The sequence below is a fragment of the Arachis hypogaea genome, chromosome 10 (genome assembly GCF_003086295.3).
Source record: "Arachis hypogaea cultivar Tifrunner chromosome 10, arahy.Tifrunner.gnm2.J5K5, whole genome shotgun sequence".
Taxonomy (NCBI): Eukaryota; Viridiplantae; Streptophyta; class Magnoliopsida; order Fabales; family Fabaceae; genus Arachis; species Arachis hypogaea.
In genome coordinates, this window is record NC_092045.1 from 113,466,769 (window position 1) to 113,600,572 (window position 133,804).

General features: G+C 32.5%; 14 protein-coding genes across 18 annotated transcripts; 8 read left to right on the forward strand and 6 right to left on the reverse strand.

Moving 5' to 3' along the window:
• The first annotated feature begins 8,375 nt into the window (after nucleotides 1-8,375).
• On the forward strand, nucleotides 8,376-13,163 carry LOC112716763 (uncharacterized). Of its 3 annotated transcripts, none has more exons than XM_025768757.3 (4): nucleotides 8,376-8,742; nucleotides 9,186-9,908; nucleotides 11,272-12,085; nucleotides 12,454-13,163. In XM_025768757.3, exons 2-4 carry the CDS (start codon nucleotides 9,204-9,206, stop codon nucleotides 12,993-12,995), a joined length of 2,061 nt encoding a protein of 686 aa, XP_025624542.1. In that variant the 5' UTR covers nucleotides 8,376-8,742; nucleotides 9,186-9,203; the 3' UTR covers nucleotides 12,996-13,163. The 3 variants fall into 3 exon arrangements, with proteins under 3 accessions (XP_025624542.1, XP_025624543.1, XP_025624541.1); XM_025768758.3 differs by having other exon boundaries at nucleotides 8,613-8,742; nucleotides 9,168-9,908; XM_025768756.3 differs by having other exon boundaries at nucleotides 8,633-8,881.
• A 7,115-nt stretch (nucleotides 13,164-20,278) lies between these two features.
• On the forward strand, nucleotides 20,279-26,495 carry LOC112716765 (lysine histidine transporter 1). Its single transcript, XM_025768759.3, has 7 exons — nucleotides 20,279-20,472; nucleotides 22,846-23,003; nucleotides 23,234-23,617; nucleotides 24,465-24,964; nucleotides 25,734-25,825; nucleotides 25,917-25,985; nucleotides 26,082-26,495. The coding sequence occupies exons 1-7, from the start codon at nucleotides 20,434-20,436 to the stop codon at nucleotides 26,178-26,180; spliced, it is 1,341 nt and encodes a 446-aa protein (XP_025624544.1). The 5' UTR covers nucleotides 20,279-20,433; the 3' UTR covers nucleotides 26,181-26,495.
• Nucleotides 26,496-36,752: 10,257 nt separating this feature from the next.
• Nucleotides 36,753-37,679, reverse strand: LOC112718003 (uncharacterized). The gene has a single exon (XM_025769917.1). The coding sequence runs from the start codon at nucleotides 37,677-37,679 to the stop codon at nucleotides 36,753-36,755; it is 927 nt and encodes a 308-aa protein (XP_025625702.1).
• A 5,974-nt stretch (nucleotides 37,680-43,653) lies between these two features.
• On the reverse strand, nucleotides 43,654-49,053 carry LOC112716767 (cytochrome c1-2, heme protein, mitochondrial). 2 transcript variants are annotated; one of them, XM_025768763.2, is made up of 8 exons: nucleotides 48,917-49,053; nucleotides 47,210-47,275; nucleotides 45,810-46,024; nucleotides 45,090-45,369; nucleotides 44,937-45,008; nucleotides 44,267-44,383; nucleotides 44,092-44,157; nucleotides 43,654-44,018 (listed from the first exon to the last, which is right to left on the reverse strand). In XM_025768763.2, the coding sequence occupies exons 2-8, from the start codon at nucleotides 47,255-47,257 to the stop codon at nucleotides 43,902-43,904; spliced, it is 915 nt and encodes a 304-aa protein (XP_025624548.1). In that variant the 5' UTR covers nucleotides 47,258-47,275; nucleotides 48,917-49,053; the 3' UTR covers nucleotides 43,654-43,901. The 2 variants fall into 2 exon arrangements, with proteins under 2 accessions (XP_025624548.1, XP_072061622.1); XM_072205521.1 differs by having other exon boundaries at nucleotides 48,754-48,933.
• Nucleotides 49,054-50,052: 999 nt separating this feature from the next.
• On the reverse strand, nucleotides 50,053-56,573 carry LOC112716766 (fructose-bisphosphate aldolase-lysine N-methyltransferase, chloroplastic). 2 transcript variants are annotated; one of them, XM_025768762.3, is made up of 12 exons: nucleotides 55,867-56,573; nucleotides 55,693-55,768; nucleotides 54,866-55,071; nucleotides 54,676-54,762; nucleotides 54,492-54,584; nucleotides 53,112-53,266; nucleotides 52,912-52,996; nucleotides 52,741-52,827; nucleotides 52,535-52,654; nucleotides 50,927-51,028; nucleotides 50,670-50,838; nucleotides 50,053-50,363 (listed from the first exon to the last, which is right to left on the reverse strand). In XM_025768762.3, the coding sequence occupies exons 1-11, from the start codon at nucleotides 56,362-56,364 to the stop codon at nucleotides 50,671-50,673; spliced, it is 1,677 nt and encodes a 558-aa protein (XP_025624547.1). In that variant the 5' UTR covers nucleotides 56,365-56,573; the 3' UTR covers nucleotides 50,053-50,363; nucleotide 50,670. The 2 variants fall into 2 exon arrangements, with proteins under 2 accessions (XP_025624547.1, XP_025624546.1); XM_025768761.3 differs by having other exon boundaries at nucleotides 50,053-50,383.
• A 3,922-nt stretch (nucleotides 56,574-60,495) lies between these two features.
• LOC112716768 (4-coumarate--CoA ligase-like 9) lies at nucleotides 60,496-66,391 on the forward strand. The gene is made up of 6 exons (XM_025768765.3): nucleotides 60,496-61,784; nucleotides 62,570-62,759; nucleotides 64,065-64,207; nucleotides 65,206-65,273; nucleotides 65,565-65,667; nucleotides 66,075-66,391. The coding sequence occupies exons 1-6, from the start codon at nucleotides 60,759-60,761 to the stop codon at nucleotides 66,198-66,200; spliced, it is 1,656 nt and encodes a 551-aa protein (XP_025624550.1). The 5' UTR covers nucleotides 60,496-60,758; the 3' UTR covers nucleotides 66,201-66,391.
• Nucleotides 66,392-66,562: 171 nt separating this feature from the next.
• LOC112716770 (uncharacterized) lies at nucleotides 66,563-69,839 on the reverse strand. The gene is made up of 5 exons (XM_025768766.3): nucleotides 69,484-69,839; nucleotides 69,288-69,359; nucleotides 67,825-67,991; nucleotides 67,479-67,590; nucleotides 66,563-66,987 (listed from the first exon to the last, which is right to left on the reverse strand). Exons 1-5 carry the CDS (start codon nucleotides 69,511-69,513, stop codon nucleotides 66,769-66,771), a joined length of 600 nt encoding a protein of 199 aa, XP_025624551.1. The 5' UTR covers nucleotides 69,514-69,839; the 3' UTR covers nucleotides 66,563-66,768.
• Nucleotides 69,840-86,646: 16,807 nt separating this feature from the next.
• LOC112716771 (probable inactive leucine-rich repeat receptor-like protein kinase At3g03770) lies at nucleotides 86,647-90,629 on the forward strand. The gene is made up of 7 exons (XM_025768767.3): nucleotides 86,647-88,387; nucleotides 88,515-88,648; nucleotides 88,837-89,080; nucleotides 89,235-89,446; nucleotides 89,537-89,562; nucleotides 89,897-90,008; nucleotides 90,109-90,629. The coding sequence occupies exons 1-7, from the start codon at nucleotides 87,010-87,012 to the stop codon at nucleotides 90,346-90,348; spliced, it is 2,346 nt and encodes a 781-aa protein (XP_025624552.1). The 5' UTR covers nucleotides 86,647-87,009; the 3' UTR covers nucleotides 90,349-90,629.
• Nucleotides 90,630-107,723: 17,094 nt separating this feature from the next.
• On the forward strand, nucleotides 107,724-112,713 carry LOC112718005 (uncharacterized). The gene is made up of 8 exons (XM_025769918.3): nucleotides 107,724-108,959; nucleotides 109,148-110,064; nucleotides 110,251-110,275; nucleotides 110,980-111,210; nucleotides 111,309-111,482; nucleotides 111,571-111,771; nucleotides 111,877-111,990; nucleotides 112,263-112,713. The coding sequence occupies exons 1-8, from the start codon at nucleotides 108,708-108,710 to the stop codon at nucleotides 112,593-112,595; spliced, it is 2,247 nt and encodes a 748-aa protein (XP_025625703.1). The 5' UTR covers nucleotides 107,724-108,707; the 3' UTR covers nucleotides 112,596-112,713.
• Nucleotides 112,714-114,647: 1,934 nt separating this feature from the next.
• On the forward strand, nucleotides 114,648-117,377 carry LOC112716773 (uncharacterized protein At3g27210). The gene is made up of 3 exons (XM_025768769.3): nucleotides 114,648-114,961; nucleotides 116,406-116,486; nucleotides 116,721-117,377. Exons 1-3 carry the CDS (start codon nucleotides 114,838-114,840, stop codon nucleotides 117,107-117,109), a joined length of 594 nt encoding a protein of 197 aa, XP_025624554.1. The 5' UTR covers nucleotides 114,648-114,837; the 3' UTR covers nucleotides 117,110-117,377.
• A 668-nt stretch (nucleotides 117,378-118,045) lies between these two features.
• Nucleotides 118,046-120,050, reverse strand: LOC112716772 (uncharacterized). The gene is made up of 8 exons (XM_025768768.3): nucleotides 119,945-120,050; nucleotides 119,802-119,854; nucleotides 119,454-119,710; nucleotides 119,303-119,361; nucleotides 119,150-119,210; nucleotides 118,847-118,937; nucleotides 118,689-118,765; nucleotides 118,046-118,435 (listed from the first exon to the last, which is right to left on the reverse strand). The coding sequence occupies exons 2-8, from the start codon at nucleotides 119,827-119,829 to the stop codon at nucleotides 118,319-118,321; spliced, it is 690 nt and encodes a 229-aa protein (XP_025624553.1). The 5' UTR covers nucleotides 119,830-119,854; nucleotides 119,945-120,050; the 3' UTR covers nucleotides 118,046-118,318.
• A 1,119-nt stretch (nucleotides 120,051-121,169) lies between these two features.
• On the forward strand, nucleotides 121,170-124,924 carry LOC112716774 (triacylglycerol lipase 2). The gene is made up of 9 exons (XM_025768770.3): nucleotides 121,170-121,429; nucleotides 122,061-122,177; nucleotides 122,446-122,586; nucleotides 122,670-122,780; nucleotides 122,976-123,125; nucleotides 123,197-123,237; nucleotides 123,333-123,412; nucleotides 123,698-123,790; nucleotides 124,463-124,924. The coding sequence occupies exons 1-9, from the start codon at nucleotides 121,256-121,258 to the stop codon at nucleotides 124,783-124,785; spliced, it is 1,230 nt and encodes a 409-aa protein (XP_025624555.1). The 5' UTR covers nucleotides 121,170-121,255; the 3' UTR covers nucleotides 124,786-124,924.
• A 1,002-nt stretch (nucleotides 124,925-125,926) lies between these two features.
• LOC112716777 (mavicyanin) lies at nucleotides 125,927-127,511 on the forward strand. The gene is made up of 2 exons (XM_025768772.3): nucleotides 125,927-126,646; nucleotides 126,991-127,511. The coding sequence occupies exons 1-2, from the start codon at nucleotides 126,481-126,483 to the stop codon at nucleotides 127,344-127,346; spliced, it is 522 nt and encodes a 173-aa protein (XP_025624557.1). The 5' UTR covers nucleotides 125,927-126,480; the 3' UTR covers nucleotides 127,347-127,511.
• A 555-nt stretch (nucleotides 127,512-128,066) lies between these two features.
• Nucleotides 128,067-132,833, reverse strand: LOC112716775 (chloride channel protein CLC-b). Its single transcript, XM_025768771.3, has 6 exons — nucleotides 132,443-132,833; nucleotides 132,139-132,339; nucleotides 131,612-131,789; nucleotides 130,515-131,047; nucleotides 128,671-129,823; nucleotides 128,067-128,478 (listed from the first exon to the last, which is right to left on the reverse strand). The coding sequence occupies exons 1-6, from the start codon at nucleotides 132,643-132,645 to the stop codon at nucleotides 128,380-128,382; spliced, it is 2,367 nt and encodes a 788-aa protein (XP_025624556.1). The 5' UTR covers nucleotides 132,646-132,833; the 3' UTR covers nucleotides 128,067-128,379.
• Nucleotides 132,834-133,804: the final 971 nt, after the last annotated feature.

Genomic DNA, 133,804 nt, shown 5'->3' on the forward strand with positions numbered 1-133,804 from the left:
CATGCTAGTAAAAACCAAGAAGGAGGTCGACCTCTTGGCAGACCTCTCACAAGTCTTTGACACCATAAGGCTGCACGGGATGAGACTAAATCCCGCAAAGTGCGCCTTCGCGGTGGAGGCAGGGAAGTTTCTAGGGTTTATGATAACACAAAAAGGGATCGAAGCCAATCCCGATAAGTGTAGAGCCATCCTAGAAATGAAAAGTCCGACTTGTGTGAGAGAAGTCCAGCAGCTCAATGGCCGACTTGCAGCCCTCTCCAGATTTTTGGCAGGATCGGCACTAAAATCCCTTCCTCTGTTCTCCTTATTGAGAAAGGGATGTCAGTTTGAATGGACTCCGGAATGCAAGGAGGCGTTCCAAGAGTTCAAAAAGTTTTTAAGCCAACCTCCTATTCTGACTCGACCAGCATCTGGAAAAGACCTTGTCCTGTATTTATCCGTAGCGGACAAAGCTGTTTCATCAGCCCTAATAAAAGAAGACGAGGTCGGACAACATCCAGTTTATTTCATCAGTAAAGTTCTACAGGGCCCTGAGCTAAGGTACCACAAACTAGAGAAGTTTGCCTACTCCTTAGTAATAGCCTCACGAAGGCTACGACCTTACTTTCAGACTCACACAATAAGAGTCCGTACGAACCAACCCATGAAGCAAATCCTCCAAAAGACGGATGTTGCAGGGAGAATGGTTCAATGGGCAATAGAGCTCTCCGAGTTCGATTTAAGATATGAAACTCGGACAGCAATTAAAGCCCAGTGCCTCGCCGACTTCGTTGTAGAATACGCAGGGGATCAGGAGGAAAAACTGACTACATGGGAACTCTATGTAGACGGATCCTCCAATAAAACAGGAAGCGGCGCAGGCATAATATTGGTAGATGAAAGAGGAACCCAGATAGAGGTTTCCCTAAAATTTGAATTCCCAACTTCAAATAATCAGGCAGAATATGAAGCCTTAATTGCCGGATTGAAATTGGCAGAAGAAGTCGGTGCTACAAAGGTGATGATATACAGCGACTCACAGGTGGTGACCTCCCAAATAAGCGGAGAGTATCAGGAAAAAGACCCAAACATGAAGAGGTACTTGGATAAAACTCTGGAGCACCTTGAGCACTTTGCAGAAACCGAGGTTAAACACATAACTCGGGATTTAAACAGCAGAGCAGACGCCCTGTCTAAGTTAGCAAGTACCAAATCGGGAGGGAACAACAGAAGCCTGATTCAAGAAACCCTCCAGGAACCCTCAGTAGCAAAAATAGAAGACAAACAAGAAGTACTTGAGGTAGCCGGTCTAAACCTCGGATGGATGAACCCCTTAGTCGAATACATGAAATTCGACATCCTCCCTAAGGAGGAGAAAGAAGCTAAAAAGATCCGAAGGGAAGCACAACACTACACCTTGGTGAGAAATGTCCTCTACAGAAGGGGGATATCGACACCATTGTTAAAGTGTGTACCGATCTCAAGGACCCCCGAGGTATTGGAGGAAGTACATAGTGGGATCTGCGGAAACCATCTCGGAGCAAGGTCACTAGCCAGAAAAATAATCCGAGCTGGATTCTACTGGCCGACCTTGCAAAAAGATGCCACAGAATTTGTGAAAAAGTGTCAACCATGTCAGATACATGCAAATTTCCACGTGGCTCCACCAGAAGAGCTCATCAGTATCACTTCTCCATGGCCTTTTGCAAAATGGGGAATGGATTTGTTAGGTACTTTTCCCCAAGCGCCAGGACAAGTCAAATACCTGATCGTGGGAATAGATTACTTCACAAAGTGGATAGAAGCAGAACCATTGGCCACCATCACCGCTCAAAGAAGTCGCAGGTTCCTCTACAAAAATATCATCACAAGATATGGGATACCTTACTCCATTACTACAGATAATGGAACCCAATTCACCGACGCTACTTTCAGAAGCTTAGTAGCCAGTATGAAAATCAAACATCAGTTCACCTCGGTGGAGCACCCACAAGCCAATGGGCAAGCCGAGGCAGCCAACAAAGTCATACTGGAAGGGATAAAGAAGAGATTGCAGGAAGCAAAAGGAGCTTGGGCTGAAGAGCTCCCTCAAGTGCTATGGGCTTACAGGACAACCCCCCAATCCGCCATGGGAGAAACACCTTTCCGACTAGTTTATGGCATAGAAGCCATGATACCAATAGAAATCAATGAGCAAAGCCCAAGGGTAATTCTCCATGACGAGGTCGGAAACATACGGGGACACAAAGAGGAGCTCGACTTGCTCCCCGAAGTCCGAGAAGATGCCCAGATAAGAGAAGCAGCATTGAAATAAAGGATGACTACAAGGTACAACAAAAAAGTCATTCGAAGAACATTTGCCCCGGATGACTTGGTCTTAATCAGAAACGACATTGGAGTCAACAAATCAGGAGAAGGAAAGCTCGCCGCAAATTGGAAGGGACCATACAAAGTCAATGAAGTTTTAGGAAAAGGTTATTATAAAGTAACCGACCTGAACGGCGCTGAGTTCCCAAGGTCGTGGCATGCTTGTAATATGAAAAGGTACTACAGTTAAAAGCGAACTCTACTCCATGATGTACTCTTTTCCCAACTTCATGATTTTTTCCCAAAATTAAAGGGTTTTTTCTGGAGAAGGGTTTTTAACGAGGCATCATAGTAGAGGCTAAGGGAAAATAGGCTATTAAAACCCTTAGTAGCAAGAAGGTACCTCCCCAATTAATAAAGATCTTTTTTTCATCTATAATATCTCTTATAAACTCCTTTCTAATTTTCTAAGTCTTTCTACGAAACGCGCCGACTTAAACTCGACAAAACGTGAAAATCCCATGAACCGACCTAGATGGTCGTCAGGATAAAACGACGAGGTACAAGTCGGCGTAAAGAGGTTATATAAGCCGATTGTAAACAACTCGGAAACAACTCGACTCGTAAGTCGAAACAAAACTCCGAGTAGAAAAGCTCGAAAACACTTCGACTCAGAAGTCGGAGTGAAAAACCGAGCAGAAGAAAAACGCATCGCAAAAATAACCTAAGTCATAAAAACTCAATAAAACATGGTTGGGCGTAAGGAATAACAAAAAAGAGATTGAAAAACCTAGGAAAAAGTTTAAAGGCTGCCTAAAAGTCCTTAAACAAAAAGGCTCGGAAAAACAGACGAGCCAATGGGAAAGGTTTTCGGAAAAAGATCAAGGGGACTTTGAAAAATCAAAATCAGAAAAGCATACACGCACAAGGTAACTTAAACCCTTATCCAAAAAAGGGTATTTATTTTGTTAATTTAAAAACCCTTATTCAAAAAGGGCACTTGCTAAAATATTTTGTTTACGGCCTTAAAAGGCCAAAAGAAATTGTTCAAACATCACCAAACAACATATAAAGAGTTTAAAAAAGGGGGGACTCACAGGCCGAGCCCCCATATAGCCATAAAAAATTATTTCTATAGAGAAGTAGACGGATCACCACTACCAGAATCAGGAGGAGCGCCACCAGGACTGGGAAGAGAGGCATCCACAAGAGATGAAGAGGAAGTCGGAGGAACAACTGAAGAACTCGAGGCGTCCTTGGAGCGAGGAGGGGACTCAATAATCCTCTGCCCCCGAGTCTTCAATTCTGACTCGAAAACAATTACGGGGGCAGGAGGATCCACAATAGCGCCATCAATAACAACTTTATCAGGATGTAAAGGAGAAAGATCCAAGTCGGGAGCAATAACTCTGACTTGCTCCAAGAAAATCCTCCAAGACTCCTCGGCACCATCAGCGATAGAGTCCTTCAACTCGGCATACGCATTTCGAGAGTTCAACAAATCCTTCTTCACAGACACAAGATCTTGAAATAAACTCTGATAACTCTCCTGTGCTGTCTTCCTCAAACTCGCCTCCATGTTGCATTGGGCCCGCAACTTGCTCTCCTTCTCCCGAAGGCTATCTCTCTCCGCCCTCAGCTTAGCTACCTCCTCCTTCAACTCCCTCTCATGGTCCTGGTAAGAAAGAAGCCTCCCCTCCAGCTCCTCAACCTTCGAGGTTAACCCCAAAGAGCTGACAGGAGTCTTCTCAAAAATATCCAAAAGCTTGCCACAAACACCCGCCGCCCTAAAACTCTCCTCAGCCAGAATGGTGAGATGGTTTCGAACAGAAACATCATCCATACTTATATGAGGATAGATGTTCTTTCGGATGAATGCAAGAGCATCCGCCTTAACCCCACCATCAAAAGAAGAGCCAGACTCTAAAGTCTTGCGCTTCTTCTTCTCTGGCTCAGGAAGAAGTCGGGCGGAGGGGAGTGGCCGAGATAAGGTTGAAGAAGAAATCACAATGGGCTGAGAGGGAGTCCCCACGTTCTGAGGAGGAGGAGGAGGAGGAGGAGAGATGATCGTCCTGGCACCACCAGCCCTGGCCAGGGACTTTGCCTTAGCCTCCTGAACTCTCTGGTAAGATTCCTGAGCATTCTTCCTTGCCATGTCTGCAAAAGAAACAATTAGCAAAAATTACAAGTCGGAAAACCTAAAGTCGGTAGATACAAGTCGGAAATAAGAAATGCATATACTACCTAGTTGCGACCGAACAAAGGTCGGCGATCCCTTGAGGAATTTCCTAGTGTCCAAGTATGGGGCCCTCCCCCACACTTCTCGGAAAAACCCCACAATGGCCGCCTCCACCTCGTCCAGGTCATCCAGACCATACTTCTCACAAGGGGAGGCCTCCAACCAATAGAGGGGGAAGCGAGGGGAAGAATTCTCATCCAGGAAAAATGGGTGGTGACCCTCTACGGCTTGCACTTTGAAAAAATAATTTTTGAAGTCATGGAAGGATTCGTCAAAAAGGGTGAAAATTCTCCGACTTTGTATGGCTCGGAAAGACACCCATTGCTGCTTATTATTTAGCCCACTAAAAGGCTTAGTCATGTGAAAAAGAAAAAAGAAAATCCTCAAAGAGGTCGGAAAGTCCAAAGCGTGACTAACAAATTGATAAATTTTCAGAAAACCCCAGGAATTGGGGTGAAGTTGGGTAGGGGCAACTCGACAGTGGTGCAAAACAGATATTTCGAAATCCGAAAAAGGAAGAAAAACACCCAAACGGGTGATCATACATTCATACATAAAGAAAAAATGAGGGGCCGCCTCATTGGCCCTCCCAAAACAAACCCGGTCTTCCGGACCCGGGACTACCAACTCATATTTTGGCTCGTCCTCCTCCGAAGTACAAATCCTGTGGTGAATACGAAGATGAGTAATAAACTCAGCGTCGATCAAGGGTTCCTCCCCTAGGACCGTGACATCAACCCACTGAGAAAGAACATCTACGGAAGCCATTTCTTTTTTTATAAAAGGTGACAAAAACCTACAAAAGAAAAAAGAAAAGAAAAATAAAAAAACACGGTCTCTAAAGGGAGGAGATACGGAGCCAAAATTTACAAACCAACCTATCTACCCACAAAATAAAAGCATGCAAACACAAAGCATGTCATGAAAGAAGAAAAGCTAACCTTTATCCAAAAGTGAAGGTTGGAAGAAGCAGAAGTCTCCAAACGCAAGAATGCAGCACGAACAAAGAAAGAAGAAATTTGAAAGATTGTAGAAACGGAAAAATGAAAGAGAGGGAAAGTATTTATAAACATGCTAAGGGGCATAATGGTAAAAACGGAGCAGTCATTAATGAGAGTGCACCGTTACCAAAGCCATCAATCCCTAAGTGCATCCCTAACGGACACGACGCTTGAATAGACGTAACTGTCAGAAACAAAAGGTCGCGAAAATCACGTCGGTTTAAAAACCCGTGTTTCCTCCAAGAAAGTCGGCTACGAACCCGAGTTAAATACTTGAACCCAAGCCCTAAAGAGATCTTGGGCTCAAGTAGGGGCACTGTTCATATCCTGGCCCAATAATAAAGGCCCAGGTCCAAAAGAAAGGCTTAGTCCAGAGGATTGAGCCTTACTACGCACCGACCTGGTGTCAAGAAGTCGGTGTTGACTACGATTTGTCCTAAAGAAGTCGGGCACGGGATTAGCTGGCAGATAAACACTCATTCAAATGAGTAACCACCCCTAAAATCTCTCTAACCGCTTCATCAAGCCATATCTTAACCTCCCTAAGATAATGGGAGTATGGGACGGTTAACACCCTAAAGATATGACACTACTCCAACGGTGGTTATTGGCTCACCACTATAAATACACGGACACCCCTCAGGTATCTCTAAGCCCAATACTCTCTAGACTTGCTCACACTCTTGCTAACTTAGGCATCGGAGTGTCTTTGCAGGTACCACCCCCCTCTCCTCGTACAAACAAGTCGGACGGAGTCCCCCGAGTTGCACACTCATTCGGAGTCCTCCTCCTTCACACATTTGGGCCAACCAACGTCATCTAAACCATCAATCTCCGATTACCCCCCGTAACAGGACCCATAAGCACACTTTGCATTAGGATATTCACGTAAATTAAAAATCCTAATAGATTAATGATGTGATTTGTCTTTTAAAATATGTATTAACTAAATCTTAATAATTATTATTTTTAAATAGTTGTGTGATTTAGGTTAAGGTGATTTGGTTCATACTTTATTGCTATTAATATCGGATAGGTATCAAAACACCTACAAGAGATTCGATCGTGTAATATTTCAAATTCAGATTGTTAGTTGTTCAATGAGACACAAGACTATGAGAAAATAAATAAGAAAGAGTGAATGAATGCTTTTTGGTTGTGGTCATGTGATGATTTAGTCAATACTGAAATTTTTTTTAATAAATTTTAACATGATTATATATTATGATCATTTCTGGTATTTATGTAAATATTATTAATATTAAAATTATTTTATATATTTTAATAATATTTTTTAAAAATAATCTTAAAACCTTTTGTTTAGTAGATTAGATTGAGATATTCACCCTCAAGAGTGACACGTTAGCATTCTCCAGTTGTCCCTCACGTTTCTAATGTAAAATGTAAAATGGTCAAAGTCAAACATTCTCTCATTTTTTAATGTCCATTAGTCTGTTTCACCTCTACTGTTTTTGTCAATCGAATGGTTTCACTAGTAATAGTAATATTCTTTTGAGGTTTTGTATTCAAATAAAATAAGAGAAAGTTTTTATTATTAAAGACTAAAAAAATTTAAATATGAAAGAATTATAGGTGTATATATTATATAACATGAAATAATACTCATCATGTGATTTGCCCGTATATAGGAGATTGTGATGAATAATATTTTTGTGAAAAAAAAAAAATATTCACCCGCCAAAATGCATCCTTTTTTCCCATTAAATTATTTACAGACACAATATTTTATGTATATTCCAATATGGGAAACGTGTGGATGCATAACAGTAAGTTCATTATTATTTCTGTTGAATAATTATTTAGAACTAAATTAATCAATTAGTAATCACTTTAACCATGACTTCGTCGAATACAATTGATTATTGTCCAAAGAATATGATAGTCACATATATTCAATTACAAGCAGCACACGACATTTGATGGTGTCACGAGCTCTGTCTCTTGAAGTGTAAAGCAAAAGCACCTGCTTCGGTTTGGCATTCATAATTAGTAGAACATCTATGATAAATAGACTTTACTTTTGAAGATTTTAAAATAGATTTTATTATATATATATTTTTTTAAAAACATTAAGAGGTCTACTAAAAGGTTGGCAAATTCAACTCAAATATAGGATAAATATAAGAAAAAAAAAGAATATTATTCTCTAATAATTTTTTTATTTTTATTTTGCTCTTAAAAATTTTTAAAAGATGTGATTCACAACTTTATATTATTATTATTTTATTTAATTAAACATTAGTAAGAGACATGATTTATCTAGTTAATATTTAACTTAACAAACAAGTATTTAACTGAGTAAACTAATTACTTAATAAATTGAAATAAAACGTTTCAAATTTTCTGACATCACATGCAGAAATTTTAGAAGAAGAAAAAGGGTATATTTTACTAGAACATATTAAAATATATTAAATAATTACATATTTATATATTTACATTTATAATTAAATTTTATAAAAATGTATTAAAATTTTATAAATAAGTTAATCAAACTAGATTTATTTTTATATTCATATTCAAAATAAGTATAATATAAAAATAAAGTGATAATTGATTTCTTATATATATTTATGCGTTTAAGTGATTTTTTAAGTAGTGAATTTAAAAATTAATTATTTTTACATAAATAACAGTATACCATGAGTTGCTTATGCAAAAAAATTTTACACTCTCAATACATAAAATTTAAATTTTTATTTTAGTAATTAATCATTTTATTTTATATATGTAGACACACACAAGACCTGAAGACCATGCATTATGGATAGGATTTCACTTGAAGAGTGTTCAAAAGTATTATCTTCTTGGTCCATTTTTAAAGTACCATGTTTGGATGTTGAGAAAAAATATTAGTGATTGCTGTGGTATCTAAAAAGTAACATCTAATTTATCAAAAAATATTTAAAATTTATTATAAAATATAAATTAGATAAAAATTAGACACTAAATAATACCCATGGTAAAAATATTTTGAAAGAGTACTAGCTACTACTAGGCCTTTAGCAGTGGTTCAACCTCCTACTTCTACCATCTTTATAACCAACCTTTTTTCATTATCATGTTGTGTCCTTTGCAACCTACCCTGGTTTTTACTACACAAAACCATTATTAATTATTATCATCTTAAGGACTTCACTTTTTCAAAGAGATTCCAAAGCTAAGCAAATTTTCCGGGAATATCCCCTTTTCATGGTGTGTGTTTTTTCCTTTATCTTCTCCAAATTCTCTTGGGATTATGATCACTTTATATATATAAACCATATTCTTCTTTTCTTTAAACCTTTTCTGTTTGGTTACCTTTCTTGGTTTTAGCTTTGTGATAACAATCATGGTTGTTTCCATTCTCATACTATTTGCTTTCTATTAATCATGTGATCACACCCATACCGATCATGCACATCGATCTTTCTAATTATTATTCTCTGTCTATGTTCTGCTCCTGAAAGATTCATACAATATTTTTTCAATTAGTACTAATTAATGTGATTATTTTAAGTATTAGCCACTCGTGTTTCGGGATTTGAATTCTGCCTTGTATATATACAAAAAAAAAAATTTAAATATAGTTTAGATCCGCGTAAGATTAGTCTCTCATCTGTATATTGTCTTCATAACAGGATTCTTCTTTTTCGCAGTGATAGTGTGGTTGCGAAATGCATCATACAGATTTTCCTCTTCGATGGGAGAGCACAGGGGACCAATGGTGGTTTGCGTCGCCAATCGATTGGGCGGCGGCCAACGGCCACTACGATTTGGTCCGTGAGCTGCTCCGAATCGACAGCAACCACCTCTTCAAACTAACCTCCCTGCGGCGAATCCGGCGACTAGAAGTGGTTTGGGACGACGAAGAACAATTCAGCTACGTAGCCAAGTTACGGTGCCAAGTTGCGCAAAAGCTTCTTCTAGAAAGCGAATCGAAGAAGGGGAGGGAGTCGTTGATCCGCGGCGGGTACGGCGGATGGCTGATGTACACGGCGGCGTCGGCCGGGGACTTGTGTTTTGTAGAAATGCTTCTTGAGAGGAATCCTCTGCTGGTTTTCGGCGAAGGAGAGTACGGTGTGACTGATATACTGTATGCGGCTGCGAGGAGCAAGAAGTGTGAGGTGTTTAGGGTGCTGTTTGATTTCGCGGTTTCGCCGAGGTTTGTTACCGGCAAAGGGGGTATGGAGGAGCATATTGGGGAGATTCCTGCTGTTTATAAGTGGGAAATGACGAATAGAGCTCTTCATGCTGCTGCTAGAGGTGGTAATATCAAGATCTTGGAGGACCTTCTTGCAAATTGTACTGATATTTTGGCTTATAGAGATTCTCAGGGCTCAACTCTCTTGCATGCAGCTGCAGCCAGAGGCCAGGTTGAGGTAATGCTCTCTTCATTTTCTCAATAATTTCATCATTACTCAAGGAGACTTAGGCTTAGTTTGGTAAAGCTTTTATTTTTTAAAAGTAGCTTATAAAAATTAACTTTTAAAAGATGACTTTTTAAAAGTCGTAGCATTTATGTTTGGTAAATCAAATCAAAAACAACTTTTAATAAACATAAGCAACATCAATTGTGTTTGGTAAAATAGCTTTTAAAATTTAAAAATACTATAATAGACATAAATGCAAACATTAAATTTGAAAATTAGTTAACATATGAGGTTATATTAGACTTTTAAATTTTGAAAAGTACAAGCCAACTTTGAAAAGCTCCCTCCTATGTGCTTTCAAAAGCACCCCTAACTTTTAAAAGCCGCAAGCACAAGCACTTGAACTTTTTAATTTACCAAACACAAAATGACGTGTTTGTGCTTTTTAAAAGCACAAGCACCTCCTGAAAAAGCTTTACCAAACCCAGGTTTAGATCTAGGCTCAATTTGGGTAAACGGTAAATAATTTAATTAAGTTTTTTAAAAAAAATTAAAAATATAACAATTTATATTAAAAGCGGTTTATAAATATATTATTGTATATTTGAATTTTTATTATAAAAATATTTATTTTAAAGTTATTTTAATAAATAGGAGTAATAAAATAATTTTTAAAAATGTTGGCTTCTTTAAAAAATTTTAAACAATTTTTGAGAAGTTAAAAATATATTTAGAAATTTATACCAAATAATATTAATGTGAGCTTTTATAAGTTAAAAGTCTCAAAAGAATAACTTTTGAAATTTTTCAAACGACGTTTTTAGTTTGGTAAAACTTTTATTTTTTAAAATTTGTAATATTTATGTTTAGTAAATCAAACTAAAAATAATTTTTAATAAATACAAATAACAAGTGCATTTGATATAATAACTTTTAAAATTTAAAAATATTATAATAGACATAAATATAAAGATTAAATTTAGAATGAATTAATGTATAAAATTATATTAGATTTTTTAATTTTGATAAATAACTTTAAAATATTCCTCTTTAAGTGCTTTTAAAAGCACAAGCACATAAATTTTTTTATTTATCAAACACAAATTAAAATGTTTGCATGTAACACTTGCAAAATTGTATGAAACCAGACTTTTTTAAATAACATAAATAACAAGCTTTAAATTTAGTTATTATTAGATATTAATTACTCATATTACTAATTAAATTTAAGATTAATTTATATTTTTAAGCACATTATTCACATTGTTCAATTCAATAATGTTGTTGTGTATCTATACTTTTTCAATTAGAAATTCTTATGGTTGTTGTGTTGGTTTTGACAGTATATCTGAAATTGTTGGCACCCTTGCAGGTAGTTAAGTATCTTATATCATCCTTTGCCATGACCAACTCCATAGATCACCAAGGCAACACTGCTCTCCATGTGGCTGCTTCAAGGGGCCAATTAGCCGCGGCCGAGGCTCTTGTCTCTGCATCTCCGGCGTTGATCTCTCAAACGAACAACGCCGGCGAAACTTTTCTCCATAAGGCCGTGTCCGGCTTCCAGACACCCGGCTTCCGGAGATTGGACAGACAGGTTGAGCTTCTAAGAAAGTTACTGAGCGGTAAGAGTTTCCATGTGGAGGAAATCATAAATGTGAAGAATAATGATGGAAGAACAGCACTTCACATGGCCATAATTGGAAACATTCACACTGATCTTGTTCAACTCCTAATGACTGCTCCATTAATAAATGTGAATATCTCTGATGTTCATGCCATGACTCCACTTGATTACCTTAGACAACAACCAAATTCTTCATCCTCAGATATTCTCATCAAGAAATTGATCTCAGCTGGGGGAATGTTTGGTTGTCAAGGTCACAATTCAAGAAAGGCCATAGCTTCACACTTGAGGAAGCAGAGCATTGGAACCAGCCCCGGCGTGTCGTTTCGAGTCTCCGACACTGAAATATTCCTCTACACTGGCATTGAGAGTAACTTAGACTATGCTTGTCCTGATCAGGGAAGTGGAGGAAGGAGTTCTTCTTCGTCGGAGCACATTACGGATGACTTCACCGCCGCGAATCGAGTATCTTCCGTGAGCAAAAGGCCTAGCTCTGTAAACTATGCTGCATCAAGGTTGAAAAGGGTCCTTCAGTGGCCAAGGGTGAAAGACAAGAAAGGTAAGCTATCATGTAAAAATACTTCAAATTTATACATCAAATTCTGCTGTCAAACCCTCGCGAACAATTATTTTCATATAAAATTGATAGTTAAAAATTGCTATATGATAGTTAAATTAGTGAATATTTATAGCAAGGTGGAAATTCAGGTGCAGTCAACTTCACGTGAAGTTGATACTTAAGAACTGTTAGATGATTTAACTGATTTGACTAAATTTTCATCTAACGGTTCTCAAATATCAACATCACATGAAGTCGACTTCATCTGAGTTTTTAGTTTATATCACTTGAGTACACGTGTCATAAATTCATTGGAGACACTAAGAATTTCTCTTATTCTTATTGCATTTGTTGAACAACTAACACAGAAGGTGAAGGAATGAAGAAGTCTATAGATGAGGGTTCAGTGGACTCATCATGTAAGAAATGGAATAACAACAACAATAATAATAATAGTAGTAATAACACTGCCATTGAAGAAGCTCCAACACCATTGAGGAAAAGATTCCCTTCAACAAAGCCAACATCACTTCCTAACAACAAAAGAACACTCTCAGTGAGGAGTCACCAGTCAAGTCCCAATGCAAAGAAGAGATTTGCCTCAGGACTAGTCCATGGAGTAATGCAATCAATGCCACAGGTTAAGGTCTCAGGGAGATCAAGGTCTAGCTCGTTTTCCAAGTCCTCGACGATTTCTTCGCCGAGATCAATGGACAAACAGAAGGGTGTTTACATTGCTGGGCCTTCTTGTGATGATGAATCACCACATTTGAGTAAGAGAAGTACTTCAGTTAGTAAGAAGTTAAGGGTATGTTTTGGTGCACCTGGCCTTAATGTCATGAAGAACCCAAGTCATAGGAGGCAAGAGAGCCAAACTAGTTACAAGGATCATGCCATTGCTGTGGCTTAATTAATTAAATTGGAGCTTAATTTGACTAAATTGTATCTATTCTTACAACTAATTACTTAAATGTTATTAGTTTTGTATAATAATGAACTTGTAACATCGTGTTACGATTTCATGCATTACAACTTTTAGTTTACTCTTCTGATATTATAATAGAATTTGTGTGCTTAATTTGTTATAGTTTTGACACTTAATTTTAGAATTAGTTTTTGCATGCTTGATGTATCATAAGCTTTTCTCTCTGAAAATTACATGGAAGAAGAAGAAAATTGTTCTTCTAAGTTTTATCTTCTTACTTTTACTTTAATTTTTATTGTTTCTCCAATCCAATTTTATTTTTTCACAAACAGTTTATTAATCTGGTTCCTAGAACTATTTAATTTCGTTCTTTGTTCCACCACTGAGAACTGTACTTTTTTTTTGTCTAAATATGACTGAGGAAGAGTATATTATTATAAACGGTTTTGTAACACAACTTATCAAATATAAAAGGAAAAAGATACAACACTCACAAGAAGTTAAAATCAAATCACATTGAAGCACATATTAAAACACCTTGGTTGACTTGTTCATCAGTATTGACATTATAGAATTGTAAGCGTGGTTGTTTATTGACAAATGGAACTCCAGTTGTTTGCTGACTAAGATTATTGCTATATTTTGTCTCTGACTAATTCTTTTAAAAAATGTTTTAAAAAGATAAAAGTAATTTTATTTTTGGATATTTCATATAAAAATATGTTTTTATCTCACAATTATATTCGGATACAATAATATAAAATTACTTTTTATTTATTTATAATATTAAAAATATTTTTTAAAATAAAAAAATCTTTTAAAAATTATAAATTATAATTTTTTTAAAAAATATTTCATTTTTCTTGTATTTTTATTTTTATTATTTTTTTAAATACATTAAAAAATAATTTTATTAAAAAAATATTTTTTTAATAATTTAATAACACCCAAATAAATTTTATATCTTGTATTGATATATACACGTACATCTAATTTATCCTTATTTTTAGATGTGATAATAAGTACGCTTAAACCATTGAAATAATACTAATAATTTTGGTGCACTCATATTATAAAACGTTTCACACAATTTTCTAAGTCAATTTTTTAAAATAGTTACTCACACAGTTAATATAAAAAAGAATTATTTTTGCTCACATGCATTGAATTATTAAGAAATTATTATAATAAGTCTGTGTATAACACCATAAAATTAAATATAATACGTACTTGAGTAGGAAGAAATTATTAAAAATGTGCAAATTAAAGAATGTTCAACAATGTAAACACAGCAAAATGTTTGGGTTACTTGAGACACTTGATAGTGATACCTTTTATCAATGAGGAATTATACATCATTATATATCGGTCTCGTACTTTAATTATTTTGATGTTTTGAACGCCCACAAGCTAAGAACTGAAAATTCATTATACGCTGTGGTGGAGCTTAGTTCAGACAAGGGGTGGCCATGACCCCCCAAACTTTTATTAAAAAAATTAGTAATACTTTTTTAAAAAATAAAAAATAGTTCAGTTGGCTCAAATATTTTATTATGACTTAAAATACCAAAGTTTAATCTTCATCTCTTACTTTGATTGCATAATAATTTTTAGTTTTAAACATTCAAAATATATTGGATTTGGAATGAATTGAGTATATTCGCATTTCGCAACTCTCTATTCAATAAGCAACACTCCCTTTACCTTTGAGTTCAAATATAAAAAATTAGGTATTTTTTATTTATGTAATTTAATATTATTTTATATTTTACCGTTTATTTAATTTAATTTTTTATATGATAAAAAATATTAGAATATTCAATAAGTATTGATATTATTGTATGTGTATAAATTGATAAAAAAATTCAATAAATATTATAAATTTTAATATTTGTCCTTCTAATTTTTTTTTACATATTTTACTGGATATATATTCAAATTTTTATATAAAATAGTCATAAAAAATCAAAGAGTTGATGATGCATTTTTTAAGAGGAAGGCTAATATTCAAAAAGGAAAACATATAACTTTTATAATATCAACATTTGTAGATAGTTCTTCTACTTTAATGAATCACGAAGAAAGTAAGATACAACCTTCAAAAGTTTAAAGAGTTACATCTGATGAGTTTGACCTTAATTCTTTAGAACGATACCCTGAAAAATGGTTTTAAATTTGGCAATATTACCCAAATCAGAGAGATGATGTTAGACGAGTTTATCTTAAATGAGATTCATATCAAAAGCATCTTGACAATTATCTTCTATCTGCCCCCCAAAATTTCGTTTCAAGCTCCGCCACTGATTATACGACTTTTAATTTCCAAGAAAATTAAACTTACTTTCTCGTATGCAAAACCAAATCACCTGCTATTGATGGTGTTTATGTGTGGGTAGCCGATATAGCTCGTTCTATTTAGCGTTTGAACTTGTTTCCCTTTGGAGGGAATAGAGTATAAGATGATACAGATATTATTCAGAGTGAATAACTTGCCTCTTTGTGTGGTTAATATTTTGTATTTAATATTTATAGAATTGTTGTGCTATAAACAATTATTCAGTGAACCTAGTATTGGTGATCAACTATTGAAGATGTTAACCTATTTATATGGTAACTGCTTTTTAATGATGTTTGACTTTATAGAATAAATCTGTTAAAAGAACAAAACATGTATTTTTGATGTAGCATGTATTTATTTAATTTTAAACAAATTTTGATTTATAATTTTATGTCGGTCAAATTATAACCAACAGATCACATGGCATACAATAAACCTTAGTATATCTATTTTTTCTCCTGTAAAAAAAAAAGTTTAGCTAAAAAGTTTTAGATGACTCAGATTATTGGAGATGCTATAAGTATATTATCTTCCATAGCTCCAACTAATTCCTAAAAATCAAACATTTTAAGAGAACTTAGACCATAGTACCTAAATTAAGTATTTTGAAGTGAACAAAATTAAAATTCACTATATTTTTATGTTAGCAAATTAAATATATAACATAAAATATATCACATGTTTCTGTTGGATTGGACGGAATTTTAGTGAAAGCATGGACCTTTTGAGCGTGTGTGAACAGATAGAACTTGTGGCTATGGTGTTTTGAATTAGTTGAAAATTATGCTTGTTAATTGACCAAGGCAATATTCTATGAAATGATAATATGTTTTTATTATTATTTTTTCGGTAATATTATGGAAAAAAATAATAAAAATTTGTCTTATTAATTATCGTGATAATTAATAAATATTAAATAAAATAAGATTTAAATATTTTTGGTTAATTTTTTTTGGTTAGCAAATATTTTTGTATTCTTTTATTGAGCCGCAGCAATATAATATCCTATCTTGTATTCATATGACACGCACGCTTTTGAATTTTGATACATGCAAACGAGGATTATATCTGTCGATCTTGTCCCTTAAAATATTTTTCGGGCTTGATTCTAATAATTAATTAACATCGTGATGATGCAATTGTATATGAAAATTTTCTCTTTTTGAATTACCACTTTTTTCTCGCCCTTTAGTTGAATTACCACTTAGTGATCTATTTTTTTACTTTTAATTATCATTTTTTATTCTAATCATAGCCAAATTCAAAATTTTTTAGCTTAAAAGATGATTTTTTTGTGATTTTTTAAAATATGAGTTTAATTTTAATATATTGATAGTATAAAATATTTTATAAAATTATCTAATTATATTCGTTCTTTTAGATGACGGTTAATATAAAAATAATTATTTTTATTAACAGGACGTTATGTAATTTAATGTACGTGTAAAATTATTTTATACTGATAATATATCAAAATCAAATTCTTAAAAAATAATATTGTTATAATAATTTAATTCGATTGTAGGTTTCATTATTTATCACGAAAGAGGTGAATCTTCACAATATGTCAATATCCTTGGAACGAAAAGAACAAAAGTTTACAAAAACAATTTTCAAAAAAATTATAATAATATCCAATATAATCTAAATTAAAAGATAAATATTCATAAATCATAATATATTAAAACTAACAATGTTATATAATTAGTAAATATTATTATTTTAAGTTAATATTTGGTCAGCAATAATTTATATTTATATTTACAGATTATATATATAAAATATATAATTTGTACTTATATTTATCAAAAATTATACATATGAATCAACATAATTTACATTCATATTTATCAAAATTTATACACATAAATCAATAAAATTTATTTATTAAAGACAAATTAATATTTATAATTGATTAATTATTGGTTAAAATCATTACAATCTACTAGATCCTATGACTTTGTGTATTAAAAAAAATATAAATCTATACATGTCATTCCAAAATTAAATCATTTTAAATATATATATATATATATATATATATATATATATAAAAGATTTTTCATGTATTGTTAATTACACTTTTATGATAGTATTTCCAAGGTTTTTTATTGACAAAATCCATAATAATTTAATGGGTCTTGTTAACATATAATTTAATAGCACATTTTAAAACTACTATAAAAAGAAATATATTTATTCTGATTAAGAGTAATGGTTTCAAGCTCAAGAGATGATAGGAGTCCAATTTCTGAAACTGATATGGATATAGAACACTATACGACATAGAACACGTTGACATGCGAATTTTAAAATCTTACATGATACAGAAATATGCATACATATAAAATATAAAGTAATTTTTAAAAAAATTGCAATGATATTTTAATATTTTATTGATATTAAAATATAAATTAAAATTTTTAATTATTTTTAATATCTTATTTTAATTATATTAAGTATTTAAAATATTTTTATTTTAATAAATAATAATATATACTATATCTAAATTTATTTTAAAAATATATGTTAAGAATATATAAGACTAGACACATTGACACGTGATGATATTTAGGTGTGTTCAAGCGTGTTTGGAGAAAAAAAATTATTTTTTTATTAAGACACGATTGGATATAGCAGACACGCGTGTCGAACGAGTGTCGGTGAGTATCGTGTTCAAAAATGTGTCCGAAACGCGGACACGACAACTTTGCTAAGTGTTCGTGCTTCCATGCTCATTAGTGATGATCTAGTCGAAAAGACAACTTGTAAAAATTTATGATGCACGGGCACAGGATATGATACAATACGATACGGTACGGGATACGTAGATATACAAATTTTAAAATCTTATAAGATATGAGAGCATGGCATATATATAGAATATAAAGTATTTTTTTAGATAAATTATAATATATTTTTAATATTTTATTGTTATTAAAATATAAAATAATTTTTTGACTGTTTTTAATGTCTTCTTTTAACTATATAAAAGTATCTAAAATATTTTTGTTTTAATAAATAATAATATATATTTTTTCTAAACTCATTTTAACAATATATGTTAAGAATAAAGTAGGATATTTGGGAAAGTATATGGAGGTAATGGAATATTTGTACAATGCCTACAATAGAAGTTCAGGGACTACTATTATAGATATAACCATTAGTGTTACCTTTTCCCATCAACCGTAAGCTTCTGGGATGATTGGTATCATGACATGGTATCAGAGTTCTAAATCCGAAAGGTCAAGATAACTCATATATATAGCCTATTGTACATATTGTACAAATAAGTCATTGGCTCCGTAGTAAGACTCTGTTTATTTATATAAGACCGTAACAATATTATTAAAAATTATTGAAAAAAAAATTCTTATATATTTTTAATATATTAAATATGTTAAAAATTACAAAATATATTATTATCTTTTTAAAATATGTCTTTAGTACATAAGATAAATAAATCCTAATTTAATATATAGACATGATGAAACTTATTATTACCATGTTGGGGTGGGAAGCTTCAACCTTTAATGCTTACTAACAAGCCATATAAAAACATTAATTAGGAAGTAGACACCGAAAATTCTTATAAGTTTCGTTGCAACAAGTCTCATTCTGTTTATTCGGTTTACGAAATTGTTTTCAGTCTCACCCATGGGACTTCTATGATCTATGATTTAAATTTCACAAGATCGATCATTACGCTAGGACCAAGAAAAATACTATGTAATATGTATCCGTAATTACACATGTGCCAATTTCGTTGGTTCTTTGGTCAACTCTACTGCAACCAATTAACTGCATATTCAGTTTATCAATCAACCACAATTTCCACACCACATGCTGCTTCTTTCGCTCCTATGTTTCTTTATGAATCAAATTTTTCCAAATTTTTTTTGAGCGGTCAATTTAGCATTTATAAAAATATTTAAGTACGCATACAAAATAATTACTAAATTAATCATTATAAATATATATAAATATTATTATATAATTATTAAATTAATTATTTATATAAAATATATATTAAAAAAATATATATAAAAAATAAATTTATCTATAATTATTTTTTATACACATAATATTTTTGTTTTAACATATATTATTAACTATATAATAAGTAATTCTCTTTTAATATGCAGGTAGCATAGTTAGTTAAATTTTGATGATATAAAATAAAAATAAAGATATTTTTATTTTGAATTTAGAGACCGATGTATTTTTCTATTTAAATATACTAATAAATAAAAAATTGAGGAGATATTATATATTAAAAAAGAGAATATCTTAAGAGTCAATATTATATATTAACATCATAGATAATATTATTTAACAAAAGAAAAAAATTTAAAATTTAAATTTAATAAAAAAATTATTTTTAACAAACTTTATATTAGATTTATTTGTTTAACAAACTGCTATAATATTAATTGAAATTGTATTAGTCATTATAATATTAATTCCCTAACATTACTCAAAAATGATATCTCTTGCTCTGAATGAACCAACCTTTTTTAATTTCTTCTATTTCTTTTTGTAATGAATGAGTAGTAAACCAACCTTAATCAACCATTTGTGCAATGGTGAATTGAAATCTAACGCTGATTTTTCTAAATAAACACGGTCCCTGCAAAAAATAAATAAATGAATAGTGTTGCATTTCGACGAAATTTGTATCACATGAGTCATGACAAAGAAACTAAACATACATCACCAATAAAATAAACTAAAATAAAATAAAAATCTGAAAAGTCAATGTATGACCTCTTAAAAATCAACATGATTATTTTTCAATTCATGATTTTCAGAGATGACAAACGTCACGTCTAAGAACTCTCACTTTTTTAGACTTTCATTCTCTTCTTGTGAAGTCTTTTTTTTTTTTTTTACAAAAATAAATATCAAGAAACTGCCATGTAATGCTATAATATATCTCTATAAATATCGAAACATTATAAGTTTTTCAAAGCTTAGAGAGCACCACACCAAATTTTCCTAAGCAAACAAGAACACATACACCATATATATTATCTGAAGTGCTCTCTCTCTCTCTCTCTCTCTCCACCACCACCAGCAGCTATGGAAATTGAAGCATCAAATGGTCACAATAACAAAACTGTGAGTAGTTTCTATATACATAATCTTTTATTATTGCTCTTGAGCGTATTTAATTTATATTAGGTTAATAATTTAATATATAATTCTATGAGCTATATATACATAGCTAGTAATATTATGAATTTCCATAATAATGTTCATCTCGTCCATTATTTTGCCTTTTATTTTTGTTGATATTTCTCTATTTACTCACCATTTTAGTTTCTTAGAACACATGTCACTGGGGGTAAAATAGTAATAATAATAATCTTTAATTAAATACAGAAGTATTTACTAATAGGAACACTCTTCATACGTCACCTAGTAATAAACCATACACGTACATGTGTCTTAAGATGACAAGATTCCTTTAACTTAAAAAAAATGGAATAAATAGTACACATATGACTCGCTATAAGATGATATAAAAACGTTATACAAGTCAAACTAGAAAAACACATGCATATAACACGTATGAGTTTATATAAAAGTCAACAAGTTTTAAATATAAATATCTCTTATATGCTTAATAAGGGTGAGAAATTTTTCCATGATATTGTAATCAACTAAACATTTATACAATTTTACCACCACTTCAAGATAATAACATCAGAATTTGAATGTCAATTTTTTCTCTGTTTGTTCACGGTATTTTCTAATCCTACAAATAATTAAAAACTAATTCATCACGAATTTGAGTTTTATTTAAAGGTCTGTCGTTGATCAATGAGTTACTACATAATAAAATGAGATTCAAACTTTCGACACTTATTTAAGCGAACGAGTGACCTAATCACTCGACCAACCCAAATTGATGAATTGAATGTCAAATTTATAACTACGTCCAATATGACTTATCTTCATAAGTTTTTCTAATAATTATTGTGTAGTTATTGTGGTCTTAGAGGAGTTGTTTTTGTAGCATAATAAAAAATAAAAGAGTGTTGCCCAAAAGGTCTCTCTTTGATAACTTATGCAAGTGGAGCCCAACATAAAATTGTCTCCACAATGAACAAAATTGTCAATAATCTCCAATTTGTGGCACTTCCTTTATTTATTTATTTATTTTGGGACGGTAATATTCTTTATTATTTTAGATTCGGGCAAGTAACCCTATTCAGAAAATTCCTGCTTATATATTCTCATTTTCTCTCAGATAGGAAATATATGAAATAAAAAAAAAAGTTGTTTATCTATTAAAATAAGTACGTGTTACGATTTTTTTTATTTTTCTACATTTCCATTGACTAATAGTTGTTAGGAATTAATCTCTATATGGTATTTCTCAATTCTCACTATAATTGTTATTTATTTTATTAATATCATTCTTTTAAAATTATTTTACAGAAATAATTAACAAAATGAGCATTTCTTTTGTTAATGTTTCTCAGTTCTCACTTCTCACTATAGCTGGCTTTTTAGAAGAAAAAAAATAAATAAAACAGTTGACCAATGCTTCTAATAAAGCATTAGTTGTATTAATGTTATTACTCTTCTAGATAAAAATAACTACTTTTTCATTAGTCAAAGTCATATATTGATATGTTTGCTGAGCATCGTCAAAGTCAAAATTGTGGACCAATCAAATAGGCAAATAGTGAGATAAGTATTTAGGCATCTTTTGAGAATGAGAGCTAAGAACATTAAAAAAAAAATGCATATCCTTAGAAGATAACAAAAAAAGAATAATCACTTCACATGGCAACAAATTTAGCCTTTTTGTATATTGCAACTCCAAGATTTTGGTAAGACCCTCCTCTGTCTTATTTCTACATAGTGTTGTATCCACAATTAATTCTGTTGCATTTGACCATTCCATAATAATATAATTTAGGAAAAGTATAGACAAACAATGAAAATACTAAACAATGTAAATAATAGATATATTGGAGGTGTGCGGATAATTATTATAATATTAAGATTTAGGTGGGTAATTTAGAAGTATAGTGTGTATTGATTTAATTGGTGGTTGTTCATGTTTTTCAAGAAAGTTATTAGTTACCTAACATTATCTTATAATTTATTAGGTGACAACTTCAACTGTCTGAAGGTATTATTTAAAGATAAAGAATTTGTTACACTACTATTCTGAAGAGATTAATTTTTTTCTTATTTCTTTAAAATATTCATCTTAAAAATAATTTGTTAGTACTAAAAATATTTTAGAAATATATAGACTACATATAATGTCAAAAGAATTATTAGAATCAGACTGATTAACTACTAATTTTTTTTAACGAACCTAATTAAATTATTATTTGGTTCAATTTTTAAAATCATAGTATCTAACTATCTATGTTAGTAAATATGTAAACATAATTAATCATTTGTATTATATATTTAGCTTAAATCAGAGGGTAATTTTACAGTTGGTTGTTGACAAAATTAAAACAGAATGTAGAAAAATCAGAGAGGGAGAGGCAAATTGATGAGTGGCTTCCAATTACATCTCAAAGGAATGCGAAATGGTGGTACTCAGCTTTTCACAATGTCACTGCCATGGTTGGAGCTGGTGTTCTTAGTCTTCCCTATGCAATGTCACAGCTTGGATGGTAAAAAAATCTCAACTTGCATTGTTGCACCTACACCAATGATTTTTTAAAGGTGGAAACTCAAGTCCAGTCGACTTTATGTGAAGTTGATAGTTGAGACTGGACTTTACGTGAGGTTGATAGCTGAGTCAGCTCTCAACTATCAACTTCACGTGAAGTTGACTGTTTCTGAATTTTTACTTTTTTTAAAATCAAAATCAGTCACTATGTATTTGTATATATTTATGCAGGGGTCCTGGGGTTGCAGTAATGATCCTATCATGGATCATCACCCTATACACGCTATGGCAAATGGTTGAGATGCACGAAATGGTTCCGGGGAAACGATTCGACAGATATCATGAACTGGGTCAGCATGCATTTGGTGAAAAGCTAGGGTTATATATTGTGGTGCCTCAACAACTTGTGGTTGAAGTTGCAACGAACATTGTGTACATGGTAACAGGAGGAACATCATTGAAGAAGTTCCATGATACTGTGTGTCCAAGCTGCAAGAAAATCAAATTGACATTTTTCATTATGATATTTGCCTCTGTTCACTTTGTACTCTCTCATCTCCCAAACTTCAATTCCCTTTCTGGTGTTTCCTTGGCAGCCGCTGTCATGTCCCTAAGGTATAATAACTACGTTTATAACATCACTTTTCAACTTTTCTTGCCTCCTTATTACATTATAATTATTATATCAATTATATTATATATAGAGTAAAAATCAGTTACTAAATTAATCATTGGTATAAAATTTATGTTAAAATAAATTTAAGAAGTGAGATTAGAATTATCTTTTATAGTCATAAAATATAGATTTGTAGGATCAAGACATGAGACTGCAATGAATCTTCTTGTTCTGAGTTGGTATCTCCATAATAGTAAAAGTATATTTATAAGAGATTTTATCGCTCAAATTAGTATAGTTTAAGAGGTATAAGAATTAGGATAGATAGCATATTTTGTGAATATATTATATCTTTTATTTATATTGTTTAGGATGTGAATTTAGAAAGAATTTGAATAGTTCTGAAATATATATGTAAGAAGTGATTGTTATAGTGTCTAAAAGGTGATGTTTAATTTATTAAAAAAATTAGAAATTAATATTTTATTTAAAAATTATAAAAATAAATTATTTTAAAAAATTTAAAATTTATCATAAAAAATAAATTAGACAAAATTTAGACTCATAAATACTATAAAATTAACTTATATAAAAATTTCAATCAATATGATTTAGATTATGTTTTTTTGTAAGCTAACATGTTTTCAAGAAGGGTATTTCTCAACTTTAAACTTCAATATAAAAACTGAAATATAATAAAATACAAAATATATATTAAAAATAAGTTAAATAATACGTATATTTATATATAAATATGTAACTGACTAATTTGATAGCAAAATTTTTTTTGGTGCACATATGAGATTGTTGTTACTATATTAAGGATGGTTGAATTTTTTGTTACAGTTACTCTACAATTGCTTGGGCGGCTTCTGTGGACAAGGGAGTTCAAGAAAACGTGCAATACGGTTACAAATCCGGTAGCGCAGCAGGAACAGTATTTAATTTCTTCAATGCCCTTGGATCTGTGGCATTTGCCTATGCAGGACACAACGTGGTGCTTGAAATCCAAGCAACAATTCCGTCGACGGCAGAGAAGCCATCGAAGATTGCAATGTGGAGAGGAGTGGTTGTGGCCTACATAGTGGTGGCGCTCTGCTACTTCCCTGTTTCTTTCATTGGTTATTGGATGTTTGGGAATTCAGTTGACTCTGATATCCTGGTCTCGTTGGAGAAACCAGCTTGGCTTATTGCAATGGCGAACATGTTTGTTGTTATTCATGTGATTGGAAGCTATCAGGTTTATGCTATGCCGGTGTTTGACATGATTGAAACTTTGCTCGTCAAAATACTCAAGTTCAAACCAACCACAACGCTTCGTTTTGTTGTACGTAATATATATGTTGGTAAGTAATAACTTCATTCTTCTTCACAATAATAAATTTAGGTGAAAACTCAAGTTCAGTCGACTTCACGTGAAGATTTAGGTAAAAATTCAAGTTCAGTCGTCTTCACGTGAAGTTAATAGTTGAGAGCCGTTAGATGAAAATTTAGTCAAATCAGTCTCAGTTATCAACTTTATGTAAAGTCGACTGCACTGAGTTTTCACCATAAATTTAAGTAATTTAAATTTTTGTACGAGTGAAGTGACAAATAAATCTTTAAGAATTTATATTTTTAATATATTAGTTTGAAAAAAATACTAATAAAATTCTTTAAAATAACGGATGAAAACAAATTACTTTTAAATTAGTTCCTATATATGATTATGATAAAAGATTTTAATTTAAACTAATTTTTTTATATTTATTTTAAAAGACTTTATTAATACTTTTTTTTTCTTTAAAAAGTAATCTGTCTGAAATATAAGTTATTAGAAATTTATTTATAACTTTAGTTTTTTTTTTTATTTGCACACGCTATTATCTCATTTCAATTGCATTTTACTTTTATATGTGTGATACAGTGATTTGTGATATTGTTTATCTTAAAAAATTAAACAACTATGTAGATATGCATGAACACTGTATATTTCTATTTTTCTATTTTTCTTTTGTTTTTTTTTTGGAAATTTTAATATTATATCTTTAAATCATTTTCTAAATTATTCAATAAAAGTACATATGAATATTTATATATATGTTAGACAATGACATTTCTTTTTTCTTTTTCCAGCATTCACAATGTTCATTGCAGTTACCTTTCCATTTTTTGATGGACTCCTTGGATTTTTTGGAGGGTTTGCTTTCGCTCCAACAACATACTATGTAAGTCATGACTACTTAACAATTTTATTATTATTATTATTGTTGTTGTTATAATAATTTTGATTAATGGATTTTTCTTTAAACTTTTCAGCTACCTTGCATCATGTGGCTTATAATCTACAAACCAAAGAAATATAGTTTGTCTTGGTGGACTAACTGGGTATGTTTAATTTTGGTTTTGTCTAAGTTACTATTTGTTCACAATTTATATTAATTAATCCCTTTGTTTAACAATGTGCTCTATTTATCATTGCAGATCTGCATTGTGCTTGGCGTATTGTTAATGATTGTATCACCAATTGGAGGATTAAGAACAATCATAATCAAAGCTAAGACCTACAAATTTTACTCTTGAACTCCTTTATTACAATCGTCAGTTAGTGTATAGTTTGAAGTTGATAGTCATAAGTCAACTCAAGACACGATTCAATGACACAAAGATATCGCTTTTGATCATAAATTGGAATGTATTAATTGTTCTTATAAAATTCTTAGATGGGAAAGGAAATTGTTCCTATGAATTGTTCACTTTAGAGAGGAATGTAAGATATTAAAATATTTAGTCTAAGGTTATATGTAAACCATATAGTTACTTTTGGAAATGATTTTTTACATGGATGCTCACTTATGAGATTTATATATATAATCGGGCTGATTTATCACGATTAAATAAGTTGAATTTATCCAAATTTAAGTACTAATGTACAATGTGTTAATATATAAATTTAAATCTCAAAGTAAAAAACTTTCATTCAATTTAATGTTAATGAGTTGAAATTAAACAGGCTTATTTTGGCTTGAATCATTTTTAAGGGTTGAGATAGAAGATGACGATAGGTGTAATATTAGGAATAAAATTTAACTAATTGTAACTATTAAAAAAGAACAGTAAAACTAAAATTGAATGTTAATTATTTCAATAAGAATATTTTGTAATAATAGTAATAATATTTTGTAGCTGAAATTGTATATACTTTAGTTGTGTATTTTAATAAGTTAGAGTATGCATTTTGAATGAACGGTATTTCGAAAATAAAAAATAAGAATATTTTGTAATAATAGTATGAAATCAAAAGATTAAATTATTGATTCACACATAATTAATAAAGTCTAATAATATTGATGGTAATGAAATCTTAGTAGTTAACTGTTTTAACATGGCGTTTGAATTTTTAACAGGTCTAATACAATCAATTCAAAAATATTTCTATCATTCTAATGATTCGAGACTATTTTTATCTTTTAATCATTTTTTTAAATTATATGAAGTGGAACTCCCTCCCACAAAGATAAGATAATTCCGCAAAATCTATAAAAGGGGAGTCTAGTCACTATCCCAGGCCACGAGAGGGGTGGCCAACGTGGTCCACACCAATGCACGCGCACTCAACTAAGACAACAGTCTTGAGAAGAAGATCACCAGTCTAACAAAAGCAGGTTGTTCGGCGGCCTAAAAGAAGATACAAACCGCATAATTCAGGAGTTCTGCCACTGAGTTCAAACCCTGGAAGGTAAAATCACCACAAATGAACGCTACCAACAAAAGCACACGGGTAAATCGATCTCTCGAACCGTCTCCAGAAAGGGAGCACAATGTTAGAATATAATTAGGATCAATTAGTATTATTTAGAATATCTGAATATTTATTATCTTTTGTTGGGCCAACCGTGGAGAGCTCTCGACAACCGGGGAGACTTCGGGGAGGAATCAAGTGAGAGAACATAAGATGAGAAGACACCACATCCAACTCAAAACCTTAAGGTGTCAAGTTAATGGGTCTCTCATCTTATAAACTCCTCACTCTTTCATGCTTTCTTAGATGTGGGACTAACTTCAACACTCCTCACACTTGCAACACTAACAATCTCTCCCTCAAGTGTGAGCATCCACATCAAGTATCAACTCCCCTCTAGCTCCTCCACCACCACGAGTATTCGTCCATCACACCACCGCAAAACACCACGGGACACGCCGCCCGGACCACCTTTTCTGGGAAGATTTTCGATGCTTCACCTTGAATACTCCTTAAAACTACCAGACCGATTAACCATCGGCTCTGATACCACTTTTGTTGGGCCAACCGTGGAGAGCTCTCGACAACCGGGGAGACTTCGGGGAGGAATCAAGTGAGAGAACATAAGATGAGAAGACACCACATCCAACTCAAAACACCACGGGACACGCCGCCCGGACCACCTTTGGCGCCGTACTAATTGATCCTAATTGATCCTAATTATATTCTAACACACAAAACGAGAACCCCGGATCGACATCATGAGCGGCATAGGTATCGCAGTCGATTTTGAGATTCCAACCGAGAGGACCATGGAGAAAGACACCAGAGATATTCCAAGCGAAGGCGACACGAATGTGTGGTAATGGAAGCAACTCTATTCACCGAGAAAGTCCTAAAAGTAAGGTTACCAAAATGGTTCGATAAGCCAACCGACATGAAGTACGACAATATCAAAGACCCTCAAGAACACATAACGATCATTGAGGCCAAGATAAACCTGGAAGGAGCAGTAGACGCAGTCCAATGTCGGGTCTTTCTAGAAACCCTAGCCAGCTCAGCTATCAAGTGGTTCAACATGCTCCCGAACGACTCGATCTCATGCTTCGGCGACATCTCCCAGAAATTTCTGGCACAATTCAACACACGTATATCTAAAGTAAAGTACCCGATCAGCCTCCTAGGCATCACTCAACACCTGGATGAGTATACAAGAAAATATCTCGATAGATTCAACGATAAATGTCTAACCATAGACAGACCGACCGATTCCGTGGCTAGCTTGTGCCTAACTAATGGCCTGATGAAAGAGGATTTTTGGAAGCACCTCACAACAAAGTCCGTTGGTCGATGCATGAGATCCAGAGTGTGGCAAGAGAATACATAAACGACGAAGAAGTAAGCCAGGTCGTAGCCACCAATAAATGACACCATGACAACATGACACCTCGAAACAACCCCCACCCAAAGACACAAACGAGAAATAGTTTAAGCTAAACACTCAAAACTGACCGTCATGGAAATCTTTCTCGCTGATCTAAATACATGGCAAGATGACCTGCCGAGACTAGAATCGGAGGGAGACTTAGAAAATCAACAAATAGGACAATCGAGAGAGGAAGTCACTTATATTAACAACAATTGATAATTTATCTTTTAGCATTTTTCTTATTTGATATTTCATTTTCCTTTTTCACTTTTAAAGGACACTCCATCCTACCCAAAGCAGCGGAAGATTTTAACAAGGCTCTCAACTTGTAAACATTTTTCATTTAAGTAAAGTTTTCCTTCTTTTTATGAGTAAATCCAAAATCTTAAATAGAACTCAACAAAATGGCTATCTCGGGGACTGATCACCCCGAAGCCAATGAAACCACTACAAAAAATATGTCGATTATCATCGGATTTAGCGGCTCAAATTAGCGTCGGATTTACCCATGCATTCAGCAACGGTTTTGTTGTGGGATTCGTCTTACCAAACCGTTACCAGTGGATAACCGTTTCAGGCAGTAAAATCGCTGATAAATATTTGATGGGAACACTAGGCAAATAGGTGCCAAATGTAGCGTTGGAATTACCGTCAGAAGAATCCGACGGTAGACACGATTAAAGAAACGCTACATTTTGGTGACTCGCAACGTGTTATCGTCGGATATATCCGCCGATAAATTCCCTGGTAATCATGTCCTAAATTTGAATCGCAAACCTTCTTTTTCTTTATTTCGAATTCAATTTTCTCTCTCTAATCTATCACCTTCCTCTCCCTCTTTTTCTCTCTCTCTAAACTCTCACCTCCCAATCTTTCTCTAACACCCCTGCCGCCACTGCTGCGCTGCCACTGCGAACCCCCTGCCGCCGCTTATGCTCTTCTTCTTCTTGGCGATGTCAGTAACACCTACTAATTTACTTATTATTAGCTATTTTAAATTAGGATTTGTGTTGATGATCATTGTAGAATGGTGTTGATTATTCGGATTGCTTAGTGAAATCTCCATTAGGTATTTTTTTATTATTGTTAATTTGTTCTTAATATTTTATTTGAAAATTGTTTTTTCGGTGTCTTAATTTTCTTTTCAAGTTGTTTGCTGCTTTATATTAGAGAATGATTGAAGGTTGATTCAATTTTGGTAGTACTGGAATATAATTATTCAAGCATTTTGATTTGAAATTTTGGTAGTCTTGAAATAATTTTCTTTAGTTCATTATCTTTCACCTAGCCTCTGTTTGGATTTGAAATTTTGATTGAAAAAATCGTTAACAAAGTTAGAATGCTTTGAAAGTTAGAATACTTTGAAAAATTATTAACAAAGTTAGAATGCAAAGTTAGATTGCTTGAAAAAATTAGAATGATTTGAGAAATTGTTAGAATACTTTAAAAGTTAGAATGTTTTGAAAAATTGTTAATAAAGTTAGAATGCTTTGAAAAGAAAATAAGATAGAATAAAGTTAGAATGCTTTGAAATTTTAGTAGATGTTTAAAACCTTTTTGTGGGTGGATTAAGATTTTAGAGTTGATAGATATTTGGTTTGGATGGAACCTTTGAAGGGTCAAAAATTTTGAATTTTAAGAAAGATTTTGTCAAAATTTTTATAAAATTATGTTAAATTTATCATATGTACCTTCTCTTTTAGTTGTTTGATTACAACCTTGTCATCTTATTTATTTTTGTATTTAACTAATTTATATAATTTATGCATGATATTTTTATTTTTGAGAAACTCTAATGTAATATATTTCAACATTAGAAAAAGATTGTTTCTTTGTTGTGACTCAAGCTGTATTAATATAATTATTGTATTGAGTGCCTTAATATGCTTTAGAGTTAGTGAATTTAATTGTGTTTTGATTAGAGTTAGTAATATATTCATTGTGCAGACATGACAACAGGTAGCGGAGGTAGGTCGAATGGGTCACATTGACGTGGTAGAGGGCGGGCTACCACCAAATTTTCCAGGACTGTCCAGTCATCGTCCGCTACCCCAACTATCCATCGACCCCTATGACGTCACAGATGGGTTCAACAGACCAACAATTCATCATGGTCTCAAATCCGAACTACCAGCCTCCTTCTGCTACGCTCTCCTACAGATGCAATGACGACGTCGACAGAGTCCGCGGTGGCCAATTTCTCTAGTGCCACCCAGCAGGATGTCTCTCCACCACCGCCCGTCATCCGATTGAAGATTTGGACAGATGAGTACATACTTTATTTTAATCTTACGTTTGTTAATCTTAAGTTTATGTATTTGTTAATGTTAGATTTTTTTCTCTGCTAGGTTTGCACCAAACCCCATTCTTGCACACAGGAGATCTTTGACGTCATTAAGTTGATGTACGACCACCCATGGCCGACTTACACGCAAATCCCGACTGAGACCAGAGATCGATAGTTTCAGAAGTGGGCGGTAGGAACCCAATAACGTTTAATTAACTAACTGTATTTGAACTATTGATTATTCTGATGAACTAATGTTAGTGAATCAGTTTGTGCAGTTGAAATTTATATGGGATGTAGCGCATAATCTAATGATCCGAAAGATTTCGACCACCGGACAGTCAAACGTCATTAGCAGATGATGAGCGACGTTCGTAAGGGACGCGATTACCTGATGTCGTGGATCCGACCAGCCATCAAGAAGAAACTGGAGGCCCACTTTACTCACGATGAGAGGTTCAAGCGTCAACGTCTGACGAACATCGCTAACAGGCTTCACCCAAGTCGTCGAAGTATACTGGTGGGTCGACGACCTTTATGAAGATGAAGAGCAAACTGGTAAAAATTTTGTCGTTGTTTAATGTTTTAGTAGTTATTTGAATTAGTTGTTTAATTTGTTCATTTATTTTATTGGTTAATTGATATATTAATTTGTAGTTTAAGTCGTTGGATCGTGAGGCGATGCTGACGGAGACTTTCAAGTATACTCATACTTTGAAGGCCAACAATGAGAGATTTGCTGACGAGCGATCAACGGCCCATTATGTGAGTTTAAATTAGTCCTAAGTTTTATATTTATTTGGTTAAAAGTCAATTATTTAACTGTTATCCTAATCACGACGTGTGTGACACAGGAGGATTGCACACAGAGGTTGGTGGCCGCGACGCAGCAATCTCAGTCACCTACTGGGAATGACGAAGTCGGCTTCGAGATCTCAGTAGTAGATTCTGATCGGATTAGGCGCAAGACCACCTCTGAGCCCCACAGGCATCGCCACTTTGGGTTGGGATCATTCTTCGCCAATAGCCTCCGCTACTCCATGTTGGTGGCTTCCTCTGCTTCTGCCACCAGCCCTACCGATCCCGAGGAGCTTGTCAACTTGAGGGAGAAAGTGCAGAAGATAACATAGGAGCTTCACCAGCAAGTAGTGGAGCAGTCTGAGTAGAGGTACAACGATCTTCTTGAACGTGTGGGAGGAGTCGTTGCCATTAGGAGTGGCAACACTACCCGAACCCGCGGGTACCCACCCCGCCCCTACCCGTTCGGGGCGGGTAATTACCCGCACCTGCACCGGGGCGGGTTTTAGCAGGGCGGGTTCTTGGGCGTGGCGGGTTTAGGTTAAACCCGCCCCTACCCGCCCGGTATATATAATAGATATATAAATATATATAAAATAATTAGTAAAATGATTAATAATATTGTATTATATTTAAATTTTACTTTAATTTATGTTATGAATGTAAATAATGGTTATATAATTTTTAAAATTTTATTTTATTTTTAGGATTTAATAATTATTGGAGCGGGTGTGGGCGGGGCGGGTACCCGCAGGGGCGAGTCAGGGTTTAACATTTTACTACCCGTGGGTAGAAGCGGCGCGGGTTTGATGCGGATTTTTGTTGAGCGGGGCGGGGTCGGGTAGAGCAAAAGCCCGCCCCGTTGCCACCCCTAGTTGCCATCAGCTCGGACCTAACGGAGAAGTTAGAGCAGCTCAATCAGTTGCGACAACAGATGGAGGAGTATAACCAGCAAATGTGTGCTGGAGCGAGTGGCGCTGCTGGTTCTAGCAGCAACGCTACTAGCGGGACACCCATGTCAGTACCTTCTCCGCCGCCTCAGTAGAGGGTCATGACGACGATGACAATTACCGGACTTTGTAGCAGTTAGGTTTTTATTTTTTTCTTTGTCTACTTCATTGTACTCTATTTACTTTTTTTATAAAATAATTTATTGATTTCTACTAATAATTTTGTTAACTCAATTTGACTACTAATTGTGACATATTAGTGCCAAAAAAATTAAAAAAATTAAAAATACTACTATCGGATTAATCCGACGTTAATCGTCAACTCGGTCTCAATAATTAGCGTCGGACGGAAAAAATCCGTCAGTAACGAGTTTTCGGCGTCGTTTATATCGTCAATCTTCGGACGACGGTAAACTGATCACCTGCAAATTTGTTTGATGAAATCATCGATACTCAACATTTTTCTTGTAGTGAACGGATATCCAAAGGTAACAAAACCAAAATATCAAAACGGCAGACCAGGAGGCCCAAAAGTCTTTGAAAAACAAAGTAACTTTTCGCTTTCCCACGCGAGATTCACGATCTCCCGAACCATGGAGAATTGAACTCGATCAGTGTAAAGACTAAGCAAGCTTACCCTCACGCTTTTGGGGGCAACTGTTCTAGATAGCTAGCGTTCGGATTCTTAATGGGCCTAATACAATCAGCCCAAAAACTTCCCTGCCATCCTAGTGGCTTGAGATCATCTTTATCTCCTAACCACCTTCCAAAATTACATGAAGTGGGATTCTCTCCCACAAAAATAAGATAACCCAGCAAAGCCTATAAAAGGGAGTCCCATCGCTCTCCTAGTAAGGTAGAGAAAATCGAGATTTTATGTGAAATCGAAAAAATAAATTAAGTACATAAAACATAAAATCTTAACAAGATTTAAATCGTAAAATCGTCAGATCTAGTACAAATTTCGTAAAATCGATTAACTCATTTAAAATCGTAATATCGAAAAAATTTAAGAGTTAAATCGAGATTCTAGCTACTATGCTCCCAGGGATGATCATTCTACCCTAGCACTTATTCTCTAGCTTTCTGACTTGGGCGTCGGAGTGCCTTTGCAAGTACCACCTCCACGCTCTTCGAATTCCTTGCCATCCTGTCGGATCGACGGATGTCTAATCTCTCTTCACCTAACACAAGTACTCTTTGAACCTTCAGGTACCGCTTGAACATTAACTAAGTTGAGTTGGCTGAATAATTAGTTCATTCGTCCGTTTAGGTAAGTATTAGGGGGTATTTTGAATTTTATCTTGTTTATATAGCAACTCATTGATTAATGTCAGACTTTTAAATGAAACTCAAATTCACAACGAATTAATTCTTAACTTGTCAAATCAAAAAATATCGTGAAAAAAAAAAATTAGTAGTTAATATATATAGTGATTAGAAGGAATATGAGATCATCAAGGTTTGACAGGAATGAATTCTTAGTGTTTATAGTGAATCATGGTCTATTTTAATAAGAGGAAAACTGAATCACTATAGCAGTAACATAAAATATATCAATCATGCATTTTCGTACTTAATTGGCAGAAAAATCCAATTTTAGAATAATAAAATATAGATGCATTATGTGATTTGAATAATAAAAATGCCAATAACAAAAAGATAAATATTTTTTTTAAAAATGTCTTTAAGGTTTCACATTTTAATTTAATTTTTAGAAATTTTTTGTTTATAATTTTGTGAAACAAAAATATATTAAAAAATAATTTTTTTCTTTTTTCTTAATAAAATTCAAAAAACAAAAACATATTAAAAAAAATCGCAAACCAAACATGCACACTCTAATTGTTTTGTTTTTATGATTGGAACATATTAATTTTCTTTGCTTTGTATTATTTGTTCTCAACATGGATCTTATTTAGGCTTTCTATATATTCAAGAAAAATATTAGAACTTACAAATTAAAGTGCAAAGATATTATATTATTGTGTGAGAGTATTATGCATGATAAATATTAGGGGTTAATATTTTTTATTAATATTAGTCAATATTTGGTTATTGTCTTATTTTTATATTATTATAATTTAAAATTTAAAATTTAATACTTAGACTTGATTTAATAAATTTTTTTAAAAAAGTGCTTGTAATTTTTAAAAATATAAATTTTTTTATTTTATATTTGATAAATTAAAAGGACCATGTGCTTGTGTTAGTCTAGTTTTGTTATTATAATTAATTAAATGTTTTCTTTGTATATTAATAGACACTTATGATGATTATATATTCTCACAACATTTAAATATCATATTTAATCTTGATTTATTTTCATAAATTCTAAACTGATATATTTAAAATGTAAGGACAACAAAAATCCTACAGAGAATAAAATGAAGTTAATCAAGCGTGTATATATATATTGGTTTTTTTAAAATCCTGTGGGATGCATTTCTGAAATAAAATGAAAAATAATTATGAAACGAGAAAAACTAACATCACCAATAATTAAGAGAGAAAGTATTGTTATCATTTAGGGAAGTTTTGACAAAAATTAATAGGATAATACTATGGTAGTATGGTATACAATGAAAAATGAGAATTGTTCTTTGTAAGATTTTAAAAAAAAAGTAATACAGATATTTTCATAAATTTAATGAAGAAATTCACCCACTTCTACTATCCTAAAAAAATCCCAAATAAACAAACTCTTAGTAATAAAGAAGATTCATGCCTATCCCACTTCATCATATATATTCCATCACTTAAAAATAAGATTGAAAAATTACGGAGAGTCAATATAATTAGTGTATAATGTATACAATAAAGATATTTTTGTAATTAAAATTGAATGATAATTAAATTAATTAATTATTATTTATTTTTAATTTTAAATTCAACCCAAATAAATAATCTATTGTACACATTATACAGATATTCCATTGACTATCTAACAAAAAAAATTCAATAAGATTTATTTTCAATTTCTGTGTCAATACAGTTGAAACAGTCGTTACTAATTCTAGGTAGTAATACGTGTACACTTTTTAAATATTAAAGTCTAAAAACCAATGCCAGCCAAGTCAGTTTAAGAAATCATATAATACAGTAATCAACCGTTTCCGTTTGAATACTAAACTCTGATTTTCTTTTCCCTCTTAAAGAGTTTATATATAGAGACCCTACTAATGCATTCACTTTCAAGCATATATGATAGTAGTAGTAACGTGTAACACTAGAAGACAGAGTTCAAAATCAAATAAAACCAGAGAAGCAAGTTCAGATTCTTTTGGAGCCTTGCCTAACAACACATTGCCCCACATAATTAAATAGAAGATTAATCTAATTTAACACAACACCATTTGCCTCTACTCATCTCCTTCTCTATACTCTATACTAGAGTCATTAACACATAAAGTAAGTTCATTATTCATGCATATATATATATAGACATAGATAACGACAAATATAAATATCTACCTACTATACATTTTTCATGAGATGCAATGTCTTGGATGGACAATAGTTAATACACACACTAAACTTAATTGCTTTTTAGTAGAGTAATAGAGAGAGCACTTTGCATGTTGTGCTCTCATACGTTTTACTTTTTTCTCCTCCTCTCCCAATTCCCAAGATACCTCAAATCCCAATTTACCCCTCATAATCTTCCTTCCTTCCACTCTTAATTCCTCCACTCATCACTCTTCTAATTAAACACTAACACACTTCCTTTTTTTTTATCTTTTTATCTTTTACTTCTTATTTGTCTTCACTCAGGATCTGAAGAAAACTCTTAAACTAGAATAATGCATAAACCATAATGGGGGAGAGGTGCTTATGCTTATCCTCAATCCACACACACACAACTAGAAGAGCTATATCTAATTCTACCATAAGTATAGAGAAAAAGGATACATTATTTCATGTTGCATTCTTTTTTTTATTTATTTATTCAGAGACCCAAGCTGAGTGCAGCTTTCACGTCCAGCCTCCATGCAAAGCCGCCACTTTCCAATCTCCAAACATCACACGGCACCATCTTCGTGCACTTCTCGTTCCGCCACGTGTACTGCAGTCTCACCCCGCAGGTGAACGCCGGGTAAGAATAGCAAAAGCACCACGCAGCGTTATCCTTCACCTTCACCCACACCAACGGCAAACCGTTTCCCTCACTCGCCACCATCTTCTTGAACGCCTCGTTCACCCACCCAACCCTGAAGTAACCGTCCGAAACGAACGCTGGACACGTGTCATCCTCTAAGCTCTTCACCATCTCAGCGTCCGTACAACAACCTATTCCTATTCCTCTTGCTCCCTCGCCTTCCCCCATGCACGTGCCTGTCACGCTCTCAACCGTCACCCAGGACTCGACCGCCGCCAGCGACGGCGGAGGAAGTGGATCTAGAACCTTAACCGAGTCAAGATTCGCCGCCACGCGCGGTGGCTCCAGGTTATTATCGAGGATCTGGATATTCTCCACGGTTAGGTCGAGATCAACGTTCTTACACCACGAATCTCCGGCGAGGGAGTGTTGTTTCGGATCCTCCTTCTCCGGCATCAGCTGGAGGGTAACAACCGCGACGTTTTCGCTTGTTTCACCTAATTTCTCGTGAGATTTATCGTTGTTCTTTCTCTCGCTAACACTGTTTCTGCGAACCCTAACGTACTTCCTCTTCGCTCTTTTTCCGGTGAGTGGAGCCTTGCCGTTGCTACCTTGAGCTTCACCGGAGGAAGGGAGAGAGCCTCCGGCGACAGGTTTGGGTGCGATCGGCCGAAATCGGAGCATTATTCTGTTAAGTATTCTGTTATCGTGAGGAGCAGCGTTGGCGCTGCTGGCTCCCCAAGCTGGCACGCTCCACGCGTCAGCACCACCGTCCATGACGCCGCGGATCTTTGTGTGTTTCTCTCTCTAAGTTTGTTCTTTTTTCTTTGTTTCTCTCTCTATGGCGTGGTTCGGTTGGGGTTACCTCTTCAGTTTCTCTGATGGAGCGGAAGCGATAATGATAACGGCAGCACGGTGGCTGGGTGTGTACTTGCCACGTGTCTAGGGCAACACAGGTGGAGCAGTACAAAAAATTTAAAATAATCATAACACTATTTGTTGTGCTGTTTTTATTTCTCATATTTAAAAAAAAAAAAAAACTTAATCTGAGCGTACTAATACTCAAATAGATTTATGTATTTAAATTACTTATTTTGTTAAGATAACTTTAGTGTAGATGTGTGTGAAAATTCAATTGATTTGTACTTTATTTAGTCATTGGTTCATCTAGTATTTCTTTTATATTTATCTTTGAGATATATATTTTTGTAGCTACATTGCATTTTTCATACTTAGTAGGTAAATGATATAGAAATGGAAGAATTTAGTTGAATAATAATGAGGATGTGATGATAAAATATAGGTACGAGAAGTAGTTGAACAGTGGAAGAAGGGGATTGGGGGGAAAAATGAGAGAGAGAGAAGGGGGTGGGACCAAGTGAGAAAGTGGCGTATCTGGGAGGCGGAGATAGAGGCATTGTGATTGGTCCCACGGAGAGAAGGGAGTGACCAATGAGGAAAGAGAGGGTGTCCAGCACTCCTGGAAAGAGATGGGGGTACGTGGCTTCTTTACAGGGAACACCACGCCACAATATTCTCACCTTCGATGTGGACATTACTTTTGCCCACCAGGTTCTTTCCAGAACCTCCCCACGTGCATACCTTTTATTTGTTAACAACAACCCACTCTACACTCTTGGTTATACTTGGGTTATCTTAACAACACCACCAACAAACAAACAAAAAAAATAATGTTTGTTTAGCAAAAAATTAACTTGGATTATTATAAATATTTTAATAAAATTTAGCTTTACGATAAATTTGTTTTTAATTTTTTTAAATTAAAGAATATGTAAAAAATAAAAAAATATTTGTTTAGACAATAATATGTGATTAATAATTTTATATTATCTTATATTTAAGTTAATATTAACTATTTTTTATTAAAAGTATTTTTCTTTACATTTATCATTGGTTTATGTGATTAATATTTTGATATTAGATAAAAGGTATTATTAAGAAAAGTAACTTATATATTAAGTAAAAATATAATGATTACTTAAATTTTCTCAAAGAAAAGTTTTTAAACTAAAACTAATTATTGTATTGTCAATTTAATTTTTTTTAATATGAAATATTTATTTGATAATCAAGTATAAAATTAACCTTTTTTTTACTTAACAATGAGCTGACAAAAATTTCAATCACAAACAATAAGAGAAAGGAGAGAGAATGAAAGAAAGATTACGAGAAAAAGACAAAGTTAGTTAATGTATTAACAATAATTGGTTCTCAATATTTTTTTAAGATAAAAAATAAAACTTTAATAACACTCGTCAACAAAATTTATTTTATAAATTTAAAATATTTATGTATAGAAAAGAGCCATTTTATTGTCCTATTATTCTATTCTTTTTAGGTGCACATTTGTGTATCTATTTTGTTCTTTTTTATGGGAATTTGTAGGTTTTTTCCCCTCCAATAAAGCTCTAAATCTGAATTGAATTAGGTTATTAATATTTTTTTTGTTGTTTACAGTCTTTTTCGATTTTACAGTTATGGATCTAAGTTTTATTTAAAAATCTGTTTACAAGACGAAATTTAAATTTTCGACATTTATTTAAGCAGATGAGTGAATTACGACACACCCAAATTGGTTAATTAAATAATTATTAAGATATTATGCTAGAGAAAAGAAATAATAACTTTACCAATAAGGTGTTTGATTCGAATGGATAGAGCTTGAGTCTCTCCAATATATATAAGGTATTAAGGTTGAGTTTAATACCCAAATCTATGTATGGAGAGGGCTAAAAGTATCATGGTGGGGTTTAGTTAAACGAGACATACATACACTACAATATTCTAAAAAAAGTTTTGTTAAACAACACAATAGTTATGCAAATTTTTCACTTAGCTCTCCTCTTTAAAGCCCTCGCAAGCAAAAATTCTAATATTTTAATAATTGATTACTTTAATAAATAATTATAACTTATATCCATAGTTATGGGAGACCTAAAAAAGATATAAATTAATAATATATTTTTTTATCATTTCATGTGAACAAAATTTTGTTTGATAAGATATAATAAATAAGATCAGAAGAATAAATAGGATTAATAAAAAATATTAAAAATTTAAGATTATATAAAAAAAATATAAAAAATTGTATAAAGATTAATTTGACTCACTTTTTACAACTTTAATCCATGTAGACACTTATCGACTAAATAAATAAGTTAACGTGCCAAATAAATAAATTCTATCATTCGTAAAATGATCTTATTAACAGAAAAATAAATTTGTCTAACAACACTAAATAATAAAGATTAGAATGAGTATTTTTTTTTGTCCCTTTAAGGGTCTCATAGTAAAATAATATATTTGTTAGAAGCCAAATTAGATATTTATTATACATTACATAAGGTAGACCGATAAAAAGATAAATGTGAATGTATTTTTTAAGGCTGGTAACGAATAGAATAAGATAATTTTAGGCTCAATTTTAATTTTATTTATGAGTTTAAATTTTTTCTAAAATTCAAACCTTTTTTATTTAGGAGTAACAAACGGAAAAATTTATCTCGCATAATGGCAGTTTAGCGAGTTGATAGGCTAAGGTCAATTTTTTTTATTATTAAATATTCAATAATATATATAATTTTATAATTATTAATTTCTAAAAATATAAAAAATATACTTTTTAAATTCACAAATATTAAAATTTTTAAAATTATAAATATGGAATAAATATAATCATAAATCAAATTTTTTGAAACAAAATAATAAAATTAATATTATCTAAAGTAAAATAAATATTGTCTAAAACATAATTAAACATTTACTAGTTTAAAACATAATTAATCAAACATAAAATATAATTCAAAATACTAAATTAAAACATTTTCAAAAAACGTCTCTAGCAAAAAAAGGGCTAGGACCGTCGGGAAAATCCGCTCCGTCCCACCAAAACCCGCGATTTAAGAAATACGGGTTAGGTAGGCTTTCAAAGTGTGGCAATCTCAAATTTCTAGCACAACCCGCCTTTTTTAGTGGGTTATGCGGGACGGATCCGACGAGTTTACGCCCATTTGCCATCCCTAGTTCTATTTATGAGTGAGAATATCTCAATCCTAATTTTATTAGCACCCTAAATTTTTTGCTTGACTTTTCCTGATCCTTACCTACAACAAATTATTATATTTTTAATCAAACACAATATTTAGGGTAAAATACATCGTTGAATTAAATCTAAAATAATATTACACAATTCACTCAAAAAGAAAAATATTACATGGATCACCGAAGTGCATATTTCTATATAAATCGAACGAGATGTATTTAATTTATAAATTTCCATAGTAAATCAAAATTGATCAATTAAAATCACCATGAAAAAAGTAAATCAAATAAGTTAAAATCGATTTATGCATACATGCCAGTCACCTAGTAAATAGAATCAGTTACGTGTGATTTATGCAGGCAAGGTTTTGCCCTTAATAATTAGAAACAAGCTGTTTCGTTATTTAAAAATTTAAAATAAATAAAAAATTAATTTATTTATAATAAAATATTAAAATTTAATTTTTATTATCTAAAAAATTAAGATAAATAAAAATAAACATAAAAAATTTATGTAGAATAATATGTAATATTATATATTTAATAATATATAGATGTATAATATGTACTAACTATTAAAATATACGTAAACCATGTTGAATTAGTTATAAGTTTTATTTTTTATTTTATGACTTATTTTAGATATAATTATTTAATATGATAAAATTATTGTTATATTATATTATTTTTTATTTTTGTAAAATATATTAAATCTTATGCTAGTTGGAGTATGTTTTCATATTCTATTACTATAAATTTTAGAATATTAGATTATGAAATTATTTAACTTCAAAAATTTAATTTATCCAACAAAATATATAAATAATTATATATGTTATAGAATGAAAAATGTTATGGTCATCATAAAGATTTAGAAACATTATTTGATAAATGTCTATTAACTTGTTTAAAATTAAGACAAGGGATTAAAATAAAATATCTATATATTTATTATGTAAATTTGTTAAATATTAGCTATAATAAATAATATTTTCTATTTATAAATATTAAATAAATAAAAAATCATAAAAATAACGGTCTAATTTAAATTTAAATATAAATTATAATCTAACTCATATTCAAATATTATTTCAATTTTTTGTTTAAATTTAAGAGAGAGTTAATCATCTTAAGTTTATGTAAAAACTAAACCTGAGTGAAACAGCCTGTCTTGAATTATCGAATTACTAGGAGCGAAACCTTGTATGCATAAATCGAAGTAACTGATTCGATTTATTGGGTGGCTGATATGTATGCATAAATCGACTCTAACGAATTCGATTTGTATTTTTTTCAGTAATTCGAATTGATCAACTTCGATTTATTATAGAAATTTACAAATCGAATGTATCTCATTCGATTTATATAGAGATATGCACTTGGGTAGTTTGTATAACGGTTTTTTTTTTTTTGGACAAATTGTATAATATTGTGTTTTGGATTTGATTTAATTATACATTTTACCCCAATATATAGTTATTTCAGATTTTATAAACATATTAATAAAATAAAAAAATATAAATTTAAATCCATATTAAAATTAAAAGTGACAAAATCGTGATGATATTCATCTTAAAATTACAAAATAAAGAAGTCGTAAGTTCGACCTCTATCAATTTTATTATATATATAATAATTTTTAAGTGCAGATTTATCAAAAAGGATTAGGTTTAAACCCACATACAATTCTATATGCAGCTCAACTTGGTCTTCTCTCACCCTGTCTTAGGATTGGATCAGATTGTCAACCCTATCTTAACGGGTTAGATCAAATTAAGTATCTGCATATAAGGTTAGTATTGTCAGACTAAGTAATTTTTAATCCAAATGTCTGCGCGTGTGTGCACGCGCCATATAGTGAAAGTGAATACTGAATAAATGTGTCGTACTTGCGGTAACATGGTTTTTTAATGCTTTGTGCCTTGTGTACAAGATGGTTTCTATTCACGTTCCATGTTCTCAATTCTCATACACCACACACACAACGTATGGTACGATTTTATCTACTAATAGCTAACATCCTACTCATACATTCATTCATTGATTCATTGCCCCTTCTCTTCTGTCTTTATGCTCCTATCTTGGTTCTTCTACAATGGCAATTTTCCATTGGCCAAGCACCCAAGAGTTGAAAAAGGTTAAGAAGGACACCTGTCTTGTGAAAGCTACAAGCAATGCAAGCGATTCGAGCTTTGAATTTTTATTGGTTGGTTTTGATTTTATGAGTTTTTAAGGGACCCACTACTACCACTAAAGTGAAGTGATGCATGTACCCGACTCTATTTTAACTAAGGACCAATGAGGTTGTAGAACGTGTCAAACACTCATAAAGCTGAAGATGCGTCACTGTTCTTTGAGGTGACCTAAAGGGATCTTTGTTTGTTTATAATCACCATCTAGTCATACTTTTCCATTCTTAATTTATAATTTAAAATTCGCAATATCTTTAACATCTTATTACTTCTTTCTAAGTAAATTAACTGTCAGTTTAAAAACTTTAGAACGACACAGAAATTAATTATAATTTTAGAAAGCATGCGATTCTGTATTTATTTACGTTTGCATGTAACTAATCAATAATTTTTGAAAAATGTTTTTCTTCTTTTGATGTTGATAACCAATGAAAACATTGGGAGTGGTCACAGGCCAATTGCAGAAGTAGGTAAAGAAATAAAGCGAAACAACAAAATTGGATTATAATGAGATTATAGTACTCAGAAAAATGTAACAACACATGGGTTGAGATGGACATATAAAGTTAACATAACATATCTCATATATCTTACGGAACAGCATTATTTCTATCTCAAACAAAAATACAGCACTCTTCCAGTAATTCCATACATGTATTTTGATTTTATAAGACGACTTAATCACATGACAAAATTATTGCCAACAACTATATTTCCCAAAGTTCTAAAGGAAACTTGAAGGCAACTAATTGACGACATCAAGAACCAGCTTGCGAGACTTTAGAACGGACCACCTAAGGCGGCGGTAGTAGCCAGCTTGAAGCAATGCCAATGTTAGAACAAATATCCATTTAAATCCCATCTGCAAGTAGTAGCAATGTAGTTAGAACTTCTAAATAAAGATTCGGGAGGCAAAGGTATTAAAGGAAACATACCAATTTTCTTTCTTCCATCTCGGGTTCGGCGGCCCAAGACAAGAATGACACAACATCTTTCCCCATCTGCAGCAAAACAGGATAGTGAAAAAATGATCTACATATCCCAAAGAGTATCCAGAATAATTGCTGTAATGAGATTTACTGAAAAATTTATGCTTAAAAAGACAAGTACCTGTGCTTCAGTGGCAGGAGTACCATCTTCATATTCAACAGCACCATCATTAAGCATTTTAGGCATGGCAATAGCTCCGCCAGGGAAATAAGGATTATAGTGCAGGCCTTCTCTAATCTACAACAATATTTAAGAAGATATCTGTAAATAAAAGATTACCATTAAGAACACTAATCAAGAGCTTTATTTTTGTTGGGTGAATAAACACTTATTTAATATTTAGGTTTGAGGAGAGTTGTATGACAAATGGAATCACAAATGAGAAATGACACAAGTTCCACAAAAACATTAATCATGAACACTCAATGTAAATCAATCGAACCAACCATAATATGCTTAAATGCTGAGGAATTCCAATCCATCTAAGGAAAAGCATACATCAAGTCTAGTTGGAAAATGGAATGAAAGAAAGACATGCATTATGTCAATGACCCTGTAACGATCCCCCACCTACCGAGCATAGATATCATAACCATTGGTGTGCATAAAAAAGGGACACGAGAAAAATTATTCGACTGTTGTGGCCCATGCTAGTACAGATTTCAAAGTCACACAACAGTTCATCTTTGTTTTTTAAAGAATCCATCAGGAAGTTAAAGATTCCACATAACACCATATACACAATGCAGAGTTGGTGTATTAGTTCTCGAAAATTATGAGATGGATTTACCGAGACACCAGCAGGAGGGTCGCGATAACCAGTTAGAAGGGCAAACACATAGTTCTGACCATTGTGACGAGCCTGAAAGTACAGAGCTTAAAGATATGTCAATATGACATAGATTAGAAAATCTAGACGTTACTCCTAGACAATTGACATTACTTTGGTAATTAGACTTAGATCTGGAGGATAGGCTCCTCCATTAGCAAACCTAGCAGCTGCTTCATTTGCATATGGCTGAGGAAAGCGATCACTGAGTTTACCAGGGCGTGTGAACATCTCACCCTCATCATTAGGGCCGTCAACTACCTCAATCTCAGCTGCCATAGCTTTTACTTCGTCTTCTGTATAAGCAACACCAACCAAATCACGGTATGATATCAAAGACATAGAATGGCAGGAAGCACAGACTTGTGTATAAACTTGATGACCACGACGAATCCTGCTCATGAAAAATTACTTGTCAATCCTGCCACTGGAAAAAACGAAAAGAAAAAATACCCCAAAAATGATGGAGAGGGAATACTCCAATTGCAGAGTCTAACTATTTTTTTCAGTATATTACAATTTACCCACCAATATGGATTTTCTTTTATAAAAAAAGGCTTAAAACGGCTACTAATCAGCATATGATAGAGAAGATTTAAACTGTATTAGATCATATCAAAGACATTTTATATCAAAGCTAGAGGGAAGTTCAAATAATTAACAACTATTTGTTATTCACCTTTAATATATAGTGACTAGTGAGTAATAATTTGAGTGTATATAGTTGCAGATTTAGCAAATTATACAGCAGATATATATATATATATATATATATATATATATATATATATATATATATATGGAAAATTATGGGGAAATATAGATGGAACTCACGATGCATGATCATATGAACTGAGGATGCCGTTGTGAGGCCATGGATAGCTTGGGCATGCTAGGCCATGCTCAGCTTCATCAGCTGATGCTGTCGTTGCAAAACCGAAAAACCCAGTGACACTAGCTCCAAGTAGTGCAAGTGCTCTAAAGGAGATTCCATCAGTAGAACCAACACCATCTTTCTTTGTGATCATGGATGACATAAGAGTAGGATTCTGCAAGTATAATTCAGGTATCAGCAGAAGAGACAATCCAGCTTTTTATGAAGCAAAATTTTAAAGAATATTAAAAAACTTATAATATGCATGACCACATACTATACCAGTCTCCAAAAGAGTTTAACTTAAATGTCAAAACAACAATAGAATTAGAAAGTTAAAATGGAATAGCTCCCATTGGAGTATTGAACTTGGACACAGGTCTATAGCTCCTCCACTTACAGGGAACAATTAGAAGTTTATTCTGTTTTTAGCTTTGTACCAACATTCAGTCTGATATATAACATCATAGGTCGAAGAGTAGATGCATTTAAATCGGTTACTGTATGTTTGGCAGATTTGAAGGCTATGAAAAGAAATGGTTAATAATGGGATGGAATAGAAAAGTGAAGCATGGAATGGTTATCATCCTAATGATTCGAAATTATATGAAGAGGGAAAGCAGAGTTCCCCTATTATTGTTTGGTAATTACAAGGGAATGGACATGAAATTGATATATCGAAAGAACAACAATGTATCTTTTGTAAGGATAAAATAGTAGTTCAACCATGTCTGAGTGTCTCCAACACGCCCCTCCCCCCCCCCCCCAAAAAAAAAAAAACACACTGTTACTAGCAATCCATCGAAAGATGACCTTCCGACTCCTGAAGCACCTAGCCATTTCAATCACTCGGCTCATGATGGAAAGATGGAAAACAAGACAATTAATCTGAATCAAACTTCCTTCAACTAGAAAACTGCCACAAGAAGTTCTATGGAAAGATCAACTGTATACAGGAACTCTAGAGCCACAACATCTCTTCAATCTAAAAAGGATATATGATCTTCTTGCTATAATTAGTTTGTAAGAAAGCCCAAGTGCAGTTGCTTTTCACAAATGAGGCAGTCCTATTTGAATATATTGTAAATTTGTTTTACAGAAATAAGATTCAGAATCCAAGCGTTTCAATCAAATAGGATTAACGCAAAGTGATACCTTTCCAACAAGTAGTGAAAGAATTTGAGGAAACAAAAAGATACTGCTATCAATTCTAAACTCTGAGGTAAGAGATAAAACCATTTTCCCATTCTCAAGCGCATCTTTCACCTACGGGTCTTCATTTGAAGTCACAGGCAGCACAGATCAAAAAGTAAATACTACTTATGATACAAAAAACCAGAAAGGCAGGGATAATGCTTACATGAAAGTGAGATTGGAGTTTCCTCCTCAAAAATTGCTGAAAAGCCATCTTAGTTGTCTATCCTCACTGAAAATTATTGGTAACCATGGTAAGATATTAAGCAAATTAATAAATTCTATAACATATAAGAGATAAATTTTATTGCATATGGAAGAAAAAACACACACAGAGGAAACATCACTAAATAACTGAGAATGCAGTGAAGAAAGATGAAAACCAACCCCTACATAAAAACTAATCACAAAAATTAGGATGTGTTTTCATTTTCAGTATTTTTTATTTTCTGAATTTTGTGAAGGAAAAAAAAACAGTGAAAACAATAAAATCTTGTTTTCTGTTTTCACCTCCTGTTTTCTCTTTTTTCTTCACAAAATTCTGAAAATTGAAAATGCAAACCAAATGCACTCTTAGATTTTCTGTTCATTATGGATTGTGGTAAAATTATCGATCAAAAAGAATCATTGCAAACATTTGATGAATTGCTATGTAGTCAATTCTTGGAATAACACATCTGACAACAAAAATGAGCAAGTAAATAAAATCGATAAAAAGATAGAAGTGTGCAATTTTCAGATTCATAGTTAACATAAAATATGAAGGATCTAACATGCCAATGCCCAATGGATTTGTACAGCCCGCTAAGATTTTATCAGACAATAGAACAAAAGATATCACTAGAAAACTTGATAGGGATATCTAGCTGGTAAGGATTTTGCTCCAAAGGATTGCAACGAATGTGCATAACTTATTAAATTACATTACACATCAGGGGATATTGACCAAACAATATTAACGAGCAATCCATAGTCCAAATCATGAAATCTTCATTAAAGTAGTTTTCACATTTATCTAGATTCTCATGAGCTACCAAATCTCATGTAAATTTTAAAAGAATACACACACTTTGTTGTTTGCTCCAAATTTTGAACAACATATCCTTCCCAATAAAAAAAATAAGAAAAAAACAACGGATTATATAAACAATGTCCACTTCTAAACAACAATGTGCACATATGAAATAGCTTGAAAACAATGAGAATAAAAGCAGCATAGAGAATTTGAATGCAGCAAGTAGCATTACCACTAATGGAACAGTTATAGATCAAACTCGCCGCTTAAATTCAGTAACGTGCAAAGGATTATCAAATTTCAGTGAGTAAAGCTTCTATTTTGTCCTCCATACTGTATCTTATAAGTATAATTCAATTTGGTCCCTGACTTTTAAAATGTTTAATTTAGTCCCAACCATTAAACTTTGTGATTCAATATCCATCCCCATTGAACCACAAAGTATAATCCCAAAACTAAACTGAATCATGCTTACAATCTTAAAGACGAAATTGAACATTTTCACTCAATATCTCATGAGCATATGCTGCTACAACTACTACTACACTGACACAACACACAGAACATAACCTAAAAAACAAAAAACACAAACACAACATAACGAGTGAAGAACCACGATTTTTAGCCACAAGCTGAAGCTTTATGGACCTAAATGAGTCAACAATGATGAACTAATGAACAAATTCAATGGTTACCGATGCAAATAGATAAATTAAGAAGCAAAAATGGAAAGCTCGGAATTCGAGAGGGGTTCGGAGATCCGAGTCACGGTGATAGCTGAACATTAATTGAAGAAAGTAAAAGAATGTAGAGAAGAAAGAGGGGAATGGAAGTAAAGGAGAGAGAAATGGGACTCACGAAATGGAAGCTGGATTGGTAACTGAAGATGCACTTTGCAATTTGGATCCAATGAAGAGGGAAGAACACCACACACACAAAGAACACTACTGAGTAAGAAACGAGAAGATGAAAAATGAGACACGTGTCTTTTATGTAACTTATTTTTTGTCCAATATTTGGGCCACATTGTAGACATCGGAAATCTGCAAACAGAGTTGTTACTCTGGGCTTTTGGGCTCTATTGACGGGCTTTTGTCCTAATCTATCATTTTCGCCTCTAACCATAATGTCATTCCACAATTCAGAAATCTTAGTCATCTTCCAATCATCTAAATAATTGGTCCAAGCATCTAATGTTAGTTGTCTAAACAGTCCTTGACACATCAGCAGGTTACTATTTACAAAAACGGCTTACACTAATTAGTAATTACATAAATAATTGGGAACTATGAAAAATTTTCGAATTGTTAAAAATTATTTTATACTTTGAACAAATGGTTAGGAACTAATTAGAACATGTGCTCTAAATAAGAAATTCAAAGTGGGGCATCATCTCCATTCTCCAATAACAAGGAATTAATTTTGGTTCCAACTATGAGACGTTTTTAAAATATAAAATAACGGAAATTCTTATATTTCTTAAAATAATTTGTAGAAATGTAAAATTTGTTGAATTAATTAAACCGTATACTGTTTTCATTTAAAACAGGACTTCAACATATTTTAAAAATAATACATTACTAACAGCAACTAATAAATAAAAATAATATAGTCGTATATATTACTTTTATATATCAATCTGACATATATATTTTAAAGAGCAATTTAAAGTATATGATCTATTGAAAACCAAACTGATGCACGTGTAATCTTTAAAAAATCATTTTAACTATTAACCCAGTTTATGTTTCTACTTTTGGTATGGGTGGAGGTACAGAAGTCCAGAGGGGATTGTTGAATGGTCAGATAAAGAATGGTGAATTGGGAAATGATTGATGATGATGGAGAAGATGATGATAAGCGTACAAATTATTTTATATTTACTATAAATGTTCATGTAATGAACTAGGAGAGGGTAAGTGTTATAATTAAAGGGCTTCAGTGAAGGTCGCTCTAATTTTCCCTAAACAATAAATGAAATTATAATGCAGAGATTATAACAATATATACACAATTGATATTGGAATTTGTAATTCATGTTTTCATTTACAAATATGGCTTAACTATCATTCAAATTGTCAAAGAGAAAACCTACAAAGATTGTAACAGAAAACAAAAAGCATGGATGCTCTATCCCTCATGTAATTCAGCAACACATAACTCAAGGGCCAAAGAGAAATACTCTGAGTTTTGATCTTCAGGACGAAATGCAAAGAGCTCAAGAGCACCCCTTCTAATTTGGTAGTCTTATGATCAATTCTAGGCTCACCAATTACCTCACGAGCCATGATTTGAATAGATAACGCTGTAATGCACATATTAGACCTGTCATGATATTTTAAATCACTGTCTTTTCTTTCGGTTACAAGTATCTGAATTATCACTGCTATTATAAATAGAACCCATACACATCATATGCACAAGCATTTACTGAAGCAGTAAAGCAAAAATAAATAAATAAATAAAAGAAAGAAAGAGGAACAATACTTATGAGAGACAACTACATATAACTTTGCTCTCAAAATGGTGATTGCCAAATCGTTACTTACTGCAGATGTAAAAAATTGTTTTATACAATAAAGACATTATCTTGAGAGGGAGAGAGAGAGACCTCATTTCAATAAAGGTGCATAGGGAGCAGGGCAAGGAGATACACTGAGGTCTGGTAGCTGGTCTATGAAATCATTGGTTGCTTGCAAACACGCATGGAGCATTCTTTTTTCTAATCTAACAAGCTGAGTAGCAACTCGCTTCTTTGGATTCAAATTATCATCCGTCAACTGGTGTAAATATAGAATATCAATAAAAAGATCATAAATACTTGATTTTGATGAAGTCATCTTCTATTTTGGGGTAAAATAAAAATACCATAGACTCATCTTCAGCCAAAGTAGTAGGATAGCCTGCCAGCCGAGTCATGAAATAATCAGCAAGCTGCTCCAACACTGCCCGTTCCATACATGGGCTAACCTACAATTCACAATTGAAGCCAACTTTTTACAGTGGATGATTTATTCTGCAATTATTATACAAAAATTGAAGGATATGAAATTTATTTTAGCACAGTACATAACGAGCAAGAAAAATAAGTAATAGACAAGTGGAAAGGACATCACAAGAACTTGATTTACAGTCCAGGACAAAGTTCAATTGCTGGCAAAAGCTGGTTTAGCGGAGATGAACAGTGGTTGTGTTCCCTTTAAAAATTTTATGAAGTCTACACATATATGTATATGTTTACTAAATTAAAAAGAAATTTCCATGTTTTTTACCAAATTCATCCTTGACTCTTTAAAAAAACTATTTTAACTTTGTTTAATCCCTGTTCTAAGCATTCATTAGAAAGGAATAACTTCAACCATTTTCCTCTTAACTTACTCATTCAAGTGTTTGTGTTGTAGTAATTAACTTCATGGGGTTGTTTTGCTAACAAATGTCTTCAAAAACAAGAGTTAATGCATTTAATGTAAACAAAAATAGAAACATTTTTTTTAATGAGTGCTCTAGACAAAACCCAAATTTATTTTAGTTATTTTTATCTTAGATTTACTTTTTTTTGTGTGTCTAAACAAGGAAAGACACAAAGCAAAAACTATCCTAAACCCGAGCGGATGATTTGTTGGAGATCAACACAAGGCTCAGACCAAATAACATGATTAGAGTTACTCTTGGCACCATATTTAGCCATCCAATCCGCAGCTCTATTTGCTTCTCGAGACACCCATTCAATGTGAACAAGTCAAGGACGAGATAAAAGGTCCTGAATATTGTGAACCAAATCTGTTACTTTAGATGAATACCTACTTGTAAGCTCGTGCATGATGGCAGAATGTCAAGGCAATCCGTTTCACATATAATATCCCTCAAACCGCAATCCCAAGCTAAAATCAGCCCCCTCCAAGCAGCAAATAATTCACATCTGATTATAGACCAAGGGGGAATGCTTCCAGAGCAGCCCGAGATCCAATCTCCCTTAGAATCTCTAATAATACACCCAAATCCCGCTAAATTTGAATCCATATACAAGCTTGCATCACAATTAACTTTAAAACTATTGCCTACCGGTGGTTCCCAACACAGGCAATTTCGGAGAGACCTAAAGGCATTGTTTCGATTCCTATAAACCTGTAAGTTCTTGGCGGTAATTCTGGCTAAGGCAACAACCTTGTGATCTGTCCAAGGGTTGTCAGTATTGAATATGTCATTGCACCTATGTCTTAGATTTGCTTATATGATTTTATATTTTTTTTTTTTTGAATAAAATAGCATAATCAATAAGGGCTATTATATTTAATCAAACTATTCAATTGAATATGTTATATACATTTATTTTAGTTGTGTAAAAACATAACTATTAACATAGCTCTCGCTCTCTCTCTCTCTTTATTCTATATGTATACCACTCTGTCCGGACTATGGGTTTTCTTAACATTCCACAAACTCATCTAAGAAAAACATAACATGTGAGAAACTTACAGGACAAACTGGACCTTGAGAGGAAATGACAGATTGCATCTCAGAAGGATCTGAAACATATCCGAGCCGCAGATAAGGAAGCATATCTAAGACAGCTTCTCGTTCCTTCCCTGTGTACACCTGCATCAAGCTTAGAACTAAGGAATTGATATGAAAAACATTGAATAACCCTTGTTAGTATTACTATAAGGGTTCAGTATTAATACATGAAAAACTTGAATCGATAGTTTTCCGTTTCTTTGTGCAACCATTCTTTTATCTTGGTACTGTGGATCTTCGGTATTCAAAGCTGCCTGGGACATATATATCAGCAAGGTCAACAAACAACAGAATTGTGAAATACTGAATGCAATAAAGAGTAAATGTACACCTCATACCTCAACTACTAGACGATCATATGAATTATCTTCATCAATGAAACCATAATTTAGAAGTAACTTTGAGTTAGGCTGTGGCCCACACCTGAAAATGGCCACTTTCAAATCTTATAACAAAGCAACTGATGACAAAATCAATACAAAGTAGCCCGAAGGTTTTGGAAGAGAAAATATTCCCAGTTACTGTCAAATAATTATACCAGACAACAATTGGATCCCCGGCCTTATATGGGCGATCAACGACTAGCTCCACAGCACCATCAACAGCAGTTAACATTGCCTTGCAATTACTTCTGTATGCCAGTAAAGGAGGTCCCAGGGGAACTAAAGCAAATCTACGAGCTAAACTTACTTTCTGATCCAGTAAGAAAAACAATCAATTTTCATTCTTTTTTAAAGGGGAAAAATGCAAATAAAACAAATAAAAAACATATTGCTAGGCTAACTGCATCTGTAGTCCAAATAGGAAAAGGGCACTGTTATCCCAGCAAACACTTCAATTTTCAAATTCCAGAAACAGAAGAGTTAACTATTAAATGAGAAGTCTAGCATGAGATCTTAAAGCTCAATCAAGGAATAATGTAAACAACTATCCATACATTACATGGAAACTAGTGCATCATGTAAAAAATAAGAAATAACTGGATTACTAATATTCAATAAAGCATGTAGAGAGTAATGGGGTACCATGTCCAACCATCTAGTGTCTTGAAAATAAGCTGTGCAATTTTTGTTAGCCTCTACATACAGTAGTATCTTCACAAAGAAGAGACTCATCACCACTGTTGTATGGGTTTTACCACATCAACATAAATTGTTTCCTGTGCTACCATTTGAATGTTAAATGGTGCTTCTTCAATTACTTGCCTAAATCTTTTGGCATGCAGAAGTACAATGTTAAGTAGCTAAGAAAGTGGGAAACCACTCCTTAAAAACTAGCTATTAAGGAGGAAGAACCACTCTCCTTAAATGCAACATCAAGCATCTCATACTACTTAGTATGGGACATTGGGTACCCCATAATACCCAAGTCCCTATAACACAATACACTGGCCCTAGAGAGCCAACGTCCACAGCGACTTCACTCTATTGACACTGACCCAGCAGTGGCCACTCAGCTATCGGCAATTAGTATTCGATATTCACCTTAATCCAACCTATAGGTGGCCCTTTCTGTGCTGCCGACAACCTGACTCTAAGATCATTGTTAAGTACCCAACGAAAGTGAGAAACAACACCTTAAAAGCTAACTATTAAAAGGGAAAAACCACCCCCTTATCTACAACATCAAGCATCCCATCCTACTCGATATGAGACTTTGGCACCCCATAATACCCAAGTCCCTAACATATGATCATATGTAATCAGAATCTTATTAAACAGATTTGGCAGCCCCGCACACACGTATATATATACACATACACACATCATCGTAACAGGTTACCAAGTGAAACCACTTGGAATATATTTCTTCAATTTAAGTGGCGAAATATATACACGCAAGCTTAATAGATTAGTCAACACTATCAGTCCAGATTGTTTGTGCATCTAATGTGTAATATCAGATAAGGGAACTTTACCTGCAAATGAACCACACATGACTGAACTGCAACAAAGGCTTGTTTAAAAATCTCATAGGAAAAGGCCTCAGTAGGAATGTCATATGGATATTGCTGCAAAATACATATAATGTAAGCACCAAGTCTCATAATATAATCGACTATTTCACTATTATACTTTTTATTGTAGTGCATGTTCAGTTACCTGAAAAAGAGAACCAGCCATAAACCAGACTGTGTCAAGTTCATTATATTCTCTTTTTATTCCTTCAGCCCTTTGTAGAACTTCAACCTAAAGCACACTTACCAGAGTTTTAGTATGGGTATATTTGAAAATTGACCTTTGTAGTTAAATGTGGTGTTCATCTTTAATGAGGATTGGGAAGACGGAAAACCTTTGTGGGACTTCCAGTAAGGTAAGCTAGCTCAGAATCTGACCACAGTAGAGGTGATTCTACTGCCATCTGGCCCCTGCCTCGCTGACGATCAAGCTCCCTAATGTATGGATACCAGAAAGACTTCTTTCCTTGTTTTTTCTCATACATCAGATACAATGCCAAGCATGCCAATTCGGACAATTTGTTTGTGGTCAATAGCTCAGCTGGAATAACAATAAAGAATGAGATACAAATATAAATATTGAAATGTTTTGATACACCTCCAATCTGTTAATATTTTACCATAGATGAACAACACAATGCCACATACATTTATTCATTTTAAGAACGAACAAAAGCCTCTCTTCTTCCCATTATCCAAGGAAGTAATTTCTGTCAGGTATTTGCCTAATAATGTTGACTCCAAAAGGAGAAAAATCTCTTCCATGTAGTAATGTCTGGCACTAGCTAAGAGCAAACAAAAAATGACCTATCAACATATGCATCACCTAAACTACTATAGCAAATCAATGTCGTGAAATCCCCTTAAAATATAAAATATTTTTAAAACCACTATGCCACCTGAATCTCAAGAACTGAAACCATATCAATCAAACGTCATAAAACACAAAAAAACCACCCATGAGTATCTTCTCTTATTTGTTTAGTTAAAAAAGATAATAACCATTAAGTCCTCCAAAATTCTTAAAACAGAAAATATTATAAATGCTTCTTTATGTTTTCCAAATAACTTCAATTTTAATTTCTTAAACACCAAAAAATCGCAATCTATAATCTCGGAAAGAGGTACTGGACATAACAGATCAAAAGAATTTAACAACTACCAATAGTCTCGTTTCCTAAGACCCTTTCCAGCGTGACCACCAACGAATTTGGAACAGAGAATGCAACATCACCAGCCTGCAATTAAATAATAATAAATTTAAATAAAGGGAGAAAAAGAGTAAACACTACTTTGGTGAATAGAAAATATGAATGATTTTGAATTATGAATGAACCTGAAGATCTTCACTAGCAGCTACATAATGTATCGGTTTGTGTGTATCATGGTGCCAAGGTCTTTCATTCAGAACAACTTTGCAAGGAGGGAGGCCATGCTTGTGCATCCAGGATTTCAAGTCGCCTTGCTCCTCCTCCTTCTTTCCGGCGGAGACGACGGCGGCCTCGCCGCCACCGGCGAGCAAGGTGTCGCGGCTGGAGGCAGAGCAGTAACATTTCCGGCGGAGGGAACGGAGGCGGCTCTTGCTGACTGATACGGCGAAGAATGAGGGCAATGCAGGGAGAGGATTAGCAGAGGAATGGCGAATTGAAGGGGAAAAGAAGCTTTTGTCTGAAATTGGAAGTGCGAGGCGCGAAACTTCCATGAAGTTAGGGTTTAGGAATTGGGAATTTGAGTTCGATGAAGAAGATGCTTTCTTTCTCCGAGTTTCTGAGTAAGTAGAAGGAGAAGTGTGTTGGTGTGAGATATTTTGGTGCGAGATTTTGGATTTTAGCATGCACTATATATACATGATGGTTTTGGGTGAACAGAAAGATAAGAGAAATAAAGCCAGAAAAGACAGGAATATGGCGTTTTCTGAGGATTGGATTGGAGGGAAACAAAAAACTCCGCTGTGAAAATCTTCTAGTTCTACACTTTAAATAGTTTGGGTGCACAAACCACAAATTTCCATGACTCATTACTGTCATGAGTGAATTCAAGCAAATTTTAGTCTTCATTGATCATTTTATTTTGAGTAAACTACTGTTTCTATCCATAAAAGTTGAAAACGCTGACATATCTATTCATAAAAAATTTACATTTATACCCATAGAACATGAGTTCTATATAATAAAATTATCCAAATACTAAAAAATTACATAAAAACTCCAAATTACCCTTATCATGCATCATCTTTTCCCCACTACTACCACCACTAACCCCATCCTCTCTCTCTCCCCCCTTCCATTTTCTGAGTTCGTCGTCGTCGCCAGAGTTCGTCAACTCCTTCCCCTCTCTCTCTCTTTCTCTCTCTTTCCTTCTATGTTTTGCTTCTCTCTCTTCTACTTCTTCGAATGGTTGCGTGATGTAGATTTAGTGGTCACTAAATTTGTAGACTGGAGAAGAGCGGGTGGAATCGCGGACTGGACAGGAACTGGAGCTCTATGTCAGCAAAAGATGGAGGGCTAGCTGGAACGGGTTGGGGCAGCGGCAGCAGCAGCAGCTCTAGGGTTGTAAAAGGCGGCGAAAACAGAAGGCGACGGTGGTCCTGGGCTCGCAGAGGTGAGGCGAGGGGAAGAAAAAGAAAGAGAGAGAGAAAGGATGGAGGAGGAAAAAAAGGGGGAAAGGACGCAGTAGCAGCGAGTGGAGGTTGGGTGGGACTTGACGGCGCCAGCGACTGTTGAGTGCCACGGGAGTGGTTATGCAGAGGAGTTAAGAAAGGGCGAGAGAGAGGAAGAAGAGTGGAAATCGGGAGAAGGGGGACAGCTTGGTGTTTGCCGGTGGTGGTGCGGTGGTCTCAGACAATTTGCTTTTTCTATTATTGTTGTTGTTGTTGTTGCTTTATGTGAAGAAGATGATAATGGAGGTATAGTGGTGGTGGTGGTGATGGTAGTAATGAAGGAAATGAAGTGGTGGTGCCTTTGAATTGAGTGATGATGGTAATTAGAGTTTAAGGTGGTAGTGAGGAAGAATTTTGGTGATGAGTTTAGGATTGGAAAAGTGGTGGTGTGGAGTAAGTGACAGTGGTGGGATAATTTGGGAATTTCAAATAATTTTTTTGGATTTGGATAATTTTGTTAAGATGGTAGTGAGGAAGATGCCTGATGAGTAGAGAAAGAGCACCTTGGTACCTATCTACAAGAATAAGGGGGATATACAAAGTTGCAGGAACTATAGAGGGATTAAGCTTATGAGTCATACTATGAAGTTATGAGAAATTGTGATAGAACGGAGGTTGAGAAAAGAGACACAAGTAACAGAGAACCAATTTGGATTTATGCCAGAAAGATCTACCACTGAAGTGATATACCTATTAAGAAAGATGATGGAAAGGTATCGTAGTAATAAAAGGGATCTACATATGGTGTTTATTGATTTGGAAAAAAGCGTATGATAGGGTACCAAGGGAGGTCTTATGGAAGGTTTTAGAAAAGATGAGAGTAAGGATCCCATATATTCGGGCAATTAAAGACATGTATGATGGGGCCACAACTAGTGTGAAGACTCAAGGTGGTGTGACGGAGGAATTTTCTATTGGTATATGATTACACCAGGGATCATCCTTAAGTCCATACATTTTCACATTAGTCTTGGAAGTACTCACAGAGCACATCCAAGAGCCTGTGCCATGGTGCATGCTTTTTGCCGATGATATCGTCCTTATGGGAGAGTTAAGGGAAGACCTAAATAAGAAGTTGGAATTATGGAGAGAAGCTTTAGAAGTGTATGGTCTGCGCATAAGCCGTAGCAAGACAGAACATATGGAATGTAAGTTCAGTCTGAGAAGGGAAAACTCCAATATAGAGGTGAAGATTGGAGAAAACATCATAGAAAAAGTTAAAAGTTTTAAGTATATTGGGTGCATCATACAGGATAATGGAGAGATTGAACATGATGTAAATCATAGGATCCAAGTAGGTTGGTCAAAATGGCGGAGTGCATATGGTTTTATATGCGACAAAAAAGTGCCTTTAAAACTTAAACGTAAATTCTATTGCACCGCTATAAGACCGGCTATACTGTATGGTATGGAGTGTTGGGCGGCTAAAGGGGAGCACGAACATAAGCTGAGTGTGGCAGAGATAAAGATGTTGAGATGGATGAGTGGTCATACGCGATTGGATAAAATAAGGAATGAAGATATAAGGGAGAGAGTTGGAGTAGCACCCATTGTGGAAAAGATGGTTGAATCGCGTCTCAGGTGGTTTGGACATGTGAGAAGAAGACCGATAGAACATCCAGTCAGGAGGGTGGATGAGATGGAAGATGGACAAAGGGCGAAAGGCAGAGGCAGACCTAAAAAGACCATCCATGAGGTGGTCAAACGAGATCTACATGTAAACGGTCTCTCTGTAGACATGATACATGACAGAGCACAATGTCGTCGTTTGATTCATGTAGCCGACCCCACTTAGTGGGACAAGACTTTGTTGTTGTTGTTGTTTGGATAATTTTATTAGCAAAAGTTTATATTTCATGGGTACAAATGATAATTTCCTTTTTCTATGAGTAGATATGTCAGCGTTTTCAACTTTCGTAGATATAAATGGTAGTTTACTCTTTTATCTTTACTCAATCTTATTACGGATTTTAATTTTGATGTACGGTCATTAATAATAAAATAATTTTATATGTACATTTAATAACATAATATTATATTAAAAATAATAAATATAATTATACCATCAATATATTAAAATTAAATTTATTATGTTATATACATAAAAAATTATGATAAAATATATATTAAAATATAAAATTTATAATAAAATTAGTTTATAACTTTAAAATATAAAATTTATAGTAAAATTAATACTCTATATATTTATAGTTGATAAAATAATTCTCAAAATAATAAAATTAGTTTGTAACTTTAAAAAGATGATAATTTTTTCATAAAATTGTCTGATTATTAATTTTTTATTATTTAAAAAAGAGACTAAATTTGTAACATCACTAATTTTAAAAAATCTAATTTTAATTAATTTAATATTGATTTTAGTAAATTAAAGATATATATTCTATTTAAAACGTTGGAGACAATTAAACTCAATTTAGTATGAGCTGAGCCTAATTATTTATTTCTAATTTTTCAGTTAATTCTAGCTTTTTTGTTACAAACATATAGTATGAAAATTTAAAAAAATTAACTATTAAATATAAATAAATAATATTAAATATTAGTGAAAAAAGAAATAGTATAAATAGGGACTATATTATTATACTATTGGGACTATATTATTATACATTATTATATTAGGAGAAAAAAAAATAAAAAATAAAAAATATTATTCATACACTAAATATTTTTTATATTTATATAAAAATATAGTTGTTACTAATTAATTGTATGTTTAAATTTTTTTCATTAACAAAATAAAAAGAACGTGTTTTGATTATTAAGAAAATATTGATTTAATCGGTAATTATCATAAAGAATATACACGTAGTGCGATTGTAACAAATAGGTGAATCTTAATTTATTAAGAGTTTTTTTTTTTCATTCACTCAAACTAAAAAATTTTTATAATTTTAATAAGAGAAAAGTTTGTAGGTCAGTAATTTTGATTGATATTAGTTAGTATTTGTAACAAACAATCTAACATTTTTAACTCAATATTTTTATTTCAATAGTCTAACAATATATTTTTAGCTAATTAAAAAATCAATAAAATTTATTATTTTTAATTACTAATATTTAAAAATATAAATTAAAAATATATTATTAAAATATTAAATTAAAAAATTAGACTAATAACTAAAAATATTGATTATAAACAATAAATTTTACTTGGTTTTGAGCTTGATCCTTTAATATTATTGGTTAATTGCGGCCAAAAATAATAAATCATCCGAGTTCTATATACCATTGATGCTTTGATCATTCATCAATATAATTAAACATCTTGTATATCCTTTAAACTTCAATAGCATCACAATTCACATACCATCAATTATTTAGATCTTCTTCTCTAATTCTTATTATCTCCTCTATAATTCATTAATTCTAGTGCTAGCATTTTTCGCCGCTACAACCACACATTCTAAATGGACGATCATCGCATGGTGACAATCATGTCACTATTTGATTGGATGCACGTAACCATCTGCCACTTATTCAAGAGATTATAGACCTAACCAAAAATGATGCATTAACTGGGCTCCAAATCCAAGCACTCACGCACACACATGGAACAAAAAACAGCTACCTCCAACAACGTCTTAATTGACCCAAGCAACGGTTTCAACCGCGCTACCAGAACATTCCACAGCCTAAAACCCCCTCTCCGCCTCCCTCCTTCACATGCCACCGTCTCCGCACCATCATACGTTCTCTCTCTCCGTCGCAACTCACCTTGGTCCGACTCCGTCACCGCTCTCATCGACTCTGCCACCGGCCGCCACCTCTCCTACGCCGATTTCATCCGCCGTTCGGAAACCCTAGCTGCCAACCTTACATCCCTCTTCACACTCTCCAAAAACGACACCGCTTTGGTCCTCTCTCCAAACCTCCTCCACGTTCCTATCCTCCACTTCGCGCTCCTCTCCCTCGGCGTCGTTGTTTCGCCGGTAAATCCACTTGCCACGCGCTCTGATCTCACGCGCATCATCCGCCTTAGCAAACCTACCATCGCATTCGCCACGTCATCAGCGGCTAACAACCTTCCCTATGAGTTCCGTCACGGAACCGTCCTCATCGACTCGCCCGAGTTCGAATCGCTCATGACAGCGAGTCGACCCGGCGCCAAACTCGAACAAGTGGAGGTGAGTCAGTCTGACGTGGCAGCTATTCTTTACTCTTCAGGAACCACAGGGAATGTGAAGGGAGTGATGCTGACTCACCGGAACCTGATTGCAATGGCAGGGGTATACGACGTCGTTCGGCCGCAGAGGGAGAAGCCCGCGGTGTTCCTATATACGGTGCCGTTTTTCCACGTGTTCGGGTTTACGCTCTCGCTGAGGGCGGTGGTGCTGTTGGAAACGGTGGTGTTAATGGAGAGATTCGGATTGAGGAGGATGATGGAGGCGATAGAGAGGTTTCGAGTTACGCACATGGCGGCGGTGCCGTCAATAATGGTAGCGATGATGAAAGACGACCTGACGGCGGCTTATGATTTAAGGTCGTTGGAATGCGTCTCTTGCGGCGGGGCTCCTCTCGGAAAGGATACCGCCGCGGCGTTCAAAACAAAGTTTCCCAAAGTGTTAATCTTGCAGGTTAGGGAGTTATTAAAGTGTTTCTTACTCTTTTTTTTTATATATATTTAACCTGTTACGAAATTTTTTTTTTCATTCCTTTTTTGTGTGTACATACTACATAAGTACATATATAGTCATGAAACTATTAACCATAAACAGTGGGTTAATTTTTTTGGATATTGAATAAGAATTTGTGTAATCCTTTAATATTAAAAATTACTTTGTTTTATAAAATTATGGGTGCTATAAAATTTGTAGAGATCTAATTGTTAGATCAAATTTTTTTTATTTATAAAGACAATACATAAATTACGTATTATATTATTTTAATATTAAATTACAATATACAATCCTCATATTATCAATGCAATTTGTAGTATGCGTATTATGCTTGTATAGAATAACGTCTCTAGAATACTATTTTTTGCAACATTAAGGTAAAATTCTATTCACTCTCCCATATTAAAATAAAAAATCCTAAACAGTGATGATATTGCACTAAAAATTTTAGAAATACGAAAATATTTCATGTTTGTCTTATTAGCTGCTATAAAGTTTTTATAAAATTAAAAGGTTGCCTAATTTGTACTTTCCCTCAAGATTCGCATTGGTATTCTCTGTCTCTCTCTCCTCCCACTAGCCAGAATATTCAAATCCATTTTAAATTTGAAGTTATATTGTAAATCTTCTTTGTCGCGGCAACTGGCAAGATTAACTTAAAAATGAAAAATGAATAGGAAAACAGTAACACATACTCCTTACTTAGAATAGTTCATCTTATATCGAAGAAGGAAATATTGCAGGGATACGGTCTAACGGAGTCAACGGCAGGGGTTGCCCGAACAACGAATCCGGAGGAGGCAAGCCGATCAAGGACAACAGGTAAGCTGGTGTCAGGTGTTGAGGCTAAAATTGTAAATCCAGACACAGGGGAGCCCATGTTTCCTGGTGATCAAGGGGAACTTTGGCTCAGAGGACCTTCAATTATGAAAGGTATTCAATTAATAGTACTTCTTCCTAACAACTATTATAGGATAAAAATTTTAAAGTGATACTTATTAGCTAAATATTTTATTAATATTTAGTGTAGCTATTCTGTACCCCCCAAAAAGAAAAAAAAAAAAATTGTTCCCCTACCGGAAACATGTGCGAATCTAGTATAGGAGAATAATGGAAAGAAGTCTGAAAGCATGCTTGAATTGTGTATGTGTTGAAAACGTATGCCACAAGTATAGTATGCATTTTGTCTCGTACTAACATGTTTCTTCTGTTGGAGCGTTTAGAAAAGCTAAAATGTTATATTTATTTAACTAATTATTTATCTATTATTTACTACATATATAATAGTTTAGCTAAAATGTGAACAAAGAAGTTATAAATGGTGAAATTACTACAATATGTACAAAATGGTGTGTTATATTATTTCTTGATATTTAACAATTGAGCTCAATTTGGTTAAATTATTACAATTAGATTCTCTTATAAGTTACTTTTTCTTTTCTTTTCTGTTAAGAAGTATTTTAGTTGTTCTAAATTGAGAATTTATTTAAATAAAATTATAAAAATAAGTTGGAGACACAAAATTATCATGATCTTTTTATTCCAAATTTTTAATATCGTAAGTTAGTCAACACATTAAGTTATAGATCACATCTGAGTATACATATTTAAAATAATACATATAAAATAATATTATATATTCAAATTTTTTTGTTAATCAAGTCCAATTAAATTAATCTAATATAACAAAATCAGTGACTAGTTAGCATTTAAGGGCGAAGCTAAGTTGAAGTTGAGGGAGGGACCAAAAATTAATCTTGTAATAAAAAAAAGAGTAAAATAAAATTTTTAAGGGGGCTAAAATAAAATTTGTACACAATTTATAAGAAAAAATTAAAATTTGGGAAGGGCCATCTCTTTATGTGATTTTGGAATTATCCGTTGTTTTATAAAATTTAGTTGATTTAGTTAAGAGAATGAATTTTTCTTTTCTTGACTTCATAATTTTTTTTTAATAATACCATGAGTCTTATTTCTTTAGATACATATTTAATCAATATTGTAACATTTTTAAAAAAAATGATAATTATAATATAACAATCAAACTCATTAAATTGAGTTATTATTATTCTCCCTTCAATGCTTTCAAGATGTAAGGTCGTCTTTGAAATCTAAAATATCTTATAATGATCAAACTGATTCATGAAACTATATATTTTTGAACTTGAGTTTTAGTATTGGATTTAGAGAAACAGTCCAAAACATTTTTCTTATTTTATTTTATTTTATTGGGAGCAGGTTATGTTGGTGACGCAGAAGCAACTTTAGCAAGCTTGGTGGATGGGTGGTTAAGGACTGGGGACCTCTGCTATTTCGATGAAGAGGGTTTCCTCTATGTCGTTGACAGGTTGAAAGAGTTGATCAAATATAAAGGCTACCAGGTAAACTATTTCCCTTTCTTGCTTCCAAAAGTTTTTCCCTTAAATAATATGACTTTGCCACTACTGTTAAATTAATATGACTAGTGCATAGTAGTGAAACATTACCGATCATAATGTTCATCCTGTAAATAAATTATAGTGTTTATTTTCTAACTACTATTGGAAGATGAATAAATTATGATATATATGTGTGTGTTTAATTATTCTAATTTATCTTTTATGTCTTAAGAATTGAGTGGTTATTACTTATTTCTAAATGTGATAGGGTGTATTACAAGTATTGCAAGTATTGCATCTTTTAAGAGATATAATTTTTAAATAATTTATATGTGTGAGATATTTTTCACATCTTAAACTAATTTTTGGGGTTAATTAAGCACATTTACTTTCAAAATGGTATAATAGCCTATTTAATTCAATGTTATTCTGTTATTGCACTATTCACACACAAAAGTATTTGAAAAGTGCAAAAAAATACAAAATTGAGGTCTTATCAAAATCATCATCCACTTTTAATATCAAGATGATATTAACTAATTTTTAAATAATACTAATATACCGTTAATTTAATTTTGATAATAATGGAACAAAAATTTATTACATATGTTCATTTATTTAAGAATAATTTATCTATTCATTCAATTCTAAGCATTACCAATTTTTATTTATTACTTTTGTTAGTATGTGTTTTTTAGTTTCGATCAGATCATTATTTTAAAACGAAGTGAATATTTTAATAATAAATCTTAGTTACAAATCTGAACGACCAGGGGCGGAGCTAGGTACAAGCAAAGGGGGGCAATGGCCCCCCTAATTTTAATTTTTTACATGTAAATTATATATAAATTTCAGTTTAGCTTCCCCTTAAAATTTTATTTTAGTCTTATTTTATTGTGTAAATATTTTTTGCCCCCCTCCAATATTTTTTCTAGCTCCGCCCCTGTGAAGGACCTTTACATTGTCATGATTAATTTGTGATACTTGATTGTACATTGCAGGTGGCCCCTGCAGAATTAGAACAAGTGCTCCATTCGCACCCTGAGATAAGCGATGCGGCAGTTATTCCGTAAGATTACTACGATGAAATCTAAACTCTTAAAACAACACTTATTTTTAAAGTTCATTTAATGGAATAATGGTTGATTCCAATAAAATATTTTCCATTAAATAATTCAACAGTATAACAATAATTTTTAATCGATTATTACTTACTGTAATTCAAGATAAATCTGTTTTCATTTTTTCGTATATGAACACAAAGCATTTAGAAAAAAGGACTGTAATTGTAAGGGGCATTAGGATTAGTAGTTCAGATTTACCATAATAATAATATTTATACATCGTTTTTCATTCATAGATATCCTGATGAAGAAGCTGGTCAAGTCCCCATGGCCTTTGTGGTAAGAAAGCCCCAAAGTTCCCTTGGTGAAGCAGAAATAATTGAATTTGTTGCTAAGCAGGTACTTCATCCATTTTTCCATATTCAATTAACCGATCATAAAAGATAGATGTTAATGATATTATAATATAGGATGTCTACGTTTTATATTTATAATCAAATTTTATAAACAATATAATCAAATTTAATTCGTATGTATAATCAAATTTCTAATTATTACTATCAAATTAGATTTATATTTATAATTAAAATAAAAATTAAAATATAAAATACCATGGTTGTTAATTTATAATGTTTATTTCTTAGGAATTTTTTTATTATATTAAAATGAAAATTTATATGATATATTTTATAGTATTAAACTATTGATCATATACTCGACCCCACTTAATAGAATAAGATTTAGCTAGTGTTGATATTGAAATGGAAATTGTAAATCTTATTTCTGGGTGCTTTGCCTTGTTGCAGGTTGCGCCATACAAGAAAATAAGACGTGTAACATTTGTTGACTCCATACCAAAGAATGCAGTGGGGAAAATTCTAAGGAAAGATTTAAATAAAATTGCTCTTGAAAGATATATCTCTAGGCTATAAATATACTTCAGTTCGTTTTATTTTATTTCTTTGGGTGGGGTTGTAATTCTAGGATTTTTAGTTTTTTACTACTTAAATGTCATATTTTGCAAGAATAATAGTATAATTATTAAGCTCAATAAATGGTTAATCATTTAGCCATTAACAATGAAAAGCAAAAGAATAATCAACTTCTCATACTTGCCCGGAAATGGCTCTTCATATCAGACTCGGATAAGAACATAGCTAATTCCCTAAACTGAGCAGAGTGTTCTGATATATGCTTGATAAAATTACACTCATCTCTATATGAAACAGACTCAATTGGTGGGGACTGAGCACATGAGAAAAGTAATACAATTTCCCACAAAGCAATACCCATGTAGGAGAAATGATGATGTTTATTATTAATACTCACGATTTGGAAGCAACTCTAATTTCATAAACATGGCTATTAAGTTAAAAAATTCACACTAAGAAGTTGCAAGAAATCATAACTAGTGAATCAAAGAAGGTTTCTTTAACCATGCCCTTTTGAGATTCAGAATACCATAGAACAGAATCATCTTCATAGAGTTGACTAACGTCCTTATGCACTCTCCTCTGGAGCTTCTCTCTTTTTGCCTTTCTTGGTTCCATCAGTATTCTGTTGTTGCTGTTCAGCCTTCTTCTGTGCTCGAACCATTGCACGCCTTTCTCGTGGCCGCATTTCTCGTACGCTTCTAGGAGGCATTACATAAGGTTCAAGTGGTCGATCACCAAACGGATGCTCACTGCCGGGGAAGATCCTCAGCTTTCGATCCCTATCCTACACCAATTAATCATAATGTGAAAAAACGATGTCTGTGTATATACACATACATCAGAACCAAAGTGTAACAAAATGTAAAGAAAAATTAATTAACAATCAGAGATATCTAAGAAAATGATTTTTTACAAGCCATTCATCTCTGAACATGTATGAGAATTACCTGATGATTTTTCTATAATTCATTTCAATTCAAATCAATTCTATTCCAAAATCTTTTTGTTCAAAACACACCAAAAACAGATGGAATAGAAGGCTGTGCTAGAAATGGAAACTAAAAAAGATGGATTTTTGAGTTCAGGAATAGACCAGAGAGTAGAGTAATCAATGAATTCCAGGGGAAGAGTGAAATACAAGAGATTTTAGGCGAACTTATTAATATTAAGCAAAAGACAAAGTAAACATGTACAAACTCTGGCTCCGTACAAGTGTAATTAAATTCCATATTCACGATTTAAATTTTCAAAATTAAGGGTCAATGTTGCACTTACATCACGCAATTTGTTTCTAGGCAACATGCGCAAAACAGCTTTGCGAATGACTTCTGTAGGATCTTTGGCCATCTGATCCTTGAAAGTCCTTTCCTTGAGGTGGCCCACATACCTATACACCATTATGTCTGTATTAAGTTACATCACAATATTGTGAATAATGCAAGAATATTATGGGGCATAAGAAACTCCATAGCTAAAAAGCAAACATAATTGGGGACAACGGTTGTTGGACCATAGAAGATAAGCATATAGATAAAAATAAAATCATCTGATTTACAAGAAGCCTAAAATAATTGATATTTCACCAATATTTAAACTAAAGTGCTTAAGGCACAACACTTGCCCTGTATGCCAGTAATAGACCTTGTCTGTAAGTTTTCTCCCAGTGACACAAACATCCTTTGCATTAAGCACAATGCACATATCTCCATCATCACGATTAGGTGTATAAGTTGGCTTATCCTTTCCCTGAACTACAGTAGCAATTTGAGATGCTAACCTCCCAAGAATCTACTCAAGGAACAAATGCATTAGTTAAATTATCTCATGAATTAAGATAAGTAAATTATTCAATAGCTGATCACTGATCAATGGACAGAATTCAAATGTAGAAAGCTTGGACATGCCAACTTACTGGTAATGTCTACATCTCCAAAAAATATTGGATACCAATATTTAGTGGGCATGCAGTCAACACAAATATTATATACTTGAACAAGGCTCCAACAGTTGAAAGACTCAGCTTGACAGTCGACACAATATTTTAAAATGATTATTTTACCACCTCAAATATTGAAATGTTCAACACCATATACAATTTCAGATAGAAAACAATTTGGAGAGTGAACTCTGCCAACGAAATAGATTATGAAAACAGACGAAAAGTAAGTTTAGTTAATCTTTATATGTACAAGGCTAGTTCTACAAAATATGTACCAGTATATGTTTTTTCAAAATGTCAGAATAACAAGTATTTGCACATGCCTAGTTCAGTAGTTCTACTAGTTATAGTATACGTTTTTACAAGAGGGGTTAAAGAACAAGTACCAGCACATAACAAACATAAAGAATGTTTCATATTTTTCTTTTATCTCTTTTTGTACAGGGGGAGTGGTGAATATTGATTGTTTAACACCTATGAGTTATGATGAGTATCACTATCAGCCTCTCATAATTTGAAATGGTAGTTAAAGGTACAAAGATGCAAGACCCCGAGAAAACCTTCACTGCAACTTTAGCCATTTCTTTTTAACTAGTTCACCTAATAAACTACTTTGAAATTCTCAACTTTTAATATGTCATGATCTTATGAGGGAATCAATTACAATAATTTAGAAAAATTATATTTATCTTTCTAAATTCCCTAAGCTAGCTTTACTATATATATAGGGTTTACGATTAATATATACAAAAATACAAAGATAGTTAGATTCAATCTTATTTGTCATTTGGGATTTTCATGAGATCGAATTGACTTATTCTGTTGGATAACTTTTAATAAGGTATAAATCCAAGTCAAGATATGGAAATGCAACCCAAAAACTGAATGTTTGCAAAACACTTCATTGATCAAATGCTGAGATGCGTGAGATCAAATAACAACCAGCAAGCATGGCAAAGCAAAACAATCATATTCATCTTGGAACGACACAACACAACCCTACCCTTTAAGCAAAAAACAATGCGAAAAATGCTCTGGCTAATGATTAGAATCCAAAATCAACAACATATTGTATCATGCGATCATACTCGCAGTTTGTATGAGGATTTCAACAGAAGCAGCAATATGAGAAACTGAACACTCACCTGTCCCTTGGCATCGAAAACCCGCCACCGGAGACCATCAAGATTAATGCGCCTTAATCCAGCCGCTGCTCTCTGATAATATTTAAAACAAATAAATTCGATACTGAATTCAAAATAGGGTGGAATTTTCACAAACACTTGGCATGCATTTCGTGCCAACAATGATTTAAACAACCAGAGGAGATTTCAGAATTACCTTCATGTTGAAAGCGTTAACCATCTTCATTTTGACCTCGGTTTCTTGTTTCGACCTTCCTCACAAAAATTTCACCGGTTCAGTTAACTTGAGAACAGAATAACACTACCTGATAGGAAAAGGGTGAGTTGAGTGAGTAGCCGCAGTTTGAGAGAATGAGTGAGGATTTCAAAGTGGAACGAAAGCAAAGAAGTGGAGAGAGGCGAGACGGTGACGGTGCCAGGCGACGCCGAGGGAGGGCGGGCAGAGACTGAGAGACTGAGAGGGTGAGGCTTAGGGTTTCAAACAAGGGGTTCTGAAAATGGAACCGCATATCCAACCCCTCCAAACTGCTTAGAACCGGTTAAACCGGGTTCGATATAAAAAAATTACAAAAAATAATATATAAAAGAAAATTAATATTGTTGTTTTCATATCAATCATAATCATGTTGGAATTTTTTTATTTAAGGTGAAAACTCAAGTGCAGTCGATTATACGTGAAGTTAATAGTTGAAAGTTATTAGATAAAAATTTAGTCAAATCAGTTAAATTATCTAACAGCTTTCAATTATCAACTTCACATGAAGACGACTGCACTTAAATTTTGACTTTTATTTAAATTAAATAATTATATAATTTATTGATATATACAAACTACGAAATAATTACTTAAATAAATAACGTATTACATGTCAGATACTGGAGTTTAATGTGAATATGGTCGTATCTCATATATTAAGACTTGGGCCATTATACGTGGAGAATCTGACGTATCCGAAGTGTACCAAGCTGATTTGGGTCATAACACCCGAAATACGGTCAAAACAAGAATTAAGGTCACAGCATCCGAACACATACAGATATAATTTCAGGTAAATTTAAATTAGACTAAAATTTAAAAATAATTTTAAATTGATATTTTTTAAATAAAATTAATTAAATTGATAAATAAAAATTAAATAATACTATTTAAATCTTAATAAATTATACTAATTTTTAAAATATTAAAATTAATAGACAGCTAAAATTTGAATATGTTAATCCAATTTTACTCTAAATTCATTGGCATCTAGAATTAAGGTAAAATTAATAACTACTTCTAATTCTAATCATTCATTGTTCCTAACGCTGCGTTTGTTTATCGAAACAGACACCGAGACATGGACATAGAGATATAAAATTATGTTTGGCAGAGAAGACATAGACAGAGATAGTGTGTCCAGAAATACTGAATTAGTGTATTTTGTGTTTATCTTGAAAAAGGACGTAGGGACACTAACAAGAAACACAATTTACTTTTCATTATTTTTGTTAATTTTCATAATTATATTTTTTTATTATTATATTTTTCATCTCAAATTTTTTAAATAAAAAAATGAGAATAAATTAGATTTTCATAATTTATTCTAGTTTATCACTAAATAGAATATAAGAACATAAAATCTTGTGCCTTTGTCCATTAGTATCTTATCCTATTTTGTTCGAAAAAATAAACGCAACCAACGTGTACACTTTTAATTTACAATTATTAAAAAATAAAAAATTGATATATGTTATTGCTATTATTAATAAAAATTAATTTTACCTTAATTTTAGGTGCTAAAAGTTTGGAATAGAATTGGATTTAACAATGAACCGATTCAAATTTTAACTATTTACTAATTTTAATATTTTTAAAATTAGTATAATTTATTACAATTTAAATAGTATTTATTTAATTTTATTTATCAATTTAATTAATTTTTATTCAAAAATATAAATTTAAAATTACTTTTAAATTTGGACTAATTTAAAATTTATCTGAAATTATATTTGCACATATCTCGAGTGATATGTCTCTAATTTCTGTTTTATCCGTATTTCGGGTGGTGTAACCCAAATCAGCTTTTAAATGCATCTAGGATGTTCAGTACCCATCTATCGGTCTACAATGTTTTCAGGTACATTCTGAATATATCAGATTCTTCACGCATAATAGCTCAGAATGAAATACACCTATATTCACGTTGAGCTCACAGTACTTGAGATGTAGTACGTTGTTTATTTAAATAATTATACTGTAATTTATTTATATCGACAAATTATGTGATTATTTAATTTAAATAAAAAATTTTAATCATATTACGTGTATACAAAAAATAATATATATTAAAATATAAAATATAAATTAAAAATAATTTAATAACACAGTTTTAATCATACCATAGTAATTAATTTTTTTGTACATATAATATTTTTATTTTATTAATATCATTTCACAGATAATTATTTTGCATTGTATATTTGAATAAATTTGTAAAAAAAAAGTGACATTATCAAATAGAAGTAACAACATTCATTCTCAGAAATATAAATTATATTTTTTTCAATTTTTAAATGAATTGCTCGACCATAAGCGGAGCGTAAACTGTAAAGTACAAGAGCTCAACGAAACAAAACAAATTGAGCCAAGTAACAAAAATAACGAGTCCCAACCTTACAAAAAACACTTCAAACTCACACGCAAATACACACAAAAACCAAACAGAAAACACACTTCTTACTCAATTAATACAAGAGCCCAAAGTCCACATTACAAAAAAAATAAAAATACAACTAACACACCATATCAAAGACATCAAAACGACTATTACTCCAAATATGATCTACATGCATTCTTCCTTATATTAAGAATTTAGTTCCTATTTTTTTGCTACTCTTTGCTTTTTTCTAATTTTTTTTATTGCATTGTCAATTGTATTGATATTTTCTTTTCATTTTTCGTTACATAAATATTTTGTCACAATTTTTTATCACTATATTATAAATTGAGTTGAGAATCTAGTTTAATTTTGATGCATGACTAATAAAATTTATATTATCAACTCATAAAAATCAAATATTATTTTAATAAACTTAGATTTGTAGTGTAAAGAATTTTACACTTTATCATTTTAAATTCATTTGTTTAGATGATTCTTTTTGAAATAATAGAATTGAAAATTAGTTAATTTTGTAAATGTAGCAATCGTATTGATTGTGTATGAAAATTATTCTATTTTTAATTTATCTAATTATTAGTTTTTTAAAATATTTATATTAGTATAATTACCTCGCGGTTACTGTACTTATATAAAATGGAGATCACTTTAATAAAGACGTTAAAAATATTTTTTTTAAGATATTTATATGTGTGATATTATTATTGGATATCTTTATTAAACCGGTTAATAATTTATTTTTTAATAAATCAGAACAAAATTAGTTTATTATAGCAACAATAATAAACCCAATTGTATGCATTATAATTATTAGACCCGATTTGATCCGATCGAATTACATTATCTAAATTGAATATTTTTAAATTTTTTGATAAAAAGACAAATATATCTCTAACTTTTTGTTTTAAAAATATTTGAATCTCTAAAAATTTAAAAATACAATAGATTCCTAAAAAAATTGGGTTTATTATTATTGTTACAGAAAATTGATTTTATTCTAATTTATTAATAAATTCAAAAATAATCAGTTCATTAATACGTCTAATAATAGTACGACACGTAAGCGTTTCTACAAAAAGACATTTTAAGCGTCTTTATAGAAACATCCCCGTATAGGACAACTGTTTCTTCGGCATGCTTGGAATTTTGAATAGCTCAAGTCATTTTCATTCAAAGAAAACTTCAGCAAGGTTCGAGGAAACATGTTTTTGGATCTAGATTCTGAAGCTCGTTCACAGATCCATCTTTTCACAGCATGTCAACAGAGTTGTAAGATGGCTTGTAAATAACATGAAACACATATTATAGTAGTTGAATGAGTATGGTTGATGAGCAAAACCAAAGTTACTTTAATGTTAGTATCATACACCACGTGCTAAAATGGTTGAACTATACAAATGGATTTGGTACTCCACGTGTTCCAGTCTCCGCATTAACAATGCTCAACCAATCAAGTGGTGCAATCATTGTGTTCTGTTTTTTGTTGTGGTAACAATTCTCTTTGATGAAGAATGGTGATAATATATATCTATATATATAGTTGAGAGGGGTCTTAGGCATGTTTGGTAGGATGTAACCAAACCCAAGTAATTTGTAGTGATTTTTTTTGGGAAGAAAAACTATTATTTAAAAAAAATGGTCAAATGACACTTATAAATTGCAGATTACACATTAGATTTAAAATTATAGACTATATACCCATTTTGGTCATGAAAGAATTTTAAATTTGACACTTTAGTCTTCAACTAAAATTAATTATTCGATTGGTCTCTAACAATTAAGTTCGTCAGTTACTTAGGTCCTTTACTCCTTTAATTCTAACGGAGGACAAAATAGTCCATGACAACTCTAACAGGGACAAAATAGTACCTGATCTCCTCTGTTCGTAAACGACACTGTTCTCTCCCAATTTCCATCATATCTCGTATAACACTAATAGTCTAACACTATAACTTCAAATTACACAATGCACACTCTATAAATTTAATGTTCACAAGAAAAAAAATTATCAACTTGTTCTCAATCAATTCATACTCAGGAAACTAATGTCTATGTCTCTTAACTAATTGTCGTATTCTTTGATGGATCCCATGAATATAGACAGCAAGCCTGATTTGTTAAGACTCGTCGTCGTTGTTGCCATCTCCCTCCTCCTCTGCCTAACCTCTCCATGACCACATTGTCCACCACTTCGATCGCTTCCTTCGACTTCTTCTATGAATCAATGTTCAGTAATCGCTTCAGTTTCCATATGAGCGGCAACGGCGACATTGCTCGTTGTAATAGCTTGGATGCGAGGTCGAAGCTGTCTGCCAACTTGGACTCCGGAAAAGAAGGAATGAAGCACTCGATATCTATTTCAAATGAGAATTTGCATATGATGTCAAAGGAGAATCTTCACATGATGTCCTAATGTCCAACAATCTATATTGCTTGCTGGAGAGTGGAGAAAGGCGTGCCCTTGGAGTAGTTGTGGAACTTGGTCTTGAGGATGTTGTGGACGTTGTCGAGATTGGAGGTGATATTATCAAAGACGTGAAAGTAGATGTTTTCGGTGGGTGAAGTGCAGAGGAGGTGGATGTACTAGTCACAAAGATTTAGGAAGTGTGTAGTCCATGACATATTGAGGTAGGTGCGACACGTGTAACAATTACACCATGGCTTAATCTTGGAGCTAAAGAGGAGGAAGGAAAAGATGAAAAAGAAGACTGTGAAAGTGAAGAAGGAGAGTATGAATGTTAGGGTTATGCGAGATATGATCAAAATTTGGGAAGAATATTGTCGTTTTCGAATAAAGGGGTTAGGGATCATTTTGTCCATTGTTAGAGTTGTCAGGGATCATTTTGTCCCATGTTAGAGTTTTCATGGACCATTTTGTCTTTCGTTAGAGTTGACGGAGCCAAGGACCTAAGTGACTGACGGAATTAATTGTTAGGGACCAATCGAGTAATTAATTTTAGTTGGGGACTAAAATATCTGGTTTAAAATTCTTTGAGGACCAAAATAGGTATATACTCAAAACCAAATATAAAAATAGATAAATTTTATGTTGAAATATCATTTGAGGGGAGATACAGAATCTAATTATAAAGAATTTTATAAGACAGAAATAAAGATAAATCACAATCTATTTTATTTCTAATTTTACACAAAAAATACTATAACCCAAAAAAGTATCATCTCTTCTTCTCTGAATAGATCTAAAGACTTTTTGAATCTAAAAATATTTTCATAGATAAAAAGTTTTTCTGATTGAATCTTTACCCAAATTTATAAAATCATATCTAAAATACTCATGAAAAAGACCAATACATTATAAAAGAAAGAGAACAACCACGAAATCTAGATTTCTTGAAAACAGAAAAAAAAAAGAGAACAAATAAAAAACAAACAACAACAAACAAATAGAGAAACTGAACAAGAGGATACAGAAAAAGAGAGAAAGGTGGGTGAAAAAATGAGTGGTGAAAAGATGTGGACCGCAAAAAGAAATGACCGTAGTGGTAAAAGTATGTTTGACAAAAAGTAAGAATGATAAAGTAAAAAAAAAAAAAAAAGATGATAGATGGTTAAAGAGGAGAAAGAAAAGAAAAAAAGAAGAGACAAAAAGAAGATTTTTAAAGGAATAGAAGAGTAAAGGAGAATAGTCCAGAAATAGAGAAAAATCACCAAAGTCCAAAATTAAGACGACAACCCTAAAAAAACTTCGTTTTTATTTTTTATTTTTTGCCAGAAGATTGAGAGTGGTTTTTACTATATCTCCTCAAATAATTTGTTGTACTTTATCCAGCATAAATAACTTTTCTTTATTATAAAAATTATTTTTTATATTTATTTTTCTTCTCTCTATCTTTGGTGAGTTCCACCAAAAACGAATTAAATCTCAATTTGGCCTCTGAAATTTGGCCTGATATTCAAAATGATCCCCACAATTTCGTTGACCCCAATTAGAACCCCCAAATTTATAATTGTGGTTCCAGTTTGCCTCTATGATCATCTCCGTCACCGGAATGTTGATCTAACGCAATTGCATGACATGGTGGACATTACTTAAACGACGGCACATTGGTTTTGCGTGCAAACCCTTTAAAAACCACGCAATGTAAGGATTTTCTTGATATTTGTCAACTTATGATTGTTGTAATGGAAAAAAAGAGAGTTTTAACCCACAAAAAAACTGAAACGATATGATTTCCAAAGAATTTAGACACAAAATTAATATATCATTGTTTAAATAGTATTTATCATATTATATAATTACATCAAATTAATATTCTAATAACAGAGATGATCACATAAACAAATTAAAATCACAATTATAAATTTAAAAATTTTAATTAGAATCAACAAAATTGTAAGAGTCGATCTAAACATCAGAATAAATTCCAGATATAGTTAGTACTGGGGAGTATATACATGTACTATAGATATCCTAAAGCATAGAAGCTAGTAGTGGCTTTTAGGACATTATCTTCAGAGTTCAGTTGCCTTTAGTGCTTGTTTTTGCGGCTATTTATTATTGTCTTGTACAGTTATATGAGATTTTATTAGTGAGAGTGGGAAATAAAATCTTTTTCTTGAAAGTAAGAGCCTAGTTTTATCAATGTCGACTAATAGTTGTGTTTGTCTTTTCCAACCATTATCGAATCAGGCTACTTTTCAGTTTTGACTACTTTATTTCTATATTTGTTTTGTTGCATGGGAACTTGGAATTGTATTATGAATTTGTAATGTATGATGTTTATGCTAGTTCCTATTATGAAGGATGGAGCTATCAAGTTTTTAACGCGTGATTAATATAGGATTAATTAGCCGATTAGGTAGTAGTATCTGATTTTTCTTTTTTTCCTTTTTTCCTTTTTTTTCTTTTCCTCAATTTCTCATTTTTTTAATTAAATCTAATAACTAAATTAAATTTATATACATACATTTATATTTATATTTATTTATTTTTTCTTTCTTCATCTTTATTATTATGATCATCATCATCATCTCTTCTTTTTATATCACTCTTTTTTCATTTTTTCTTCTTTTTCTCTTCTTTTTTTTTCATTTTTTTATTTGATTTTTTTTCTTTTTTTATTCTTCTTCCTCTTCTTCTTTCATCATCATTATCTTCTTTTTTTAAATTCAATATTATATAATTAATTTAACGATAAAAAAATAAAAAAAATTAGATTAATGACACAAAAGATTTGTTAAAAATAACACCGAAATTTTGTATAAATGACGGAACAATTTTTTAAAAAATAACAAATCTAAAATCTTAATTCATTCAACCAACAAAATAAATATAATTTGGAATAAAAAAAGCAACAATTTGTTACAAATGATACATAAATGACTAGACATCTTATATATCAGTTTAATACGGCTCAATAATAAAAAAATGGTTAAAAATTTGGGTGTCACAGTTAAGAAATTTTAATATTAAAATTAATTAAAAACCTTTATACATCACAGTTAAAAAGTTTTGGTGCTATTTTTGCTAATAAATTGTACACAAATCAAAATTCTCATTCTTCTTCTTCTTCATCATCGTCTTTTCTTCTTTTTCTTCTTATTTTACATTTTGATAATTCTTCTTGTTTCACCTACTTAACAAAATCATGTGTCATGGTTAAAAAGTTTCGATCCTATTTCTAATAAATTCAAAACTTTTCCTCCTCCTCCTCTTCATGATCATTGTCATCATCATCTTGTTTCACTCTCTCATAATTTTTCTTATTTCACCCTCTTAATAAGAACTTGTGTTACAGTTAAGAAATTTTGGTGTCAAAATTAAAAAACGCCTCGTGTCATAGTTAAAAATTTCAGTGCTATTTTTCTGGATAAATTCTGCACAATTTAAAATTCTACATCCTACTATTTTTCTTCATCATCATTTTTTTTTCTTTTTCTTCTTCACCTTCTCCTTTTTGTTTCATCCTTTTACTAAGAATAAAAATAAGAAATAAAAAAATATATCGAAAAATAAAAAATAAAAATACTATAACAACTAAGAAGAGGAGGAGGAGAAAAAAATACAACAACAACAATAGCAACAAAAAGAACGATAATAAAAAAGAAAGGCGCAAAGAAGAAAAGCGTGTAATTCACGTACATGTTGTGTGAGTAATTTTTGTTAGATTTAAGTTAACTTAATTAAACTTAATTGATAAAAATGTTTAAATATGTAGCAAAACTGTACTTTAGTTGTATAAAGATATTGTTATCTAATTTCAAAGACGACCATCACAATAATATTTATTTATTAGAGAAAAATACTAAAAAAGTTTGGAATAAATAAAAATACATACCAAAATTTATAAATATCAAACTATATTCTAAAATCTATTTTTTATGAATAAAAATGTACCTACACAATTTTTGACAACCCACCAAAGCATGAGTAAAATCACAAAACAATATTGTAATATAAACATTGATTTGAAGAGAATAAACTATTATTTTTATTTATAAATATATTGAATATTGATAAATCAATTCAAAAAATTATGAAATCTAACCTTGTATTTAAAAAAAATTAATTTTAATTGACAAAGTTAAACATAAGAGAGTAAATTGTTGTATTTTCTAAAAGATAATATGAATTGGGAGTATCAATGCTTTTTTTATTTTTAAAGTTTATTCACCATGGTTTCTCTTATCATTTTGTTTAACCTTTTCTCCATTAACTAATTTCTTTTTAAAGCGGAACAAAGTACAAGAAAGTAAAGTAAAGCAAAACACTCAGAACTTTGGTGAGATTCTAAGAAGAACGTGGTGTTGTCAAGTGTCATATATACACGACAGCCTGTCTATTGCATAATGGTGGGTCCTTTCTTCTCGGCTTCTCGCCGTTTATACGGGAAATTAATATTTCTACTTATTTACCATTGTACCCCTAATTTCCTTTTTAAGGTCCTGGATCATCCATATGATTAGCAACATGCTATAGTCAAATTCCTTTTTTCTAGCTATCATGATTATTATTGGCCCAAAATATGAGAGGAGAACGTAACTAACGACAACATAGATGATTATGTAATTATTGACTTCATCTTAAGCCCTTTCCTTCTTCATGCTACGGATTTTGGTAAAATTTCTATTTTTTAAAAATAATTTATAAAAATTAATTTTTAAAAGTTGAAGTATATATATTTAGTAAATTAAATTATAAATAATTTTGGATTAATTACTATGATAGTCGCAGGTCAAAGAAAATTCTATTATTATGTTCATTTTGAGAATATTCTATTGACAAATATGCGGTAATTATAACCATTAGGAATTCTCAGAGTGAGCCAGTTCAATGGTCATATCCCTATATGCACTATCTATATATATAATTTAATAAATGAGATCTATTAATCTTCATCCAATGAAGACCATTATATATATATATATATATATATATATATATATATATATATATATATATATATATATATATATATATATATATATTGATCTTTCTGGATTATTAATGTCCTTTTTAATAATCCTATAACCAAGAACAATTTAGATTAAATTATAAAAGATTTATCTCTTAATATTATGATCACTATCACAATGATAAATCTCTAAATTTAATAAAGGACCTTATTATATTAACATTTTAATATAATAACAATAACAAATTATTTGACACATGATTGATTGAATTGTGCTCATACTCCTTATTCCCAACAATCTCCCACTTACACGAGAGCCAATTATGATAGATTGGATCTTGGGCATACTATTATCTCAATAGTACCCCACCTCCACTTGGTGTTTGGAGGAAATGGCGGCTAGTGTTGATGCAAAATTGAGAACTGTGAGAGTTGTGAATAGAGAAGTAGCACCCGATGGTGATGGTGGCGGTAGCGGTGGGGAGGGAGAGGTGCAGCAGCACACCATGAGTAATTGGGGATGATCGTAGCAATGGTGGATAAAAGGACAATTTGAGAATTTTGAATAGTTTTTTAGGGTTTGGGTACTTCTGTCACGCGAAGGGTATCTTCTGTGGTTACAAGTGTCATTTCTTTCTTATATGGTTACATTTGTTAGCATTTGTATCTTTTATGGGTACATATGGTAATTTATTTATAATAATTATGATATGGGTAAATGACATAAACAAATGAAATGGCATTTAATATTACATGATAGTCCTAAAAGAAGAAACGTTACATGTATGTCCGGATTTGACAATGAAACTATATAAATCAAAACTAATGAATTCGATTTATCCTTCCTCTATATAAATAGAATCAAATGGATTCGATTTAGCCATGCTAGTGATAAATTAAAACAGGTAGATTTGATTTACTAGAAGAGAACGCTGCAGTATATAAATCAAAATAAATAGGTTCGATTTACAATGTGTGACACAACATTATATAAATTGAAGCTAATGAATTCGATTTATATATGTATGGAGCCAATGTTATAAGTCGAATTAAATAAATTCGAATTAGTAATAAGACTTACCTATATAAATATGATAAGAATGTTAAATCTTCATCAAAGTGGAACTCACAATGGCTAGTGAGGATAAGTTTTTAGTTTTTGCCCACTATAGAAGAATAATTAAGGAAAAAATGCAAGAGAAAATAAAATTTACTGATAAAAATCCGTTGAGTATTTTTATCAAATCTTCTATGAGTTTTGTTGAGTTTCAGAATACTATAATCTAAAAACTAGGACGGCGTGCCATGAAATGGGTGGAAAAATTATTTTTATAGAATTTCAATTTCTGTTGTACAAGATGGTGGAAAGTACAACTCCTTTGTGATAGATAGTGACGAAGATTTGCAAGTTTTGTTTCACTGTCATTGTCAATTTTCTAAGGTGAGAACCCATAAGCTATTGGCCAAGTTTGGAGATGTGGTCTGTAGTTCAGGATGATCAAATCGGAATCCTTAATCTATAGCAGTCATGAACCTTTAATTCAATGCCTGTTGGTGCCTCTTCATTTGTGCATGTCATTGCACTTGAGACAGTTTTGGTGGCATCTATGTCCTTTGCAATTCATCTAAACCGCGATGGTGATGGACAAATAGGGGATAATCGACCTTTTAGTCAGTTTACTATTGCGATGATTGGTACTCTTGTTATGATTCCAATTTTTGGAGAAGGTGGATAATCAAATGGTGTTTAAACAACGACCATGTACCGTAAACGTATCAACAAACATAACATATTTAAACATCAAGTATCTCAATACCAAAGACTAAGGAAAGATGTCAAACCCATCAGACCTAAAACTTGGGAATCGTCAGAAGATTCATGATTGAAGGAGCTGCAATGGACCAGCCAACTTAATAACATTTCTGTTGGCCACATGGCACATACATCGGTATAACCATGAAAGAGCAGCGGATCTTCAGTTGTATCTGTCCATCTCCTCTATCTACATACGGTAGCCACCGAATGTGAAGACATGTACTAGACCCTTCACCGAAGAGCTGAGTGGATAACAGCATCATGATGTATGTCCTTGCATACCTCCTAACTGTATCCTCGTCTGGGCCCTGAGGAAGCTCACTGAATGTATCCTGCATCCAAGTACACTTCACAGTGAATTTGTCGATGCAGTCCGGAGGAGGTAAGACTTAATAATAAAATACTCTAACCACCATTTTTAGTTTAAAATTTCTAACTAACGCTTATAATCAAATACTCTAAGCGACTTAATATTATTGATATTTTTTATCTATCTTGAAAAAAAAATTCATTTACTAACCTCTTCATTGATGCTTCCAGCATTATGAACAACTCTGTCCAACAAATAGATATGTTCGCAGTTTTGAATCTTGTGGTGTTGTTGCCTGACTTTTCTCTCTAAAGCACGTTTTGGAGGTGGAGAAAATTGTGAATTGTATTTCGAAACAAGTGAATTCGAATTGTATATATAGGTACACAACTAGTAAATCGAATTTAGTTCATTCGATTTATCTAGGACTTCATTTCTTATATATCGAAACTACTCAGTCGATTTACTATGGACTATAAATCGATACATTTTGATTCAATTTATTATGAACCTTAAATAGAAATTCATTGATTCAATTTACTATAAACTAGTTTACTATCACGGTTTTTCATAGTAAATTGAAACTACTTTGTTTGATTTACTAGTGTACTTACTAATTTAAATCTAATTAATTTAATTTACATTGAAAAAGTGTAAATCAAATATAATTGATTCGATTTATATAAATAAATAAATAAGACATGCATATAACCTGTTTGCATTTATGATATTCATATAATATTAGCTTCTATTTTATTTGTTTAGGTGAATTACCTAATAATTATGCAAATTTGTTACTTTTTATTGACATTTATTAAGAATATAAAATACAAGTTTTTATATCTTCATATATTCAATATTGTAAAAACAAAATGATTTATTTTTATATTGTGAACAAGTGTTATTAAACTACTTTTTAGTAAGATTTTTCTTTAATATTTTTAGTAGATTTAGATATAGTAAAAAATGTAGAATATTTCTATATACCACCTAAAAAAGGTTATGCAGGATATATTTTTATCAATATAAAAATGTATTGAATTTTATTAAAAAACGAACAATAATATTTGGTTCACACGTCACAACAAAAAACAGTTCATGCAACTTGAGAAAAAATTACATTATTTGCCTCAGTTCTGATCTTAGATTTCTAAAAGGACATTCAAACATGCTACTGTATATGTCTTAGAATTTCAAGACGCTGGTCTATTTTTCATTAACAATTTATTTTAATTTTTCTGAAACCACACACACCTACCCCATATTATTAAAAGAACACTAGTGTTCTTCTTGGTATAAAAAATATTAAAATACTTCAAAAAATTTCACACGAACCATTACTGAAAGAAGCTTATTACAGATGCATTGCATCTTAATTACTTTCACAAATTCTGAGGCCCGCATGCATTCGTGACATAATTTAATTTAGTATTGACAACAATGGGGGACAAAGAGACTGTAATGCTTTTAATTTCATCTTCTAGTGTGAAATAATGCACGATTAATGTTGAGTACCTTTATACATATATCTAATTACGAAATATTATATGAATAAAAATAATTATATTTTATATTAATTATATGAATAATTATAAAAAAATATGATTGTATAATGGTATAAAATGTTTTATACTATTAATGTATTAAAATTAAATTAAGTGAAATAATTTAGAATGAATATTCAATTCGATCTCTGACAATTATCTCAAAAGTACTATAAAGTCTTTAATAAAAAAATTATTCAACTCGATTTTTGAATTTTATTTTTATAAAACTGATTAGTTTCTGTATAAAAGAGAAATAAAAAAATATTAAAATTAATTAATTTTATAAAAATAAAATTTAAAAATTAAATTAAATATTTTTTTATTAAAAAATTTATTGTCTTTCGAAATAATTATTAAGTATGATTTAAAATTTTTTTCAATAATTTATAATGACTTGGAACGTGATGAGAAGTGATGACATTTGATGGTGATGCATAGTTTACAACAAGGCTTCATTTCATGTATTGGACTATTCGCCGCTCTAGGTTGTGAAAATTGTGAGCTGGTGATGCATTTATATAAATGCAACTAATAATTATTCTAACAATCATCATTTGACTTGAATTGAAACAATCAACCACCTTTTAAAATATACTACATACATATACAACTATATTAATGCAACTAATTATTCCCATTAAAACAAGGTAAATATTCCACAAGCACTTATTATCATTCCATTATTATATTCTTGTAGTTTCCTTAAATTATTCTTTGAATACTAATGCAACCTTAATAATTAGAATAATGTTTTGCTAAATAGTATATATTTTGGATTTTACTATACCGTGAAAAAATATTTTACTAAAAGTTATTAGAAATATAATTTATTTTTTTATATTTTTAATATACTAAATACATAAAAAACTTTTAAAAGATTTATTATTATTATATTCTTAAAATATGTCAAACGACACAAACTATCTATATCCTAGTATTTTAGTACTTGTTAAAAAAAATTATAAAATATAAGTTTTTAATTTATTATTATTGAAACTAAATGCACAAATTAAAATTATTATTAGTAAAAAAAATTAATATTTGATTTTAAATAAATACACAATAATTATATTAGAATCTAAATTTTGTATATTTTTTAGTAATAATTTTTTAGTAATTTTAATATATGCTTTTAGAACACATGTAAACTAAATTATTATTATTATTATTATTATTATTATTATTATTATTATTATTATTATTATTATTATATTTTCAGTAGGAGAAAACAAAACTAGTGATGTATCTGGATAATTTAAATATTAATTTCGCTACGTTACTAATAACATTTCTGCTAACTTTATGTATGTATTTATTGAATGTGTCTCTTTATACATGTGTTTAAAATATAATAATTAATTATTATTGACAATAAATTGACAAATAGTATATTAATACTCTATATTTTTCCTTCAAATATTTTTTTATTTATGGTACAAATTATTATAGAGCATGTGAATGCGATGACAATCTTGCAATTACTTCAAGAGAGACCAGAAAAACCACAGGATACGAAACGGCAGTGAATTTTTTCTAAGCTAAGTTTGCGACAGAAATAAATAAATTCTGGTGTTTGAATTTTCAAAATATGTACGGATATTATAGATTTATAGTACCAAACAAATTAAATTAAACATTGAATAGTATTATATATGTTACAAGTCACAATTAAAGAACCCGGAGAATTGGAGAAAGGTCAGCACCTTTGGGAGAAATAAATTGGACAGAATACTAATAATTAATACTCCTTCACTCCTTTGTCTGCTATTATATGTCTTTTATTGAGATGCTATTTTATACCTAAAAACTTTTTTTTAAAGAAATGTTATTTTAGATTTTTAATATAGAATTTATTAATATTTTAAAATTTTATTCATAACTATACAATATCTATTAATTAACTTCCTATACTTGTAATACTATATTACAATTTGTTAAGCTGAATATTTCTGCCTTAAAAGATAACAAATATTTATTAAAAATATATTTAATGTGTATTTCAAAAATATATAACCGCAACTCCTCATTATTAATGTTAAATATAAAATTTTAATTATTATTCTAAATAACATTAAATAATTATAATTGTCCGCATTATTAGATGTGCATTAGAAGTATTAATGAACCAACCATAGACTATGTATATAGAAAATTCAGAAATATTATGGTCAAATTTTTTATGAATATTAGTTAATATTTAATCAATATTTTATTTTTATATTATTAATACTTCGAATTTATAATTTAAGATTTAAAATTTAATATTCAATGTTTAGAGTATTAGCCAAGTGTTATCTAAATAATAAAATTTGTTGATTATATAGTATTGTTTTAGAAAATTAACTATCAACGGGTCTTTGTATAAAATACATATTAGGTATTTATAAAAAAAAATATATCATTCAACTATAATATATCGTATTGTTTTACTATAACATTTCAAATACCGGTTAATTTTTAATATTTAAAAAAAATTGTTAACCAATTTATGATAAAAGACATTGGTTCACAAAAGAGACAAAATTAAACGATTTCTTTTTGTTACATTAAATAAATTTTTTGTTGTTCATATTTTTTAGTTCGGTAGATTAATGACTAATTTGTTGCGGATCAGAATTCTATATAAAAATTTATAGTCGGTTAATAGATTATAACATGTACAAAGTAGAATTTAAATTTCAACATTTATGTCAGCAAATTAGTGAACTAAGAGTCAATGAGTTAGAGTTGAAATGACATAATATCTTCGTTCTCACCTAAAAGGTTATGAGTTTGAATATTCCTTATTCCCAGTAAATAAAAAATTAGTGAACTAACAATTAAATCAGTCTAGTTAATACATTAAATATTAGTGAATTATAAGGTACAGATGTAAGTTTACAGATATTTTCTTTAATAGGATGAAAGAGAAATTGATAAAGGTAGGATCCACATTTTGAATAACAATAAAATAATAAAAAATAACTATAAAAAAAATTTATATTCTCTCTCTATACCATCTCAATCTGTATAGTAGAGTGCCCCTTAAATATTTGGTAAATGTTACGATGCCTATCACTTTTTATTTAAGTTACTAAAAAAGATAAATAAATAATATTTAATAAATTTTATATAATTTATTTTTTATTTTAAACATTTTATTTTTTATTTTAAAAGAGAAGTTAGACAATTTAGATACCATAACAAAGACTTTATATAACTCACCTAAAATACTTTATTTCGCTTTTTCTTTTTCATGTGAGAGAGAGAGGAGTATATCTCACAATGACGTGAGAAGAGATGAATTTTACGTTGATATGGCTTAAACAACTCGATCTCTCCTATTTGTTTCATTTTTTAAACCAACAATCACAAATCAAATAGTCCGATTTGTGATTTCAAAAATAAAAAAAATTTAATGTTAAAATCGAACTGTCTGATTTTTATTTTTAAAAATAAAAAAATAAAAATACAAATCGGACTCTCCAATTTGTAGTTTATTTTTTTTAAATAAATCGGATCCTTCGATTTGTAGTTTATTTTTTTCTTCAAATGAATCGGACCGTCCAATTTAAATAAAACACCATATAAAAAAAATACTTAATCTTCCAATAACAATATATTACACGTATATTTAACCAATATAAACAAAATTAGCCAACTTTATTCTTAGCAGGCAGCAGGAATTCCATTTGCACTTTAATTTAAAGAGGGGGTATTGAAATATTGAATGATGAAAGTATGAGAGGACATGAAGGAAGAAAGACCAATTCATGAAGAGTGAGAAACAGAAACTACCATTTTCTATTATCTTGTGAATGTGAATGTGAGTGACTCTACACTTCTCTGCTTCCTCCCTGCCTCTTCATTAATGTCACCTCTTTCTCACATTTTCCAAGGTGCTGTTCCCTTCTGCTACTGCCTCTTTCTTTCTTTCTTTCATTCTTTTCTCCTTCCATGTTTCACACCAATTATTTATTTATTTTTAATTAACTAAGTTTTCAAAGTGTACTCCAATCCTTCCTCAAATTCTGTGCATGATGCTCCTCCAACTTGCTTCAATCACATATTATGTTTTGCTTCTTCCGTCTTTGTTTTTCATGTTCATCCCAACCACCCATGAGCTCCAATCAGATCAGACTCAAGCTTTGTTTCAACTCAGGAAATTACTTGAATACCCTTCCTCTTTGCAACCCTGGCAAAATTACAATGCTGACCTCTGCACCCTTTCTTCATCCCCAAATTTGACCGTTAAATGCGACCATGATTCAGTAACCGAGCTCAAAATCATGGGTGATAAATCTCTCAAGCCATCAACTTTTAATGGATATTCTATTCCCAATCATACACTAAGCCTGAATTTCTCCATTGATTCATTTTTCACCACACTAACAAGGTTAACGAGTTTAAGGGTTCTTAGCTTAGTGTCCTTAGGGTTATGGGGGCCACTACCTGAAATAATTCACCGTTTGTCTTTGCTTGAGGTTTTGGATTTGAGTTCAAATTTCTTGTTTGGTGCTTTACCACCAAAAATATCCACCATGGTAAAGCTTCACACTGTAACACTTGATGGAAATTATTTTAATGCCACTCTGCCTGATTGGTTTGGCTCTTTCTCTAATCTAACAATGTTGAGTTTGAAGAGCAATCAATTCAAGGGTCAATTCCCTGTTTCACTTTGTAAAATTGAGACACTTGAAGTTATTTCTATGCCCCACAATGAGTTGTATGGTGAATTGCCTGATTTAACTGCTCTGACTGCTCTACATGTTTTGGATTTAAGGGAAAACAATTTAGATTCTCAACTACCAATGTTCCCCAAATCAGTAGTCACAGTTCTGTTGAGCAATAATTCCTTACATGGAGAGATTCCTAAGCAATTTGGTGAGTTGGTTCATCTTCAGCATTTAGATCTTTCATCAAATTACCTAAGCAGGGTGCCACCACCTTCCTTGTTCTCCTTGCCAAACATTAGTTATTTGAATTTGGCAAACAATGTGTTTAGTGGTTGCATTCTGGGGAAGCTTACTTGTGGCGGCAAGCTCGGCTTTGTGGATATTTCTGGTAACAAGTTAAATGGTGGACTACCTTCTTGCTTGGCCAATACATCTGATAGTAGAGTTGTTAGATATGGGGGAAACTGTTTGTCTATCGACAATGCTGGTTCGCACGCTCAGCGGAGAGGGTCTTATTGCGAAGAATCTGGCTTGGGGTGGAAGAAAGTCAAGGCGTGGAAAGTAGCGGTGGTGGTGGCCATGGTTGTTGGACTTGTGATTGTGATTCTTGTGTCTGGAGTTTTCATGTGTAAAAAATGTCATCAGATTCAGAGGAAGATAATTAGGCATGATTTGTTGCCTAAGATTCTCCAAGGAAACTCCACTACAGGGGTTTCCTCTGAAATCCTTGCAAATGCAAGTAAGTGCATTGCTTAGGCAGCAAATTTTGGTGTGTATATTATACAATGATTAAGTTTTTTAGATCTTAATTAAGTGGAGGTACAATTCTAATAAAAAGTATTGTGTTAATTCTTGTTTCTTTTCAGGATTCATTTCTCAAACAGTGAAACTTGGGTCGCAAACTACTATGACCTGTCGGCAGTTTTCAATAGAAGAGTTGAAGGAAGCTGCAAGAAACTTTGACATGTCAACTTATGTTGGAGAAGGCTCCATAGGGAAGGTACCTTTCTTCAACAACTCAATCTTTTTTTGTTTTGAAAGTTTATTTCAGTTTGCTATAAAGTTGCAAGGTGGTAAGTCCTTTTCAAGATTATATCATTCATAAAACCAAAACAGAATAACTATTTTGTCAAACTCGTTCTGTATCTTAATTGGAAATTCCATTCTTAATTTGCTATTAATTTTCAGCTTTACAAAGGTAAACTAGAGAATGGATCCCACGTGATGATAAGATCGTTGGCTCTGTCGAAAAAATGCTCAATTCAAAACCTTAAAGCCCGGTTGGATTTGCTCTCAAAGCTTCAACACCCAAATTTGGTTAGCCTTTTGGGTCATTGTATTGAATTCCAGGGACATGATGATTCTAGTTCCAACAAACTCCATCTTGTGTATGAGTATGTGCCAAATGGAAATTATCGGAGCTATTTATCAGGTCAGAATGCCATTATTATAGTATACATATCTGGATGAATGCATCAGTGTAAATTGTTAGTCTAAATTATAGTGTTGTTATTATTTATTTTGTATATGATAGTGTTCTGCCTTGAAGATCAACTTCGCTAATCTTGCTTCATTCAAACATGCAGAGTTTTCAGCAGGGAAGGCACTTAAGTGGTCTGATAGACTTGCAATTCTAATTGGAGTTGCTAAAGCTGTGCATTTCTTACATACCGGTGTCATCCCTGGTTGTTTCGAAAACCAGCTAAAGACAAAGAATGTTTTGCTTGATGAGCATCACATTCCAAAGTTAAGTGACTATGGAATTGCCATCATTCGAGAAGAAGTAGACAAGCATGAGGTATGTTTGCTGTGAAGTCATTATAGTTGTTTAGCAATCATATAACATGATTGATTGTTGAGTGATTCTGCTGCTTTCTTTGTGTTGCAGGCAAAGGGAGAGAAACTAAAATCATGGTATGATACTACAACCTTTATTTCTTTACTGTTTACTTGGTATCACTGATATTAGGTGTGGTTCGCGAAATGTTTTCGTATATGACAAATGTGAAAACATTTTGCAAACCACACACTCCAATATAGAGTGATGACATCAAAGAACCTCTCCCTCATGCTTATTGCTTAGTTTTCACTCTTCCAGCATTTGGTTACATATTCAGATCTTGCATTTGTTTCCTTCAAACCACATTGGTCCTCATTGGCCCCTACCTCTGCCATTACCATTTGTATGATTAAATTATTTTCAGTAGATGGAAAATAAACTTATCAATTTTCCCTTTTTATCTTGTAGCCAGAGGACAAAAATGGAGAGTGATGTTTATAATTTTGGGTTCATATTGCTCGAATCACTTGTTGGACCGATAGCAAGCGACAAAGGAGAAACATTCTTTGTAAATGAAAAGGTAAAAAAGAAATTCAAGAGTACATGTTTTTTCTGTTTTCTTTTTATTTTTCATATTCGAAAATTAGTTAATAAACTCTGCTACTTGTGAACAACAATAGGCATCCTTTGGCAGTCAAGATGGTAGAAGAAAGATTGTGGATCCATTAGTACTGACCACTTGCTCTCAAGAGTCGTTGTCAATCGCAATATCCATAACAACGAAATGTATATCGCCGGAATCTTCATCCCGTCCCTCTTTCGAGGATGTTCTATGGAACTTGCAGTATGCTGCTCAAGTTCAAGCTACTTCAGAGGCGGATCAAAAATCAGATTCAAACATGATAGGTCCAAGTTTGTAGGACTCACATTACTATAACTTAAGGTAAAATAGTAGTGATGCATGATGTCAATCTCAGTGCAAATGTAAAGGATATAGTTGTAAAAATGTTTCCTCCTGTTTCTTCAGGTTTTTCTAGATTATGATAGAGCTTTGTTATATAGGATTCATACAAGTTTTTAGGGACTAGAAAAGTAGGAGAATTCAAGAATTTGAACAAGGACTGGTAGGTTGAAGGTCCTAACGACAGTGTATTTCTAATATTGGTGTGCTTATGTTGAAAAATAAATTGTATATTTATCATATTTATGTGTTAAACTTTTATTATATACTTTTATGTTGTACATTTAGCATTACTCAATGTAAAATTGGAATTCAAAGGAAAAAAAAAAACACCATTAAAGTTGAAGCAAAATGGAAAAAAGTGTAGTTCAAGCACAAAGAAAATTCCTATTTCATAAGATGAACCTCATTCTTGTGCTATTGTTTCCTAAGCATAAAACTCAATTTTTTTTTTTGGTTAAGGTAAGGGGCCAGAAGCCCAAACAACAAAAGGAACTACACTAAATTAATCATTCTGGGCCAAGAGGTGCCAGTAATATCACTAAGTACCCAAAGATCGCTCCCTGGAGGAGGGGAATTCCATACCATGAGGCTTTGTTCTTGTGCCGCTCCAAGATTGGCGAGAAAATCTGCACAACCGTTTGCTTCGCGATAAACGTGCTCAATCCTAACTTGCCAACCCCTGTCAAGGAGCTCGCTGATCCTGTAGTAGAGGACCGACCCAGAATTCCTCTTCAAGGAAGGGTTTTTGACACTGTTTACTACTGCACTTGAGTCACAATCAAGCCAAATTCTTCTGAACCCCATCGTCCAGGCTATTTCCAGGCCGGTGTATACCCCCCAAAGCTCAGCAAGGTGTGCGGAACAGACACCCAGATTTCTGGAAAAACCCATGATCCATCTTCCTTCACTATTTCTTAGAATACCACCGCATCCCGCCCTCCTTGGATTATCTTTTACTGCCCCATCTGTGTTAATTTTAATCCAATTACTTTGTGGGGGTTGCCACTTGATACTGATAGTCATTCTCCTGTGAGTATTGGTCCCAACGAGATACTTCTCAAAGGCTTTTTGAATGGTGTTAACATAATCCTGAATAAGATTGTACGCTACCACTGGTCTCTTGAAGGATCTTTGGAATATTTCCATATTTCTCCAATTCCAAATCCTCCAACAAGCAACCATATAGATACTAATCCATTCCGCTTGAATCGAGCAACCCCAATCCTTGTTCAAACACTCATGGAACCAATCAGACGTTGGAATGGAAAAGAACTCCAACGCTAACTCGCTTCTAACCAGCTTTTTCCAGATAACCTTTGCCCCCTCGCAATCTCTCAAAACATGCATAGTGTCTTCAACTTGATTTGTGCAATAATGGCAGAGGGGGGAAGTCCCATACCATTTACTCCTTCTGTAGTTAGTGATCAATCTACCATGTATGGCTTGCCACATGAATATTTTTATTCTTTGAGGGCCGTGCCATTTCCAAATCTTCTTCCACACATTGCTGGTACCAATAGGAGGTTGGATAATAGCTTTATAAGCTTCTCTAACTGAGAATCTTCCATCTGAGGAATTCTTCCATGCTCTGCTATCAGGAGGATCTGAGGGTCTAGGGGCAGGGATGGCTTTAATTAAGGGAATGCACTCTGTCTCAATTACAGAGTTGAGCACCTCCAAGTTCCATTCTCCCTCTGAGTTCACATAATTCTGGGCACTTGCATCCATATCTTCAATTTGCACGTTAGGCCTAATATGGTCCGCAAGGCACCCATCCATGTTAAGCCATTTATCCTTCCAAAATTTGGTATTTTCCCCGTTGCCAATTCTGTGAACAATATTCTCCTCAAAGGTTGGCCATACTTGCTGCAAAGCTCTCCAAAGGTTGGAGCATCCCACTGTAGGGTTATGAGGTCTATTAGTGTCCCCATTACAATACTTATACCATAACACCCTCGCCCACAAAGTGTCAGGATCTTCGTTCAAATTCCAACAAATTTTAAACAAGAAGGCTTGATTCATCACTTCCAGCCTTTTGAACCCCAAGCCTCCAGCATCCTTCGGGAGACAGAGGGTTTCCCAACTAATGAGATGCACCCTGCGGTGATTTTCGTCCGAACCCCAAACAAAATTACGTTGAGCTTTCTCCACTTTGCTGCAAATGCCTTTTGGCAATTTGCTGTGTTGCATCGCAAAATTGGCAATCGGGCCAATAGAAGATTGAGCTAGCACTACCCTTCCCGCTATGGACAAGCTTTTCTGCTTCCATCCCTTGAGTTTATTCTTCACCTTGTCTAGAATGTGCCCATAATTTCTCTTGCTATCCCGTCCCTCCACAATATAAGATCCCAAATACCTTCCAATCTCTTTTGTTTCTTTATAGCCTGCCTCTTTAACAATCATTTCTCTACACTCATTATTCACCTTTTTTGAGAAGAAGATTTGTGTTTTCTGGGCATTGATCACTTGACCCGAGGCCTCACAAAAAATTTCAAGACATTTCTTGATGTTACGAATTTGTCCCTGAGAAGCTTCAGCAAACAACATGATGTCATCGGCAAACATCAAGTGGGATATAAGAGGTCCGTTTCTCCCAACACGGAAAGGAATCCACTGCCCCTCATTTACCATGTCCTCAATCAGATGAGACAGCCTATCGATACATATGACAAAGATATATGGTGAAAGAGGGTCACCTTGGCGGATGCCGCAAGTTGGAGAGAAGACATTAGTTTTTTCCCCATTCCACAAAACTTGAAAGCTGGTCGACCTAATGCAATTCATAATGACACTGACAAGCTCTGGAGGTATTGAGTAATCTTGAAGACATCTCTCAATGAAGTTCCAACTAAGTCTATCATAGGCCTTTTCTAGGTCAATTTTGATCGCCATGTGCCCATGCTTAGCTGCTGACTTCCTCATCGAATGGATGATCTCATGTGCGATAATAATGTTATCTTGAATTTTTCTACCCGGGATAAAGCTAGACTGAGCAGGAGATATACGGTTATTCAAGGTGGTTTTGATCCTATTAGCCAAAATCTTTGTTATGGTCTTGTAAGATACATTACAAAGAGAGATTGGGCGAAATTGATTCACAAACTCAGGGTGGTCCACTTTAGGAATGAGAGTCAGGAGAGTGTTATTCACATCCTTGATGCCGCTTGGGTTCCTCCATGAGTCCAATACAAAATTAATGACACTGCTTCCAACTACCTGCCAATTTTCTTTAAAGAATCCTGCCGGGAGTCCATCATCTCCGGGAGCTTTGAGGGATCCCATAGCAAAAATTGCATCCTCAATTTCCTTTTTGTTGACGAATTGACTCAGGTTGTGTATCTCCCCATCTTCCATCGGGGGGTAGAAGGTTGTGGTGTTGATCACACTATTTCTTCTAGGGTATTTGTCCTGGAAAATGTTTTGGAAATACTGACAAACATGACTTTTTAGAGCTTCGTGGTCTTCCATCCAGACCCCACTATCATCCCTCAGCTTTAAAATCTTGTTCCTCCTCCTCCTAATGATGGTTTTGGTGTGGTAATATCGCGTGTTGCGGTCCCCTTCCACAATCCAGTTCTCCCTCGATTTTTGGAGCCAAAACGTTTGCTCCCTATCAAGAATAGCTTCTAGCTCGCCATTGAGCCTTTCCTCCAAACTATCCAAAAATTCACTCTTCCCAAAATTCCTATTTTAGCCAAAGGAAATACTGAAATAGTTCAATGTATTGTCAACTTAATTAGGAAAGGAGACATGTCAAATCCTATTTTAATTTCAGACAGATGTATTCCATCTTTAATTAAATTACCTAAAAGAAATATTTCTTATAATTTCAATCTTGAAGTGGACATCCCAACCCCTCACATTATTTCTTAAGCATAATTTCATATCTAAATTTTTTAAGAACCATTGCCTAGGCCAAGCTTGTAGCTAGGTTCTTATATATATATATATATATATATATATATATATATATATATATATATATATAATGTATGATTCATGGCATCTGTGTCTCAAAATATAGTTAGGTGCGATCATTAGTTTTGGAAGAGAGAATAATATATATTCTCTTACAAAACAATTAAACATGTACTTCAACTTAGGATCAAACTATTATTTAATAATTGACTACTATTGGTTTTCTATAGTTTGGATAATGCAGCTTTTGCAAGTTAATAGTTTCAAAATAGTTTATTTTTGGTTTTGGAAAATAGTTTGTTATTTGCTTCAAAATATTCATACAATAGTAGTATTGACTTGTTATATCAAAATGAAAACCGCAAAATGTTTAATTAACAAGTATTCTATAAGAGCACTTAGCTTGTTATTGTGACCATGTTAAATATAGAAAATTTCAATTTAAAGACTAGAGATTTATATAAATTCTTTCATCTATTGTATATAAAAGAAGATTGAGTATGAAATAGGTTTTTTTATCCATCAATTTCCAAATTAATTATGTCATTTTTTCCGACAGCAGAAAATAGTCTCTTTTAATATCATTGTACTTTTTTTTTTAAAACTGTTATGTGATGAATTAAAACTACTAATAAGTAATATTTATTTATTGATTAAATTAATAATTTAAAAAATAAAAAAGAACTTTAGACATATTAAGCCACTAGACAATAATAAATAAAGTAAACTAGAGTGAGACCCGCTCAATGCGCGAAGAGGTAGATTATTTATATTATATAGTATATTTTAATAAATGTTATATTAAAAATATTTTAGAGAACATATTATAAATAGATTTTGAATTTATTTATTTTTAGAGTTATACAAAACTGCATTAATGGTTACACTTTGTCTTTTCTTGTGGTTTTTTTGTTTGTAAATAATTAAAAAAATAAATGAATGAGAATGAAAAACATATAAAAATATTATATTAAATTTAAGGAATTTTTGACAATTAGTATGAGAGATTAAAAAATGAAGATCAGTAAGAGTCTTAATATGTATAAATTGTAGAATTTAAATATTTGTAACTGAAATTTTTTATAATTATTATTATTATGACACTTTTATTGTATGTTTATTACATTTAATTAGTATTTGATGTTTCAATTGAATAATAATAGATAAGAGTTTTTTGTTTTAATTTTTTTAAAACATGTTACTAAATAGTGATTGATTGATTTTTATCTTTTGTCAAATCATTAGAATTGCTGATGTGGCATCATTAGCAAAGAAAATATGACTTAAACTCATTATGAAAAGAGTTAGTATCAACTTTTATATATTATAAATAGATTGAAGCTAAAGTTTAGGCTACGATATATGGCTAAACCACCATGACTACTTTATCATCGTCATAAGTTAAAGTGGCCATTTTTATTGATGGGTTCTGTAGGTAATTATGGTTATCGTGATTAGTGGTTACTGTCTAATTATTTGAAATTGTTCAATTTTGTTAGTTATAACTTATTTAATGAGTTAGAATATTACATTTTAAACAATTTATTATAAGAACAAAATATGTAAGATTACACATATACGATTAAATTATAACCAATAATGTTGAAAAAAAGATTAGACATAACAAAATGTTATAATAATTAAGATAGCGATAAAGTTATAATTTCATTAAGTAGTATTTTTTTTTGAAAAAAATTTAAGAGTAATATTAAACGAGATTGTCCTTCTCTTTAAACAGTTATTTTGTTTTTTTTTTGTTTTTTTTGTTTAATTTATTTAAATCATAAAAAAATATAAAAATAAGATTTAGCTAATGTTAATGCTATTAATTAAAAAAAATATATGAATAAGATATACCATTTAAAATTTCAATGTATTTATTTTTATTAATTAAAATAAAAAATTCAAAAACTTTTACTAACAATAACATTAACATATACCATTAGAATACATATTAATTAACTTTAACAAAACATTCAAACTATCATCATATTTCACAACAATATTAGTTAGGCTGACAAGATTATTATGGACACAAAAAACATAATCATGGCAAAATGCACTTTTTTTTTGGTTGCACACGCTATTTTTTAATTTAATAAGTTAAAAATTAGTCTGTTACGAATTTAAATTTTATTTAAAATTTATTATTGATCAATAAATTACTATATATAAAATAAAATTCAAACTTTCAACATTTACTTAAATGAACAAGTGAACTGAACATTACACCAAATCTAAATTGGTTGGCAAATGGCAAAACGTGTAAACTATGGGTGTATTGCTGTTGTCAAAGACGACCGTTGTGTATAAACGACGCATATTGGGTGTGTGTAAGTGGTAGCGTGTTGTTCACGCGCGGTTTAGTAGAGTAACCAATACCACCAATCTTCTGTAACTCCAACAAGTCCAAGTCTAACTATGAGTCACCAAATTAAAGCAACTCTCATAACATGATCCATTGCAATTAGCATAGAGTAAAACTGTGGAAAAAAATATGCTCTAAAATTAGCATATAGTACAACTCATGTTTTTTTTATAAGTATGTTGAAGTAGAGGATAAGCTTCATAAAAAAATGAGGAGGGACGACATTGTAAAGATAAACTATCTACATTCAAGAAAAATTCTACTTCCAATACATAAATAGCATTACTTTATATTGTAGGTCCACATAATTTCTGGCGAGGTATCAACATCTTGGAACGTGGTGATTTCATAGTTTACACCAAACGAAGTGGTTTTGTCATCTACCAAATAATATATCATGTTCTTGGCCAACAAAATTAGCCTACCCATTCCTTTTTTTCAAACTAAAATAATGTTCGCAGAGTAACATATTATATTAACAAAAAATATTGAACATAAATATGTACTATGCATTTCAATTTCAGAAATTTTAGTGTCCTTCTCTTAAGATGTTATGCATTTTAATTTTAAATATTTTAGATAAAGTGAAAACTCAAGTGCAGTTCACATTAAGTTGATAGTTGAAAATATTAAATAATTTAAATAATTTAATTAAATTTTTATCTAACAACTGTAGTTATCAACTTAACGTGAAATTGAGTACATCTGAATTTCTACTTTTAGATAATTAATAACTTTTAGAGATCAATATTTTTAGTATTTTTAACTATTATTTAGTCAGCACAAATACTAAATTATTTTTAATAAATAAATTTTATAAACTTATATATGGAAACTTTGAAAAAATACGAGTACAAATTGTATTGATTCATGTGTACAAAATTCTAATAAATATAATGTGAAAACTTAGGTGCAGTTGATAGCTGAGAGTCTTTAGATGAAAATTAAGTTAAAAGTTAAAACAATCAAATCATCTAACCACTCTCAATTATCAACTTCACGTGACAATTTTCAACCAAATATAAATACAAATTATATACTTTGTAAAACATTTATAAATATGGATGCAATAATATTTTTATTTTTAAATTTTATATTTTTCTTTGTTAGCACTACCAAATGTCTCTTTGCTTTGCATCATGGTATGCATGTTATACACCAAACAAACATTAGTGTGTATATATAGAAGCGATGTGCCTTAGAAGTTGCAGGTGAAACTGAAAAAGGAAAAGTGAAATAGAGTCAAGAATGTATGAACAAAACAGAAAAAGATAAAAGACCATAGAATGCACCTGCAGTCACGTGTCAGTTATGGCAAGCTTTCTGATTCTACTACCACCAACTCTTTTTTCCTGGTAAAATATATAAAAACTCTACTCGCTCTTCTGTTTTAAAAAATTGTTAAGAACATTATTTTCTTGTAAATTGTGTCATGTATTGATAGTTCTCATGGCGATTTTTTCATCAGATCAGAGTGCTAGTGATTACTTGACATAACAAGCCATGGTTCTAGGCATGAAAGCTAAGAACAGAAGAAGTGGAAGCATTCAAATTGATTACCTCATTCATCTTAAGGAGATTAAGCCATGGCCTCCAACACAATCCCTAAGATCCCTTCGTTCCGTACTCATTCAATGGAAGAATGGAGAATCTTCATCCGGTTGTACCAAACTCGTTTCTCCTTCACTCGGTTCCGTTATCGGCGAAGGTAAAATCGAATTCAACGAGTCGGTTAAACTTTCTGTTACGTTGTTAAGGGACGTGGCTGTTAGAGGCGGTGATGCTGACGTGTTCCAGAAGAATCTCTTGGACCTGAACTTGTACGAACCGCGACGCGAAAAGTCACAGTTGTTGGCATCTGGAACCATAGACTTGGCAAATTTTGTGATGCATAAGGAGAGATTCGAAGTTACTGTGCCTATGTGTTGGTGGGTCCCCAACCAAGTGGGGCCCACAACTTTAAAACAAAAAAAAAGAAATAAGGTGGCTATTAGCCACGGAAGCACGGGAGAGAGAGAAGAGCTTTTCATTCTTTGTTTTTGAATGAAAAGGAATGAAATAGGTTACAGCGCCGAAGAGGAGAAGAATTTGGGAGAAAAGGGCAAGCCAACTTTGATCTTATTAAATTGGTAAACTTGCTTCATTTTTTATGAAATTTTAGTATGTTATTCCTGATGTAGAGATGAACATTAGGATATAACTTGCTAGTTGTATTGCCTTCTCTTTTGCCTGATTTGAGATACCCACTTTGTGGAAGGTTTATGTTGATTCCACCAGTTTTGATGATGTATTTTGTTGATTGTTGAGATGCCCTATTGTTACTAGGAAGACTGTTTGTGTACCCATTATTCTGATAGTGGAAGATTTTTCTGGACCAGGTCCCGTGGGTTTTTTGTCCCTCTTTTTGGGGTTTTCCCACGTTAAAATTCTGGTGTCTGGTTATTTAATTTCTGCCATTATATTTGTTGCTTGGAGTATCTTTGGTGTTGCCCATTTAATTGCACAGGTTGTGGGAAAATTATTTTTGGTGCTTCCGCTGTTAGACAGGTTCTTGATTTAAACCTGTGTTGAGTTTTCCCAACAAAGTGGTATCCAGAGCTTTGGTTGTTTATTTCTGTGCTGATTAAATGGAGGAAAATACTCATGGACCGAATATGGTCAAACTGAATTCTCAAAATTATTCAATTTGGAAGACCCTCATGGAAGATATGCTGTATAGCAAGGATTTGTATGATCCTGTGGAGGGAGATAAATCCAAAGGTACTAAATCCGATGCTGAATGGAAGAAACTGAATCGGAAGGCAGTTGCTTTGATTAGGCAATGGCTTGATCTTAGTGTGTATCCACATGTTGACACCGAAACGAATGCTGAGAAGATGTGGAAGAAATTGAAGGAGTTATATGAGAGGAAGAATGTGCAAAACAAAGCATTCTTAATTAGGAAGCTTGTCAATATGAAGTATGTTGAAGGTAAATCAATGCCGGAGCACTTGAGTATTTTTCAGGAGACGGTGAACCAACTGACAAATAATGAAATCACTTTGAATGATGAGTTGCAAGCCCTGTTGTTGTTGAGCTCTTTGCCTGATAGTTGGGAAGTTCTGGTTGTGACACTAACTAACTCAGCTCCAAATGGGAAGTTGACGTTAGCAATGGTTAAAGAGAGCATGTTGAATGAAGAAGCCAGAAGAAGAGAGCGAGGTTTGACTAATGCCTCCTCACAATCAGAAGCACTTGTTTCAGAGTCACGGGGTAGAAGTCAAAGTAGAAAACCTCACAGTTCTGACAGGTCAGAGAATCGAAGCAAGTCAAGAGGAAAGTACAAGCCAAGAAAGGAGTTCATTTGTCACCATTGTGGCAAGCCAGGGCATATCAAGAGGTATTGCAGGTTCTTGAAAAGAGAACAATCAAGGGGAAGAAATGAAGACAAAGGTAAAGATAGTGATAAAGAAACTGCTGCTATTGTTTATGAAGATGTTCTTATCACATATGATGAAAATTATGTGAATCTTGTCTGTGATGATTCCACTTGGATTATGGACTCTGGTGCCTCATGTCATGTCACTCCGAGGCGTGAATTTTTCACTTCCTATACTGCTGGAAATTTTGGCAAGATCAAATTGGGAGATAAAGGAGTGTGTGATATCATTGGTATGGGTGATATGTGGCTTGAAACTAATATGGGATGCAAGTTGCAGTTGAAGAATGTTAGGCATGCACCAGATATGCGGTTCAATCTCATTTCAGTGAAGGCATTAGATCAAGAGGGATACTGCACTTCCTTTGGTAGTGGAAAATGTAAGATTACCAAAGGGGCTCTCATTGTTGCTAGAGAAGACAATAGTCTCACTACTCTCTACCGGTTGCAAGCAAAGTTGTGCAAAGAAGATGTGAATGTAGCTGATGATTCCTCTTCTGATTTGTGGCATATACGTCTTGGTCACTTGAGCGAGAAAGGACTAAACGTCTTGGCCAAGAAGCACTCACTTCCAGTGAAAGGTACAACTTTAAATACTTGCACTCATTGTTTTGTTGGAAAGCATGCTAGAGTATCATTTCATAATTCTGGACCTCATAGGAGATCACATGTTCTAGATTTAGTTCACACTGATGTTTGCACTATGGATGCTAAGACACTAGGTGGTGCATCATATTTTGTTACTTTTATTGATGATTATTCTCGAAAAGTGTGGGCTTTTGTTTTGAAATCTAAAGACCAGGTGCTCGGTATCTTCAAACACTTTCATGCAAGTGTTGAAAGAGAAACAGGAAGGAAATTAAAATGTGTTCGAGCAGATAATGGTGGTGAATACAGGGGTCCATTTGAAGAATATTGTAAAGGACATGGGATCAAGCTTGAGAAGACGGTTCCTAAGACTCCTCAACATAATGGAGTTGCAGAGAGAATGAATCGCACTATCAATGATAGAGTCAGGTGTATGCTCTCTCATGCAAAGTTGCCTAAATCCTTTTGGGGTGAAGCAATGAGGACTGCAGTAGATTTGATCAATCTTTCTCCTTCAGTTCCACTTAATGGTGATGTTCCAGAGAAAGTTTGGAGAGGGAAAGATGTCTCCTATAGTCACTTGAGAGTGTTTGGCTGCAGAGCTTTTGTTCACATTCCAAGAGATGAAAGGTCTAAACTTGATGGGAAGTCAAAGCAGTGTATCTTCATAGGTTATGGTCACGAAGACTTTGGTTACAGATTATGGGATCCGGTGAGCAAGAAGATAATTAGAAGCCGAGATGTGATTTTTCTTGAAGACCAAACTATTGAAGATCTTGACAAGACAGATAAGCCAACAGTAACTGTTAGACGTTCTGTTGATGATGAACCTGGTCCTTCCACTAGACCTCTTATTGATGGGGGAGATGTACAAGTTGATAATGATGGTGATGATTTGCATGATGAACCTGCACCTCAACCTGAGGTGCCAGATGTTGAAGTTTCACCTGAACCACCAGTTGAGCCTGAATTGAGAAGATCTACTAGAGAGCGTCATCCTTCTCAAAAATACTCTCCTCATGAGTATGTGATGAACACTGAGACTGGGGAGCCAGAGAGCTACCAGGAAGCTATATCCGATGAGCATAAGGAAGATTGGTTGAAGGCCATGCAAGAAGAAATGAAATCCTTGCATGAGAATCATACTTTTGAATTGGTGAAGTTGCCGAAGGGTAAGAGAGCATTCAAGAATAAATGGGTGTTCAAATTGAAAGCGGATGAAAGTGTCTCACGGCCAAGGTACAAAGCTCGATTGGTTGTGAAAGGCTTTGAGCAAAAGAAAGGTATTGATTTTGAGGAGATTTTCTCTCCAGTTGTGAAGATGTCCTCCATTCGAGTTGTGCTTGGATTGGCGGCTAGCTTGAATTTAGAGGTTGAGCAGCTTGATGTGAAGACTGCATTCCTTCACGGTGACATAGATAAAGAAATCTATATGGAGCAACCAGAGGGTTTCGAGGTTAAAGGAAAGGAGCACCTTGTATGCAAGTTGAAGAAGAGCTTATATGGGTTAAAGCAAGCGCCAAGGCAGTGGTACACAAAGTTTGATTCCTTCATGGAAGGTCATGGGTACAGTAAGACTTCTTCTGATCATTGTGTGTATGTTAAGAAATTCTCTGATGGTGATTTTATAATTCTCTTGCTTTATGTTGATGACATGTTGATTGTTGGTCATGACACTAAGAAGATTGAAAGTCTTAAGAAAGACTTGAACAAATCCTTTGCTATGAAGGATTTGGGTCCTGCAAAGAAAATCCTTGGCATGAGTATCACTCGTGACAGGAAGAATGGAAAACTGTGGTTGTCACAGCAGAAGTACATTGAGAAGGTTTTAGAGAGGTTTAGCATGAGTAATTCCAAACCTGTTAGTACTCCACTTGCTAGTCATTTCAAGCTGAGTTCGCAGCAATGTCCTACAAGTGAGAAAGAGAAAGCGGAAATGAAGAAGATTCCATATGCATCTGCAGTTGGCAGTTTGATGTATGCTATGGTTTGCACCAGGCCAGATATTGCTCATGCAGTTGGAGTTGTTAGTCGATTTCTCTCTAATCCTGGCAAGGAACACTGGCAAGCAGTGAAGTGGATTCTCAGATACCTTAATGGTACTTCCAGAGTTTGTTTGTGCTTTGGGAGTGGCCAACCTGTGTTGGATGGTTACACAGATGCAGATATGGCTGGGGATCTTGATTCAAGGAAGTCTACTTCTGGTTATATGATGACTTTTGCAGGGGGAGCTGTGTCATGGCAATCTCGACTTCAGAAATGTGTTGCTTTGTCTACTACAGAGGCAGAATACATTGCTGTTGTTGAAGCTTCTAAGGAACTCTTGTGGATGAAGAAATTCCTACAAGAATTAGGCATCAATCAAGAGAAGTTTGTGTTATTTTGTGACAGTCAGAGTGCTATCCATCTCAGCAAGAATCCGACGTTTCATTCTAGATCGAAGCATATAGAGGTGAGGTATCATTGGATACGTCAAGCGCTTGAGATGAAGTCATATGCACTAGAGAAGATCCATACTGATGATAATGGTTCAGATATGATGACTAAGAGTTTACCTGCAGTGAAGTTTGATTCCTGCAAAGAGAAGGCGAGCTTGGTGGAGCAGCCTATCCCCACTTGAGTTGGTGAGGGGGAGATTTGTTGGTGGGTCCCCAACCAAGTGGGGCCCACAACTTTAAAACAAAAAAAAAGAAATAAGGTGGCTATTAGCCACGGAAGCACGGGAGAGAGAGAAGAGCTTTTCATTCTTTGTTTTTTGAATGAAAAGGAATGAAATAGGTTACAGCGCCGAAGAGGAGAAGAATTTGGGAGAAAAGGGCAAGCCAACTTTGATCTTATTAAATTGGTAAACTTGCTCCATTTCTTATGAAATTTTAGTATGTTATTCCTGGTGTAGAGATGAACATTAGGATATAACTTGCTAGTTGTATTGCCTTCTCTTTTGCCTGATTTGAGATACCCACTTTGTGGAAGGTTTATGTTGATTCCACCAGTTTTGATGATGTATTTTGTTGATTGTTGAGATGCCCTATTGTTACTAGGAAGACTGTTTGTGTACCCATTATTCTGATAGTGGAAGATTTTTCTGGACCAGGTCCCGTGGGTTTTTTGTCCCTCTTTTTGGGGTTTTCCCACGTTAAAATTCTGGTGTCTGGTTATTTAATTTCTGCCATTATATTTGTTGCTTGGAGTATCTTTGGTGTTGCCCATTTAATTGCACAGGTTGTGGGAAAATTATTTTTGGTGCTTCCGCTGTTAGACAGGTTCTTGATTTAAACCTGTGTTGAGTTTTCCCAACAAAGTGGTATCCAGAGCTTTGGTTGTTTATTTCTGTGCTGATTAAATGGAGGAAAATACTCATGGACCGAATATGGTCAAACTGAATTCTCAAAATTATTCAATTTGGAAGACCCTCATGGAAGATATGCTGTATAGCAAGGATTTGTATGATCCTGTGGAGGGAGATAAATCCAAAGGTACTAAATCCGATGCTGAATGGAAGAAACTGAATCGGAAGGCAGTTGCTTTGATTAGGCAATGGCTTGATCTTAGTGTGTATCCACATGTTGACACCGAAACGAATGCTGAGAAGATGTGGAAGAAATTGAAGGAGTTATATGAGAGGAAGAATGTGCAAAACAAAGCATTCTTAATTAGGAAGCTTGTCAATATGAAGTATGTTGAAGGTAAATCAATGCCGGAGCACTTGAGTATTTTTCAGGAGACGGTGAACCAACTGACAAATAATGAAATCACTTTGAATGATGAGTTGCAAGCCCTGTTGTTGTTGAGCTCTTTGCCTGATAGTTGGGAAGTTCTGGTTGTGACACTAACTAACTCAGCTCCAAATGGGAAGTTGACGTTAGCAATGGTTAAAGAGAGCATGTTGAATGAAGAAGCCAGAAGAAGAGAGCGAGGTTTGACTAATGCCTCCTCACAATCAGAAGCACTTGTTTCAGAGTCACGGGGTAGAAGTCAAAGTAGAAAACCTCACAGTTCTGACAGGTCAGAGAGTCGAAGCAAGTCAAGAGGAAAGTACAAGCCAAGAAAGGAGTTCATTTGTCACCATTGTGGCAAGCCAGGGCATATCAAGAGGTATTGCAGGTTCTTGAAAAGAGAACAATCAAGGGGAAGAAATGAAGACAAAGGTAAAGATAGTGATAAAGAAACTGCTGCTATTGTTTATGAAGATGTTCTTATCACATATGATGAAAATTATGTGAATCTTGTCTGTGATGATTCCACTTGGATTATGGACTCTGGTGCCTCATGTCATGTCACTCCGAGGCGTGAATTTTTCACTTCCTATACTGCTGGAAATTTTGGCAAGATCAAATTGGGAGATAAAGGAGTGTGTGATATCATTGGTATGGGTGATATGTGGCTTGAAACTAATATGGGATGCAAGTTGCAGTTGAAGAATGTTAGGCATGCACCAGATATGCGGTTCAATCTCATTTCAGTGAAGGCATTAGATCAAGAGGGATACTGCACTTCCTTTGGTAGTGGAAAATGTAAGATTACCAAAGGGGCTCTCATTGTTGCTAGAGAAGACAATAGTCTCACTACTCTCTACCGGTTGCAAGCAAAGTTGTGCAAAGAAGATGTGAATGTAGCTGATGATTCCTCTTCTGATTTGTGGCATATACGTCTTGGTCACTTGAGCGAGAAAGGACTAAACGTCTTGGCCAAGAAGCACTCACTTCCAGTGAAAGGTACAACTTTAAATACTTGCACTCATTGTTTTGTTGGAAAGCATGCTAGAGTATCATTTCATAATTCTGGACCTCATAGGAGATCACATGTTCTAGATTTAGTTCACACTGATGTTTGCACTATGGATGCTAAGACACTAGGTGGTGCATCATATTTTGTTACTTTTATTGATGATTATTCTCGAAAAGTGTGGGCTTTTGTTTTGAAATCTAAAGACCAGGTGCTCGGTATCTTCAAACACTTTCATGCAAGTGTTGAAAGAGAAACAGGAAGGAAATTAAAATGTGTTCGAGCAGATAATGGTGGTGAATACAGGGGTCCATTTGAAGAATATTGTAAAGGACATGGGATCAAGCTTGAGAAGACGGTTCCTAAGACTCCTCAACATAATGGAGTTGCAGAGAGAATGAATCGCACTATCAATGATAGAGTCAGGTGTATGCTCTCTCATGCAAAGTTGCCTAAATCCTTTTGGGGTGAAGCAATGAGGACTGCAGTAGATTTGATCAATCTTTCTCCTTCAGTTCCACTTAATGGTGATGTTCCAGAGAAAGTTTGGAGAGGGAAAGATGTCTCCTATAGTCACTTGAGAGTGTTTGGCTGCAGAGCTTTTGTTCACATTCCAAGAGATGAAAGGTCTAAACTTGATGGGAAGTCAAAGCAGTGTATCTTCATAGGTTATGGTCACGAAGACTTTGGTTACAGATTATGGGATCCGGTGAGCAAGAAGATAATTAGAAGCCGAGATGTGATTTTTCTTGAAGACCAAACTATTGAAGATCTTGACAAGACAGATAAGCCAACAGTAACTGTTAGACGTTCTGTTGATGATGAACCTGGTCCTTCCACTAGACCTCTTATTGATGGGGGAGATGTACAAGTTGATAATGATGGTGATGATTTGCATGATGAACCTGCACCTCAACCTGAGGTGCCAGATGTTGAAGTTTCACCTGAACCACCAGTTGAGCCTGAATTGAGAAGATCTACTAGAGAGCGTCATCCTTCTCAAAAATACTCTCCTCATGAGTATGTGATGAACACTGAGACTGGGGAGCCAGAGAGCTACCAGGAAGCTATGTCCGATGAGCATAAGGAAGATTGGTTGAAGGCCATGCAAGAAGAAATGAAATCCTTGCATGAGAATCATACTTTTGAATTGGTGAAGTTGCCGAAGGGTAAGAGAGCATTCAAGAATAAATGGGTGTTCAAATTGAAAGCGGATGAAAGTGTCTCACGGCCAAGGTACAAAGCTCGATTGGTTGTGAAAGGCTTTGAGCAAAAGAAAGGTATTGATTTTGAGGAGATTTTCTCTCCAGTTGTGAAGATGTCCTCCATTCGAGTTGTGCTTGGATTGGCGGCTAGCTTGAATTTAGAGGTTGAGCAGCTTGATGTGAAGACTGCATTCCTTCACGGTGACATAGATAAAGAAATCTATATGGAGCAACCAGAGGGTTTCGAGGTTAAAGGAAAGGAGCACCTTGTATGCAAGTTGAAGAAGAGCTTATATGGGTTAAAGCAAGCGCCAAGGCAGTGGTACACAAAGTTTGATTCCTTCATGGAAGGTCATGGGTACAGTAAGACTTCTTCTGATCATTGTGTGTATGTTAAGAAATTCTCTGATGGTGATTTTATAATTCTCTTGCTTTATGTTGATGACATGTTGATTGTTGGTCATGACACTAAGAAGATTGAAAGTCTTAAGAAAGACTTGAACAAATCCTTTGCTATGAAGGATTTGGGTCCTGCAAAGAAAATCCTTGGCATGAGTATCACTCGTGACAGGAAGAATGGAAAACTGTGGTTGTCACAGCAGAAGTACATTGAGAAGGTTTTAGAGAGGTTTAGCATGAGTAATTCCAAACCTGTTAGTACTCCACTTGCTAGTCATTTCAAGCTGAGTTCGCAGCAATGTCCTACAAGTGAGAAAGAGAAAGCGGAAATGAAGAAGATTCCATATGCATCTGCAGTTGGCAGTTTGATGTATGCTATGGTTTGCACCAGGCCAGATATTGCTCATGCAGTTGGAGTTGTTAGTCGATTTCTCTCTAATCCTGGCAAGGAACACTGGCAAGCAGTGAAGTGGATTCTCAGATACCTTAATGGTACTTCCAGAGTTTGTTTGTGCTTTGGGAGTGGCCAACCTGTGTTGGATGGTTACACAGATGCAGATATGGCTGGGGATCTTGATTCAAGGAAGTCTACTTCTGGTTATATGATGACTTTTGCAGGGGGAGCTGTGTCATGGCAATCTCGACTTCAGAAATGTGTTGCTTTGTCTACTACAGAGGCAGAATACATTGCTGTTGTTGAAGCTTCTAAGGAACTCTTGTGGATGAAGAAATTCCTACAAGAATTAGGCATCAATCAAGAGAAGTTTGTGTTATTTTGTGACAGTCAGAGTGCTATCCATCTCAGCAAGAATCCGACGTTTCATTCTAGATCGAAGCATATAGAGGTGAGGTATCATTGGATACGTCAAGCGCTTGAGATGAAGTCATATGCACTAGAGAAGATCCATACTGATGATAATGGTTCAGATATGATGACTAAGAGTTTACCTGCAGTGAAGTTTGATTCCTGCAAAGAGAAGGCGAGCTTGGTGGAGCAGCCTATCCCCACTTGAGTTGGTGAGGGGGAGATTTGTTGGTGGGTCCCCAACCAAGTGGGGCCCACAACTTTAAAACAAAAAAAAAGAAATAAGGTGGCTATTAGCCACGGAAGCACGGGAGAGAGAGAAGAGCTTTTCATTCTTTGTTTTTTGAATGAAAAGGAATGAAATAGGTTACAGCGCCGAAGAGGAGAAGAATTTGGGAGAAAAGGGCAAGCCAACTTTGATCTTATTAAATTGGTAAACTTGCTCCATTTCTTATGAAATTTTAGTATGTTATTCCTGGTGTAGAGATGAACATTAGGATATAACTTGCTAGTTGTATTGCCTTCTCTTTTGCCTGATTTGAGATACCCACTTTGTGGAAGGTTTATGTTGATTCCACCAGTTTTGATGATGTATTTTGTTGATTGTTGAGATGCCCTATTGTTACTAGGAAGACTGTTTGTGTACCCATTATTCTGATAGTGGAAGATTTTTCTGGACCAGGTCCCGTGGGTTTTTTGTCCCTCTTTTTGGGGTTTTCCCACGTTAAAATTCTGGTGTCTGGTTATTTAATTTCTGCCATTATATTTGTTGCTTGGAGTATCTTTGGTGTTGCCCATTTAATTGCACAGGTTGTGGGAAAATTATTTTTGGTGCTTCCGCTGTTAGACAGGTTCTTGATTTAAACCTGTGTTGAGTTTTCCCAACACTATGAACTGCAAGAGGAGCTACAGAAACACAGATCCGCCATTGCTGTTTATTAAGATTCAGCGAGTAGAAAAGAGTCGCGGTAGCTCTTCCTTGAAGGACAGGTTTTCTACAGAGGATTGCAAGGAAAGAAACAATAGTAATGGTGGAGGCTCTGTTTCGGATTTGATCAGTGAAGAATATGCTGAGGAAGCTGAGATTGCTTCTTTCACTGATGATGATGACGATGAACACTCCTCACATTCATCGGAAAAGGTACGTGCGATTTCGCCCGCAGTTAGCATAGATTTGTGTATAAATATACGTGTAATTTAATTTATTTTTAATGTATATTTTGAATTTTAATGTGTATTTTATACTGTTATTGATTTTAATGTACATTTAATATAGTTTAAAAATGTTTTTTAATTTTGTAACATAATAATTGAAATTTAATTTGGCAGAATGGGGCAGATAGACAAATTTACAATACAAGTATGTATGAGAAGAAGAATTCCTTGGCTTCTGATGCTTCCATATCTCACTCTCTTAACCTTAATTCACTATCAACTCAAGAACGTGTTCTGGCACGTGCTGATTCAGATTCTTCATCCTCATCTTTAGTTTTTAGTTTTGATCTGAATTCTAAAAGCAGGACAAGAAACAGTGAAAATGAAAATTTGGATCAGAATGTTCATGAAAAGGTGGCTGCAGATGTTCAAAGGAAGAGCAAAGAAAATGCTTCTATCATTATTAATTCAGGGAACACATTATCTCAAAGTAGTAGTGTTTACAAAGGCGAGAATCCTAGCTACGAAAACTGTGATAATTGTGAAAGCAATGAGAAATTAAATGGGAGATATGAGAAAGGAGATGAACAATTGGTAGCACAAGGTCCCAAAGATCAAGTCTCATTTGATAGTACTAAGGATTCTACTGACAGACTAAAGATCTTGCAGCTTGCGCAATCCCCGGCAGACTCGGCTTGGAAAACTGGATTGTTTGGTACAAATCACTATGTTGAAGTAAAGGAAAATGGTGGTCTTGGAGATTCAAGAAATAATGGAGGGAATGTCCGAAAGGTTTATCCAAAAGCAACAAGAAATGGTTGTTTAGATGGAAAAATGGAGCACTTGGAAATGAAGATAAAGAAGCTTGAAGGAGAGTTAAGAGAAGCAGCTGCTATTGAGGCTGCTTTGTATTCAGTGGTTGCTGAGCATGGAAACTCCATGAGTAAGGTCCATGCGCCGGCTCGGCGCCTTTCCAGGCTGTATCTTCATGCTTGCAAAGAAAATATTCAAGGAACAAGATCTGGTGCTGCTAAAAGTTCTGTTTCTGGATTAGTACTTGTTGTGAAGGCTTGTGGAAATGATGTCCCAAGGTATTTTTTAGGATTATTTATTATTTCATTTTTCATTAATCTATCAGTTGACCTAACTATCTGAAACCAAAATAAAAAGGTTTAATTACTCTATTAGTCCTTATAGTTTTATTGAATTTTCAATTAGGTTCTTATACTTTTTCTTTTTTAATTGAGTCTCTATACTACTTTTAAATTTATAATTAGATCTTTCTTAATGCTGCAATGCTTGGTGAAATTTTGTACCAATTATATATATTTGTTGATTTACCGAATTTTTAATTGGACATTATAGTTTTTAACTACATTTTATTACTCTAAAGTCTCTTACTGATTGATGGATAAGTTATTTTCTAGATCACTTTTAATAAAATTTTTTATATACATGTTGGATGAATAAATTTTATTATAAGAGAATTAGGTATTTAAAAAATATCATTTAAGTTTTTTTTGGAACTTCTAAAATAATAAAAATTTATTAAGAATTAAAGTGTTTGATCTGAAATATATTAAAAGATTAATTTGAGTGTTTCATCTAAAAGTCATTAAAAGGTCACATTGACCAATTTTGAAAAAGTTATTTTTTGTGGTGATTTTGGTCATTCATATAAGACCGGTTCGGATTTCATCTTCTAACTTTTCTTATAATGTAATACTCTTTACATAAAAGGTGGTGAAGTTACACTTCCAATTATATAATTACATCAATAACTTTATATAAAATGTCAGTTTCTATTAGCTGCATATCATGTACATCGTTTTGCCCAAAATTATGTAAAAAAGAAAAGTAGACAACATTATGAAATGAGTTAAAATAGTTCACTTTTACAAAGTCTATCAAACGATGTTGAATTAATGAGAAATTTTATGGCTATGATCTATATAACATATTTTACCTTTCAATCTAACATATGCAACGTTGTTTTTCTTATCCAGACTCTGACTCCACATATGCAACCTATTGCTGCAAAATTGGCACAAAAGGAAGTGAATTCTGCCTCAAGAAAAAACAAGAGAGGAAAATCTAACTCATATGAGAAAGAGAAAGGGGAGGGGAACTTGCCACTTGATATTTGGAAGAAAGCATTCAAGGAAACCTGTGAAAGGCTCTGTCCTATTCGATCTGCAGGGCATGAGTGTGGTTGTTTGCCTATAATCCGTAGATTGGTTAGTCTCTGTCTCCACAAAACCTTCTTTCTTTTTGTTCCACATTTTTGTTGTCAACTTTTCCTTAATGAGAAGAATGCATAACTATGTTGATGTAGATAATGGAGCAATGCGTGGCAAGATTAGATGTGGCTATGTTCAATGCAATTCTTCGCAAGTCTTATGATGAAATCCCAACTGATCCTCTATCGGATCCCATTACTGATCCAAAGGTTCTTCCCATTCCACCTGGGAAATCAAGCTTTGGAGCTGGTGCACACTTAAAAACTGTGGTAAGTTCTTTGGTTCCTGTAAATGATAAATAGCCATTTTTTGGCCATTTTTTCTATAATTTTTAAGAAATGAAATTGATTCCTACAGATTGGGACATGGTCTAGATGGTTGACTGACCTATTCGGCATGGATGACGACGACGACGATTCAGTAAAGGAAAAAGATGACAATGAAAAGAATAATGAGAGACAAATTACATCTTTCAAGTCCTTCAATCTTCTTAATGCACTTAGTGACCTTCTAATGCTTCCTAAGGACATGTTGTTAAGTGCATCAGTTAGGAAAGAGGTTTGCAAATCACATTGAACCTCCCTTCATTCATTCAGTTACTTACCAACTTAGCATGAAATTTTTTAATTATTCATCACACTAAAAGGGTTCTTTCTTGCTAAGGTATGCCCAATGTTTAGTGCAACACTTATTAAGAAGATTCTAGACAGTTTTGTGCCAGATGAGTTTTGCACTGATCCAGTTCCCCCTACTGTTTTTGATGCTCTGAATTCAGAGGTTAGTTAATTTAATATGCACTTAATTTTAGTCTCATTATACATATATATAAACCATATTACGTATATACAAATATATAATGTCTGATTTAATAGCTGAATTTTTTATGTACATAACATTTTTGAATATCCATATATGAAAAATGATTAAGAGTTATAATTCATATTCTTAATTGCCTTATATTAAGTACACATACATAACATTATACTAATTAGGTTGTTCCAATGTTGAATGATTATGATCTACAATTTTTTATTTTAAATTTGATGCAGAGTGATACACAGGAAGGAAACGAATCTGTCCTAAACTACCCATGCATTGCAGCTCCAATTATATATTTGCCTCCACCGGCAACTTCCATTGCAAGAATTGTTGGGCACTTTGGAAACAAATCTCAGTTGAGAAGAAGTAGATCTTGTGTTCTAAGTAAATCAAACACCAGTGACGATGAGCTCGACGAATTGAAATGCCCACTATCCTCAATATTCTTCTTCAGTGGTTCCTTGTCCTCATCACAAGTTTCAGCTAAACCGAACTTGAAGTCAAAAGATGAATCTCCAGTTAGATATGAACTCCTCAGGGATATTTGGTTGAATAGTGAATAAATATTAAATAGTCTTCGCTTGCATGCTAATATTTTTTTATAGTTAGATAAATACTTTTTTGTAGCAATACTTTTTTAAAAATGTTGTTTAACAATAAAAAATATTATTTTAATTTTAATATTATTTTTTAAACTAGTATAACTATCATAACTATCGAAATATAACTATATACTAGAATGACCTGTATATTTATAAATAAAAAAAAGAAATTTATAAAATAATAAAATAAATAATTAACCACTATTAAATTTATAATTTTATTATGGGTAGATTTTACTATTTTAATTTAAAAATAATTAGACTCTCAATTTTTTATTTTACTAATCTTTTTTAGTTGAGAGGAACTTAATCCCAAATTGTGACACGACCTAGATGAGAGGGTACCTAGACGTTCATTTGGTGATAGCAAATATGGCAAATATTGGAGGTTATATATGTTCCATATTTTGCTGTTTTTGAATCCAGACGAGATGAGAAATATATGTTAACAACATTAGAGATGCGTATAAAAAGAGCAAAAATAGTAAAATACTATATCAACAACTATATCAATTAAAAGAAGAAGAAATGTGTATAACATGGTAATTGAATCAAGTAAATACACTTGATGAAACTTCAAGTTCCCAAACTTGCCAAATTGTGGTTCTACTCAATTACTCATGGTCTCATTGATCAGGAAATGCTCTTGAAGATAGAATCTATTAATGAACGAAGTTGTAGATAAAGATTTGACTAGTTATACAAATCTCGTTATTTTAGAAACAAACTTATAAAATTTAATTCTGCTTAAACGTATGTTTTGGAAGCCTAAAGTATTTAATGGTACTCAAGGACACATATTAGAAACGAGATAAGATGAGAAAGATGTTAAAACCAGATATGATACCCTGCTTTGAGATATGGACACTTTTTTTTTTCATATATTCCTAGATGTTTGTATATTATACTCAATTTTTATCTATGATTTTATTTGAATATACAATTATCAAGAAACTGTAAATTGAAAATAACATAAAGGTAATATTACGAAGTAACTTTTAATTAATGGGGAAATGATAACAAAATAATTTTTAATCCTAACATACATAGATTAAATATATATTTGATAAAATATCAATTTAATTCTAAAATTTTCGAAATTTTTTATTTTTAATAAATCAGTTGATTATGAAAGTTTTTATTCAATCTAATAATATATATTACGATTTGTATTTTTCATATTTAATTTGCTTTTTTAATTTTACATAAAATATATATTTTTGCTACATTGAATATTACATATATAAAAAATCAAAAATAATAAAGTGGAAACTTAGGTATAGACCTATAGTTAATTTTACATAAAGTTGATAATAAAGAGCCGTTAGATGATAACTTAGTTAAAATTGTTAAATTATTTAACGATTTTTAACTATCATCTTTATATAAAATTAACTATAATTGAATTTTCTTTTAATAATAAACATTATAAAACATAAAAAATTAATCAAATAAAAGAAAATAAAGAGGACAACATTTTTCCTTCCCAAACACACAAAAGAAACTCTTATTATGAACTTTCTGTGAATGTTACAGTGCCTATAACGTGGTGTCTATTTACTAAAAAAGGTTAAAAGTTATTATTTTATTTAAAAGATATAAAAATAAATAATTTTTAAAAAATTAAAACTTACTATAAAAAATAAGTTAGGTAACATTTAGGCAAAAACTCATAGACACTATTGGCCAGTTCTTTTTTGTAATTCCAACAAAACAAACTATTCATTTTCCCATAGGACCCATCCCTGTGAAATGAGAATCCACATATAATAATAATAATAGTTTAATTTTGATATATTAATCGTGTAAAGCATTTTACATAATTGTATAATTACGTCTGTTTTTTTGAATAATCATTTATGCCATCAATATAAAACATAATTATTTTTATCATGTGGTGTTATGTAACTAGGTATACATATAAAATTATTCTATACTTAACAAAATAATAATGCATCAAAATTAAATTCTAATAATAATTAATAATAATAGTAGGATATTTTATATAGCTTTATGACAGCCAATGTAGTGGCTAGCAGGCATGAGTGATGAGTCACAAAACAACACAACCTTGTAAACATAACTTCCCTTTCAACTTTCTTCTTTCTTTCTTCACCAATTCTCTCTTAACCTTTTCTCTTCATTCTCCTTCCCTCACTCATTCACTCCCACCATTTTTTTATTTGCTCTTGTCTTTTCAGTGATGGGTTCTTGTTATTCAGTCCACAATAATAAAACTAACAACAAAGACATGAAACTCAAGCTTTCTTTTGCTTCCAAAACCGAGAACGTTGTGGCTCCTTCACCACCCACCTTAACTGACCAAGGTATCTATCTATTCTATTCTATTCTATTCATATATTCTCCTTGTTCTTTTTTATTGAACTATTTATGTTCTTATTTGATTGGTGACCTTGTATGAGAGTTTTGTTTTTATTAATATATGAATGTCTCGGGGATTTGATTTGGCTTAAGATCTGGAGAATTGTTCATATGGGGTCCCTGAAGAATTATTAATCTCTTGGTACATGTGCTAGAAACTGGAAGAAAATTTATTTTTGTCCTTTATAATATATATTAAATGATTTGCATATTTGAGTCATATTTCTATTTGATCATTTTTTCCACCCTTGGATCATGTTTTTGTCAGAATATTTGTATAGTTAATTTCGGTTCTATCCACCTATGGTTTCTTGTTATTGTCAGACTAGTATGCTTGTATTATAATAGCAAAAAAAAGAAAAAAACATTATCCTTTTTCTTTTTTTTTTCTTTTTACTTTTGCAAAATACTATTTTGTGGTTGTCATCAAGTCCATTATTTTTTTTTCAATTTTCCTTTTTTTGGGGTTATATGCATATACGAATTTATAGTTGAGGATAAATTTTCACTCTATTGAATATTTATCTTCATTTGGTCTAATGGGATGAAAGATAATATATGTTCCAAGAATGAAAACAACTTGCCAACTAATATGATCTGTATGGAGAGGTGGACAATTTAAAGGGTATTTAAGGACAATTGTGACTGAAAAAAGATGATCTTTAGTTCTCTGATTAATTTGGATATTATATTAAAGTAGTTGTCAGAACTATATGAATGATATGGGTGAAGCATAAGAAAATAAGTTCACAGTTCTCACTCTTTCTGTGTCTCTATAAATCTGTATTTACTTTCATATGATAGATTGTTTTATCCCTTATATGATTTAAGAACTAATGCACTGAGTTCATACATGATTTATGTTAAGATGCAATAGTGTCGTTTGATCTAGGTAACATAATTCATCTAATGGGACACGGTTTTGTTGTTGTTGTTGTCATCAAATATATCTTAATTTGAATTTCCCATGTGGGAGCAGTAATTTGAACATTACTCTCAAACTTGTCTTTGATTATTATTGTTCAAAGATGGCAGTCAACTTTGACTTTCAGACCAGAATGGGCTGAGCATGTGGTAGTTATGACCAAGAAGATAGTAGTTTGTTTGATATCTTAAAATCAAGTCAATAAACAATTTGCCCATTCTTTTTTATTTATTTATTTTTATTTGATATTTATGAAGAGAGATGAAGACAAAATTGTGTGTTGTTGATCTATTTTAACTTTAATGTTGATTGTTGCTGCTTTTTGATATTCATCTTGATTCATATCTTAGTTTTTTCTTAAAAAAGAATAATCTAAATACACATTAATTAGTGACAACCCTGTATTTTATAGGAATATCAAGAGTGTGTAGTGTATGAATAGTTTTCTTCATTGAATAATACAGGAAGCAAGGAGGAAGCTTTTTTTGATTCCAAGGGTTGGTTAGATTCAGATTGTGAAGATGATTTCTATAGTGTCAATGGTGGTAAGGGTCTTGCTTCTGTTTTCATTCGTACTTGGTAAAAACTCACATGCGGTTGCTTTTATGTGAAGTTTGACAGTTAAGAGTTATTAGATGACAATTTAGTCAAACTTTCAAATCATCTAATAACTTTCAGTTATTAACTTCACATAAAAACAACTGCATGCGAATTTTCACCTATTTTTTCGTCTTCTTCCAATTAGCTTTAGATATTTTGTCTGTATCATTTTGTTACAGAGTTTACACCGTCTCGTGGTACCACTCCGGTTCACCACGCTTTCAATAAGAGTAGAGATTCCGGTTCCACTGCCGAATCATCACCTGAAAAGAAAAAGAAATTGTTAGATCTTTTTCAAGAAAGCTTGAAACGTGATCCTTCCAAGAAAGAAGCTAAACCAATGATACAAGATGTTCTTCCCAAGTCTGCACAGAGTACACCTTACAACATCTCAGGACCCAATTCTGTGTGCAGCAGCGAAAGAGTCATGAGCGAGGATCGCAGGTCCTTTGGAGTGAAATCGGCTAAGTATGTGCAGAAGTGCCTTCCAAGCTTGTCTTCATGCCACAGCTTTAGGGAGAGGAGGAGGAAGATGAGTCCTGCAATAGCAGTAAATGGAAAACATTGATTTCTGTTGCAATGGCGACGACGAATCGCAATATGCCGGAAGGTTTCGCGGTTGAATCGGATTTCAAAGTGTACATTTCAAGGTATCCTTGTAAAGGAAACACAAGGAAAAGTGAATGTGAAAGCATGTAAACGATTTTATGTTAATATATGCAATGAAAATTTTCCTTTCCTTCTGAAGGTGATTTTTTGTTTAATTTTTCCTTGATTTCATATCTTGAATGCTTGAGAAAAATTATTTATAATAAAATTGAAATTGTTGGACGTCATGTAACTTTTGTAAGTGGCCTTGTTATTTTTAAAATTTGACTATTTGTATAGAATGTTAGGTGATCAATACTTTTTATTTGCTATTTATCTTATATTTGAGCTAATATTAATCAATTTCTTTTTTTTAAGCAAAAGTGTTTTCCTAACATTTTCATGTACTAACCTTGATTCTACTTGATGCTGAGTGTGTGATCATTGTTCTCTATAAAAGAAAGAATACTACAAAATCTCTTCTGAACGAAGAGGCCATCAATTGGTGTATGGTTAAGCTTTCCAAGTTGTTTGCCAAGTCAATATCCACATCTTGCTCTTCTCACATTACCTACTTTCTTCATATTAGAAATTTCACAAAATCCCTTAATTTTTTGGAAGAACAAACATAATTTGATGCACAAGATATATGAAAAACCAAATTACTTACATCCATTTCCAATCCAAACACAATGCATGCCTTCTCATTCTTCTTAACACTCAATTCACCAAACCCACCCCTTAAAAAGTTGATTATGGCAACAAATGCAAACGCAATATTTGGCATTTCCGACTGGGCTAGATTTTTTTTAATTGACTGAAAAAAACAGCAGAGTTATCATAGTGAGGTCCTCGCTAGAGATGCTGGTGTTCAAGTCTCGTATTTTACAAGAAATTGAACATATACAACAAAAGGTATCCAGAACAATAATATAATAGTATAAAACTAACACTACCAACAATTTCAGCATTCCGTTTACAATGGTTAATGCCACCTCCATTTTAAGGCTAGTTCACAGGATTCGCACAACCACAAAACTACTATAAGAAAGCAGCAAACAAAACTGGGGAGGATCAAAATCGGAAACTAAAACAATAATACTAATTCCGGTCACATATCGGTAGATCAAGATAACTTTGTTATGCATCACATGTTGTACACTTCAACGATCTGAAACAGATTGAGTGACTATGAACATTCAACATCTGAATCTTCAGGCCCATCAATGTAAAGTTCGAAATCATCAGGAGTCCACCTGCATATCAGGTGTAGCCGGAATGAAGCCATCTTGATTCCCAACAAGCGCTTCACAAAAGAGGAGCAATCAGTTGTCAGCATCTCAATCTCACCAAATATTGACAGACATTAACAATGCAGATACAATAATTACAGCTTCAACTGTAATTTTATTAAAAACTTTTATCCTTGAAATATAAATCAATCAACAAGCAACAGAACTGGTTTATTTCTTCGAAAGTGGATGTAGAAATTAATCACTTTTGTCCACACAGCACCTAATTGAAAGGGATGATTTCGATAACAGTAAAAACAAACTAACCAGTATCCGAGCTGCCTCGGGGGACAAGGGCTTCCCTTCCTCGCAAACAACAAAATCTGAAACAAGCTCCACAACTCCTGCAAATTTGGAAACATCAATTATGTATCCACCGTCACCAGGTGCATTGATACCATAATTACAGAACATTGCAAGTGTACCTTTATTTAACCGAACAGGCATGCCTTGCTTCCGAAGGAAGGGTTCCATCTCATGCGTAAACTGCTCTAAAGGACCCTCTTTAAGATCGACCTAGACAAATGTCAAATTGTGAGTCTTACTAATGAAATAAAATGTGTGCATGCTCTACTACCTAACCAAACTGAATGAGTTCTATTGAAATGCAATAGAACACCATTTTCGACAATGCCAACTTAGCCAATAGCAAATGGCTTCCTTCATATGACATTTGAATGAAACATAGCTATGTTAAAAAAAAAAAAAAAGCAAGATATGCCGAACACCTTTTCAGTGGCAATGCTTCCTGTTCTTGCAAAGTCGTATTCTTCAAATTGATTAAAAAGCCTGCAAAATAGAAGTGAAAAAAAATGAGGTTAGAATCAAAAAAAGAAGTTGGTCACTAATTATAGTATTAGCAATTCCAATTCCAAGATTACTTTTCAACTTCTTCTTTTGATAAGTTGGTGAAAAACATCCCAGAATCTCCACGCAATAGCTACAGCACAAGAAAAAACAACAAATGAAACATAAGAAACATGATTATCAAACTAAAACCGAAAATTTGTTGGTCTCGAGAGAGTGATGAACCTTGGAAACCTTATGAAGACCTGATCTGACTTCATCAGAAGGAGACCTTCCAAGAGAAACCTGCATCACTTTGTTTGATCCCAAAAAGAATCTGCTACTTGATTTGAGCTGCTCCCTGAACTCCTTGAACTTCTGATTCCTCATATTCTCAAAAGAGAACACATAAACAGAAGAGTATTTCTCAGCAGCCTCTTTTATTGAATTCACAATTGCCTCTTTATGCTCCCTTCCCTTTTTCTTCGTTTTCGAAAGCGTAACTGCATATCATCATCACCTTCGCTTCAAAAATTTTGAACGAACAGATAAAACTATAGCAAAGCGTGTTACAGCGAAGAACAAAACACAAACCTTGTCTATTTCTCTTCGATTTCGGCATCTTTAGCTTGTTCTAACTAACTTAGCTGGTGCAATGGATCATTGAACATGTTAGGGCACACACAATAACATTACCATAAAGAAGAAGAAGAAGAAGAAGAAGAAGAAGAACTCACCGTTGAACGAACGAGAGGGAGGGAAAGCAGACGGCGAGAGAGAGAGAGAGAGTTAGGGTTTTGGGGCCTTATGGTTTATGCTTGAAGTTTTTTTTTTTTTGGTTATGGGTTGAAGGATTATATGGGCTCATCGCTTATACGTGTTTTTTGGTAACTAGATGGGTCTAGGCCCAAAAACGGAAAATTACGTATCACTGATACGTTATTGGATTGGATTGCTGTCCCAAATTTATAAGTTCCTCAAATTTTTTTAAATTAAAAGTAATTATATGATTTTTTTTAAATTATGCCATTTTAATATTTTTTTTCACAGATCATACAGCCTTGATTCTTGACCCACTTATATTAAAAGAATAATTATAAAGAAATAATTTTTAATTAACCAATATTAATCAATTTTTTATTATAAAATTACTTTTTTAACTCTTAATTTTTTGGAAAAATTTGGATTTAGCATTTAAAATTTAAATTTTAGAATTTAAGATAAAAGAGTAATTTCAAAAGAATATTTGATATGGGCATAAAAAATATTGACTCTCTAGTTGAAAAATTCAAATAAACATAATCAAATGTATACTATTACTATTGCAAAAAATACTGTGTGTATATAAAAAAATAGCTATCATATATTTATATATTAATATATGTATTATTTAATTTATTTTTTTATATATATTTTATATTTTAATTTATATTTTATAGAAGTGGTTGATTTAGCAGGTGATTTTTTTTATATATGTAATATAGTCAAAAGAAAAATGAATAGTATCATTAGTGAAAGATTTGTTGGACCTTTAAACGTTTTGCACCAATTTTGATGTGCTAATATGTTGACGATTGGAAACAAAAAAAATCTGATAGCTGATAATTAGTGGCATCTATTTCTCATATTTTGACTAAAGTTTTTGTGATGTTACTTTCTTGTTTAGCAAATTGATTCTAAATATTTTGTAAAATGATTACCATTGTCCAGCCTAATAATTTGAGAAAAGCGATACTTTTGTAATGCAAAAACGTTTTTACCACTTTAAGCTTGAGAACAAATAGAAAAGCAAAGATAAAACGCTGCCATGAATGCATCATAAGGTTGACCACTAAAAGTAATAATCCAAAGATAGAAAATTATCCATTCCACTCGTTTTCCCACCTCATGCTTTAATTTAGTTCCCACTTTGAATCTCTTGGCTTCACTTTTCCATCTCTTATATATATTATATATACAACACAATCAAAAGGTGAGCCATTCTTCTTCAATTCCTTTAACTACTCATAGAAAATTAAAAAAAAAAAAGAAAAGAAAAGCAAAAGAAAATGAAGATGGCTCCCATGGGGTTGTTTGGATATCCTGCCATGACACTTTGTGTCGTAGTGATCTTAGCATTTGTTCCTTCTCAAGCCCACGGTTCTTTAGGTGTTAAAAACCTTAACGACGGTTTTTGTGCCACTTTTATTACTCCCCATGGGTACAAATGTGAGGAACATGAAGTAAGTGCTCTTTCTTTTTTGTAATTTTTTAAATGCCCATAACATTCTTGTCGCCTCATTTTTGTTTCCGGTATTCATAATCGAGAATGGTTAAATAATTCAATATTTTAGCTTTTTTTGTTAATCTTAAAACATATATGAATAATCACTTAAAAAAATTGTAGATTGATGTTATGTCATACATTCTTGCAATTGAAAACTAAAAATATCAAAAGTGTACATTAAAATTAGCTATCATTTATTTATGTATAAAAATATATGTAATTTAAATTATTTTTAATATATATTTTAATAGCTAATTTTAGAGTACATTAAATTATGTTCACGTGCGTGTACTTGAAAAAAGATTAAAAGTAGAGTGAAAAATAAACTCCTAAAAATTTATACTTTGGACATATTAGTCTATATGAAAAAAGTATCCATAATGTAGATACACTATTTTTATATCAGTCCCTTATAATTAAGATAAGAAAATTTTAATTTGAATTAATTTGTTTATGTTTATTATTCTAAAAGAGTTTATTAATATTCTTTTAGAAACTAATATATTCAAAATATAAATTTCAAAAACTTTATTTGTCACTTTAGTCAGATTAATCAACTAACTCAAAAAAAAAATTCTCCCTCAAAGGTTACAACCAAAGATGGATACATTCTTAGCTTGCAAAGAATCCCACAAGGTAGAACAAACGTTGGCAATGGCGGGGCCAAGAGGCCGCCGGTGATAGTACAGCACGGAGTCATGGTGGTAAGTTATATAAAATAATATTCTAATGGCTAATGTGAAAATTCAGATGCAGTTAATTTTATGTGAAATTGATAGTTAAGAATATAATAGATTTAACTAAATTGTCATGTATCGATTCTCAACTATCAATAAAGTTAATTTTTACTAAATAAGAATAAATTTTTTTTTTTAAAGATTAAAATTAAAACTGAATTTATGAGCTGCGAGACTTCTTTATTGTTATCATGGACTAAGATAGAAAAATGGTTTAATAAGTTGGATGGTGCAGGGAGGAATGTCATGGGTGCTGAGCCCCCCAAGTGAAAGCCTGCCCATGAATCTTGCAAATAGCGGCTTCGATGTGTGGATCTCTAACGCAAGAGGAACCGTTTATAGTCAAAAACACATCTCCCTCAACTCCGCTGACCCTGTAACCTTTTTACTTTTTACTTTCTCCAAAACATTAATTACAAAAATAACTTTATTAAACAATATTTCTCTCTTTTGAGACAGGCATATTGGGATTGGACTTGGGACGAAATGGTTGCTAATGATGTACCTGCGCTTTTTGATTATGTTTACAGCAAAACACATCAGAAGATTCATTATGTTGGCCACTCTTTGGTAATTCATCATCACCCCATCATTTTTTAAATGTGAAAACTCAAGTGCAGTCGATTTCACGTGAATTTGACTAAATTTTCATCTAATAGCTCTCAAATATCAACTTCACGTGAAGTCTGACTATTCACATTTTTTTTAAAAATTCATTGTAAAATCAATTTTATTTGTAACTAAGAAAAAGAATGTGTTTGGCAGGGAACTTTGGTAGCTCTAGTATCATTCTCTGAGAGGGATCCTGTGGTCATGGAGCGGATCAAATCAGCAGCATTGTTAAGCCCCATTGCCTATTTGAATCACATGACCACTCAACTTGTAAATGTTGCTGCTAGGGCTTTTATTGGCGAGGTAAATAATAAATAATAATCTAACTATTTTACAAAAATAATAATCTAACTAATTTTTATGTTTTCCAACAGATGACTGCCGTGTCTGGTCGTCCAGAATTTGATCCCAACGGGTACCAACATGAAACTTGGAATATAATTAATCGTTTAAAAATTTATTAGCATTTGACACACAAATTAATGAATTCTCAACAATGTTTTTTGCTAGAATAACTGTTCTTAACAATGTCAAGTCTCTCTGCATTACCCATCAGATCAACTGCGATGATATGTTGACTGCAATTGCTGGTAAAACTCTTTTGTATAATTATATTAATTTATTTAAAAAAATATATACTATGAAAAATACTAGAAAATTATCAGAATTTATTATTTTTAACTATTATAATAAATTCTAATAATTTTTTAGTATTTTTGTTATTCATAATTTTTTTATGTTTTATTATTAAAAAGAACAATTTTTGACTTTTAATTAAAAATATTCTTTACTATATAATATGATCCTTAATTTTATGGATTATTGTGGACATATTATCACATAATTTAAACTAAACTCTTTTAAAAAAAATTCAGGTGAAAATTGCTGCATGAATTCTTCAGTTGTTGATCGATTCTTGGACCATATTCAGCCAACAGCCACAAAGAATTTAATACACTTGTCTCAGAGTAAGATTTTACCAGCATAAAGTATACTTAAGGATCCTTATTGTTTCAGTTTTGTTTTTATTCTTTCAAAAGTATTTTAGATTTGTCCACCAATGTCTTAAAGTTGTTTTGATTATATCCCTAGATTTTTATGCCAAGTTACATATCATATAAATAAGTATGGAAAATTGGCTTTTAATTAATTAATATTAATTAAATTTTATTATAAATTATTTTTAAGCATTATGTTTTTGGAAAATTTAATATTTAAGTTTTAAAATTTAAATTAAAAAAATACTTTAAAAGATTAACTGATATTGGTCGACAAAATAAAATTATTTTAAAATTTTTCGATATTTTCATATGTTAGTGATAATTTGATACTGTTATTTTAGAAATTTTGTCATAGGCATTAGCTAATATCATAATTAAACCATATTTAAAATTTTAAAAACAAAATTAAAACAAATAAAATTATTAGAAACATATAATTATATTATAATTAGGTAATGTAAAAGAGACAAAAAAATTAATCAGTCTAAACAATATAAATTTATTTTATTTAATATTTATTTATTGTAGAATATATTAAATAAAATCAAAAATAATAAATTTTGACGATTTTTTATTAATATTTTTTTGTTACCAAATATTTTCGTCGTAATTAAACCTTGTGTGGATAATTTGGTGCAGGCGTTAGATTTGGCACTCTTTCAAAATTCAACTATGAATTGCCAGAGCTTAATCTTAAGAATTATGGAAGTTTGTTCCCTCCACGCTATGACCTTACCAAAATACCCGTTGACCTCCCAATCTTCATGAGCTACGGCGGCACCGACGCGCTCTCCGACGTCGTCGACGTGCAGAAATTACTGGACACCATGAGTAACCATGATGCAGACAAGTTGAGTGTTCAATACATCAAGAACTATGCTCATGCTGATTTTGTTATGGGCTACAATGCCAAGGAGATAGTCTATGATCATGTTATTGCATTCTTCAACAAGTATCAATAGTATGATAATTTTTTGTACCAATTTATGTTTTGTTTGTTGAGCAATCTCTGATGTTTTGTATGTAAATATTCTTTTATTGATTTCATCTTTTATATAAATATTCTTTAATATATACATTATAAATTTTTTTTGTCACAAATTTTCATTCACTTATCATATTGAAAAAGCAATTAGTTTGAAGTTGAACTAATTAATCCTAAAATAAACTACCATATTGTAAATAATTGGCTGATTTTGATTGAGAAAAATTAATTCTTTGATTGAATTCAGGATTGGAAATTGTATGAATGACTAAGGGAAGATTTTGGGGAAAAAAATATAATTAATTACAAATTAAAAACTGAATTTTTAGAATTCTTTTACCCCATTAATGTATGAATGACTAAGGGAAGATTTTGGGGAAAAAAATATAATTAATTACAAATTAAAAACTGAATTTTTAGAATTCTTTTACCCCATTAATGTATACTCTTTATTTTAACTTCTGTATTTTGCATATCACAAATATTATTTCTTTTTTTTTTTTATTATTACTATATATAAACAACTTCAATATGCTCTTTAAAATGAAATATAAAATTTTAAGTATATATAATAATCTAAAATTATCTTATTTAGTTTTAACATCTATAATTACACATTTATTACATCTGATATTACTTAATTATTCGAACAATAATTAATGAATATAAAATTAGATAACTTTAGACTGATTTTTATTGTCTTTTAAATATTTGTAATGATTTTATTAGTTAATTCTTTAAATTTTAATAAGAATAAGCTAAAATTTTTATTTAATGTAAATTAGTATAAGCAACAACCATTAAAAAGTATTTTAGAAAACGTAACATTTCCATTTAATTATTATCTGTCATTAATATTAAAAATTGTAACCATCCCACTATCTTTTCCTAAAGATTTGATCCATAATAACTTGGTTTCAACTCCAAGTTTAAAACAACCTTCACCCACCACAGAATGCTTTGCGGCCAATCAAATACTGAAAACAGAGGATGCTTCACCACATTGCACCATTCTTATTTTGGCCTCTAATCAAAAGAGACACCCAAAGTTAGGTTGACCCAATCATATTTAACCCTTTTTTTTTATATATATATTTACCAACAAATCACAAATAATGCTAATAACTCTGTAGTCAAGTGGCAAAATCAACTGAAATATAGATGCTTATATAGCTAAAAATTTCGGTTTTGAGTCTAAGAACCAAAAAAAATAAAAATAAAAGCACTATTTACCTAAGAGTCTTTTATACTGTTAGGCTATAGTAAGAAGAGTCTGATTTTGATATACTCATAACGTAAAATATTTTATACGGTTATTCAATCACTTTTATATTTTGGGATAGTTATTTACGTGCTCAATATAAAAAATAATTATTTTTATTGACGTAATATTACGTAATTAGATTTACGTGTAAAATTGTTTTATACGGACAATATATCAAAATTAAATTCTATTTAAAAAAAAGTAGGGATATCCTAGATATTCCTCAAAGATACTAAAAAAATGGTATTATTTTTAACATATGATAGCATTAGGGAAATGATTAATAAGCTATAAATATGTAGAATTCTCTCTATATCATTTTGCCTATAAATATGAATGAAAGAAACAAAGCTCAAACAGAACCGAGGTAGAGAAACCAAAGAAGTAGGGTAAGCAAAAAGAAGAAAAATGGTGGGGCATAAGAACACAATTTTCTTAGTGCTGGTTGCTACCTTGATGGCAAAGGAGGCATTGGCTGCTCAACATGTTGTTGGTGGAAGCCAAGGCTGGGATCAATCCACAGACTTTAATTCTTGGATTTCAGGCCAAACATTTCAGGTTGGAGATCAACTTGGTATGTGCTTTTGTTCTCTACATTTTCTTAAGGCATATCTTCTAGAATATAAATAGCGAGTCAAGTCTCAAAAAGTAGTTTACGAGAGTCTCTGAGATTTTAATTGCATCAATTGCGTTTTTGAAATTGACAAAAATACACTATATTTAATATTTAACAGCGTAATGAGTCACTTAATGTAAAAGAACTGAAAAACCAAGTACTGAGAGACGTAATTGGTCTAATTGAAATCTCAAACAATTTGATTACGAATATCTTTTATATCTAGAAGACAGATTCAAAATCTTTTAGCATATTTAAAAATTGATGATTGTGATTAATGATTATCCTCATTTTTTTTCCAGTTTTCAAGTACTCTTCATTGCACAGTGTGGTTGAGCTAGGAAGTGAGAGTGCCTATAAGAATTGTGATCTTAGCAGTGCAGTGAAGACAATGAACAGTGGCAATGATGTGGTTAAATTGAACAAACCAGGCACAAGGTACTTCACTTGTGGTACCTTAGGCCACTGTGGCCAAGGCATGAAGGTCAAGATTACAATTGGGAATGGAGCTTCTTCCCCTTCATCCTCACCATCTTCGTCGTCGTCGTCATCTTCATCTTCTGCTGCTATTTCTGCTGCTTTGACATCTCAGGGCTTTGCCTCTTTTGCAGTACTCATTGTTGCATTTTCAGTGTCCACCATGCTTTCCTTGTTTTAAATGAAGTATGGATTATGAACTATAAGCTATGTCTATATGTGTATGTATATTGTTAACCATAACTTTCTTTATGCTTTGCTACTTTGAGCTTTTTCATTTTATGTATTTTCCTTGGAATATTAGAATTCCCTTTGATAGAAATATATTTTATAATTGATTATGGTATATTTTACTATGCAAGAATGAAGTATAAAATTACAAAAGATTTTGTGTGGAAATAAAAAACATTGTTACACTTTATGGTGCCACACACACAGAACTTAAAAGGGGTTAGCTTATTTTAAATCAAATTGAATAAAGAAGTGGACATTTATAAATACAAAAAATTAGTTAATAAGCAATCATATAAAAAATATGTTTGGTATTTATAAAAGAATTTAATTATATTACTATAAGAAAATTAATTATTCTGTCATAACATATTTAATTAATTTAAAACATTTAATTATTTTAAATAAGCATTATCTAAAATGATTGGGCATAAAGCATCTTAGATAACATTTTAAGTTTGTCATCAAATCTCAGGACTCAACTCTAAAAAATATGCAAAATACCGTTGTATAAATAATTAAATATACAAATATAAAACTCTTTATAATTATAATCTTCTAATTTTTTTGTTATCAAACTCAGAATTGACAACTAACAACTATGAATCAAAATCCCAATTTCTTGCTAAAGTCTAACAACAAACTCAACAATAATTGCATCAAGCAATACTTAATCAAGAATCTTTTTTTCCCTTCTTGTTTGTTTTCCATTGTAAGAGATGGTATTATTTAGGCATCACCATATTGATACAAATTATATATATGGAAAGAATAGCAAAAATTGAATATGGTTTTACATGCCTGTTGTAACTTACCCATCTTTGAATAACTGTAAAAAATCTCAAGTAATGATACAAAGGTATACAAACTCATAAAAATTAACAAAAAATAACTTATTGTGTGATAGAAAAATGAGACTTGCCCCACAGAGAAGCTGCTTGGGATAATGGAATTTCAATGATTAAGGCAAATTAGAACTTGATTCAGTTCCTCTTTTTTGATTTTGCAAGATGAGGAAACACTGACAATATATTGTGTGCTAGTAGATCCTGCCTTGTCAATATTCCAATTACAGGAGATACCTGTGAGGAGACAATATTATATGATTAGTCATTCACATAATAATATTTAAACAAGGTGGGAAACTCAGGTGCAGTCGATTAATTGATAGCCGTTAGATGATTTGACTGGTTTGACTAAATTTTCATCTAATGACACTAAGTTATCAACTTTAAAAATCGAAGTTGAAGAATGGATTAGTGAACTTGACTTACCCCGGATGCTTGATACTTGGGAACAACAAGAAGATGTCGTAGTCCAACTTGTCTGAAGAGAACCATGGCTTTTGCAACTGACATACTCTCCAAAACCGTAAAAGGAGTTGTGTTAGTAAGAGGATGAAGATCAACATACATCTCCATTTCATCTCTTGTTATAGCCACCTCTTCAATCTTCCCTTCTCTCTCTGCAAGCTCAACCCATGTAAACTTCTCCCTCACCTCCCATTCCTCTCTCCTCCTTGCCTCCTTCAAGAACCACCTCTTCTTCAGCACTTGGATCAGATGTGCTCTCAGGATCATTCCATGCAGTTCTCTTGCTTCCGTTACAAGCCTCGTCGGCGGCACCACCCCATCATCCACCACAGGGAAACCGTTATGAGTTGTGTTCCTCAACGCTTCAACGATGTTGCAAACTTTCTCTACCCCTCGGAGAGTAACCACTGCTGGCTTCACATCAACAAGCTCTCCCACTGTTAGGTTCCTCATCCATGGCTCCGGGTTTGAATCCATGAAAGGGAGGCCTTTAAGGTGCAGAATGATCTCATATATGCTTGGGTTGAAACTGTCCCCAACTGTTTTGGCTATCAAGAGAACAAACATGGTGATTGGGAGTAAAAGAAGGTTGTTGGTTAATTCGAGAAAGATGACACAGAGTGAGACAGTCATCCTCATGGAACCGGCCATAAGCGAGGCTGCACCGAGAACGGCAAACAATCCATGATCAATGTTTGTGTGAGGCCCCATGAGCATGGCGAGAAGGCGGCCGTAGCCGGAGCCCATGAGAATTATGGGAAGGAAGAGGCCGGAGGGGACGGCTATGCCGAAGGTGACTAGTCCTAAGATGCAATAGAGTGCAAAGAAGATTAGGATAGAGGATGGCTGGAATTCATTAGGTGTGTTGGAAGAGAATATGTTTCGAACGGCGTCGTCGTTGGTGGTGAGGAGCAGAGTGGCAAGATCATTGTAGTGCCCGTCTGGGCAGTTGAATTGTTTGTAATTTCCAGACCTTCCGTTGGTGGGGCAAATGGATTTTGGAAGCGATGGATCACAAGGACTGCATTTGGCAAGGAATGGCAGACCATATTGGCATGCTGATGTGAACAATGCTACTGAAAGACTCAGTAGCAGCTTATAAATTTTTCCTTTCCTGCAAAATTGGAACTAGTTACTACTTAGTATTCACACTGTTAGAGATATTGGCTCTTCCTATTAGTTTAAACTTTTGAGACAAGTAGTTTTATGTGGTATCAGAATTTTATATCCAAAAGGTCAAGAAGAGTTCACTCGAGCCCAAAAGTAAAAACAAGATCTATACAAAAATTAAGCAAACCCAAAAGAGATTCTTATTCGAAGAAAAGTGTTAGAGATATAACCATTCATGTTGATGTTGTCTTCTCCTATCAACTTAAACTTTTGAGATAAATACTTTCATGATACACATAACATACACTGTCAGAGATATTGACTCTTTTTATCAGTTTAAACTTTTGGAATGAATAATTTTATCACATAGTATCAAAACTTTATGTACAAAAGGTCAGGAAGAGTTTGCCCAAAATTTAAAAAGAAAATAGCATAAGACAAATAAAAAAAAAGAAAAAAATTTATGCAAAAATCAAATAAATCCAAAAAAAATCTTACTTAAAGAAAAGTGATTTAAACTTTTGAGATATGTACTCTCATGACACACACAATATACATTGAGTTGAATGATACTAATTACTTGTTTAATAACTTTGAAAACACTAGTTTTGACACTTGGGGAATCAAATTATAGATGGAGATTTCAATTTTATGTTGAGAGTGATTTCAGGTATGAAAGAGAGATTGTTACTTACTGATTAATGAGATTGTAGAGCCTGAGGACCTTGTGGAGAACATGGTTATAAAGGCTTCCCAAAACGCCTCCAATGACTCCAATTAAGGCAACAGGGATAATATCCATAACATGGTAACTCACACTAACATTGCTCACATCAAACATTATAAGCCCTCCTTCACCAAAAAGACCACACTTCCCTTCATGGCACAGTTCAATGAAAGCTCTTAGAATAACCACCACCACAGCAGTGCTGAAGAAAGTTCTCCAAAGCAATGCACTTCTCCACCAAGTTGCCACCTCTTCAAGAGCAAACAGGACTCCGCCTACAGGGGCCCTGAAAGCCGCGCAAACACCCGAAGATGCGCCGCAGGTAATCAGATCACGGCGGTCGCGGTCGTTGTTAAAGTATCGCAGCCACCGCCACTTGATCCGGTAGTTGTCAGGGCCTCCTTGGCCTAACAAGGAAGCAATGCAGCTTCCAATATGTACCAATGGCCCTTCTTTTCCTAAATCTAGCCCTGCAGCAACAGCTCCAATGCTTCCAATAATCTGCAAGAGACTAACAAAATTAGTCTTAAAATCAGTCATTATATATTTATATATCTTAGTTTAAATTTTACTGATTTATAGGTGTAAATTCTAACAAATATAAATGCAAATTGTATATTTTATGTGCACAAATCTTTGTACTGATTTCAGAAATTAGTGGCACCACAAACGGAAATGTTGTCCACGATATATAAATTAATAGAAAAATCCTTAGAGGTCAGTTGTGCTTATGAACAGAACAAAAAGGAGACCAATAGAAAGAAAAACTACTTATCCATTTTCATTTTTTCGATGCAGAAATGCTCAATAAAAAACAAGCTAAGAAAAAAACAAATAAAATAAAATTTGGACTGCATCAATAATTGACTCTCCCCTTTATTCATCCATCCATGACCATCATCCTTTATGAACCAATCTCATCATTATTCTCAAACCCCAAAAGCCTCCAAAACAGAGCTCAAAGGGAAAACAAATCTGCTTTGTTTGTTTTGAATCATTCTGAAGTGGAAGAATTTTGGCAGTAACCAACCACAATAAAGAATAAAAAAAATTAAATAAACTAACCTTGACAAACAATGTTGTGGCACCGTACATGTTGGGAGTATCAACACCATTAAGATAAGCTTTGATTTCTGGTATTCCAGGCCCAGCTGCTGTTGGTGCAAAACACACACAGAGAATTGCAGCAACGAACGTTAATAGGAAATTAACACCCGTGAAATATAGAAAACCTGCCATGTACCTGTCACCATAGATTCACAGTTACTACCTCCGATTCACTTTCGCTGTTACCGTACAAAAAATTAAAAACAATTTTTAATAGGTAAAAACTCAGCTGCACACTTTACTTCAGGTGAAATTGATAGGTGAAAGTCTTAAATAATTTGACAGATTTGATTAAATTATCATCTAACGAATCTCAATTATCAATTTCATTAACTGTATCTGAATTTTCACCTTCTGAATTTTCACCTTTCTGTTCGATCAGAACCTACTCACAGTTCTATGGATTAAAACTGTTCATCTTCTATAAAAAAGTTTGGTAATAATTTCTTTTTTATTTTAATTCTAAAAAAAAATATTGATCTTGCCTTTCTTTGTGGATGTACTGAACGACGGCAAGAAGCTTGTATCCTGCAATGTTCTCAATGGCAAGATTGATGAGAGTGGCGATGACGCCGGTGAGAAGACCAACAAGAAACGCGAGCGACCATTTCAAGAATATGTACTGCAACACCTGAGCTCTTGACCTTGTTCTCCAATCTTGCTTGAACAGATCATTCTCATTGATCCTGCACACATATCAGAATTAGCTCGAAGTTGGTTGAAATGATGTGACAAAACTCTGTTCAAACCTGCAGAGTTGAATGGTAAAATAGTGGTTAATTTTCTTACTCGTAGTCCAAGCTTTCTATGTAGGAAACTTTGGCGCCAACGAGTGCGAGTGGATTGGAAGAGAGAGTTCTGTTTCTCTTGAGAAGTGGCTCGTGTAATGGATTGGGAGTGTTATTGGTATTGGTGTTGCTTTCTGGATCTCTTTCTTCAACGCCTTGAACTTCTTCCTCCATGTTCATGCTGCAATTGCTTTCATCTCCCATGAATATTGAGAAATCTGTGAAGTTCGGGATTGATCTAATGAAAAGGTTGGAGAATGGAAAACGCAAATGAAATGAAATGATTGATGTGAACTGGAGACTCTTTGGGCGGGGTGGAGTCTATATGACTACATCTCCATTTGTATTTTTGTCTTACTATTTTTTTATCTGGTAGCATTTGTTTTGAGATACTTGGAATTTAATATTATGTTTGTTGGCGTAGAAATACAGTATTTTCAAAAAATACAGACATAGAAGATTAAATTTTTGAGGATAGAGACTCACACTTTATTAATATTTTATATCTAAAATATCCAATTTCAATTAATTGATTCTAACTTTATTCTTTCTGTAAATTACATTAGAATTTCATTTTTATTTGAGTCTCTCTCTTTTACTTTACACTAAACATAATACTATGATTTATTTCCATCTCTGTCTCTCAGTTTCAATTTCTCAGTCTCTATCTCTCTTTCAAACGCTATAAATCTCAGAAATTCAGAATAGAGGCTGAGAGAATAAGATTGAATTAAGTCTATATATTATATTTAATTTAAAATAAATATAAAAATTAAGGGATAAATTTAAAATTTAAAAAGTTAAATGAATATATTTTTTATAAAAAATATTAAAACTTCAGTTTTTGTCTTTCAAATTTTAGTCCTCTGCATTCCTATTTTTTAGAAGTATTAAAAGTACTCAAATTTTAGGAACGAAAAATAAAATTTTAGTTCCAATTATCAAATACAATACTAAATCTTAGTTTTTAGTCTCAGTCTCCCTAATTAAACGATACCTTATTCTTTTGTCAGTAATTAATCATTAATATTTAAAAATATAAATTAAAATATTTTATTAGAATATTATATAAAAAAATTAAATTAATAACTAAAAGTGATAATAAAAAAAATAAATTCTTATAACTTTTATAATTTAGTTTTTTGGTATTGTTAATTATTGCGAAGAACTTGACATATTTACAAGAATGGATCATATTTGCGTAATATTTATTTTTTTATATTGCAAGTTATATCTTTAAACTATAGATATATTAAAAGAGAGTTAATTATCATGTTAATAAAAATGAGAGAAAATGTAGAAAAAAAAATTATAGTCAAATTTAATTTTTTTTATTAAATATTTGTTTACTCGCCTCTTTTAT

Excerpts from the sequence above, each read along its gene's own strand:
- LOC112716777 (XM_025768772.3), top strand. The coding sequence starts at position 126,481 with ATGGTGGGGCATAAGAACACAATTTTCTTAGTGCTGGTTGCTACCTTG. Across the intron at positions 126,647-126,990 it reads TCAGGTTGGAGATCAACTTG|TTTTCAAGTACTCTTCATTG; the intron begins GTATGTGCTTTT and ends TTTTTTTTCCAG.
- LOC112716773 (XM_025768769.3), top strand. The coding sequence starts at position 114,838 with ATGGGTTCTTGTTATTCAGTCCACAATAATAAAACTAACAACAAAGAC. Across the intron at positions 114,962-116,405 it reads ACCCACCTTAACTGACCAAG|GAAGCAAGGAGGAAGCTTTT; the intron begins GTATCTATCTAT and ends TGAATAATACAG. Across the intron at positions 116,487-116,720 it reads TTTCTATAGTGTCAATGGTG|AGTTTACACCGTCTCGTGGT; the intron begins GTAAGGGTCTTG and ends ATTTTGTTACAG.
- LOC112716775 (XM_025768771.3), bottom strand. The coding sequence starts at position 132,645 with ATGGGAGATGAAAGCAATTGCAGCATGAACATGGAGGAAGAAGTTCAA. Across the intron at positions 132,340-132,442 it reads ATAGAAAGCTTGGACTACGA|GATCAATGAGAATGATCTGT; the intron begins GTAAGAAAATTA and ends ATATGTGTGCAG. Across the intron at positions 128,479-128,670 it reads CCAAGTATCAAGCATCCGGG|GTATCTCCTGTAATTGGAAT; the intron begins GTAAGTCAAGTT and ends GTCTCCTCACAG.
- LOC112716768 (XM_025768765.3), top strand. The coding sequence starts at position 60,759 with ATGGAACAAAAAACAGCTACCTCCAACAACGTCTTAATTGACCCAAGC. Across the intron at positions 61,785-62,569 it reads CCAAAGTGTTAATCTTGCAG|GGATACGGTCTAACGGAGTC; the intron begins GTTAGGGAGTTA and ends GAAATATTGCAG. Across the intron at positions 65,668-66,074 it reads TTGAATTTGTTGCTAAGCAG|GTTGCGCCATACAAGAAAAT; the intron begins GTACTTCATCCA and ends GCCTTGTTGCAG.
- LOC112716770 (XM_025768766.3), bottom strand. The coding sequence starts at position 69,513 with ATGAAGATGGTTAACGCTTTCAACATGAAG. Across the intron at positions 67,591-67,824 it reads GTCTATTACTGGCATACAGG|GTATGTGGGCCACCTCAAGG; the intron begins GCAAGTGTTGTG and ends AATGGTGTATAG. Across the intron at positions 66,988-67,478 it reads CTAGAAACAAATTGCGTGAT|GATAGGGATCGAAAGCTGAG; the intron begins GTAAGTGCAACA and ends TAATTGGTGTAG.
- LOC112716766 (XM_025768762.3), bottom strand. The coding sequence starts at position 56,364 with ATGCTAAAATCCAAAATCTCGCACCAAAATATCTCACACCAACACACT. Across the intron at positions 54,585-54,675 it reads TGGCTGGTTCTCTTTTTCAG|CAATATCCATATGACATTCC; the intron begins GTAACTGAACAT and ends TGTATTTTGCAG. Across the intron at positions 52,997-53,111 it reads GGGGATCCAATTGTTGTCTG|GTGTGGGCCACAGCCTAACT; the intron begins GTATAATTATTT and ends GGCCATTTTCAG.
- LOC112718003 (XM_025769917.1), bottom strand. The coding sequence starts at position 37,679 with ATGGACGGTGGTGCTGACGCGTGGAGCGTGCCAGCTTGGGGAGCCAGC.
- LOC112716771 (XM_025768767.3), top strand. The coding sequence starts at position 87,010 with ATGATGCTCCTCCAACTTGCTTCAATCACATATTATGTTTTGCTTCTT. Across the intron at positions 89,447-89,536 it reads AAGAAGTAGACAAGCATGAG|GCAAAGGGAGAGAAACTAAA; the intron begins GTATGTTTGCTG and ends TTTGTGTTGCAG. Across the intron at positions 89,563-89,896 it reads GGAGAGAAACTAAAATCATG|CCAGAGGACAAAAATGGAGA; the intron begins GTATGATACTAC and ends TTTATCTTGTAG.
- LOC112716765 (XM_025768759.3), top strand. The coding sequence starts at position 20,434 with ATGGAAATTGAAGCATCAAATGGTCACAATAACAAAACT. Across the intron at positions 23,004-23,233 it reads GCAATGTCACAGCTTGGATG|GGGTCCTGGGGTTGCAGTAA; the intron begins GTAAAAAAATCT and ends ATATTTATGCAG. Across the intron at positions 23,618-24,464 it reads GCCGCTGTCATGTCCCTAAG|TTACTCTACAATTGCTTGGG; the intron begins GTATAATAACTA and ends TTTTTGTTACAG.
- LOC112716767 (XM_025768763.2), bottom strand. The coding sequence starts at position 47,257 with ATGGCTTTTCAGCAATTTTTGAGGAGGAAACTCCAATCTCACTTTCAT. Across the intron at positions 46,025-47,209 it reads AACTCCAATCTCACTTTCAT|AATCCTACTCTTATGTCATC; the intron begins GTAAGCATTATC and ends TTATACTTGCAG. Across the intron at positions 45,009-45,089 it reads ATCTAAGTCTAATTACCAAA|GCTCGTCACAATGGTCAGAA; the intron begins GTAATGTCAATT and ends CTGTACTTTCAG.
- LOC112716763 (XM_025768757.3), top strand. The coding sequence starts at position 9,204 with ATGCATCATACAGATTTTCCTCTTCGATGGGAGAGCACAGGGGACCAA. Across the intron at positions 9,909-11,271 it reads CAGCCAGAGGCCAGGTTGAG|GTAGTTAAGTATCTTATATC; the intron begins GTAATGCTCTCT and ends GCACCCTTGCAG. Across the intron at positions 12,086-12,453 it reads AAGGGTGAAAGACAAGAAAG|AAGGTGAAGGAATGAAGAAG; the intron begins GTAAGCTATCAT and ends CAACTAACACAG.
- LOC112718005 (XM_025769918.3), top strand. The coding sequence starts at position 108,708 with ATGAACTGCAAGAGGAGCTACAGAAACACAGATCCGCCATTGCTGTTT. Across the intron at positions 110,065-110,250 it reads TGTGGAAATGATGTCCCAAG|ATCTTTCTTAATGCTGCAAT; the intron begins GTATTTTTTAGG and ends ATTTATAATTAG. Across the intron at positions 111,772-111,876 it reads GTGCATCAGTTAGGAAAGAG|GTATGCCCAATGTTTAGTGC; the intron begins GTTTGCAAATCA and ends TTTCTTGCTAAG.
- LOC112716774 (XM_025768770.3), top strand. The coding sequence starts at position 121,256 with ATGAAGATGGCTCCCATGGGGTTGTTTGGATATCCTGCCATGACACTT. Across the intron at positions 123,126-123,196 it reads CTAGGGCTTTTATTGGCGAG|ATGACTGCCGTGTCTGGTCG; the intron begins GTAAATAATAAA and ends GTTTTCCAACAG. Across the intron at positions 123,413-123,697 it reads TATGTTGACTGCAATTGCTG|GTGAAAATTGCTGCATGAAT; the intron begins GTAAAACTCTTT and ends AAAAAAATTCAG.
- LOC112716772 (XM_025768768.3), bottom strand. The coding sequence starts at position 119,829 with ATGCCGAAATCGAAGAGAAATAGACAAG. Across the intron at positions 119,711-119,801 it reads ATCGAAGAGAAATAGACAAG|TTACGCTTTCGAAAACGAAG; the intron begins GTTTGTGTTTTG and ends GATGATATGCAG. Across the intron at positions 119,362-119,453 it reads GTCTTCATAAGGTTTCCAAG|CTATTGCGTGGAGATTCTGG; the intron begins GTTCATCACTCT and ends CTTGTGCTGTAG.